Source organism: Lathamus discolor, chromosome 5 (assembly GCF_037157495.1).
Source record: "Lathamus discolor isolate bLatDis1 chromosome 5, bLatDis1.hap1, whole genome shotgun sequence".
Taxonomy (NCBI): Eukaryota; Metazoa; Chordata; class Aves; order Psittaciformes; family Psittacidae; genus Lathamus; species Lathamus discolor.
The window spans coordinates 14588288-14732466 of NC_088888.1; the positions used below are offsets into that span (position 1 = coordinate 14588288).

General features: G+C 41.6%; 2 protein-coding genes and 1 long non-coding RNA gene across 3 annotated transcripts; 1 reads left to right on the top strand and 2 right to left on the bottom strand.

Moving 5' to 3' along the window:
- Positions 1-19172: 19172 nt before the first annotated feature.
- Positions 19173-84237, bottom strand: TGFB2 (transforming growth factor beta 2). The gene is made up of 7 exons (XM_065679861.1): positions 83315-84237; positions 43318-43481; positions 27971-28103; positions 27749-27859; positions 25276-25450; positions 24560-24713; positions 19173-22728 (listed from the first exon to the last, which is right to left on the bottom strand). The coding sequence occupies exons 1-7, from the start codon at positions 83655-83657 to the stop codon at positions 22570-22572; spliced, it is 1239 nt and encodes a 412-aa protein (XP_065535933.1). The 5' UTR covers positions 83658-84237; the 3' UTR covers positions 19173-22569.
- Positions 53837-57239, top strand: LOC136014818 (uncharacterized). Its single transcript, XR_010612877.1, has 3 exons — positions 53837-54065; positions 55604-55674; positions 56886-57239. It is a non-coding gene; the product is annotated as an uncharacterized LOC136014818 (long non-coding RNA).
- A 12037-nt stretch (positions 84238-96274) lies between the features above and the next one.
- Positions 96275-118108, bottom strand: RRP15 (ribosomal RNA processing 15 homolog). Its single transcript, XM_065679862.1, has 5 exons — positions 118000-118108; positions 115250-115524; positions 113249-113346; positions 112276-112468; positions 96275-97644 (listed from the first exon to the last, which is right to left on the bottom strand). The coding sequence occupies exons 1-5, from the start codon at positions 118061-118063 to the stop codon at positions 97495-97497; spliced, it is 780 nt and encodes a 259-aa protein (XP_065535934.1). The 5' UTR covers positions 118064-118108; the 3' UTR covers positions 96275-97494.
- Positions 118109-144179: the final 26071 nt, after the last annotated feature.

The following is a 144179-nucleotide window of genomic DNA, read 5'->3' on the forward strand; positions in this document are numbered from 1 at the left end:
AGAACAGCCCCAAATTTTACTGTTTTGGTAGCAACTTGAACTTTCTGATCCAGAAGTCACATCAAAAGCAGTGGCGTTCAAACCTATACATACATGAGTCATTCTCTCCACCTCTTTTATACCCCTATATATCTCTGCCATTACCATTTACAAAACTGCATGCTGTTTATGCCTCTTCCATGAAAAAAGACTGAGTATTTTGTAATTGAAAAAATCTATTGAAAACAATAATTGCTATTCAAGTTAATATTACAGACTGAAGCTTGCTGACTTGAAGCCCAGGCTGAATTAAATGACTCGCATGCATTTCAACGGTGTAGAGATGAGCTTTTCAAATCCAGTTAAAAGCATAAACCGAGGAAAGTATTTCATGATGAGACTCAATTCTGAGCATGTAATGGGAAGTTGATTAGAGTGCTTGCATGCTTAACTACAGGCTTTAGTACCTTGCTTGGTCGTGCCATAGATGAGTATAGCTTAGATACGTAAATAGTTTAGAAAACACTGTGTGCTTAAAATAACATTTTACCCTTTAAAAGTTCTTGTCCTTTTCAGATTTTCCATCTCTTAAGCGGTATTGCCATTGAAGGACAGAGAGCTGAGCACGTTCAGTCCCTGGGACTTCCCAGCTGGGTCACTTCAGCTCCTGCAGGAGCTCACCTCAAGATAGCCAATGTGCCCCTGGGCTTGCTCTGAATGAGTGAGATTCTCCTACTGCTAAATTCCCACTCAGCTCTGCTCTGGGAGATTTAAGGCAGCGGTTTAAGGAAGGACCTCTGCAAAAGATGAATTTCACCAAGCGCTCCTTCCTTACCACTGCTGTTGCAAAGGCCACCTTGCCACTGCAAGTGACAGGAAAGGGAGCGCCACACCTGAACACAGTAGCAAAAGCAGAAGGTGCCCCAGTCTTAAGTCTAATCACTCACAGTCATTTATTCAAACCATGAATACACTTCTGGATACCCTCATAAGACCTTGCAAGTCTCACGTGCTGATGAAAACTGAAAAGAAATCACCCTTTCTCTGCGCTGTGCTAGTTTTTCCAACACTGACAGTATCCTGTTTTCCAGGATAGGTGTTCTCCAGATGAACAGCTCCCCAGTAATGCTACAAAAGCAGTTGCAAAGAGAAAAAGCTGTAGCATGACTCTGCTGTTCTATCACATTAGGATGCTGATATATTTAGAGAAGTATAGTGTTAAACTTAGACACAAGCCCAATGTGCTTGTGTCATGCAATCAGGCTGAATTGAACTATATGTGGAAAACCAGGAGCCAGCAACTGCCTTCCATGGTGTGGTTTCAGCAGAAACCTTCTCCTTAGCACATGGGAGCTGTCTGTGTCTAGAGCGGGGAACCAGGGCTTAGGTGGTCCAGGATCACTTCATCCTCTGCCTCTCCCGCCCTTTGCATCCTGATGAGCTCTGTGCACAGATGTGGTGATGGGGAAAATCCGTCTATGTCATTGGTAAAGATATTAAATTGTCCTGGTACCAGTACAGACCCCTGAGGGATGCCACTTGTCACTGGCGTCCATCCAGACATTGAGCCACTGACTCAACTGACATTGACATTGACTCATTGACATTGAGCACTGAAAAATGTTTTCATCATTTTCTGGAAAGTTCCCTTAAAAGCTCCAGCCGCAGAAGTCATTTGCTAATTTTTGCAGCCAGAGCAGGGCTAGAGTTTGCAGAGCAGGTTTTAGGTACCCAGCTCCTACCGTCTTCTAGGGACACTTGAGGAAGCCAAACTCCTTGAGGTGTTTCTCCTCTAAGACATGACAGGGCAATTCAGCAGTGTTTATATACTGAGTAGGAGTGGAACAAACTCTAACACCTCTGCTCCCTGTTGCAATAGTCCCTTTCTGTGTGCCCTTGAGTACTCTGACATCTAGAGAACTAGACAGCTATTAGTGCCATCATCAGGAAGATGTCTTTCCTAACAACTCTTTCTGAAGTTCGTTTCATGCTGGGAGCGTGAAACAGGGCCTCATCTGTACTAGAAGTAATTTGCAGGTATACAAGGTGTTGTCTATGCTTGTTAAAAATATAGGCTGTTTCTGCCCAAAAGTGATTACAGTCTGAGTGAGAGATGCTTTGCAAAACCTTTTTGTACTAAGTAGCTTTCATGTTTGTGTGGAGAAATAATTCTCCAGGAAGTTGTGTTGAGGTTTGACTGCAATGATAATTTAAATTTAATATAAATAACATTTGCAGATGAGAAAACATGAAAGTATGCAAAGGAGTACCAACAGCCTGCTCCAGAGAGTTCTCAGAGCAGTGATCCAAAACTATTATGGTTTGCTGGTAATGCCATGCATGCTTTGGTGTTGCAATTCTAAATCTGATATTGGTGGGCATTATTCACCTGCCACAGCTTGTCACCACCACAATATATTACACAAATCAAATTCTGCCGTAACACCCCAAATTCTCATTGTTTCTTATAAATACCAACTACATCTCAGCTACATAAAATGCTTAAAACCTCAAGGAGCAGAGCCAGGAGTGGAGGAACAGCTGTGCTCATCTTAAAATTCCAAATTCAGGTTTTGGGGCTTGTTTGAAGGAATGACAGTAAGCAATCAAATAAAAAGGAGCATAATTCTATAGCTGATTGTACTGGAATTTCTTGGAAAAAGAAACTTATGGAATCACTGAAATGTCATTTTAGTGCCAGTGTGAAAATTACATCCAGATTACTTCTCTTGAACATTAATGACACTGGAGAGACAGGCAGCATTAATTGCAGATTGTGCTGCAACCTAAGAAATCAGTGAATGCACTTGCCTTGCATAGATGGCAGTGCTCTGCCTGCTATGAAATCACCTCTAAAACAAACATAGGCAACACTTCCCTATGCTGCTTGTATGTCAGAGAGTTCTGCTCTACATGGCACAGGGAACTGTGGGGAGCGCCACTGCGTTTGAGCTTTATGGTGGATGGCAGACAATCTAATGGGTAATTAAGCAAAGGGCTGTTCGGCTACTCAGCTTTAACGAGGACTGTATTCCAAGGGTTGAAAGTATGGAAAAACATTCAGATATGATTTGCTGAGAGAGTTACAAGGAATCTCAGTGCACACATAAGGACGATGCTGAAATGGAAGAATAGTTGACCATTTTGTCTGAGTAAACTATTACATAACAGCTAAGCTATAATAAAACCCCAATTCCAAATCAAATAAGTCTCCCAGACTGCTTAAAATGAGTCACCAACAGCTTTATAAACATACAAAATACTTGACAAGGAAGTCTCTGATAATTTTTTAGTAATTATGTCTGTGAATTGTTCTCTGCTGACATCACTATTAGGAATGGTTTCCCATAAGTTTGCACTGCCTGTTAACATCTGCTCATTAATCACTGGGGCTTTGAATATTTCTTTCATTACAAGTTTATTAGAGAGTTTACACTGTTTGTTGAGGGAGTTGTTTAATTAGCACAGAAGCAATAGCTGAAGACAATACAGTTTTGGTTTGTATGGTGTTTTTTATGGCTTCAAAAGCCTCTTGACAAGATGTGATTTCACAAGACAGGCACAGATGATGAAATATGTGTGCATCTTAGAAATTTATAAGGAACAGAAAACCATTCTTCACGGGCTTCAAGGATACTTTCAAGCCATGTCTGTCGACTGAACAAAACAATAAGGCTTGAAGTATGATTTGGAAGCAAATGCAGAGCTAAAGCTAAGAGGTCAAGCAATGTTTTCCTAAGACAGTCCTACAGGGTTGATACAATGAACAGATAAAATTGGCCTAAAAATGAACATGAAAAAGGAAGGACATAATCAGGGCCCAAGGAAAGCAGATCATCCCCAGGAATATGACTTTTTGAAGACAGAGGAAAGTCTAACATTTACAGCACAGCCTTTTGGAGGCAGGAAAGTCCTAAGTTCAATAGTAGCTAAAGTATCACCACAGGCAGTTCACTTGACCTCTGCAGTACCTCTGTCAGCTAAGCTGTAAGACTGACTTCCATGGAAATCCAGATGTTGCCTTTGAATTAAACTGTCCTGAGTAAATAAGTTACCAGAAGAACTGCATATCTGAAAAATGCCTTAGCCAGAGGTTACTAAAGGATATTACTAATGACAGACAAATGAGGAACATCAAAGACTGCCATACTTGTAGATACTTCAGCCAGGGATGATACTTTATGTAATTCTTGGAGGAAAATGAATAACGAGTTTCATTATCTTTTCAGGAAGAAATAAGAAAGCCACAGTACAAATGCTACTGTTAAATAAAAGCTAAAATGCTTTCAGAAACAGCCAACCTATAGTAGTAAGTCAGCCATTTTAATAGGCTATAAAAGTGCAAATGAAATCCCACACAGTCTGTCTTGCAAGACACAACACTAGGACCACTCATGGGCAATGATTATGGGCAGAAAATATTTCAGATGCTCTGGAAACTCTTGTTCTGCATTACCTATGAACATACAAGCCTGCTTTCCTTGAGAAAATGAATTGGAGGAAAGAGCCCATGAGAAGCCAGACAGGAAACTATGGTGATTGTCCCAAGGCCTGATCCCAGCCCAGCCTTGTGCTGAGAAGGTGTATGTGAAGCCTCCTAACAGAAAGGACAGGTCCCATGCACATAACCCCAATTTGTACACAGCAGTTTTGCATTTCCACCTAGCATTTCAGACTAGAAATTACAGGATGACAGCAGCTATCTTTTGTCTAGTCCTGCAGGAAAACACAAAGAAGCTTTCAAGCAAGTGTGAAGTTGGAGCTCTTTTCCCCTTCATTACCTGTAATCTGATGAGTGGAACCAAACCCACATTATGCCACAGTAGCTGTGCTGCTCTCCTTATCAGCACATTTAAATACTCAGCTAAAATAGATTTCTAAGTAAATAAAAGAAACAGAAGCTACAGGACAGCAACCAAACCAGGGTTATGTTTCTAGTGGCGAGTTTTTTGTCCTGATGTGGATGCACTGCCTTGTGGCCCTAGTAAGGGGGTGGGGAGTGGGGCTGCCAGCTGTTTGCTTCCTCTGAAGAACACTTTTGGAGTGAAAGAATGGCAGTAGAGGGTGACAGATGACAACAGCTGGATGCAAGAGGCAGGCTTTAATAAGTTATCTTTGTCTTCATCAGGACCCAACTCCTTAGCACAGTACTTTGCAAGATTAACTCCTGTGACTGTCATATTTATGCACTCTCCACAGCTGAGGACTATATGTAATATCATAGCATGACCATACATAAGACCTTCAACATGGACTAAATCACAGAAGGAAGAAACACAGCTGATGGTGATTATAAGCCGAATGATAATGGGCAGATCTCTGGATCTTGTGATGATGTTTTTCAAGTTCCTCATGCTTGCTTAATATTTACTCTATGTTTTGTTTCCTGTATATCCTTCCTTCAACAAGCAGAGTAGCGAGAGCTCCACCTAGGATGAGTTGTTATACTGGAGTGGGATGGACTTTGATGTTTACACCTTTTCTTTGACACAAGCAGCTTTGGTTTGAAAACAGTGGCTAGAAATGAACAGGGATTTTGCCACCTTTTTTTATTACGTGCAAAATGCTAGGAATGTTTAAAAGTAACAGTAACCAAAGTAACAGTGAATAGGAAATAGGAGTGACATTTATCCCCTTAGAAGCAGCTTTATTCCCCTTGCATTTCTACAGGAGGATAGATGTTTTCTGTCTGCTTTGGCACCAAAAGCAACTTTTTCAAACATCAGGAATTTTTCTGCCTTTTACAAGGGCTGCATATATTGAATGTGAGAGCAAGAAAATGGACCTCAGTTTTAAAGAACTTTATCACTGCTACCAGCAGGACAGTGCAACAAATACAACATTCTCTTGAATGAGGCAGGCTGCTGAAGAAATATGTAATTTCACAACACTCCAAAGTCTTTGTCAGATCCTCTCATCTGAAGACATCAAAGCAACTGAAAAATGTGGACGAGGCTAAGATGAATGTATGTGTCACTCTGACTCCCCTGGTTGGGAGGTAAGTACAGTTCAGCCTTAGAAAACAGGTATTTTTATTGCAACAGTGGTCCAGAAAATCAGTCACAATGGAACTGATCCAAAATCCATTAACATCCACACAAAATGGAAAGTTTTTTTCACTGATTTAATAAGCTTTTAATCAAATCTACTGCCTCTTCTACAATATCCATCTACTCTGATCTTTCAAAGAGAAGATTAATACAAAGGAAAGAAAAGATGTACACATTGTGATGAAGGTCATATTCACCGATCAGCTATAGCATACGCCACAGACAAAATGTTGTGTACCTCAAGTTGACATCAGGAGCAATTCAGAGTTTGAGGAGAGTATTGAATAGCAGCCTTTTAAGTACAGTAATTATAAAGTCTTTGAAACAAATACTAGCGTTGTGATTTGGGAAGCCTGAGGAATTTAATTACCTGTTCCTGATCTAATTGCTAGTGTGACTTTCACTCTATCAGATGTGAGCTGTAATTGATCTGGAAAAGTTTTGTGTGTGATAGGCTTCTGGGTTCTCCTAACTTAGTGCTTTATTTGTTTTATCAGACAACTTTCTAAGCGCAGCAGGTAACCTGGTTCAAAATGCACCTTTTTTCCTAGGACATAGGTGCTGATAAGCCCAGAAGAATGAGTCTGGAAAGGGCGGGGTTTTAATAGTTACAAAGGGCCATAAATCACTTTCTATTGCTATCTAGTATTTTAATTTTAATGGAAAGAAAAATGATTCTTTGTCTGAAATCCCAAAGACAATTTCAGGAAAACGAAGGAAATACCTCTTCAAAGAGTGGAATTCATTGCTGCAGGAAACACTGGAGTTAAATACTGTGTCTGTATTTCTACAGAACTGCAGTGGCACCACGAATAGCAACTGTAATTTCAGTGTATGGGTTCTATCCTGCATGAGTAGAGTCCTTGCAGGGTCTGGGCTTAGATCTGCAGGTTCACTGGGGCAGGAACCTGTGTTCAGAATTATCTGGACATACAATGGAAAGGGATAAAGAACACAAGTGTTGTGGGAGGCTCCAGCAAAAGTTAATGCCTCCTATCAAAATACCAAAGGGTTTTGCTACTTGGCTTAGGTAAAAACTCTCATTCTTCAGGTGCAGAAATTGCAAACATAGTTGTGATTCAGGGGTAATGCATCCCATGGTCTTCTCTCTTTTAAATTCAGCATGGCACAGAGCATGCAAAGAGCAGCAAGCTGGTCCCATTATTGGTGTCTGATTATGCGGCTGTCCCTCTTCCTATACAGCAGAAAATGGGCAAGTGCTTTCTGTCAATGGAGGAGTGCAAAGCAGGGAACGTAAGGAGGCTGTAATGTGATGCAACACAATCTGGGCCTGATCCAGAGCTCAGTGAAACCGATGGAAAGACTCATAATGAGCCTTGGTTTCTGCTCTGGAGGGAGTGTAGCTGTGCTTCATGGGGAGTCCAGGACTCACCTTCCCCAGCTTCACAGCGTGCCCTTGTCTTCACACCAGGCAGAGCCAAACCATCACGGGTTGTTTGTTATTGTTATTGTTATTTGTATTGTTATTGTGGCTATTGAAAGAAGTATTTTCACAGCAGTGAAGGTCAGATACGAATGATGACTCACTTGCACCGCAGATCTACACAAATAGCATGTGCTAAGATTACCATCTGGTATAACAATCTACATCACAAGACACCACATTTCCTGTTACCCAGGGTAAGTAAATTTCAAGCATGAGGGAAAATTTTAGCAAGTTTCCCCAAGTACCTTTGCAGAAAGAATAATGTGGCTTACACAGAGAGGGGAAGAGAAAGGGAAATTATGAGGTAAACGTTATTCCCCTCCCTCCTGCCCCCTCATCTCCCAAGAAGAAAAACATATTAAGTTTGCAGCTCTCATTTCTATCGTATTTAAAAAGTCAAATCTATGTAATGAATACCTGCCTGGAGGGAGGCCAGCAGGATGCTGAAAGCCAGTCTTTCTGGACACTGTGTGAAATGGAGGGTGTACGTTTCACTCCCTTTCTGTCTCTTTTTCTTTCATTATTTATTTAATGTCAGGACAGCAGTGTGCATGGCAAGGGCATTGGATCTAGGTGGTGCTGACAGTGCTCTCCTTTTGTACAGGGGAGCACAGCGGGGCTCATGATGAGCCCTCAAATGGGAGAAAGAGACCACTTCTGCCCTGCCACAGCCTGGCTGCAAAGGATGCATAAAAACCTGATCTCACTGGGGACACTGCTGGGGCAGCTTCCTAACCAAGGCAGAGGCAAAAGCACAGAGATGGAGAAAACTGGCATATTTCCATGGATGCCAGTGGTTGTGGCAGGACCTGACAGTCTTGTCCCAGCCAGAATGGCACTCACTAGTGTTACATCCACACAAGTGAGCAAGGGGAAAAGAGGCTTTCTGTGGCAGTGTTTCACTAACACATGTGAGGTGCTGGGGGTCATATTTACTGCCTGGTCATGTTTTCCAGTGCCACTGAATATCAGTTTTCCCTCTCCCTCCATCCTATCTGCCCTTCTGATCATGTCCACTTGAGAGGAGGCCTCATCCCAGCTGGAAGCCCAGCCCAGGGCTGAAGCTACATCTCAGGGTGAAGCTTCCACCCCATATCCTTTGTGGGCTGCCAAACAACACAGCTCCAACCTGCTATCTCACCCTCCAGCCATGGCACTGCATCCCTCTCCTCATAGGTCCAGTCACTTCCCATGAGCTGGGATGCGAGCTGGCTCCTCCTCCAAAAAGACTCCCAAAACACGTGGCTTTGGGATTTGGCAGGAGCTGAAAGAAAAGACCTGAGCTGCAGGAGGAGATAGATAAGTCTTTTCCAGACAAAACAGAGGTGAATAAAGCAAATAAATAAATAAATCTGGGCAAGCCACTGGATGCCAGAGGCGCTGTGCATGAGTGAGGTGGCTGGGAATCCCCTTTGGGATGCTGGCAAGGGTTTCTTTGGCCTGGAGGATTTAATGATGTCTTTCACTATGACTCAATGCTGTTCAGCATCAGCTGCAGAGAGACAGGCCTCTGCAAGGATGAGAGAGATTTCATCTCTTGCTCACATTTCAGCCAAAATCTAGCACTTGGGAGAAGGCTTCTTTCTTTCTACTCATTTCTTTGCATGTTAAAGGGCTGCAGCCTGCATTGTGCTGGAAATACCAGGAGACAGGGAGACGGCAGGGCAAGAAACACAGAGATAAAATGCAGAACCCTAAGTACTTTTCTTCCCCAGCCATGGGCACTCTTCCTGCCTGTCCTGCCCTGCCCTGCCCTACCCTACCCTGCCCTAGCCCAGCACATCCCTTCCAAACTTCCCATCCCAAATTCTCTGTGACTCACACATGTTTTAAGCCATCTCAGGGTCAGTGCTGATGCCTAGCCATGAGCAGACCTTCAGCCAGGATAAACTGGTGTATCTCCGTCAGAGAAGCCTGAGATTAATGTCATCTGGAGACAAAACCCTTTTAAGTGAGAAACTGTCTTGGTTTTCTCCACAGCTTTAGCTATCTACCTAGTGCAAAGGCAAAGATCATGTCTTCCTCTACACTCCGTGTATGTCAAGGGCTACTGGCAATGCCTGCAAAATAACTGCTACATTCTAAATTAGAAAAGCAGTAAGTAATGCAAAGATCACGAGTTGAAAATCCGCACAGCCTGCTTGCTTGCTATTTTAATCTATGGCATCAACATAACAAAATTAGGACCTATAGATGATGTAAGCTGGCAAACCTTTATATATCAGCTTCTGAACCTCCATGAAAACCACTGCCCAGTGATGCTGAAAGGAGAAATCTCTCATTCCACACTGGCTATTCAGTTCAAACAGCCTACAAATGCAGTGACTGCACCTCAAACTAAGTAAGAAATTGGCCTTCACACTAGAGAAAAGACTCAGTTGTTATACACCGGATGAAGAAGGCCTTCTTTTAGCACCATGTTATTCAAAGAACCTCTAGAGAGACTTCAGAGAGTGAGACACTCTCAAGAGCTACTAATAGACTCCAAGCATAGTAGTGTTCCCTGTGAAATGCAGCGCCCATTGAATATATGATGAAATAGTCTCGTGCCCCAAAGCTAGTACTACCCGAAGTTTTGCCAACAACACTTTTGTTTCTCATTCTGGTTTATCAAGGCTTGGCTCATACTTGCACTGACATAAACCAAACCTTCCTTGAAACCACTGGACTGAACTAATGCAGCAAATGAAGACTCATCATGAAGGCTCAGGATACATCAGGACAGTTTGAGCTGTGATACAGTTATGCATTACTTCACCTCTTAGTGAACTGAAGCAAAAGCTCCCAAACCCACAATCAGTTTTACATCATTTCTTTAAAGGATGATGCACAGGACACAACAAATTCGAAAAGTTTTGAAGCAGGTCACCTGCAGGGGTATTATACTTTCCTTGAGGATGAAAACTGAGGGTGAGGACAGCATTTTTATAGGTATGTTTTTAGCTTGTAAAAACATTGCCTAAAACCATCTCTGAAACCTCAGTACCAAAGTACAGATTTCATTAGCAACCCTGCAAGAATAAAACTGTGACTTCAGCACTTCTGAGTTATTCTTAACATATGAGCCATCTTCTGGAGAATCCAAACCTTTGATCAACTCTATGTGAAATACTTGTGACAGAAAGAAAAGGTTTAATGAGCCAGAGATGTCAACTATAAGCATTCAAGCCATTTTATACCCTATATAATGCACATAAACTGATACAGTTTATCAGGTATTTTATCGTTCTATAAATGTCCTAAGTTATCCTTTTTAATAGTTCAACTTTTTTTCATTTGCTTCAAAGCGTGAAAGAGAAACTCCTCTTCACATGTTCATGGTCTTTCATAGCATAATCAAAACCAATTGGGAGCAAAGCAACAGGACTGCATAGAGGCTGTACGTGTCAAATAAATGAATTTGTAAATACTTCTGTATTTTTTAGTCAAAATTTGTTGAGGTGGATTTGAGTTGGGTTTGTGCTTTTCATGATTTACTGCTTCTTTTATATTCTCCTGTCTTGACCATTGTGCTTCAGGACCTGACCCCTCATCATCAATATTAAGGAGAAACTTACCACTGACTTTGGAGAAAACCTGTTCATTGGTCAACACCTTTGGAAAATTATTTCAGACATCTTGATTGCCGATTTCTATTTTTAGGTGTCTTACAGTACCTTGGTGTTTAGAAATGCTGAGTTCCAGTTGTGAACCGCACAGCCATTATGCGACTGGAAGTAGACTTCCCACATTATCTGTTTGCATTGGTAAATCTTGATCTTTAGTCCTGGAGCTTTGCAAAGCTGTCTATCAGCAGGCTAAGAAACTCCAACCATTGGTACAATAAAGAGTGATAAAATGATTCTACTTCAGTCATTCAAAGCTCATGTAGACCAAATTCTACTTTTTGCTATTATCAGGACACTTTGATTGAGAAATAACAGGATGTTTCCCTTCTGCAATTAGATAAATGTCCTGGACCAAAAAGATGTTAAAACTTCTGAATTAACTTAGGTACTCAACCAGCAGACAGGCTGAATCCAGCTGCTTTAAATGTGCTTTCATTCCTTCACAGTCTCTGGGCCTATCTGTAATATCTTATGCTTCCATTTTGTGAGGTTTCTTGCAAAACATATTAGCCTCAGTAAGAAAACTTCAATTCCCACAGAGAATTACATTTCAAAATGATGCTCCGTGCTAGTAAGTAATATTTTTCCTGGGCTTCCACATATGGCAATATTTATCTTCAAAGTTTTCCTCTTTGGCTTGTAGGCTGGTTTGCAAACCAGATGGTCTTGTGTGGCCTAATTGTAAGATGATTTGTTGTGTGATTCAGTAGCATTGTTTATTTGTACAGTGGTTTGATGGAATTTGTAAACTGCATAATATTGTTTTACTGTGTTTTCTTTTATGAAAGAGCCACATCTTGCTCTGGCATTTGTGGCAGCGATTATAATTAAACGTGGTTCTCAAGATACTTTGATCTCTGTTTGCTTGCTGCTTTAAACTGGGAACATAAAAACACAGTATTTCTCATTTAAGTAGGGAACCAGTGCTAGATTTGAAGACTGAGTGAATACACAAAATTTTCTCTTGAAAAAAACCCAAAAACAACCAGAAATACAATTATCAAACAAATTGAACAAAAAGGATGCCAATTGAACAGTGGAAATTAGATGGCTTTTCAGCACTGTCAACTTTATGGTTTACTTGGGGCTAATGTTTTTGTCCCACTCCTAGTAAGCCTCTTTCGTACAGTTTCTGATGAGATGTCTTTGTTTTTTTGAAACAAGAGTAGTTTTGCCCTACTTCATCAATGCATATGGTTACTTGTATGGATATGAGGATTCCTTAGCTGTGAATACATTTAGGCTGCCAGCTCTATAAACAGATCTAAATTCTTTCTGGCCTTCCCACTCTGTTTCCATTGTGAAAGGTGCCTCCAGTGGTCTGTGTTACCTCTTGTGGAGGGGTAACTGTGAAAGTGACCGCAGGAAAAACTTTGGAGAATATGGCTCCAAGTTTAGGAGATTGGGAGTCTTCTGTCAGTCTGAGGAACCCAGTTTCAAACCAACCCACTTCACTCAAAGTCACATGCATGTCTCCTTGCTATTAATGGTCAATACAGCAAACTGATGGACAGAGTTCAATGCTGTACTCTTTCAAGAGATACCTACATCAGGTATAAGAAAATCAGCACCATTCACTCATGGCATTGATACAGCCATACCTCAGAAGACAAGCTGCAGAAGAAAGAGATACAAGAAAATGTTTTGTCCTTATTTAGCCCCTGGAAGTAGTTCCCTTAAAACAAATGAAAAAATTTTGGTATGGATTAGGAATTATTTTAGTACAAAGATGCTGAGTATACAACTTCTGTTAAGTGATTTACAACAACTTGGGAATAAAACAGAAGAATCAGAGTCTTCTAAACAAATTCTGTAATTATCCCAGCAGGAAATGTGCAATGATGAATTATACAGGAAGAGTCTGATCGACCTTTATTATTTCACTTTGACATTGGCTACTTTTCTTCCCGTTATACAATCACATTCTGTGACAGATTACTCTTGAAAAGATTTCAAAGAAATAGATCAAGATTCAGAGATAGACGCATACCACTGAGTAACCCAAGATCATGATGAAGCTGAAATTAGACTGATGAAGCTGTTCTCACACAGAGCATGGCCAGCCTAGGGATGCATCTTTGAGGGTTTTGTGCCTTGACAGAGATAGTCACTTCTAATGCATTTTCCTAGGCAGATCTTTGTTTGGTATAAAACCATCTCATTGTATGTTTCTGGGGATGCGGCTTATAGTTCTTGTTCTTTGTGGTCACTTTTTTTTTTTGCTAAATGAGGTTCCTTCACGCTTAGATTTTCTCTTAGGTGAGGCAGTGGCTGAACATCAAGACATGTCTGAACTCGGCTTGTCTTCAGCAGAGATCTTAAAGGGCCAACATGGCTTTATTCTCTTGTCAGATTGTCACTACTTAACAGTGAATAAAAGCCTAAATGGAACTGAGAAGTGCAGCTAAACACTCCTCTGCCTTTCCTTCCAGTTAGCTGGTGGAGAGTATTTGCACTGTGTTTTGCCCACTTATCACAGACAGAAGGGGACTGGGTTGTTTCTGGACAGGCTTGCCATTAGGACACTTCCACAGTTCATGTTACAGTTCATGCTCAGCTCATGCTACAAATATATTTATTGATTAAAAAAAAAAAAAAATCCTGGAGAGAACACTGTTAAAGCTGAAAATGGTTCAGATGTTTAGGCATTTCTTTTTCCTCAGATTCTTTTTTCTTCTCAACAAGAACCTGTAAACCTGACATTTTCATTCTTGTTTCTTAAGCATCAAAGAAACAAGAACATGACTGTTTCACTTGGGAGGCTTTTCTACTGTATATCAGAGGCCTGGGGAGAGGCCATTCTTCTGAAAAGAGCATGTTCTCCACCAAAAATGTGCAAAGAGCACAACTTCACTCTGCTTCATGCTCTGTTTCAGTTATTCTGCAGACTCAAGTAGATGTCACCACGTTAATTCAATACAGCTCATGGTCTCAAGCATTTCTTTCCAGTCAGGAACACAGGAAACTTGCTTTCATGTTTGAAATGAAAGCTGATATAATAATCTGACTGTATGACCCTGACAACCTAGAGTGCCAATGACCGAATTCTGCTCTCAAGCTGAGCTATGAGTGCGCAGCATTTCTGATTGGAGAGGATAAGGCAAATATACTTACCTGTTCTCTCAGAAGTCAAAGATACCTCAACAAAGTCTGATAAAACCTGCTGATAAATTTCTCTCTGGGCTGAATTCCAGCATCAAACATTCAGCCTGAAAACTATTTGCAAAAGCTATAAGCAACTGAAAAGGGTAGTTTCCCCTAGTTCTAGGTATATAACATACCCATGTAATAAACAGCACAAGAATTGAATCCAGCATTAAAGAATGCTATTTTCAATACTGTTGGATGAGATAAAAATGACAGCAACGCCTTGTGAAATACACCACTTTAAGTGATAAGACCAATTTCCTTCTCCAGAAAATCATCATATTCTTCATTTTTCTAGATTTCAAATATAAACTCACATGTGTGTTACAGATGCTTTCATGTAGGCTACTGCGGCAATCAACTTTGAAACACTTTACAAACACACGGGCTTTGTGTGGAGCCACCAGTAAAATGGCATGCTGAGCCTGGCTGTTCTTAGCAAAATGACTTTAAAGGCTGGTTTATGTCCCCTGTTGAAGTAGTCGTACTGGAGTAAAGCAAGGCAGCTGGGAATATGACCACTCAGTTCAACTCAGTTGCCTCCAAAAGCAATTTCCTGCATCCAGTAACACAAGTTGCAAAACCAACCTGCTATGGCTGGAGTAACTCAGAAGTGGAAGTCTCTGAAATTTCCTTTTTCCCTCCTGCAAGCCATACAGTAAGACTGCTAAGAATATAACTACTGAAGCTGTCCAGAAAGTGCAAAGATACTTAGCAAAAAGAGAGAGAGGTTTACAAATACAGAAAAAAAAAACCAGCCCACCTTGTTTTTTTAGACTGCAGTCCAATGCAAATTTTAAAGAGGTCTTTAAATTTATATGCACCTCTTAACTCTTTGCATCCACAGAAATGGACCAAGCATGAATCAATTCTTTCCTTTCTTGCTATGTGCATTCTTGCTTGCAGGTGTGTAAATGGGGTTTCCATATATGCAACCTGTGACACATATTTTTGCATATACATATCTGCTGGCTTCTGAGGACAGATGTTCCCCAGCATGGGAGAGAATCGCTGACTCATCCTACGCTGCTTATAAGGGGGAAGAAGGTCTCATCAGTAAGGTATTGTTTGAATAAGTCCATGAGGGTCTCGTGGAGACCAAGACACAATACTTTTGCATTATTTACACAATAGCCAACTGTTGAGAGTGTGTTTGAGGTTCTGCTTTGTGCCCAGCATGAAGAGCACCTGGGATATTACAGCACTGCTTTAAGGGATGTGGCACTAGCGGAACCTGGGGGTTTAATGCTTGAGATCTCCTCCTCAGTCCTTGAGATACTCGCTGAGATTTCAGCTACTTGATAGACACCATCTGTTACCACAAAGCAGTGGAGCAACTTTTAATGCTAAAGCATGAAATAGAGGCCAGAAGAGCAGTTAGAGGTGTTTTGCTACAGGAAATGTTAATTAAGGTCGTGTTAACTGCTATCTTGACTGATACTGATCTCAAAAAGTATCAGCAACTTTCAGCTATTCCTGCGTAAATTCCTCCCTCCCTAAAGAAGCTCCTATTCCAAGACAAAGGATGAGGAATGGAGACAGCCCCATGGAAGAATAGCCAAGCCCAAAGCAAAAAGTACAACAAAACCCAGTCCAGTTTTCCTGTGGTTTTATGTAGGGCCTATACTTACACTGACATAAACCTTCTGTTGTGTTCATCTCTCCTGCTTCACTTTCTGTGACCCAACTTTGTATACATCAATTGGCTATCTTTGAGACACAGGATCTGCAGTTATTCACCTCCTGTGTTATCCATCATAGCTGGATATCAATGGGAAAAAAAAAAATTCAGCTCATATTCTTATGTACAGTCTTTTGGCTTTTTTTTGTAATGGAGTGTTTCATAGAAGAAGAAGAAGAAACAACATATTTCAGAGTTTCTCCAAATCCAGCTTTTCCTCCCAAATGTTCACAAATTGATCCAGACCACCTCCTTGAGAACAGGTTACACACTGCAGAGGAATGCATAACTTGCTATGAACTGCTGAATATTTTGTCCTGTGTATTTACATTTTTCCAAAGGGGAAAAAAAGCAGTTTTTTCCGGATAAAGATATTTTCTGCTTTTGATGGATGAAATTAGTCTGCATATCTTTGAGACTGCCAACAATTTTACACTAGCAACTGGAATGAAGCCACCAATTCGTTAAATGGGTTCCATCAGATGGCAAAAACCCCATCACATAGTCCCATAATGCTATTCTTTTAATCACTGAAGAAGGTGACCTAAGGAGTGGTGACCATTACTGGTTCTCTGGGAATAAATGTGACTGTAGGGACACTTTGACTGTCTCTGACTGCCATTATTATGAATGCCAATTATATTTATACAACTTTGTGCTTTGGAAAAAAAGAAATACAAGACTATTCTGTGAGACTTGCATGTAGCATGCTCAAAGCTATTCAAGTGCAAGAACTTCTGGCATGTTAAGCTCAGAGCCTTACACACCCCAGCAGTGAATCTGAAGATTAAAGTTTGGTTACGAACCAGTGGCAGGGATTGGACCCAACTGAATTGTATAGAAGTGTTTCAGGTTTGAACACTACATCAGAGCCCCAGACACTGGATTTTCAACTTGGTAAAACATATACTCACACGCTGACATTTTGGTTTGATCCCTCGCTAGTTAGCTGGACCAAATAGTTTGTAAGAACTCCTTTCAGTCATGGTGTACTTCACTGAACAAAAAGTGAAGTACATGTACTTCATGTACACTTTGCATGTACTATAATCAGGTCCCATTTGCCATTTGTCTCTTCCTTTTTCCCTTTCTTGTGGCAAATGTTTTTGCTGTGAGTTGCATGGATCTTTTAATTGGGACCTGCCTACAATACCTGCAAACAGTGCCAAGACCCAGAGATCAGTGATCACTGACCCTTCCTCCATTCCTGCCATCATCCTGGTTTGGAACTACTACACCACATTCAAAGGAAATATTTGTTTCTTGGACCACCATATGTTTTAAGAAAGGTTTATACCCCAGGGATTCTGTATTAGATTCCAGCAGGTTACTTCATTAAATGAGCATATCAAATTTGATTGGGATTTCTCATCAGCTTTCTGTTCCATTTAATTTTATTTTTATACAGATGAAGAAATTACTGTTACACCCATACTCACTGACAAGCCAACTACATTACTTCACATCTACTTTATAACCACATATAATTACATAACCTCTTGGTTTATTTTCTTCCAGAACTCATGGCTCCTCATAGAATCTCTTCCGTCTGATCTAAGAGGCAGAATTTGGCCTAAAAAAAGGTTTTCAAGACATTTACATGGTTTGGGCTTTTTCCTATATATTCCACATTTATTAACCACAATTTGATTCAAACAGAGCAGCAAGGGCTTCACTGATACAAGTCTGGAGAGGCTGTGTTAGCAAAACAAAAGGGCGAGCCCAGCATCAAAATATTCTGCATAAATCTCACTATTGTGGGAGAGCTTCCATCTTTTCAGCCCCACGCTGTAAAACCTCTCTTAGCACACTGTGTTCCCTCCACTTTTTTCCTCTTTAGTTACAAGGCACCACAACCACTTTCCCATATAGAATTTCCAATCAACATTCATCCTCAAACCCTCCTGGTCTTCAGGAAATTGCAGAAATTAAGCAGAAATTAAGCAGAAATTAGTACTGCAAAGTATTCTGACTTCACTGCATAAGGGCTACCTGGGATAAGAATGGGGCTGGCATATTATACCTATGCCAAAGCACATGTCTGGGTATACAAAATACATAGGATGAAAACTGGTATCTGTCCATTTTTATAGGACCATAGTTTTGTGCTAGTACAACCCCACTGAAATCAATTAAGGCAGGTTACTGCAAGGCTGGAGTGTATCTATCTTATCTGTATTCATCACAGATAAGATTGTTTTTAATGCTTAACACAAGTTGCATCCTTAAAACATATTCACAGGCCACGCAGTCCATTTGTTATAATTTATCACAATAACATGAAACAATCTGGCATAAACATATTCTTTCATTTATGCCAAGAAATGGTATGCACCCCTTAGAATCCAGAGAAGGCACCAGAAAGTGCAGATGTTCACCCCTTTTCATCATCAGTCCCTGGTCTGGAAGCATTTTTATGTATAATGTTATTAACTTTTAAAGTAATGATTCAATCCTGCAGACCTTCCCCCATCAGTTTTGTTTGTTTAAGTGACCTGAGATGCAGAAAGTCTGATAAAGAAAAGCTGCAATACCAGGTTGCTCCAAGCCCTGTCTAGCCTGGCCTCGAACACTGCCGAGGATGGGGCAGCCACAGCTTCTCTGAGCAACCTATGCCAGTGTTTCACCACCCTCATAGCGAAGAATTTCTTCCTTATGCCTAATCTGAATCTACCCAGTCAGGTTAAAACCATTTCCCCTTGTCCTGTCACTACATGCCCTTGTACAAAGTCCCTCTCCAGATTTCTTGTAGGCTCCCTTTAGGTATTGGATGGCTGCTATAAGGTCATGAAACATATGACCTTCTCACTTCCCAGAGCACTACAAACATAAGGAAGATCCTCTGCCAGAGAGGAAAGACCCACATACTGGTGCCTATAGCAATAGGGGAATGCCAGCATGGTTCTGGTGAGAGATCAGGCACAGCAGGGCAGTGGGGTAGCATCACTCCTGCCCAGGGCAATAACCAGTCCTGCACACACATGGGACAGCGGAGGCTGCTCAGATCAGTCAAGCAGAAGCCACTTCTTGTCTATAGACCAACACATATACTGCAGTGGCTGAGGGGGAAGCAATCCTCAAGAGCAGATGTGATTCACGCTCACCCTGGATGACTGTTCTTCATCTCAGCCTGTGCTGGACCACGCCAAGGTCGCACACACTAAAATCACACACTTAATCAGGCTTTGCAGGGATTAAGCTGGGCCAGAGCTGCAGAATCGCCTATGCCAGAACACTACCATATGAAAGCAACACCAGCGTGTAATTGAAATAATTTATTTACCACTAGAGCACCACAAAAACAGACATACAATGTGTTAAAATACAGAGTAATCGATCACCAAAGTACAACACAGCTGTCCTTTAAGTTCCTTGGGTTTTTTCTCCTTTAGACCATGCCAACCATACAATGGTATTCATGCTAAACACATAAAAAAGGCTGTCCTACCCCACCCAGCTAAGTGCTAAGATTCCCTCTCAGCTCTAGTCAACCCCTTGGATCCCATCTTTCCAGGTACTCAACATTGCCCACCAGTTCTCAGGGACTTTGCTTAGACAGTGGCAGTTCTTCATGGTAAAGCCCCTACCACAAAGCCCTGTTGCAGATCCATCTCAATATCATCCAAGGGGAGTAACATCAAACCTGAGTGGTGCTTAGGACTCACATTAACCAACTCTGTAGAGGGGAGTTTCACCCATGAGTTCTGCACATTGTAGGATCAGGCCTAGCATCCTTGGTAATTAAAGGGAAATACATGCCTAATGAACAAAAAAATCAAACAAAAAGTAGGAGCTTTATAATAGAGTATTTCAAATACCATCAGTGCATTTTGAGGAAAAAAAAAAAAGTAGTAAAAAGTATTTGCTCTTGGGGCAATGACTTGGAGAAATAAAAGTTTTATACTTAAATTTAGAGCAAAACTCTAAGCCCAAACCGAAATTTTCAGCTGCGTCCAGCGCATAGTGAGTATAGTTGGACAACTACGCTATCTCCTATTCCACTTTTTCAGGCTTCAAAACTTGTTTCGAGCTGCATTCCCATCACAGGGAATTGCAAAAACATCTTTATGTTCTGTAAAACGCGTTCATCCTTGTCTCCTTTCCTGTCCAACAAAAATACAGTTCTTGTACTGAACCTGATAAAACTAATTTTGCTGCCGTATCCAGCAAAATCCAGAGTATTTCCTACCCTGAGGAGTTTCACTGAGTTCAGTGCATCTTCTCACTGGAGTAAGTTTGGCTCAAGCAAGTGTTAGCAGGACAGATTTTTTCACTTGTTCATCTCAACTCACTAAATAAATCAGAAGTCTAACATACCTCCTCCTCTGCGCTGAGTCAACGGGTGGGATTAGATCATCTGTGGGGCTATGTTTCCATCTAAGCCATAAGCACAGGCTCTCCTGAAGTCCCAAGGAGCCGCGTGTATGCAAGCTACTGCGGTCCTTCAGCTTTGCATCAGTGTTCTGCTGAAGCCAAATAACATTGCACTTCTCAAAACTGGAGCTGACAACATCAAGCTCAGGAACGTCCTCCTGACACCGCTCGGGTCAATGACAGAAAAAGTCCTCATCCAAGTAGTATGTTTCTAACATGGTTTTCCAGCTCTGCTGTGCAAAAACCGTTTGTCATGTGAAATGAACTGGATGTGCCTTTTTCAAGATGTTTTGTGCTAATTTAGGTTGGAGCTTTTTTTAAACGAACTTTACACATGTAACTTTTTATTTCTTTTTTGTTTTTTTACTCCTTCTATATTATTTAAACCTGTGTAACAACCAAATCCTGGGAACCCCAAGTTCCTTTTTTATTATTTTTTAAAAGAAGCTTTAATGTGAACTCAATTGAAAAACAAAAATTGGCAAACTTGCAAAAATCACGGGTCTGATCCTGCAAATCCTCACACACACACACACACCAATAGCCTATAGAGGCCTGCCGTGCCAAGTTAAAGGCAAATCTCTGTTCCCTGCAGCAGGAGCAGGATCAGTCCCACAGACTAACTGCAGGGACAAGTCCCTGCTGTGTGCAAGGCCAAGGACACAGCCTCTGACCACAAGCTGATAGCAGCATAGCTGCACCAAGACGCTTCCTACCAGCCTTCTGCACAGTGGTGAATGTCATTCCCTGCAAGGTTTCATCTCGCTTCAGCCAGACTGGGACATCTCTTCTTGCAACATCTTGCTCCCTGCCCATCTGTTTGAATGTCTATAGCCGAAATGAAATAAGAAGATCAAGGAATACGAACCGCATTGTGATTCTAAGTGTTATAAATGGGAACAACTGAGGAAGGAGGGGAAGGGGGGAGAGGGGAGAGATTGCTTTAATCCATCCTTTTTATAAAACAGAAAAACAAATGGAGTCAGGTAGCTTATGTCATAATGATGAACAATATACAAAGCACATGGATAGCAATTACTATAAAACATGTATTTGTAGTGCAAGTCAAAATATAGGGACTCTACTTATACTGGCCAGCTAGAGGGAAACACATGATTCTGAGTGATCAGAAAGAGCCCCAAATTCAAATTCAAACTCATGAGAGCTGACAGTATTACAGAGTACAAAAATACGGTGAAAATTTACACATTACACATAAAGTACTTGTTTTTTTAATAGTTTACAAATAGAGATCTACAGATATGTTTCCAATTAAGCTGGCTTTTACTACCCACCTATTGTAATACTCTAGGTATGGTTACATATACCAAAAGAACAAAAAAAATCCCATAGCATAGCTATACAGCAACATATTAAGGTCTGAAGATTAGACCAGTACATGTTAAATATTTCACTGGTTTACTAAACTGACATTTTAAATCATTTACAGTAAAAAAAAATCTTATAGACTTGTTTTTGAGACTGAAACAGAGTGTCCTTTATTAGTAAATTATTCAGTATTTAAAACAAGGGTTTGAGACCTTACAAGAAGCCTCTCTAGGCAGCTGGCATGGAAAATAAGGTATTTTAAAGGCAGAGTTTCTCAATAATGTAATAACTGATTTCTATTTTAATGGAACTAAACTAACCATTACTTTTCTGATTTGTTTGAGCTCGTGTTCCTTTAGGCTTTAGCACGCATTTCTGGCAGTTTATTTGGTCTCCACTTTGTCCTCATTGGCTGGTTTTCTTTTTTTCCAATGGTGATACTGAAATGTTCGATAGTTTTTACACACAAATAAATAATGCACTGTTAACTCTACAACTAAGAGGAATGGGTAGGATGCCTATTGCGTAACAATACAGAGAGATCAAGTAAGGCACGGGACAGATACAGCAACTCCACTTCATGGGATTTTCCTGTTTTTTTTCCTTTCACATAGTAACACTAACAAATTTCTTCCAGTGTTTATTTTTTGAAGGTTTCTTTTTTTTTCTTTAACTTTGCTTCTTGTCTATCTCACACTATGTGTAGGTGAAATGTAGGATAAAGGCCTTCAACGTTTTGCTTCGGATGCCAGTTTAAAAACAAAAACAAAACAAACTTTCAAACAGTTCAGTCTAGTACCACTTTTTTTCTTCTTTTTTTTTTTTGTTTTTTTGTTTTTTTTCTTTTGAACACTGATGAACCTGGGTTTTCATTTGTCTTTCTTTCCTTCTCGTTCCCTCTTTCTTTTTTTCCTTGGTTATAATACACACGTCACACTGTTTCAGGGGTATTCTTTAGCTGCACTTGCAAGACTTTACGATCATGTTGGACAGCTGTTCGATTTTGGGTGTTTTGCCAATGTAGTAGAGGATGGTGAGGGGTTCCAAATCCTGGGACACACAGCACGGAGAGGCAGAAGCTTCTGGATTTATGGTGTTATACAAGCTGAGTACCTAGGAGAAAGGAAAACAGAGAGATTTAAGACAGCTACCTCATGCGTTCCCACCACTGAGGAGCAAATTCCTTTCTGCAGTGCTTCCTCCCACAGCGCCTGAGAGAAATCCCAGTGGAAGCAGCATGAAGATTCCTGGATTTTAAAATATTTTATGATTCTTCTGTTCAATCTGATGTCACGACCTGCCTGAGTTTCCTCAGGTTTTATCCATAGTCTTAAACCTCATGTCTGGAGCCTGCCTTGAAAGCATAGCCCTTTGAATAAACACGCACACTGTATCAATAATGGAAAGAAGAAATGGAATGGTTTTTATCTGTGTCTTCAGACTGCCATTTGCTATTACTGGATTTCGGCTTTTTAAGTGCAGCAAAGGAAGAAGAGAGCCCATCAGAGCAGAAGCTCTGCTCCTCCTTTCTGACTTCATTTAACACCACCCTGCAAGCACCAGGACTCAAGCTGCAGTTACTCCTGTTGAGATCCAGCTGTGGTGAAGTTAGCAGCGCTGGTGCTTTATGTCATGTTGGATTCATATACATGGTTCTCTGCAAGCGAAGTATGCAGGGCTACTCGCTGATGATGCATAGGTATTTCTGAGGATGCCATTAATGTGTTTGCCAAATACCAAGTGACCTTTTCCTAGAACTTCAACACAACATTTGCAGCTTAGAGAGACAGAAGATCTGTTCAGGACAGCAACACTAACTACTTTATTAAGCAACTTCTGACTCCTTGGGCAACTATCCAAACCACATATTTGTGACCATGACAGTTATTCTTCCTCTTTCCTTTAAAAACAAGCGCTGCTCCAAAATGTGTACACTACTACTCCACACCAGCACAGAAACATACTTACTTAATTTATACCTCTGCCTGCCAACATTGCTAATAGTACAATGCCACAGCCAGTGACAGCTACAAAGGACATCTATACCTGAGTCTGTAAGTTCAGGATGAACATGCTACCATGGCTTTATAGCACAAAGGGAAAACAAACTGCCCCTTGGACATGAAGAGTTCTCCCTGCTGGCTGACTTTGATCTGGTATTTTAAGGGAGGTTTGAAAAAGGAAGACATCATTCTTAATGTGGACCTGAGGGTGAAATTCTTGCTCTATGACAACTGTGATGCATATGTCTGCCTCTTGCATTTACTGTCTAGGCATCCTTATCGACAGTTGAAAGAAAAAAGCACTTCTCAGCAGAGTATTACTCATCCTAAGGTAGTTGGCTAAAATACCACATCTAATCCCTAAAATAAGAAGTCCCATCTCAGATGACTATGACAGCATCCCACATACAAGGTTCCTCATTTGCATATAGGTTTTCTAAGTACAAAAATGAATACGTATTTTGGAGTAAAAGAAGTACATCTATAGGTACATTTTTATGAACTTCAACGAAAGGTCATTGTAGGTGGTAACCAGGTAGTGTGACTCAGCCCTTTTGTTACTTTAATAATGCTTCCCTCAGTGCCTTTGCTGACCAAACTTACTGTGCCATCTTCCACTCATTCTCCATCATGAAAGGGCCCTTCTCAGGCAGCCTCCTAAAGCTACGGCAACGTCATGCTCCCCAGAAGCATCCAATCCATCTACATGTTGTATCAATGAATGCATTAAGAACATAAAAACTTGAGGCCAATACATTCTTACTGCTTCAACGCTAGCTCGAGATCATCTGAAGTCACTCTAAAAGGCCACATTTCATCATCCTTAGTTGCTGATGCAATAAATACAAGATTTGGGCACTGGTGTTGATGTCAGTCCTAGAAACATAGCTCACCCTGCAGTTATAAAATAGAAGCTAAAACAGAGAAAAAATATTACTTACTCTGCTATGCTGAGTATCTGAACTCCATAAATATGGGCAGGCTCCTGCACAGAAATTAGCATGATATCCTTTAGGTTCATGAATCCATTTCCAGCCAAGATCCCTCTTGAAGTCAATATAAAGTGGACGCAGACAGCAATTATCCTGCACGTTCCTGGGAAATAAACACAGACAAACACATCAGTCATAACAAAGACAACACAGGGAATAAAGACAATCCACTTGCTTGCTCCCTGAATGATGCTTTGCAGGCAGGCAGGTATGAGTCCCAGGAACTCGCAAACAAATCACAAAAACAGTAGCTTATACTGTAACTGAAATCAAATGCTTAGACATGGCAGGACTTGTTTATACAGACATAGCTAATGGTTTCCCTGGAGGACCAGTGTTTTTCTCCAGGTCATACTGAGTGGCCTCTTTAAGTAGGTGAGCAGAACAGAGGCGATAATTTGGCTGTCATTATGGGGCTGATGAGTCTGGGAATCATCCCAGATAGAACTCAGCTTCTGCTTTCTAAGGCCACAATCTTCCCCATCTGCCACTGTCTCTGTGAGACTGCTGGGCAGATACCTGCTGCACATAGACCCCGTGGGTCCACAAATTAGGATGCAAGCTCTGTATACATGCCAACTGTAAAGAAACATTATAAGCAACAGCATTACACCTCACAGACTGGTACTACTGAGTAAGTATATGGAATATAGTTGCATAGTTACCTAAAACAATAGGCAGCATCTAGAGCACGCTTCTTCCGCCGACTGGGCTGTTGCGACTCAAGTCTGTAGGAGGGTAATAACATTAGCAGAAGATGTGGGGTCTTCCCACTGTATTTTTTCCTATTGGACTTTAAAGCTTTCACATCACCACTGGAATATGTGTAGTCATCAATACCTTCAAAAAATACATTTTGGTGATAAACATTGTGTTGCGTTTTCTTCACAAATTAAATAAACCATCTCTTAAAAAAAAAAGGCTCTCAGAAATGCTGGCATCAGCATGTTCACTGGGCAAGTGGGGGTGAAATTAAACCCAAGATCCCTAAGATATTCACAGTTCTCATCTTATCTATTGTTCAGCCCTCCCACATTTGGTTAGCCATTTAATGGCCTTTCAGCACGTTTACCAGAACTGTTGAAATGAGTAAGAGAAGATTATCTCAATCACTGCATCTGCATTGCTTAGTTTGAAATGGCCCAAAGCAATGATGCTTTTGCAACTTCACTTAGGGCAGTATTCCCATCTTTTAACAGCTATGTACCCTTGAAAACCTTGTAACACCATTAAAGCTGCTCTGGATACTTCACCTGCATTTCCCATTGCTCAATTCCATCCCATCAGTTTTCTCAGTCTCACTTATCTTGTAAATTCTTTGTCTCCCATTTCCAGTTTATAGAAATGTGCTAATTTTCCTCAGAAAGTTATTCTAGAACCTTTGTTTGTATGGGTACAGCAAGAACATTGATCAAAATATTTCTTCTTAAAGTATCAGTACATGACCTCACATTTTGTATTTTCTCTTGAAACACTAACTGCCTTACTAGCTTCTTGAACATGGCAATGGCACAAGCAAAAGCTCATAGCTCACATTATGCCTGTTGTTAAGACCTTTTTGAAAATTAATCTCCTGAACCAGATGTTATTTAAAAAGATACACTTTTGGTTTTGTAACTTTTGCAATTACAGCAACTAAATATAATACTAAATACTTTTTAAATACACATGATGGCTTTAATCATACATACATTTATTTACTTAAGAGAAAAATTCCAATACAGTGAAACAATGGTTAGAAAAGCTTAATACTTGACGAACAATATAGCCAAATCATTAGAAAACAAATGAACCAAATCATGATATACTTAATGAGAACTGCATAAACAGAGTTTGGGTTCTAATATTGCCATAGTTTTATATGCACTGGTGGATGGTTAACTACAGCATGGTCAATTAAGTAACACTTCCCTTTTGAAACTGAAACTTTAATGGCTTAAAAACACAAGGGAACTTATGTGAACTCGATACATTTACTCAATATCACCTTGTCTGCTGTCCATAAGAAGCACTTATAACCATAACCCTAACTACACACCATTTACTTTTTAATGCCCACTCAATCCAATTCTTTTTCCAAGCTGTCAGCATAAAAAAAATACTATGTATAACTAATATATCAATATCTTGCAATAAATTCTACACACCAATATAGATATATATAGATAATCAGTATTAACTAACGTAGTTCTGTTGACTTCACATGAAAATCAGACTTCCACTGCTGGAAGTAGGAGCACACAGACAGGCATACCATTGCTGTTTCTTCAACCCCACAATGCACTGGCAGTAGAACACTGTAGGACATTTATACACGTCTAGAACCTACTGTTCAGCTCTTCCTAAAGTGACTGATGCCATTGCTTAGAGTAATTTAAAATATTACTGCTATGATCAGAGAAAAGCCCAAACCTACAAACCCAAGAGCAGCTGGAGAAAGTGGGAGAGCTGCAAGTACATATGCAGGTACTCACAAAGACTGTGACCCTCTATACTCAGTGAGGACAAAGGAAGGTGCTCTGTAAGCAAAGCAGACAGCTGCTGCCTTACCTGTACTTTGGAAACTTGCCACACAATGAGTACTATTTAACACTCAAATTCACTTAATTGTGTTTAACACTCAAATTAACACTTAAACTCTCACACAGCTATCTACTGCAAGCAGTTACATGAGTGCTAAACACCATCCTAACTCTACTTTCCAGCAACAGCCTTCTGTCCTAAGCTTGAACCACTACAGTGCTAAGATGGACAGCAGTCAAAGGGTTTATCTTGAAAACATTCAGCAAGTTTTCTCATGACTAGCCAACAGTGGATGGTCTACTGTGTAACAGCCTTCCCTACACCCCACAGTGTATCTGGTGTGCATGCTGCAAACTGTTAACACAGACACTTAAGGACACAGAAGCTGCATTCATGGAAGGCAATGGCTTATTCATGCCACCTGGTTTTAGAACAGTTCAGCTGATAGTTTTACCCTTGTGCCTTCAATACCATTTCCTACCAGCTGAGAATTCAAATTCTCAAATGAACAAGTTTTCAATCAGCTGAATGCCATATGGAAAGGCAGTAATGGCTGTTTCCCTCCTCATTAGTAAGTACCACAACATTTTAAAAAAGCTTTTTTTCTTTCATTACCTGCAAATCTTGCTTCAAGCTCCTCACTTTTATTTGGGATGATATAATTATTGGAAGGCACGAAGGTGCAGCATGGGCAATGTAAGCTAATCTTAAATCCAAGGTTCCTGTCTGCAAAACATAAAAGTAAGTTGCTTTTTTAGACATGGAATGACCCTGAAATATCGCTGAGTTAATGGAGGAGCAGTCAGGGCAGGAGTGAAGGCAAAGAGCACTTGTCACCTCTGTGATGGAGCCATTCATGTACAGCCTCAGTGACATCAAAAGACAACCATTCTCCTTCAGCTCTTGTTTTAACTACTTTGCTGTCGATGTAGCGCTGTCCTGGTGATGATAATTCTTTAGATTTTAGAACCTGCAAGAAACAACAAATATGATGGCCTATGGGTTAACATTTACCTGATTTTTATTAAAATGGACTACCCACATTATAAAATAGCAGAAGAAACTATTACAGCTCAAACCTCTATGGAACAGATGTACATTTGGGCACATTTTCAGAAAGAATTTTCTTAGGGTGCATGGGGAAATATAAGTGATATAAAAACACCCTAATGAAATCAGCTTATGCTCCCAAGCAAACATTCCACCACATTCCTTTCTTAGAGAAACCACATAGAAAAGACTGCCATGAAAACTTGCCCTGCAACACCAGTGGTCAAGAGATCATAGTAAGTGGAACATCAGAAGAGTCTATTTTACCTTCTTCAGTAATACACTGATTAGAACGTAGTATCACATACTAAAGTAAAGCCCGTACAAAGTATCTGTACACTGAAGATATTGATCACCCGTAGCTAATCTGTATGGCATTGCCTTACTCATGCTCCCAGCCATCATTCTGATTCAGGTACTAGTCATACACTAGACAGAAGAAAGCTTATTGTCCATCCAGGCAATCTGGGGCCATGCAGAGACAGCCTGGCGTGAACTGTGGCCACACATGGGTTTGTACAACAAGGTGATGCTGCTTTCGTCCAAACACTGATGCCAGATGTATTTGTGTCAAGTTTCAGCCAAGCTTCCTACTGAGCATACAATGAAATAAATATCTGTGCAAAAAGAACCCAAGACACAGCACTGTGAGCCTAGAATTTCATATGCCCACAGTCCTCCCCTATCTGACCAACACACCGAGTGCCTTCGCACATACAGGCATTGCCTGCTACTATTTACCCTAAATCTAGGACAAAACCAACCAGGCTGTAGGCTGCTAACAGGTTTCTGTTTTTCTGGTTATCACTATGTTGACAGTTTTGTGATGCAGGAGGCTGGAATGCCATGCAACATTAAGTCACCTCCAATCAAAATGCCATATGATAACACCACTTTGTTAACTTCTGGCATGCCAGATGTTCAACTTCATATATTGTTTTGGGTTCTTCCTCTCTTCAACCATCCAAATCCATCTCTAAATGAGTAACTGACAATGTCTCATTGTTTCCTTCTATTTTCTCAGCCCAGACCAATCTCACATCTAGAAAATGCTGGTGGAATAAAACAATGGTGAAACTGTGTAATACATGTAAAGAAAAATATTTCAAAAGAGGTGTGAAATTATGTCATCATGATAAAACTAGGCTTTTCATAATTAAGCAGAAAAGCAGACTTGAAAATGCCAGATTTTGTCCAACATGTAAAGGCTCCCTGTTTCTTTCAATGGCGTGCTAGACCTCCCAAAGGCCAACAGTGCAGCTCCCACAATATTTATCATATGAGAACAACAGCACAAGGCAAGCTCTCTGACTTCTTTCTGATCAACATACGTAGCAAAAAGAGATGAGAAGATGTTGGTCCAAATCCAAAAAAGTACTAAGTGCCCCTAGTAGGCAATGCTGAGTTCTCCAGTAGAAACTGAGGGCATGCAAACACTGAACACTGGGACTCCTTTTTATGAGGCAACCTTCAAACAAAGTGTTTGAACAACTGTTTACAGAGCGTCTGGCAGCAGCGAGGGGACTACCATTGCTCAGAAGTGCCAGAGGGATGAGAGAATCAGTAATCAATGCTGGGAAAGTCCCACTGAAGTACAAATATAACTCTGTCTTCCCTTTGGTCTTTATCAGGTCAACTTGAGTGTTTCTGAGGACGTAATGCAGCTGTCATTATGCAAAGATGTGTTGGGGCGTGGAGGGGTGTGAGGCAAATGGGACACAAGAACTTGGCTTATTTCTCTTCCTTTCTGCACAGTCATATCTTTCCAAAGACTCCAGAAACTACATACCTCAGTTTTGGCAGTGATCTAAGGATCTAAAAGCAAATAACGTGACAAAAGCAATCTCCTGATGTTAACTATAAGTGGTCTAAGATATGTTCTGAAGACTCAGCTGTGCCTTGGTATCCACAACAAAATGTCTTTATCCCAATCCCATAGACACCAAAAGACAAAGTTGAGGGCTGGCAGTGTGTACCTTGCATGAAAGGCATTTGTAAAAGTACAAGAAATCATCACTGCACATATCCAGTGTTACAAAGAACATTCATCCTCACTGAAGAACCGAATGACAAGTATTTGCAGTTTCCTCAACTGTAGGATGCTGTGGGACTTGATGGACACTGTGGATTGAAAGAGCTTGGTATTATCCATTCTGTGGTATCTATGATATCTGAAAGTAAGGCTTCTCTTCATGTTGTTATGCTGCATGTTCAGGAACAAAATTATGAGGAATGAGCTAAAAAGTCAGAAACTAAGTATGGCAGAATTTCCACAACTGACATCATGGGTTAAAGAGGCACTAGCATTGCTTAAACAAAAGGCTGTTAAGTGTGATGAATGCCATACATAATGAAATTAGCGCCTCTGCTTCAATCGCCTTCTCCTGGGCTAAGTATCTTTACGGTGTTAGGGCAATGTACTATCTTAACAACCTGATTGCATGTAAGCAAGAATGATGTAGTCATCATTTCTAACTTCTTTTTCTGTTACGTTGCTTCACGTGTAGAAAGCTAATAGATGACAAAATCCTATGCTGGATCCTCACAAATTACTGTTTCCCACAAAATAACCTGATGAAGGACTGTTCACTTTTTTTCCTACAGTGAATTATGTGTTTCCATCCACACTGAAACAACTGCACTCTACACTGTGCTAAACAAAGCATCCTCTTTGTAGGAACCCATCATAAATTTTTACAGCTACAATAGTTCTTCAAGTGAGTCTTCCAGAAACTTTTACATGAGATAAGCCTTTCTGGGTTGTTCTGCCATTTCCCCCTGTTGGTTTGCATCTTTGCCCTTTGCACTACATTTCTGGTGTTACCTTCCCCATCAGCAACATACCCTTTTCTTTGAATACACCCTCAAGCGTATATTCCCACTGAAAAAAACTTCTCTTTCAGTATTTCCAATACTTTCTTTCTAGTAGATCAAATAGTTGCAAGAAAAAAAAAAAAAAACAACAAAAAAACAAGAAAACAAACCAAAGAAGAAAAGCCTTTTCTGTGCCTTGCAGCTTTAGTGCTTGAAAGCTTGTCTACTTCTTCCAACTTCACTAATTGGTCTTAGAAGAGATATTACCTTTATCTATAAACATTGCTTTGACTTCCTATAAACACTGCCTTACCTTTATGCTTAGCCCATTGTAACCACATCAAACACTGTTATCAGAAATGTTGATGAACAACTTGTACCTCCAGGAGCGAAATGAAGCTTAAAAGGTCTTTGTGCAAGAGAGTTTTCAGCACACTAAAAATGTTAACTGAAGATAAGGTGGGGGGGGGGGAACCCAAAACCACAGGGGAGAAGGAAGACGGAGCTAAACTTTCCCTTTAATCATCTCTCATTTCCTTCTGGCACCTCATCCATACACTCCCCCTTAAAAAGGCAGAAAATGTTTGGTGTATATATGGCTCACGATGTGGATGGCTAGGGCTTTTGGGGTGGGCAGAGTACCAACACCATCTGCATGTAGATATGACAGCTTCAATCACTTGTGCGAGGAGAAGATAAGACTTTCCACACACACAGCCTCATCTCACTTCTGAGTGACACATTTAAATACCTGCATGTAAAAGTAGCTGATGATGCACAAATGCATGTGTGAGTGAAAGCTTAAGATCAACAAACTCAGAATTGAGGTTGTGCAAACATCTATCTGAACATGGGGATGATCTTCAAGGTATATCCGTCTATTTGGTCTCACTTTCAACATAGTGATAATTCAACACTGCCTTTTCTAATAAAGGATTACACAGGGAACATATGCATATGATCACATGTGGGAATGAGCTGAATAAATGTACAAGTGTTACCAAAAGGTTACCCAGCAGACTTCTAGCCCAGTAAGCAGAGTGATTTTCATTCAGTAGAAATGATTTATATTGTAAGAACAATTTGGTTTTGTTTATCCTCTTTTTGTACAGGATTCCTCCCTTTCACAGGAAATCAAATAGTTAGCTAAAATGCCTGTTAATCGCTTCTTGACAAAGTACCTTATACAGTTAAGACCTGCCTTCTAGATATCTTCTTCTATGGCTACTACTAACCTTCCCCTCATCAATTAATCTTCTACCTTCTAAGCAACCCTTGGGGAAAAAACTATCTCACAAATACCCATTAAGATCCTCTAGGTATCACATACATGCAGCTATTGTCAACATATAGCATCAAGGAAAACGAAGCACGAGAACAGCCAAATAACACAGTTAATTGCAGAACAGGGCTCACAAAGCAGCCAGATGCAAACAAAGCACTGCTCTTACTTGTACAGCTACACATGTTGAGGAAGCCCAGTCAGGGATCTCTGTGATGACAGCGCTCACATGCCACCGTCATGAGGCCTGCCAAATTTCTGGTATTGTATAAATCCTGCAGAAATCTGCTCTTCACTGGTTCTGCAAAGGCGTTCTCTTCCCTCTGCAGAGGGACACCCTCTGCTCTGCCAGCAGGGATCTGTCTCTGCTCCTGCTTGCCCATTAGAGGAGGCCAGACCAAGACACTATCTTGGGAGCATATCCCAAATCACCACGGCCAGGGCATTCAGCAGTGAGAAGCTTTGGTTTTGTCACAAACTGGTTTCAGGAGAATGACAAGTTGAGTCTCCAGAAAATACTGATCTTTAAATTACTTCTGCCACCTGCTATGCTTATTTTTCAGATCAACTGGAGAGCATTAACTCATATTTAAGTATCAAGTAGCTGAATCTTCATTAAAATACCAGAGGATTAAATTGTTTATCCATATGTACACATTTACATTCTCAAGTAACACAGTTCTCTATATAAAATAAAGCACAAGAATTGTCCTCATTTGTATTTTATAAACTGTAAAGTACCCAGAGAACACTATATAATTCATGATAACAAACAAGGCAGAACATTTGCAAAAGTAGCAGAAACATGACTCCTTTAAAAAATAGGCTGTATCAGAGGTTGATATAAGCAGAGCAGCTGCATTCAGTGTCACTGCAATTATACTGGTTCACAAACAAACCAAAAAACCTCCAAAACCCAAGACTCTCTTAATAGAAACATAATTATTTTGCTCAAATTTTCCCTTGCCTACACCCCTTCTCAAATATATACAGGCAGCTAAAGCAGAGGGTAACTGAATGAACACATCAGTGTATGTATTCTAGATAATAACCACAGAGAGCAGACACTGGAACAGGCTGTCTTCATGACTCATTACACACCTAAAAGGAAAAAAAACTGAAAGACACACTGGTTCTTTCAAATAACTAGAGCTCCAGAACAGCAACTTGCTCAGTTTATTTCAGATTCGATAGTCTGGTCAATAAATACTTCTGGTCTTCTATAGTTACCACAATCAGATAAAGAAGAATAGGGAAATTACAATTAAGTATAATTTACAGTGGAATAGCTTTGGCTAATAAATTCATCAGCTCCCCAGCAAGCAAGCAAGCAAACAAAAAAACAGCTGAGTGTGGTTCAGCAGTGATGGTACACAGGCTGATGCATCAATGACATAGATCAGCTGCAGCCAAGAACACCCTAGGGCAAATCAAAGGCCAAGCTTTAGCAACAACAAGGGCATTTTATAGCTGGGTTTGAGAATTACAGTTGCCAGCTGTTAGGAAATAGTTTGGGTGACTTAGAGTTTTTTAAAACAAGTTGATGAACTTTCAAAATATAGTAAGATCCTATGGACATTTAAAAGAACCTGTCCTGTCTGCTGCATTGCCTTGGAACTTGGGATGGTCACTGCTGTCAGTCAGTGTGGGTTCTGCAACCACTGAATAGCAGTAAATATGACATTATCTTGTAAAAACCTGCTATTAATCTGTTTTTCCTTTCCACGCATTCTGATCTCCTGCCTCCAGACGCTGCTGGCTCCCTGGTAACTTCCTTCCTTCCCTTCTCTTCCCTGACATTTCAGACTCCTGTGATGTTCTTGAGTATTACAGCATCTTGGCAGGTTCACCAATCTTTCTCCTACTTATCAGTCATTATTCACAGTTTCCACTGGAATTTCAAGCACCTTTTAAACTAATGGAAATAACCTGACATGTAAGCTCAAAGTAAGTGCAAACAATGAAATGCAGTGGTATATGATGTGCTAATGCTGGTTAACATCAGAGTAGAGGTAAGTACAGCTATTAAGGCTGAAAACTGCTGTTGAGGGGAACCTGAACTAGAAGAAACCTGCAGGGATCTCCAGCCTAACCATCTGCAGTGGAATAACCACAAGCAGCCAGTTGAGGTTTCCAAATTCTTACGTACTATTCACCCTGCTGAAAGGTTCACTCACTGCCTGGTTCTAGATTACAAGTGTCTCCTCAGACAGCTCACAGGGACTTCATAGAATCATAGAATAGTTAGGGTTGAAAAGGACCTCAAGATCATCTAGTTCCAACCCCCCTGCCATAGGCAGGGACACCTCACACTAAACCATCCCACCCAAGGCTTCATCCAACCTGGCCTTGAACACCGCCAGGGATGGAGCACTCACAACCTCCTTGGGCAACCCATTCCAGTGCCTCACCACCCTAACAGGAAAGAATTTCCTCCTTATATCCAATCTAAACTTCCCCTGTTTAAGTTTTAACCCGTTACCCCTTGTCCTGTCACTACAGTCCCTGACAAAGAGTCCCTCCCCAGCATCCCTATAGCCCCCTTCAGGTACTGGAAGGCTGCTATTAGGTCCCCACGCAGCCTTCTCTTCCCCAGGCTGAACAGCTCCAACTTCCTCAACCTATCTTCATCCAGCCCTTTCTGAAGCTCCAGGTTAAAAAAGACCATGCTAATTCCCAATCCTTTCTCACTCCCTGGCTGAGCTTGATGTCTTCGATCCTGTCATGGACACAAGAATAAGTAAACCCTTAGTTCTGTTGTAAATCTCTCCAGTTTCTTACTCATTATATGTGGAAATATACATTATAAATCGCAAAGGCTCTATATTATACCTTTTGCCAGGTAACTAGGAATCTACTGGCTATCAAAATCTTAACTGCTTCTTATCACCACTAATACAAGAGACTGAGTGCAAAAATCTCGGTGCAAATTTCTAAGCTCTTCTTGTAACCACTTCTGCAAAAGAGTAATTCAGATTCTGCCTTCAGTGCTATGGAGTTAAAAGGGCTTTACAGCTCCCCCGCTTATCAATGGCAGTCTTTCCGTTACTTGCAAAGGTCTCCGAATAAGGCTCAAACTGAGGGCAGAATCTTTAGAGACTAGTATATGAGATGCAGAGCTCCTGCCAAAATACAAAGGTATGGAGTACTTGCCAAAGCTTTAAAAAAACCCCATAGCTCTCTGATCCATCTGCTCAGAACTTGCCAGACACGTTCTTCATGCAAACTTGCAAATAAAAAGAACATATTGCACACATAACCCAACCCGTTTTATATCTGGATGGGCTACAGCTGCGGTAGGATTCTCTTACAATGTTGGCCGCTACTTGCTTAAAGGTAAAAGAAGGTGAAGTGCAATGGGGGATAAAGAGATGAGCAGCTAAAGCAGGTCAGAAAGGGAGGGGAAGTCAAGGATATCTTGGAATTGCTGTGACTGACTCATTGCATTGCCCTGTGGTAAGGGGATGAGCTCTGGGGAGAGAATGGATCCTAAGAAGGGATTTCCCCTCCATTTGTTCCCTCAGCAGGGCCTTCCTTCTGCCACTGAAGATACATGTGCAGTGTAAGTTGGGGATACAGCCCTGAGGCCGTTCAGCCTGATTTATACTTAAGCAAGCAGGAAGACTCTGCACTGTATAAGCAGTAAAGAAGAACGGAGAGTCCGGGGTCCTTCTCCTGGAAGATTCAGAAATATTGAGCGCAATTTCCTGCTGTTTAGGAGATTTTAAGATAGCTCCAAAGAAAGATTTTATATAAAATGAAGCAAAACAAAACAAAAAATCCTGTAAACTTATCTAGCATTTAGCTTTAACTTGCCAGAGGCACATTGTGTTTTATTAAAATATCAACAAAGAGGAGCCAAAGTCAACAAAAACAGAGTGGGTTCTCCTGTCTTCCAGCCAAATCCCCCAGATCCTGGAGGATACTCCTGTGTTCATCTTCCCTCCTCTTCCTCAGTTCTGTCCCCGACAGCCATATCTCATACTCACATGCATTTACTTCAACACTCTGGCATGAAATTTTCTCTGTTACCTGAATATTTGGACTTTTTTTCTTACATGCTGTCTTCTTCCCCAAGTGACCCCTCTGTATTCCCTTCCTCTTGCCTGCATTGTTCTCCATAAGTCATGATTCAACTTGTGGCTTTTTTCCCCACCAGTCTGACTTTCAGCACATGGGGAATGCCTGCTCCTGTGCCTTGAAAATTTCATTCTTGAAGAGTGTTCAGCCTTCCTGGACCCCTCTGTCCATCAGTACTGTTTCCCAAGGGACTCTCAACCAGCACCTTAAACAGGCCAAAGCCATCCCTCCAGAAGGGCAAGGTAGCAGTTTTGCTGAGCTTCTTCCTGACCTCACCAGGGATAGAAAATTCAATCATTTCCCGATCGCTTTGCCCAAGACAGCCTCCAACCATCACATCACCGACCTGTCCTTCTCTGTTTGCGAACACCAAATCCAGCCCTGCATCTCCCCCAGTTGGCTCCCTCACCAGCTGGGTTAGGGAGTTATCTTCCACACCCTCCAAGAACCTCCTGGACTGCTTCCTCCCTGCGGTGTTGTACTTCCAGCAGACATCTGGTAGGTTGAAGCCCCCCATGAGAACAAGGGCAAGCGATTGGGAAACTTCTCCCAGTTGTTTGGAGAACACTTCATCTGCAGCTTCATCCTGGTTGGGTGGTCTGTAACAGACTCCTACCAGGATATCTGCTTGGTTGGCCTTTCCCCTGATCTTCATCCACAGACATTCAACCTTCTCACAACATGAAATTCCAGTCAGTTGATGCAACCCCACCAGCTCTTTTTCCTTGCCTATCCCTTCTGAAGAGCCTGTAAGCCATCCATTGCAGCACTCCAATCATGCGAATCATCCCACAACATTTCTGTGATGATGATCATGTCATGATTTCCCTGCTGCACAATGGCTTCCAGCTCCTCCTGTTTGTTGCCCATGCTGCGGGCATTGGTATAATAGACACATTTAAGTTGCCCTGTGGATCTGGCCTCAAACAGTGACATGCCATCTCCTGGCTCATTTTCCCAATGTATAATGTATACACACTGCAAATAGCAATAAATCTATCCGCTCAGTGCCCCAGATTTCTATGCACAGCAGCACTGAGTTGGGAGTATGCACTGGCTCATGTATAGTTCTTGAAGTCATCTTCAATAACTGCTATGTTCCTGGCAAGTGGTAGTTGCATCCGAGATAAGCTCTCAAATCGCAGTGAATCTGACACAGCGATAAATACTTCCCCTTGTGCACGCTCACAGATTATTTGCCAAAGTACTGCACACATGGTTTCCAGCATACTGACTTTTTTTGGTAGGGAATACCGTATTTCAACCCACCAAAAAAGGGTTCTAGAACAAGGAGAAAGCAGCAATTTGATTAAATACATTACAAATCAACTTCCTGTGGTCCTGATCTGCTGCTGAGGAGGCCAGGGAAGGAGAAGGAAGTTGGTAGAATAGAAAGTTATCAGGCCCAAACTTTATACTGAGTTTGGCACTTCAAAGAGCACCGCACCGTACATCTGCCATTTAACATAACCTTGTAACCTTTCAGGTCACAAGAGTCTGGCTTCAGGACAGCAATACATGAATTGTGAGATCCAAATATACTCCTTTAGATGTGGGTCACAGTGATGGCAGTCGATTAAAATCAAATGCCCCAGGTGATATCTGTAATACAGACTTCCTGCGCCAGCTTGCAGCCACAAATCCTGCTTCCTGGTATTTTTTTCCGTGGCATTAGAGACAGCACTTTTTTGGCAAGGAAAGAGAGCAAGGCCCCTCTGTTCCGGATTATACGGAGATCAGTCTGGAGTAGCTCTGCTGCAGTCAGTGTAAATTGCCTCAGATTTGCACCGTGGAGATTTGGCCCACATCTATAGTAGCTCGCTTAAAACGTATTCCCTAACTGAAAAACAAGACAAAACACTGTCTGAATTGAAAGTATTTGAACAACCGACTGTGGTTTAAATTTAAATCTGACTCATAATGGGGTAATATGTTCCACAGCATCTTCCTGCTCATACCTCCAAGTAGTGAGAGAGGCCCTTAAAGAAACGGGGGTTACCACTGTCTGGAAAGCAGACGGTTCTTCCTAGACCCTGAGCATGCTCCATAGGAGCCCACAGCATGGATCAGGCCCCTTCTCAACATAGAAAGACCAAAGGTCTGCTCCTGCTTCCTCCAAATTCTTCACTGCAATCCAGTGTGTCCCCAGGCTTCGACCTGGCACCAACTGCTTGCTCCAAAACTGCACTCTGTTACGTTCCGTGACACATGCCCCTGACCCACAGCCTCTCAGGTACTCACACCCACAGCAGCCTCTGACAACGACAACAATCAAAACCAGTGCTTCGGTTGCATGATGCTTTATGAGGTGTTAACAAAACATGGCACTGCTTCCGTAAGCAGTAATTATTACTTGTTATTGCTTGACCGTCTGTACATAGCAAAACTACCTTAAAAAAGACACCACAATGCTCTCTGAAGGATGGCTTTTTGCCCTGTGAGGGTTTCCACTCATCCAGCTTTGTGGTGGCGCCTATTTATTTTTTTGAATGTTTATTCATGAAAGACAAGCTTTTATTTTTTTAAGGGTGCAGGGACTTTATTCATAAATACAGAAGCACCTTAATAAAAGAAACATGTGACGAAGGCTTCAAAGCAGGCAAGAAAACTGATGAACAAAGACATTCCCATAACAACTGAGCTTTACCTGATCAAATTCCAATAAAGCCTGCATTTGGCATAAATCTTTAAAAACATAGCAAAGGCCACCAGAGGATGCTAAAACTTGTTTATTTAATATTATTCCTCTTCCCTTCCCCAAAAATAGTTTATCCTCTTAATATTTTCTGAAGTCCTGGTGCACCGAGTGAACCTGGCGCAGTAGAAGGATGGGAGGAGAAATGTGGGAGAGCGCTCTCAGCATTGCTTCCTTCCTTCCTTCCCTTCGGCTTCCCACTCTCCAATGTGCTGATGATCAGCAGCACCACCAGCAGATAACCCTCACTTTCAGGCAGAAGAAACAACAGGAAAGATAGTGCCTTTAGAGGATTTAATTCTTCGTGGCTTCACTTATCCACAGCCAAGAAGAGACAGAGGTTTTTATATGAGCCTTATAGAAAAAACTTAATTCCTACTTCTATGAGATTTATTATTTTCCGTCCTAAGACTACTTAATATGTGCACTGCGCTTCCCATCTGTGCAGGAACACACAGGATTGCTTAAATACCAAGAGAAGTATTCTGGATGAAAGCAGACATTAAAGCAACTATTTCTGCTCTCAGATATTACCACTTGCCCACTGGTGACAGACTCATCCAGGGCATCTCCACGAGAATTAATCTCCAGGACCCACTGTCTGGAGAAACCTGGGTGGCAGGAAGACCTGGCAAACAGATCCAACAGGCACTCATTCCCAGCATGAAAATGATGGGGTGCTCCCTGCTCCAATCCTGCCTCTGATGTAGGAATAGGGTCCTGCTGCTGCTGCACTGGCGGACGGGTGTGAGGGGCCATGGCCCTGGCTTGCCATGCCAAGCAGCCCCAGACTGCTTTCCCGGAGTCAGTGCAAACAAGGGCTGCAGGAAAACACAAAGTCGTTTTCTGATGTGGTTTGGAAAAGGGAGCCAAGTATAGCCTGAGGAAAGCTTAGCTGAAAAGGTGCAGTCTTGTAGTTCTTTTTTTACTTTAAGGGGTAGATCCATAAGGTCAGAGGACCACACAAAGAAAGAATCAAGAGGAGAAACAAAATATTTATGTTCTGCTTGCTTATTTTTTCCATTTACCCTGCACATCTGTCTCTGGCTGTTCCTAAAATAGCTCTTCAGAATAATACCATCCCTTCTGCACCAACGGTACGCATACCACTATTAAACTGCCACAGGACTAAATCTGAGAGCTCTTTGGGAGCAATTAGGAGACTTGCATGTGTTCAGGGATGGTCACTTTTCTACAAACCACAAAAAATGGCTTCTGCCCCTCTCTTCCTGCTTGACTAAGAAAGATGAGGGGACATGGGAACAACCATTCCCTGATACTGCAGGTATGAGAGGAATTTCCAAAACCCTCATCAAGAAGATCTCCTCAACAAAGCAAAACACCAGGCAACCTGAAACTTGAAAAACACACTAATAATTAAGCATTGCTTATGCAAGACAAAACCCCACACTGTTCCTTCTGGGCACAACAGCCCTGGCAAACCCTCATGTATCTCACAAGACAGGATGTAGTGCTTACGCACGGAGGAGTGGTTGTTGCACATGCCAACTCCACTAGTAAACTCTTCTGCAAGACATTCGCCATGCATGGCTTTTCAGGCTGGAAGCAAAGATATCTGAGTGAGTCTTCAACCCTTACAGAGTGTATTTGCCACTCCCACTTCCACTGAAATGAGCATCTTCCTCATTCTCCCCTTTTACCACCACCATTTGTATCTTCTTCCACTGCTAGACACCCCTAACTGACACATCATTACACAGCCTTGAAGCTTGTCTAGCATCACCGTGACACTAATGCCTCCTACCCATCTTTCCTTACCTTCAGCTCCTTAGATTTTCTTCTTTTGAACCTCTAAAATTCATTACTAAGTGCTTTCTATAGCACTGTCCTACAATCCATCATAAAATATCTCAAGTTAGAAGGGAATCATAAGGACTATGGGTCCTTCCTCTTCAATTTCTCCCTGCTTTTGCTTTTCCTGTTAAACATTGCATGTGTTGTGATGGAGATTAGCTGCAGCAGTATTTAGGAACTCAGTATTTAGAGATGAGATGCTCCAGCAGTAGAGCTGGCGGCAATAAACCCATGTTCTTCAGACTGGCCATCACAGAGCTATTCTGCCTCTGTACAAGGTTTTGGGGAAAGCTGCATACAAGATTGCAAGAAATAAGTATTCCTAAAAGCAGGGAGGAAAATACCACCAGAAGAAGGCTACAGGAGCTTGTAAGAAGTAAAGTAGAGAGAGGAATTAACAGGCAGCTTTTATCATTTTAATAAGTGCTCTGCAAGGGAAATGCTTCAGAGACAACTTGCCTCTCTACAGCAAAGTAACATGTCCAAAATATGCCTGGCACAAACACACACTGAGAGCTCGCTGCCTTTGGCTTGCCTGTTGCTTGGCAGAGAAAAGAGCTAATCCTACAAAAACCTGCACTCATTACTCACCTCACACTTCACTCAGCATACCCCACCCAGCCTAAAAAAGAAACTGCCTTACTCAGAGCTATATATTTATCCAAAGGACCTGAGTACCTGCCCTGGATGCAGGTGTCAGTCACTTCCATGGGCACAGGCTTGCTGGAGTCAGGCTCTCCCAAATAAACTCCAGCTGTTTCCCATCACAATGTGAAATCCCAGCCAAGCAAAGTCCCTTTCTCCTCCACCTCCACTGAACCCTTTGTGTCCCATGTTCCTCAAACACGGAATGGCGATGAACTGACCTCAGGCAATCACAGCTGTACTCCTGGCTAACAGGTCTCAAAAGCAGAACAACAGAAAGCCCGGAGATGCCATCAGTTCCTTTTAGGATGTCTGAACAATAAGATCAAGCCAGAACATATAATCATTTCAGCAGGCTGGTGTGGCAGTGTCACAGGACTTTGTTATATATAGATGACACCAGTGACTCTCATTAAAGACTCTTAGCTTTCTCTTTTAACAAATGACATATTATTTATGCAAGTTTTCTACCAGCCTGGTCTTGGGCAGGAAGGCATCCAGGTTGCAGTCATGAAACCAAGCACCCAGTAACCACTCGTGGACCTGAACAACATTCAACTGGGAATCACACTTCCACATTTAAACAATGTCTAACCAGTCCTTTCCTGTTGTTATCCTCTAAGGCTGGCTTATACTGACACTTCAGCAAGCATATGAAACCAAATTCCCCCTCTCTGCACCAAGTCGGGCTTGTGCTTGACCAGACCAGGCAGGAAAAGGTGAACATTGAAAGTGAGGGAGAAGACTAACTCAAATTTGCACCCACCGGATCTGAACCTGACTCTAGTCAAAGCCAGGACAGTGCTCAGACACAGCTAATGAGGGCAGCAAGAAAAGAGCCATAGAGGGGTTCAGTACACTTTTACAAGGTGGTATTCTATCTGGCAGGGGTTTCTGGAACAGTCTGGGGTGTTAAACAAGTCCCGGGTTGCTGGAACAACTGTGAGTTTTACTCCATATAAAACTGCTGGGAGCTGAGCCCCTTTTGGTTGCTGTGTTTCTCAGCAAAGTGAACTATGCTTTAGATGAAATATGCTCTAGACAGTATCTGCACAAATGCACAAGCTTTCTGTAAGTGACTTTAATGGCCTTAAAGTCTTTAAATACTAAATGACATCAATCTTATCAACAGGACTGAGAAAGTCACGGGGTCATTTTCTTCCTCAAGCCTCAATCCTTGCATTGCCCACTCACTTTCCTCAACCCCTGGGTTATCATACAGAAGCCAGGTCTGAAACTCCTAAGCTTTGAAACTCAATTATTAACAGTGCCATTTATACAAGGAATGGTTAACAGGCTTCTCCTGAACATAGGCCAGAGAATGGAATTTGACTTCTATTTAAACTACAGTACGGGCCAGGTGTTGGGAGACAGAGATCCTGGGAATCATTTACTTGATGCCTTGTTCTGTCCTTTATCATTACATAATGAAACTATGGAGTCCTAAGGCATAACTGCAAGAAGCTTGCACATTTCAGCTTCATATGATTTTGAATAAAGTCCTTTCTAGGAAAAGCAAGGGAAATTGAACCCGGCCTTCAAGTGTTCAAGGCCACATTGGCAGGGGCTTTGAGCAACTTGGTCTAGTGGAAGGCATTCCTGCCCATGGCAGGGGGTTGGAACTGCATGATCTTAAGGTCCTTTCCAACCCAAACCATTCTATGATTCTATGAAATAATAGGCTACTTTGGAAAGATGTGACTCAGCTGCTTCTCCCAATGGCTTGTTCCTCCGGCTAAATGGGTACAAGGTGGTTTTGCTACAGAAAGACAGGGAGCTGACTTGTGTGAGGTGCCAACCTACCTGGTACAGCTCTATCCGCTGCTCTGAGACCCGTGCCTTTGAGTTCTGCAGGCGGAAGACCCTGAACTCAGCCTTCACCAAGTTGGAGGCATTCTTCTCCATCGCCGAGACGTCAAATCTGACTATTCGGAAGTAAAGGCTGTAATAGCTCGGTGGGATGGCATCTGCAAGAAAGCAGCATGATTTTAGTTTTTTATTTTATGATAAAATACACTGTTCCTTCAAACTGAAATACAAGACAGCCTCAGTAAGGGAAATATTTGTAGCACAATTCAGTTTCCAATGCACAATTTAATATTATTAACAATTTAATATACAAAACCCAACCCCACATGTGTTTAATTACAGGAATACCATATTAAAAGAGATTAACAACTATTTCCAACTCTATATTCAGGTCATGTGTTTAAAACTCCTCTCTTTCAACATAGTGGTGGAAAATCCCAGATGCTTATGAATTGGGAAAAATCACAGGAGTTGGCATATGGCAAATGCCTTCAGACTTGCACAGACTTCACAAGGATTTGCAAAGACAACAACAGCAACTCATCTGATCTGTATGTTCTTTGAAAACCATTTCCCCCCAGAATATGGAGCATAAATTTGCCAGCTTCAGATTTTTTTCATATTTAGCTATTAAAGGATTTTACTGGAATAAAATATTCATTCTAATTAAGGTGACAAAGGCAGGAAAAGACAAAAGAAAGGGAGAGAAGAGGCAAGCAGACACTAGACATTATGGCTTTAAACTGAAAGAGGGTACATTTAGATTTGATATTAGGAAGAACTTCACTGTGAGGGTGGTGAGGCCCTGGCACAGGGTGCCCAGAGAAGCTGTGGCTGCCCCATCCCTGGCAGTGCTCAAGGCCAGGCTGGACAAGGCTTGAAGCAACCTGCTCTAGTGGAAAGTGTCCCTGCCAGTGGCAGGGGCTTGGGACTGTATGAGCTTTAAGCTCCTTTTCAACCCAAACCATTCTGTGATTCCATTATTATAAACTGGATTACATGGATTTTGACCACTTGGAAGCAGCAAAAGCCATAAACATAAAATCCCTCACCATTTATCAGGAAGAAAGCAGAAAGAAGCAGTTAGAAAAATGGACCGAAGTATTCCCTAACAGTGCTGAACATATCAGTTCAGGTTTCAAAACAGTCCTCCTCTCCAGCTTTACCCTGACTGAGGCTAACCAGCAAAGCCCTTCTGCACAACATGGGTTACCCTGAAGGGTTAAAGAATCACCTGAGGCTATTCCACCCCATCCTGGCCAGCAACACAAAAAGAAACCTCTTTTCTTACAGTGTGAAAACTGAAGTGGATAACAGAAAAGAGGAAAATTGTATCTGGGGACTGGGGAGGGGAATTTTCTCTGAGGAAGTGAAGCTCACAGGTCTCCCTGGGGCCACGCCAGCAGTAAGACTCCAGATCATAATTACAAAACATGAAGTTTTCCCACATTAAGGCAAGATTTGTCATGCAGCAGCAGGAGATGACAGCCTCATGTTAGGGAGGTGAGCAGTTCAGAGGCCATGAAAGTCCCACGTCTTGTCTGAAATCCCATCGAGTCACCTGCTCTGTTGCCTCCCTTGGCTACGCAGACCATTAATCCAGACATCTATCAATGGAATAAAATGCCTTCTTCTGGAAGATAACCTAATTCTCACTAGATATAATATACACCAGTTATCAATTCTATGTAAAGAAATGGGGGAAGCTGAGTCCAGTACATTTACCTTTATTTCCAAATAGGAACGATTAAAGGAATAAATCCTTAATAATATTTAACCATCTCAATAAGATATTAATAACTTAAAGACCTTCTTCCAAGTATTTTATGTTTCTAGACTGGCTGTTATCATCAGAACTTCTGAGCAACACAGGGATCCCAGCTATTCAAGGCTACACCAGTCACAGTTACACATTTAACAAAGGATTTGCTGGAGCTCTTTGAATAATTCTAAGTTTAACTACAGAATAAATACCAAGTACGAGGCAGTCACACAAGGAATAAAGCAAAGTTTCTGCCTTCACAAACTTCACAAACATGCTGCCTCTACATAATTTGAGCCAAACTCCCTCTCTTACATAATCAGAGGTAAAAACTCCTGAAAATAATAATAATAATGAGAAAATCTTTGACAATAAAGAAGTAATCTTGGCCTCGACTGAACATGTATTAGAAGTGACAGATTACAAGCTCTCAAAATACTTAAAGAAGTCCTCTGAAGAGTACTTCCAAAAGCAGACCCTCAGGATGGTCAAATGGGTAAGAGATACAAGTACGAACAGGAAGCACCTGGCTTCCTTATGATCCCATTTAATTAAAGAAGCACAAAAAGGTTCTCAAATTTTCACATCTGCAGTGCTTGAGAATAGACCCCAAAGCATCATGATCAGTATTCTCACCTACCAAGCTTATTGGCAGAAAACTGCTACAGTCTTACAATGAGAAGTAAAAGAAAAATGGATGCAAATTACCCCCACACCAAACTGTTCCTCTCTCCCATGAGCAACACATTAGTGCTGGTCTCTCTAAAAATACCAAATGAAGGTCTTCTGAGAAAAGCTTAACTTTACGCAAGGATGATCTTAATTTCACTTTGCTAATTCTTATAAAAGCTACTTGCATCTGAGATGATTTCTTCATTTAAGAGGAATAATCTCTTCAACTTATTTTTATGCCATAGGAAACTCCAAGACTACTACATGCTCTTCAGCCAAACCTAATTCTACTAGGAATACAATTTGGCATAATAACATGTATATATAGGATTGATGCTTCCAGGATGAGTTCTAGATTGTCCTTCCCTGTCATTTATTTGAGGCATCAACCTATCATTTCACTCCCTGTAGACAAGCCAAATTAGCAGCCAGCTGCTTGCCCTGGCTCACACAAACCCTGTCCATCTTGACTTTATTTCAGATTGAAAAGTCATGTCTAACTGTCAGTTTGATTTCTATTTAGCTTCTTACTTATTTCTAGAACTTTCTTGTGCTGTATTTGCAGTCTTTCTTTTCAGTTTCTATATTTTAGATGATATATATGTTACAAATCTGTGAATAGGTATCAAAACAGACTCTCCTGAACTGTTCTTTCATATATCAAGAATATAGACAGAGAAGGAATACTCTAGTAGTGTGCATGGTTTAGTTTCAATATGTGCATTTGTATATGCAGCGCTCAAGTATTTACCTTCCACTGGAAGGCAGGCATGTGATACCCACCATGAATGAATTCTTGTCTTACAGAAGCTTCATCTCTCTCTTTAAAATAACTTTGTACCTTGCAGAAACCCACAGAGAAATTTGGTTTATTTGATCATTCATGACAGTATCCATGAGGAGTCAATTCAGTAAAAAGCATTATTTATGGACAGCTTAAAAAACTAAGGGTTTTTTACAAATCAGAACCCTTCCTTTGAAAAAGAATGGCTGACTGAAGAATTGGGGGTTATGTGAAAATTAATCAACATTAAGACTGAGAATTGATACCTGCAACTCTCCTTAAGGGAATGGGAAGAACCTGGTGGAGTCTACAAGCGTTTAGATTAGCCTTTAAGTGATCTCAGATGCTGCCATTTATCTCTCTTTTGTGACTCCACCTTAACCTGACAGTTCGATCAATTCAGGCTCAGTTGGAGACCTCTGGACTTCCCTCTGTTTTTGAGCCAGTGACTACAGTGGATGCCAGGATGACTCTGACCAAGTCAGTCTGCAAACACAGTTACCCTGCTGCAGATTAGGCTCCTTAAGTATTCTTTGAACTATTATCATTAATGAGTGGAATTAAGTCAATATGTTCCCTGTAGCTAGAAAAACAGATTCATTTTGTTTTGGAGAGAGGGAATAGTAAATGCAATGAAAGACTCCACTTTTATCATCTTCATTAATTCAACCCTCAGAAAACTGAAGACTTCCAGCTGTAATAATCATAATCACAATCATCACAGTACAGTTGAGACAAGAGTCATAAAACACAGTTGGAGAGTGAAGGCATCATCTCTACTCCTCCCTTTAGCCTGCTGAATACCAAGCATCACAAGTTTGCGGTTTTATTCTTTTTGGTTTGGGGATTTCTTTGTTGTTGGAGTTTCTTTGGGTATTTTGGTGTTTTTTTGCATGGGTGGTGGTGTTGGGGTCTTTTTCCCTTGAATGACCTGAAACTTCATCAGCTGCTTCATACAAGGCAGTCCACGTTAACAGATGCCAGGTTAACACATATTCTGGCATACGAGCATTTAAGTGCATAAGGACACTGTGGTTTCTGTGTTTCCTACTTACTTTGTCCAGCACCTTCTAAGTTTCCATGCTAGCAACTAGGACAGAAAGCAGTCTTGCTCTGACAGACTGATGGGAGAGGTGCAGGAGACCTATCCCCAAATACTGAAAGGTCCGCAGTATTGCTCCAAGTTGGAGCATTGTCAGCAGGACAGACTGAACACATCCTCTAATCGACTGCCCAAAACAGCACATAGACCCCCAGGCATTGCGGCTGCGAGGAGAGCAAGACACAGTCAAGCTCCCTTAAACCAAAAGTGGGAATGGAAGGAGTTTGTTTCATGCTGGAGATATTCCCCAAATCAGGAATCTCCTGTGCAAAAGGAATGACTGCCTTCCACAGTTGTGTTTGCTGAACTAAGCCCTGCACCCTGCATTTCCACAGCTTCCCTCACAAGTACTGTGTGTACTGACATTTCAGGAGAAACAAAACACTCTGACACAGCTCTGCTGAGAGTTGGGCTTTCATTCTGGCAAGGAAAAGGACCTCAATTCAATTGTATCCAAAGGAGGCTTCCCACACACACACACACACCCCCCCCCCCCGCTTTTAAATTTTCATTTCTGCTATTGAAACAACCAAAAAAAATCAATTATATGCACAGCCCAAGTCAGGAAATGTAAACAACTTCTCTTTTCTTGTTGGAAGAGGCCAGACAGGCCGACTTCACACATACACCCACACAGGAAAGGCTGAGAGCTTCACTCTAATCCTTCCATCAAGGGCTTGTAATAAATGCTCCAAAGATTTATTTTTATTCTCTTTTTTGTTTATTAAACTTTGGAGGGTTTCTTTTCCTTTTTTCTTTTCTTCCTGGTGCTTTGCCCATTCTTTATTAGAGTAGCTACAAACATGGAGTGCCCTTTTCTTCTAGCCCTCTCTTTTTAACCCTCCTCATCTTTCTAACTGCAGTACATGAATGACCATGTAGTAGGCTTTGAAGCAGCACATGCAAATATTTACAAGAGTAACTTGATTGCTATTAAATGCAGTTGTTATGCTTTCCATGCTCTGGCAAGCTTCCCTAACCCTTCTAACTATTAGGACTATTTAGGCTGTTGAGATTTCAGCTAACTGATAGCAAATCCTACAATTCTTCTTGTAACAAGCAGTATAATGTGACAACGTTGCCCTCCCTGTGTGAATTTTACTCTCTGCTCAACAGAGAGCTGCCTTTAAGGACAAGGTAAGTGAAGCAGTATGAGCAAGACTGCTGGAAGGATGGACAGCTTGTCAGCTGTAACAGCACATCATTCCAGCAGGATTGCATCCTTCCTGTCAGACACACTCGGGTCACAAATTCTCCCCTCTTTTCCAGGGAAAGTCTCTCCAAGAAATTAGAAACTTGTTTAACGCATCTGGGCTCCCAAAGCCCACGGATAAGTACTTTGCTCACCCCTCCTGACCCTGACGTGGCTGCAGAATCCTGCTGCAAACTACCTCTCTGCAACGAAAGGGGATACGCAAATACAGTGGACCAAATTACGGAGGCCTACAGCTTGTATTTGTGAACTGGGATTTGCCCTCAGAGGTAAATCAGTTGTACATCAACTTTCCATTAGCTCTGAAACTCTATCCTGCTGTGGCATTATGAGCACATCTATTAAACACTTGTGCTGCTCTCCACTCAGAGATCACTTCCAGCCTCTCGCTGCAGGGCTTCAAAGTCAGGCAGTACAAAAGCAATGTAAGAGACTTGCTCCAAATATATTCCAGTTGTTACCTACAAAGCTGCCAATAAGCTATTACTTTCATTTGTCATCAACTATTTGCTATTAAGGAGGGACACTGCATTGAATGTCAGAAAGGCCCAGCGGCTCTGGAGCAGCTCTTCTTGCAGAACAAGGCACCTACAGCACAGTTTAAGACATGATACCTGTTATTACACATGGCTTTGGTGAAAAACCCATGCCAGAAACTGGCAGCTAGGAATCTTCCACTGAATAATCCCTGGATACATAATGCATCCATGCAAAAGATGTGTAGATGTTTCACAACTCCACATTCCCTGGTAACTTCAATATTGGTATTTACTGCACGTGGATGTGCTGACACTTAACAAGAGGAACAGGCATACATAACGGAAGACAGAGCTTTCTTAATCAGAAAAACAGACAGAAAGAGAACAGGTTGGGGACCCAGTTGCTGCAACGACCCTTTCGAGAATCAGAACAACTGAAGACTGAAATCACAAGCCACTTCCTTCTTTTACCATGGACACCGACCTCCAGACCTGTTAGCATGCAATCACTTCCCCTGCAGTCACATGAGGAAACCACAATACAACTTCACTAAGACAGTGGAATTTAGAGTCATGAGGTGATTTCCCTTGGAGATAACCCAAAGAAACAAAGCCTCACTATTACAGGGACTCCTACTGCAGCTCTTTAAGCATGACTATCTTTTACCAATTACACTAACAGTAGCCAATCCTGAAGATGTGTGTGTGGTGTCCCTGCCCCTGGCAGAGGGTTGGAACTAGATGATCTTAAGGTCCTTTCCAACCCCAACCATTCTATGGTTCTGTGATTCTATGATTTCAGTTAACATATTTACCACTGCTGAACCACTTGCTATTGCTCTTTTAAAACACACTAAACTCTATGACAACATATGAAAAGTAAACAAGCAGCCCAAGACGTTCTCCAGACTGAAGAGATAGATACAGTGAAGTAAAGATGGAATTTTCTGAAGATATTTTTATGAAATTATGTGTTTCTTACTTAAAATCTGACAAGGGCTTTCTGCTTCTGCTGCAACTCCCTCATTGCTTCTCAAAGCCTGAATCAAAAGATGACTAGCCAAAGCTATGACCTCAACAGCACAGTGATCTGGCAGTCTGGTTGCCAGTTATCCAAATAATTCTTTCAAGGTACTCCTGTTGCTCTGGAGTTTGATGGACTTCTTTGATGTTATTACACATTTTTTTTTTTGTAATCTTGGTTTCTGTAATGGTGGAAAACATTCTGCAGTTGTCTTTGCGTCAAAATGTGACTGGCACAATAAGGGACACCGAGACTGTGATTAGCCACTGGAGAATCACAGAGATAAACTGAAGTTTAGGTTAGGTTCTCATGAAGACAAGTAGTAAAATGAAACTCAAGTCACTGGTGCTGTCATAGGAAAAATGCTGCATAGGATTCTCTATACAAAAAAAATGGGTTGTCTTTGTAGGCTCAGTCTGAAATACACTGTTTAGCCAGAAAAAATCCCTGCTACCCACACCAGCTAGAAAGAAGGAAGACAATATATTTTGAATGATCACCTATGGCTTCTTCTCTCCTTCCTCTCCTATGGGTGCCATCTATGTTTGTTCACCTCCTACGAGGTGCAACATCAACAACCAAAAAGTCTATGGGAGCTATGACAGATTCCACAGAATGAACTCTTCCTGACAAAGGTTCGCCAACTATTCCAACACCCAAAATGCAAAGGCAAGTCAAATTTTAAACCAAAGAGAAAAACTGCAGGAACATCCTGTTTTATCCATGAAGATGACCCAGAGCCTCAGACGAAGTTCACAGGATCATTCTCCTGGGAATGACAGAAAGGCATCGCTGCCTCACACACTGCTGCTGCAAGGGGATGGAAAGGTAACATGGGTGCAGGCTTCCACAGAAAGACCCAGTTTCCCTTCCCAGACCATGCTATGAATGCTCATGTGCAGCAAGCAGAACGTGATTAACCTCTTTTGTGCTTTAAACCAGGCTTTAAAGACTAGACTGGATTCCAAGTGTTTAGCACCCAGTATTTTGAGGCATTTTTGTTGATGCCTTGTTTTTAGTTTTCCCAAATGTCCCAGAATGAAGTTTCCAATTGGATGCATCTGGACTGATTTTCAAAGGGCCTGGTTTTGTGATCTTTTGAAAATCAGTTCTGGGCTTTGGGACTGCAATGGAGCTGGATCTCTTTGCCAGCCTTGGCTGCTGACACTTAAGAGAAAGCCTTCACCTGAATCTTTCCTCTTCCTTAGCTTGCCTTGCCCAAAAACACAAAGCAAAATCTGTCAGTCTATGTGAGCTGAAGGGTAGCCACGTATGTCTACCACTCCTCTGGACAGCCTGTTCCAGTGTTTTACCACCTTCATCGTGAAGTTTTTCCTCACATCCAGCCTGAATATCCCTTCTTTTTAGTTTAAATCGATCACCCCTTGTCTTATCTCAACAGGCCCTGCTAAAAAGTCTTTCACCATCCTACAGGCCCCCTTTCAGCACTGGGAGATGCTCTAAAGATCTCCCTGGAGTCTTCCGTTCTCCAGGCTGAACAACCCCAACTCTCGGCTTCTTCAGCCTTCATCTAACTGATCCATACAGTTAGATGTATGGACTGGTCCCCTGGTCTGTGCTGGGTGCCAGTGGGATCAGCTCCTGGGTTTTCCTTGACTGGACCATGAAAAACAAATACCCCGCAAAAGCGATGTGCTGTGAGAGCAGAGGCAGCAAGAACAGATCAGCCTGTGATCAAAAACCAATGCTCATGGAATAACCCTCTTCAGGGGGAGGCTGTAAGCCCTGCAGTGCCATGCTAGTCTGACCTTCCCTCTACACCTCCCGCCCCTGTTCCTCACTACTGCTCATTTGCAAATAAGATACTTAAGAATTACTTCAGAAAAGTCCTTCCAAACAAGCTACACAATTTATTTTGGGGAAAATCAGTTGCCTATGCAGGCTGACCTGAACAAAAAAGAAACACTTGTGAAACATACAGAAAAACACCTGAAGGTACAGACTACAGACTGCATGTGTGAGTTTACATCCTCAAATGCAGGCTAAGATAACCCTGCACAGAGACTGCAAAAACCTGTGTTATTAGTATTTTACAGTCACAGCACAGTCCTGAGGCAATTACAAGCCACAAACCTGGTCTCTTACAAACTTCTCCTGTCTTGAGAGCACTTTCTGTTGAACAAGACCAAATTCTTCTAAGAAAGCACACTCTACTTCTGCACCAATAAAAGCAAGTATTGTCCAGAAGACTATTTCTGCTATAAAACTGAGTATTAACTTATAGAAGAGTCAGACTGAGTACTGAACCTACAATCAACTGGATGGATTCAAACCTCTGAAGCTGGAGCAGGATCAAAAGCCAGTTGAAATCACTGAAACCTCTGTCCTGTCCTTTTCAGGGAAACAAACCCCAAACTCCAACCCAGGCAGGCTTGGTATGACCACTGCCAAATACTCCCAGTTCTTAACAAGGAGAGTGGGGTCCCTCCCAGGGGATGGCCACTCTGGCAACAAAGCAGCACATGCAGCACAAGTCCCATGCCTGACCTTTCTGCCCCAGCAAGGAAGGCTATTTGCAAAAGCTGAAGTAGCTGGAAACTGGGATAAACTAGCACCTTACATAGCAAAACCTACAAGTCCCTCTCAGGCAGCGGATACTTTCTGACCCTGCCTTTAACATTGCTTTAATATGAATTTCCAGAAGAAGAATTCCTTTACATGAACTCACCAGGCCCTCCTCTCTGCTTGCCTTTAAAGCTTTCCAGGCCGTTGGCTTGTTTTCTCTCATCCATGCTGAAATGCAGAGGTTGGGTAACACGAACACCACTGAATGCATCACATGAGAGCTATTTTCAGGTCTAAGTTTTGAGCTATTGAGCAATGCTTAACTGGGGTAACCTAATTACTCGGGAGTATTCTGGAGAGCAACAAATGCTGAATTTTCCATTCTGGACCATCTTTAAGCACACACAAATCTTTTAGGATTTTAGAAAGTCTGAAAGACCTGGCCTCAACTCTCCTCTCCTCAAAGTCCTGTTTACACATCACCCATCATGCAAAGGAGCCAAAGGGGAATGTAAACACAACCCATACTGCTATCTTTGTTTCTCAACAAAGAAATGTTAATCTTGTGTGAGGCTTAAACATACAGGGTAAAGAAACAACAACAGCTTGCTCTCTCAAACATAATCTCCCTATAATCTCACTGCTGCTTATGCAACACTACAGCTTTAATAGTGAGAAAGAAAACACCTTCAATGAATCCCGTGCTCCTAGGTCGAATACCATTGTAGCAAGCTTATGTCTATGCGTTCCCAAGAGGAGCTGACAGATCCCCTTCTCCTCAGAAGATGCATGACAAGCTAACAGGAAAGCTGCTGCATCCATCAACAGGCATTAGAACAAGTTACAGAGTTACCAAAGCCTCTCTGAAACCCCAGTGAAGTCACTGACAAAACATTCCTGCTGCTTTCAAAAGGGCCAGGAATTTACCCCGACACTTGTAAGCACAGAAAGGATCTTCAGCACAAGAAAACTGTCTCCAGGCTCTCTGCCTCCTGTTCTCTTTGACATCAGTCTGCCAACAAAAGGTCCTTCAGCTTTCAGCAGTTATTCTGTGAACATTCAGGGAAGAACTCCTTTCAAATCCCCATCAGGATCCTCTGAATGAAATCCCAGGTTATCATGTATCACCGCTGAAATCAAATATGTAAATAGATGTGTGTTGTGTTTGGAAGCTTCTCAGGTATGTACTTTGCTATTCTGCTTAACACTGGAATGCAAGAAAAATACTCCTAGTGTCTTTCATCTCTCTCCATGAAGGGCTGCTCCTCTTTCAACTAGGAATCATAAGCAAGAATTACAAGTACAATTGCCTACCTTCTATTAAAAAGGGGGTGGGGGGGGTGGGGGGGGTGGTGTCATAAAGTTAAAAATGACCACAAACCTTTCTCAGTGGCAAAGACCTGACTTGCTGGCACTGTTCAGCTGAGTTTTTAAAGTGAACCGACTTAAACTCAGTGACTTAAAACAGATCAACCTTCCACCATTCACAAGTCTGACAGTTTTCCTTGTAACGAAGACCTTTTTCCTTTTTCACTGGAAGCGGTTGCTCCATCCCTGGCAGTGTTCAGCGTCAGGCTGGATGGGGCTTAGAGCACCCTGGCCTAGTGGGAGGTGTCCCTGCCCATGGCAGGGGGTTGGAACTGGATGAGCTTTAAGGTCCCTTCCAACTCAAACCAGTCTGGGATTCTATCTATGATTTCCCAACCTTCTTCTAGTTAAATGCTAGAGGTGGTATCTTCACAAGCGATCTGTTAACAGGAAGCCTCTCCACTGGTGGGCTGAGGAATCAGATGTGATCACAAGCCCAGCTGTACCACTTGTATATCGTGCTGCTTTACACAGAGACATAGAGTTGCTGACTGCAGTGCCTAAAAACCCCTAAGCAGCCATCATACCCCAAAACCCAAAGTAATCTAAAAATAGTTTTTATCTAAGAAAACATTCTACCTTTTCTTAACTATTCTACAATTTGTCTCAAAGCAGGTTAGGTGTAAGGTTAGGTGTACGTGCGTTCCTTTGGGGAAGTCTATGTATATTTATTTATTTATGTTTTAAAATCTTTCCTCTTCCTGGCTCCTTTCTCTTGAATTTCACTTGCACTGACAGCTTCTTTTAAGGTAAACTGCGGTTACCCATATGTCTATGTCTGTAAAATTAGGCCATTCACTAAACATCAGTACAGCATCCACTTCCACAGCAAACAGCTCATCACAGGCTCAGACCTGTGCCTTTAGTGCTGGATGACTTGAGCTGTGTTTTAAACCTGTGAATATGCATCTGCATTTTCATCTTCTGTGGGGAAGGGCTTCTAGTCACAAGTATTATAAAAGCCAATCGGATGGCTGGAAATCCCTTGTATATGTATGTCCTAAGGATTATATACCATCACTATGACATAACTCTATGCAAAAATCTACTTTACAAGCACTTTACAGAACAAAGCTGCACTGGAGAGAGAAACACACAACTGGAAAACATTTTGAATTATTTAAAGAACTAAGAAAACTTTCCCCAAATCCAATTTTCTCCAACAGTGTCACAACAACCACAAAGCCGTCATACATGACAAACTCAGTGGTGTTGAAATCAAGGAAATGGCAGGGAAAGGACATTCCCAGGCTATTTCACAACTCAGTTTAAGCTGTTCATTCTGCTGTGTTTATGTGTGTCTCTACCTTCACACAGAATAATCCAAGTCTCATTTCTCTTGTTCTCAAGTCAGATGTTTCGTTTCCCCCTCTTATTCACCTGCAGGGTGGTTTAACCAACTGGAAGTACATATATGTGAGGTAAGTGGTAAAATAATTCTGAATATGTAACAGAATAACTAGGCAAGAAGCCTACCACTCTGCTTCAGAGAAAGAGCATAGGCATTGGCTTCGCTTTAAACACAGCCCTAACAAAGTCATCCTATTAGCTTTCCTGCACAGGCATGTGCTTAAACACCTTCCTGCCCAAAGTCCTGAGCAGGAAGAATGGGATGAATCCAGCTCTCATGAAGGTCTTCAGCCTGAGAAGAGCTCACAGAACCAAATCCTTCATGTACCTCACATCTGCACAGAGATTAAATTCCAGTCTAGACAGAGCCATCCAGTATTCTCCCAAAATTTGCTTTGTAAAACCAGGAATACAGTTTTAACTGGTAGAAGTTGGCTAACATAGATCAGATTAGGACACAGGAATCAAATTAAGCAGTGCGTCCCACAAAACCCAGTAGGACAGCTGTTTATGCCCCATCATGGATGACTATATTATAAACCATGTCCTAAGTTGCTTTTCCTGTTAACACAGACCTAGAAGGGGTAGCGTCCTACTGCCATAGGTCTGGAACACAAAATGCTGCCTTGTTACCTATGGCTGCAGACTATGACACATATGGTGATGAACCTTTGAACTGCTGTCTCCTAACAAACAGTAAACTATGCTTCTCCTCCCTCCATCTGCATACTTAGACAGCCCCATGACCACAGCTTTTAAGCACACATCTATTATTCATCACAGTTGGTGGTAGCTCTTTTACTTTTGCTGCCTCACCTCACTTGGAGCTCTCCCACCATTTCATTCCTTTAAACCACTCGGCCATTTCCCCTCTTCAATTAGTCCCTTAAAACTTTCCTTCCTCTTTAAGCTTATTATTATCTTTCATTAGAGCATTTTGTGGTGCCCTCTAAAGGAGAAGAAAATGAAATACCCCCCCAATTACACTGTCATGGGTACAGTGGAGTAATATACAACTTGTAAGAAACCAAGCCAACGCACAGATTCATAATGAACACCATCAAGTTTCACTCTCTTCTGGAAGAGAGTAAAACTGAATATACAGTCACAAAAAATACAAAATACACAAAATAGGCCTCTGCAAATGAAAGGCCTCTGCCTGTGAAAACAGTTTCCAGGTCTATGGTTTTAATTATTACATAAATGAATGGAAAACAGGATTAAAGAATTTGCACAATTGTTACACATCATATTTGGAATTGCAGCTTTTTTTTTTTTTCAGCTATAAAGGAATAATCCAATAAAGTCCAACTGAACTGGATCCAGCTTCTCCCTGATATGTCAGTTTGGTAGACAAGAATCTGAAATCATTCTCCAGCAGCACTCACATGGGACTGAAACATGAAATATTGGGATGGTTTTGCAAAGCTTCCTCGTTTCTTCTCAGGCATTGGATTTTATGATTTGCACAGATTAAAAATGTTTAGGAGTTCCAGGCATTCCAATTTGCTCATTTACCAGCTCTGTTTGTAAACAAGATTTCAAGCACTGGTGGAACCACGGACCACAATCTCTAAATGAGAAGTCCTCTGGGTACAAAAGACATCTGGGTACAAAAGCAAAGTGTGCACAGAAATAAAACTGTTAAAACTGCTCTTGTGCCCTTGTAAGAATTCATTCGTGTTCACAGAGGTTTTTCATCCATGGCTAGAGTAGACCTTTCTATTTTTCCCTCCTGTTTTTCCTTTACTGCCATGCACATTGATTTTAGCCTGAATAAACTGGCCATGAGTGATTGCTCTTTACATGTCTACATGTGTCAGTTATCCGGGGAAAATTTAGCATGCTCTACCAGCTCATTCAAGCTTTATTTCCTCCAGCTTAAAATCTCTCCAACTCTCCTCTCCTTCACAGGCCTGCTCTTCATCTCCAGCTGGACTGAAATGCGGTAAATATTACACTTACAAGGTAACAGGTCTGGAATGTGAAGCATCTAGAGCCCAGCAGAGTCTCTTCTTGGCATCTCAACATACGCACTTTGTTGCTTAGTGCCAAGCAGTATTCAACTGGCTTTATTCAGTTCAAATGAAGATATTAAATCCCAGGACTGTATAAACATCATTTACCAAACAAACCATAGTTAAAAGAAATGCTTTCCTAAGGGAAGAGACAAGAGCTACTTGCCTTTTTAGAGCCCCCAGTGTCTTGAATAAGTATTTTTTTATCATCCTTCATAAACGAAAGAGAAGAGAAAGATGATAAAGGCTGGTTTGTCATGTTTTGTCCTCCTGTAGGAACTTCCCTATGACATAACCATCTGCACAACAGCAAGGACCAATGCATGCAAAGCCCTGACATTTCATAACAAGGTTTACAGAACAGCACTGAGAGCCAGCTGAAGGCCTTTCCTAGATGGAGGGTCCGGCACACATTTGACCACTGCCCTGCTTATACATAAGTAGTCCAACAACTGAATGAACGAGGGAAGCCATCTTCTGTATGCAGGCGTCTACTCAGAGCTATCATCCACAGCTACGAGGCAGAAGAGGGTGCATTTCCCTCACCTTTTCCTTGCATACTGCTGATATTGAAGAATAAGAAGAGAGTCATAAAGAAACAATTAAGTTCAAATTCCCTTTATAATAAAGCATTATTGTATGGCACCACGCAGCATAGCCTGGGAAGGGAAACTCCAAGCATTTCTCACCTGCTAACCTAAGGCTCTGCCCATACAGGCTCAGTCTTGAGAACTGCCAACTTCCACGTGCTCTGTTCAGAACTGCTACAGCCCCTAAGGCTGGAAGAGCTCATCTGAATTTAATGTTTACTCCTGCTAATTTAACTGCATGGATTAGATGCTTCATGTCAAGCACAGGAAGTTAGGAAGAGACAGGATTTTCAGCTTTAAAACTTCTCTTCCATGTGAACACAATGGCTGGCCATGCCTATGGAACAACACGTTTTTAGTTATGAATGATAGAGCTGACTACATTGCAAAGACTTCTGAAGAGAGATGCAGTGACTTGTTCAAGAAGCATTTAAATACCAGTATGGGGAAAAATGATAATACACTGTGTAGGATTCAAATGCAGGCTAGAAATAAACCCATCTTTCTCCTTCCAGAGCAGTCAGTGGTCTCAGAACTTTCTGTGGCACTGCAAGTATACAAAAATGGATTTTCCTCTTATTGCAAGTTACAGAACTGCCCACCAAAACGGTCTGAATCCATAACACTGTTGAATTAGTAGTGTCTGTAAAAGAGGCAAAGACCCAACTATGACACCTACACAGTACATGGAGAATAGAGGTGTCCAATTTTTTCTGAGAGAGGAGGTGTTAATAACAAAAGTAATCTCGTTCTACAATAGAAACTTTAAAGCAAATACAAATTTACTAATTACATATAGGATATATGGTGCTCACATACCTTGAGGCACAAATTTGTGCCTTCCTAACCCAATCCTCAGAAGCATGAAAGCCCACTCTCCTCCTTATACTGGCAAATAAAGAGAGATTGCCATGTGTGCAGAGAACAATATCTTGCCATGGTCTGCCACTGGCAAACAAGTGCAAAAAGATTCCCACCTTCTGTTGTGAAGGAAAGATGGCCAAGGAAACAGATAGATGACACCTCAACATCAGATGTGAGAACATTGTTAACAGAATATTGTTAACTAATTGTCAAACCTCAGCCTCTCTGTGACATCAGAACTGGAACTGTGCTGCCCTGGACCAAAATGCAGGTTTTACCTCCCAAAATACAAAGTAGAAACAAGCAAAATCCCTTTGAATCTGAAAAGGGACCAATACTCAGCACTGACCCAGACTAGCGTCTAGCCCCAGACAATGGGAAGACCACTGATTCCCAGACACTGTTGTTCCAATTGAACTTTTCTTTTTTAACCCAATAGAAATATTCTAGATACTGACGACTAAAAGTGACTTACTCCAACAGCCAAACCCACTCTTTTCCACTCTAATTTAAACTGTGACCTCCAAACTTTACTGGTCCAAGCACATTAAGAGTGAGTAAATAATGCTGTTGCGAGCAAGAAAGCGCCTCCCCAGCTTGCCCCAGAACAGTGATAAGATTTTAAATAAATCAGTAGGTTTTTTAAAATGTATTGCCAAAAAAACCCATAGTGAAGAGTTTGAGTTTTTTGGGTTCTAATATATTACTGCTATTACAAAACTTTGCTATTTCTGATATTCTTAAAAAATAACAGTAAGAAGGAAAAAAAGAAAAAAATGGTTTTTCTGAAACATTTTAGGCTAAATAGTAAGATGTCCTAGACAGCTTTCTGAGTCTTAAAACCATCCAATTTCAAATACTGGTTAATGTAAATCTGGAAAGTTGCCTTGTCTGGAGTAAAATTATATACAGATTGAAAAAGGATTAAGTTTTTTGTTTCAATATATGCACTTTTTATATGTTAACCTTCCAGTGCCTGCAGTGGGAGAGGTGAGGAATAAGGAGAACAGAGAATGGTACAGTTCACTACTGTTGCTGCAGGTACGTGCCTCTTTTCACAATACACAAGGCAATACAGGGCATTCCAGACACTCGACTGTTCATAGTGAGACTTCTCCTTGTGACACGTTAACACATGAGGAAATGGCACAAGTTCATACCATAGTGGGCACTCAGTTCTTGTCTGTGCTATTCATAGCCAAGCATTCAGGTTTACAAGGCTAGAATAGTTCTTCTGTGTCCAAATAAAATAGCCAGATGGATCCAGTTGGATTTTCCAAAGCTCAAGATAAACGTCTTTCCTTGAGACACTATGAACATCCATCACTCCAAGTATGGCCACTTGCTTCAGATTCACCTGCAGAGGACTGGCTTCTAGACACACATCACCAAGACTGAATTTTGGATCCCATTTTATTAGTGAGTCATCACACACTAATGGGACATAACAGAACCGTGGCACAGGACAGCTCTGCACCCCTGAGTGACAGGGTTCAGACCCACACCTTGAGTAGGCTCACAGTACTGCGAAGACAATGGAACTACACCTGAGCTTAACAACAGATGACTTTTTGCCTGCTATTTCTACTGGCAATTTTTGGTCAATCAATTTAAATGCTTCACCTCTACCTGAAGTTTCACCTCTTTTGTTTTACAATTTTCGCAATAATTGCAGAAAAATTGGCTTCATATTTGTAAGCAACTTACTTTGTGCTTTTTCAGTCAGGCATCAATGTTTAAGACAAAATTCACTAGAGAAAGAGGCATGCATACACACATGCATATGCACACAAAGAAACCAAAAATATAGAAGAATATGTATTTCAGACTAACAAGATGATATCCAACTAAATATTAGAAAAAGATGTTCTGACTATTTCTGATTCAGAAGGATCCAAAAATAACACAGACTCAAGACAGAGATCATATTCAGTGAAAGAGCTCCACAAATTGCATCATACAACACCATGACTGTGATAATGAATATGGATAGCAATTACAGAGTCAATGTCTGCATTTCTTAAAGATCAAAACAGACTAGGAATGCATCAATGACTGCTTGGAATAACCTAAAGAATGATTTGAAAGCGTATTAGTTCAAAGGAGCATGAAAACTATGGTGGCTCTTCACAGCAATTTTAAACTATTCTTCTCTAAATGCATTATTAGTCATACTTCCTACTGGTAGGGCTTTGTAGGTATTAAGCTGACCTGTGCCTACAGAAGTAGGGCTCCAGAAATAGTCTTTACTGCTTCAGTCAAACGATATTGGCACAAATTACACAGGTTGTTCAAGCTTCTTAAGAACCATATTCAGAAGGAACATCACACTGGAAAATAGGCTGTGAAACTGGGAACTGCCCAGAGAATTTGTTGTTGAGGTGGGTATTTTGTCTGAAGTACTCGTTGCACACCGTGGTGTCAAGGTCCTTCTAAAAGCTGATAGAGAAGAACACCTGGCAGTGAAATATTGTACATACCTACACAAAACACTGCATGCTTCAGGACTGTTCTAGATCTACCCAGTCCCAGCCTGACCTACTATCAAAAGGAAAAGCTCCGTATCTCAGAGGTGAAACTTCAGAATTCACAATGGAGGTGTCTTCAAAATACAGGTGTGAATTACATCTATAACAATGTTTTTTTCCTGGCTTTGTGCATTTGACACACAGATACTGTAATACAGGATCACAGATTCAAATGACAAGTATGGGACACCAGCTAACCTTACAGTCATGCCAAATAACAAAGAAAAATTATTTGCCACTTTCAAATTTACACAACAGTAGGTTATTTTACATACACAAAAGCATTATGGAACGTAGAAAGCATAAAAACATATAATGAAGTAATTGCAAATATTAATATGACTGAGAGCCAAAAAATGGTTTAACTGCAAGGCTCCAGAGTCTGATGCAGGAGAACAAAGACTGAATAGCTGTATGAATGTAACAGGTCAAAATGGAATGGGGCAAAAACTGACCAGTAATTTTTAAGGCAGTAACATCATTACATTGTAGTCCACCTTGCTCACTAAGAGAAGTTACAGAACTGCTGTGTTACTTTTTTAGGCACTCCTGGACTCAGGGTGATCAAAATTCAAAACACAATTGAGCGCACCAGAAAGACTAACATGAAATACTGAAAAAAAACCACGCACCCCCAAATTAATTAGCATATTTTTTAGACTGTGATAGTCCGTGTAGTTTCTCTTTGTTTTGATGTGGTTCCATAGTTCATCTAACTGTAGCTGGCAGTTAAGTGTCTATTTTAAACCAATAACCCACATGGCCTCTAAAATAGTGCAACTTCCAAAAACTTGTACACTTGACCTTTAAAAGTAGACTAAAGGAAAATGACACACCAGCAGTGGTGGGAGAACAGACCACATGCCAAGCAGATCCTTTGTAACCTCACCCTCTACCGCACCAGGTATAAAGCTAAGCTCTTAATCATACTGTCTAGAAAGAAGGACTACTCAGTGACTTCTCACACAGAAACACCAGCATGTTTTGGGGAGATTAAATATGCCATTAAATATGGTCTCTACCCTATTCAGGTTTGCCACTTAGAAAATTAAAACATAGCAGTTGACTTCAAAAAGGAATTAAAAGAAATACAGTGAAAGCAGATCAGAAGCAGGTTATGCCCTCAGCTCAAGGGGAATTAATCAGGGCAGGTGTTCCTTCAGTGGACACAACAACTTCAAGTTTTGGTAGCTAAGAATCCAGTTCACGTGCACACAGTTCATTCTGAAAGTAAGTTACCATAGTGCTGATCTAATGATTAGGTGAACAGCACCTACTTATGATAAACTACGCCTGTGGTTAAACTGGCAATGCTTGCCTAAAGCAAACACGTAATGCCCCCTTCTCCCTTGCCATCTATCCCAAAGGTGGAGGGAAGGACATGTGGATACAGCAAGGGAGCCACTTAGACTTGAAGCAAAAGGAAAGGAAAGGTAAAAAAGATGAGCTCATGTGCAAAGTAACATAATCCATGGGACCAAATATAGGCCACCAGAAAACATGATGCTTGGAAATCACTAACAATCAGAGGAGATGAAGCACCACTGTCCTGTTTTATGCTGGCATAAAACTCAAGTAGTCCCTGTCCAAAGAAATAAAGCCTAAAAACCCCAGAATATTATGTTTCTCATAAATATCAATTGTATGCTCTGGAACAGCAACCCTAGCCAATGATGCAGCTTTGTTTTGATTTCTTGAAAAGAGTATGAAAAAGTTACTTCTGAATTCATTTGGTTATTTCAAAACAGAGGCCTGAGAGAAAATGCTTAGAAGTCATTTCTCCATTCCTTTCATACCATCCAGTTTTTGAAATTCCATCAGAAAAAAGGGAGTAACAATAATGCAAAATGGGGAGGGTCAGAGCTGAGTCTTCTCATTTGATTGCCTCCTGTAGGCATCTGTGGAGACTCCTGAGTAAAAGATAATAGAGAATGCTACTCATGATCCCTCGGATTGTTTTTTAAAACAAAAATTAAGGTATGATCATGAAGCTGTTGAAATTTGTCAGGTGACTTTCACACACAGTTGGCAACTCAGTGTGCTGTTTGCAATGTATTTCCAAAGAAGAGATTCCCAAGGTGTGTCCCACTTCTGCCAAGTACATCGCAAGGTACAAACAAATTTGTTGACCATGTGGTAAACAACAGCCATAGCACAATGTAAAAAACCCCCAAACATAAGCCATGGTTAGAGGCACAGAAGCATTCAGTCCTTCCCTCCATTCTTTTACAAGCAAAGTGTGTCTAATACACAGCCTAGCATGCAGAGAACTGTGGACATCTGCACAGTTTTTTACACTTACCTAACTTCTGAAAAGAGCTGCCACATTATTTCTTACCTATTTTACTGTTCCTTATTGCTTCTAGTAGCAGTAACACTTGTATATGAGAAAGAATAGTTTAAAATATAGTGTCAAGTACATAGTAGCAGAAGATTGGAATACGTTCTAACCTATACTACCTATTAAAAAAAAGAGGGGAGTGTATGAGGAGAATAAGTAGTAGTGAGGAATTAAAGACAGAACAAGAGTGGAAAAATATTCAACCAAACTATTTGTTAGCACCTGGAAGAAAACAAGGAGTTGAGTAACAGGTCACATGGACTTGTCAGAAGCAATTAGCATCCAAACAACCTGAAGTGCCTTCAGGACTGGATAACAAGCTTTGCAAATAGAGGAGAAACCACAGGTGACATTTATCTTGACTTCAGTGAGTTTGGACAGTGACATGCCCAGCAGCAAATGAAGGAGATGTGGTCTAGACAAAAAAACATGTAGTAGGTAGGCTACAAGACTAGAAAACTGCCCTGAGAAAGCAGTTACCAGAGGTTCCTAGTTAAAATACAAGCATCTACACAACTAGGTGCTGCAGAGGAATGAGATTACTACACAGCTATAAAACACAGGCTAATGAGTAAATTTGGTTTGCTCAGACAAAAATGACTACTAAGGTGTTACATAAAAACAGCCTTCAGGTATGTAAACAGCTGCCACAAAAAAAAAAAAAAAAAAAAAGCAGGGGAATGACCCATTTTCCATGTCTATGATGATTCTATGATGGATAAATCATGATTAATTCTGAACTGCAGCAATGAAAAGTTTGTGCTAGACACCATGAAAACCATCAAGGATAGCAATGATGCACTAGAATAGACTGCACAGGGAGGATGTGATGGTGACTGGAAGCCTTTAAGAAAAGGTTACACAAACACCTATCTGGAATATCACGGCTGCAGTCTGCACCCCCTTCTAACGCAGAACCAATAGAGCAGCCTCTTGGAAGTCCCTAAAGCTCCACGCTTCTTCTGTGGTAACTGGATGACTTGGAAGTCTGCTGCAACTAGCTAATAAACCATAACAGCTCCTTACATTAGAGAGATAAGCCCTGTATTAAAGGAATTTATACCTTGATATTTGAGATGTGTAATAATGCATGTATAATGAGTAAATTCTCTGTGGTATTAACATCAAGTCCATGCTTAAAACAACACAGTAGATAATTATAACTGATATTCCATTCCCTGGTATTAAATTCCCCAAACTAGGATGCTAGGTTGTACAGTGCTTTCCTCCACTGCATTATCTTGGGATTGCTTTGTAATATTGCTTGAAAAGTTATATCCAGTGTGAAGAGTGATTGCAAAGTTTTAGTAAAATTACTATGATATGCTTTTTTTTTTTTTTTTCCCTTAGTGTTTGGCATTATTTCATGCTAAACTTTGAACTTGCTGCTTTCACTGATGTGCATTTCAAGTTTAAAGCGAAACAGTCCAATAGCTGAAGCCAAAAGTTTGACCTCCATTATAACTGTTGTAATCTTCTGGGAAAATATCCTCTTGACTCTTAATTTCTCTTTTCAGACTCACCATGCTGCTCATGAGAAATTGTAGTTATCGGGGCTATAAGGCCAAGATTAATGTCTGGCCCTGACAACCAAAAAAACCCCACCAATAGGACTGAATGACACATGAAGTTCTCCAACTCTCATGTACAATCACTTCCTAGATAAGCATTCTAGACTAGCGCAGCAGCAAGATAATGAACACTGTCACATGAAGAAATATTTAAGATCACGTGAAGTCTCTGGTTTTGAGCACACATGCCTTTTGTAGCATAACCGATTACACCATGGAGCATCATTATCTGACTTGTCATCTTAGACATGAAGGTCTGTAGGGCTGGGAGAAGTACTGCAAGATCAACAGCGCCTCATGCAACAGGGTCTTGATCTCTCACTGGGGTTTGAGCAACTACTGTAATACAAGTATTACAGCATTCTTCACAATGTCTCAGTTGGATAGTGTTGTTAGATGGATGCAGCATGTTTCTATCAAGACATATTTGGCTGTACTTCTACTGGAGTGAAATGATCCCTGTAAATACATGGACAAATTGTGGTTGGCCCCTGGCTCCACACATCAGAAAACCTTTCTGTCAGCAGCTGCAATACCGGGTGAAAGCTGGCTGATGCACTAGCAGAACCAGAATGGGAGCAAAGAAAACGATCTCTGTTATGGGAGCTGTGGAGAGCCCTGACTCACTAAACACAGGCAGTTACAGCCTCCCCAACTGGGCTGTTCCTACCCATGGATGTTTTACTTAGCACCTCTCAATAAGATGAAAAGAGGTGGCAAGAAGGACTATCCAGAGTGAACTTCTTTTTTATTTTTTCCAGCATAGAACAAGACTGCTTTAACACAAGACTTTTTTTCTTTGGTGACACCAATATGTAGTTTGGAGTTCCCTGTCAAAAGTGATTAAAAAGTTGTAACAACATGGAATAGCTGCCAGTGCCCTTGAATTAGGAGTGCTCATGCGTACCTGTTTAGCTCCCAGTACCCAAAGTGCTTCATAATGCTAAAAGCGAGATGGGTATTTTAGTATTTACTTAAGGTTGACACAGCCTATCAGGCAAAAGGATCCCAGCTTCTCATGGGCTTTATAACTTCCAGTCAGAAACATGAATTCTTACCACTAAGACTCTGAAGGAGCAAATGCCATCTGCATAGCACATGGGATGTATTTGCTGTTGGTACTATCGGCTGCTTTTAGCCAAGTCAGCCACCAGCAAATTTTGTGTCCAACCTGAGGAGCATGAATTGCAACAGTCTAAACTAGAAGTTTGTAAAGCTCATCTCACTACAGCCAGGCTTTCACAAAAGCACATAAAACAAAGCCTCTTCCATTTATGAAATGAATTATTTCTTCCACTTTGGAAAACTGCATGGGAGGATGAGAAAAGATTCATCATGACACTAAGGCTTCATATTGCTTTGAGGTTTCCCATCACTTGTTGATGCATGTGCAGCAATCAGCTCCTCAGATGAGTTACCTTTTGTCACTGGTGATTCAGGCAGGTGTGTCTTTAGGCCAAGCCAGCGACCACTCATCATTTGCTAACTTCATTCAAGGTTCATAATAAAAGCTGAACCAGTCACACACAGTGAAATGTATCACTTCTGAAGGCAGCATGACAGATTCTGGCATGTCATTCTTGGGGGCAAATAACAGAAAGCCTTCTCCACAGCAGTAATTTTCACACTGGGACCTCTTCCGAAACATGTCTCTGATGAAACCACGAACGAGGACAGATGCTCCCAAACTACATCTTCAGGGCTTAGAAGTCAAGTCTTCTCACTCATGAATTTCTGGTAACAGTCCGAACAATGGAGACCAAGGAATTACATTTTGTTAGACGTTACCAAGAAACCTGCAAAATTTCATTTCAAAGAATACTGCACAAACAAGTTCCTGACAGCAACTTGTCTGCAGGTCCCCAGAGCCAGAATGCAATACTTAAACACTCCTCCTGCCCAAAACTTCATCTCAGCAATAGGGCTTAATACTTTGCAATGCTCAGTGCTCCAAAACCAAATCCACAAATAGAAATGTACCAAGAACAATGAAAAAAGAGGAAAAAAATTATAAAAATAATAATAAAAAAAAAATCAACATTAGGAATCAACATTACACTGTGCATCCAATGCTAAATCATAGAATCGCAGAATGGTCTGGGTTGGAAGGGACCTTAAACATTCAGTTCCAACCCCCTGCCATGGGCAGGGACGCCTCACACTAGACTATGTCACCCAAGGCTCTGTTCAACCCGACCTTGAACACTGCCAGGGATGGAGCATTTGCCACTTCTCTGGGCAACCTCTTCCAGTGCCTCACCACCCTCACAGTAAAGAACTTCTTCCTTATATATAACCTGAACTTCCACTGTTTAAGTTTAAACCCATCACCCCTTGTCCTATCACTACAGCCCCTAACTAAGAGTCATTCTCCAGCATCCTTGTAGGCCCCCTTCAGATACTGGAAGGCTTCTCTGAGGTTTCCATGCAGCTACTCTTCTCCAGGCTGAACAGATCCAACTTTCTCAGCCTGTCTTCATATGGGAGCTGCTCCAGCCTCTGATCATCCTAGCAACCCTCCTCTGGATATGCTAAATATAATGGAACAGAATAAACTATAGACCTAGATCTTATTCCTAACAGAAGAATCAGAACTGGACCATTACACAGAAAACAGGGATTCATACAAGGTAATAGCGATGTGGCCAGGCACACAGGAGCACCCATCTTCTCCTACTGGGTATTCAAAGCTGCAGACACAGAGATTTGCACTGGATTGCCCAGCACAAATTAGTATTTTTAATCTATCACTATTTTTAAAGGCAAGTTGCTCTTTTCCTGCTTTTTTTCTCTCCAGTGAGTGGCCTCACTGCTCAGCTATTCTGACTGGGAGATCTAAAAGCAGTCAGGAAATTTCAAGAGTGCCTTCCTGAGAGTGGAGGAGATGAAAGCCAGTCCCACAGCACCGGCTCTGCTCCTCTTGCCCCACCTCTGCCAGGAAGCACTCCTGTATCCCTGGCAAGCAGCACGGCTGGCTGCCTCCTCCTGCTCAGCCAAGGGTCTAGGGAACAGCCTTTCCAAACCATTCCCTGGCTGGAGGAGGAAATGAAAGCAAGGCATTTTCAAGAAAAGCAGATTGGATGGTCCAACCCTTCCACTCTGGGGAGGGAAAGAAAAAAATAAGGAATAAAAAGGAATTGTGCAAGAAGTAAAAATGCAACAGGAAAAAAGACAAAAGAAAACTGCAATTTTTTGTGCATTGCAGAGAAGTCAAGATTCACAGACTCAAAGCACAGGCAACACAGCTTTAAATGATTAAGATAAAGACCGTGGGTAATAGGTGAATGCTAGAGACAGAAGGAAGTGAAAGTTTTTAACCACATTAAAATCATGCAATCTCTCCTGCTTCGTAACAGGAATTACAGTTAAAAATATTTGCACCCTGGTCCAGTGTAACTCGGGAACATAAAAGTACAGAGATTGTAAACCTCTCTTTAGAGAAAACTCTTCAGCCAGTCGAAAACATCGCCAGTGCTGCCTGCATACAGTAAATGCACACATGGAGGTGCTCAGCTTTCAACTCCTTCCTCTACCTTTAACCCAAACTAGTCTAGGAAGCTCCTAAAACACTAGAGTAGTGAAGAACTTCATGCGCTTTAGCATGGGAAATATGGCTGCTTGGTGAGCCCAGAGACTACTACAGAGATAGACATGGAAGGATTAGGAGTTGCAGAACAAACAGTGCAGTACAACAAAGCTTGAAGGAGCTCATCTACAGAGCTTCTTGTACAACTAACCCCAAATCACGCTATAACATCATAGCTATCAGAAAGAATATTAATGTTGAATACCTGGTCATTCTCTCAAAGATATACCTGAAGACACTTGCTAGTTAGTTCCAATTTAGCATTAAGAGGATGTACTCAATGAGAGTATCAACTCTTATTATTTAAGTACAGATATTCCTAATTCCAAGGTCCTTTTACTAAATCCCAGCTACTAGGAAAAGTTATGATCCATCATGCCTTTTATGCTATTTTTAACATTAGTGAAATTTCTTTATAGGACGGCTCAGACCTCTGGGTGGGGTAAGAACACCTCTACTAACTACTTTGCAACATGGAGTCACCAACTGAGTCAGTAACTTGGAGGTCGCCCACGCCTTGTGCTACTGAATGTGGAAAAGAAACCCAACAACACTACTTTTCTTCCAAAATTATGGTTTCTGGCAACAGATCTAACCTCACAGCAGAGTGTCTGGCCCCTCACTTCTCTTAGGGATGAGTTGCCAGCCAACTGTATGAGCACTATATAACCCATCACCACGTACTTCCTGCTGTGTAGCAGGGAGCTGCGGGTGGCACCATTCCTGCCAGCACAAGGGCAACAGACTTTGTCAGGCAGGGTGCTCTCAATCCCTTCATTCCCCAGCCTGTATTAATACTGAGGGTATCAATATCACCCCAATCCAGGTGCAGGACCTTTCACTTAGCCTTGCTGAACCTCATAAGGTTCGCACAGGCCCACTTCTCCAGCTTGCCGAAGTTCCTCTGGATGGCACCCCTTCCCTCCAGCCTGTTAACTGCACCATTCAGCTTCATGTCATTGCTGAAGGTGCACTCAATCCCACTGTCTATGTCACTAATGAAGATATTAAACAGTACTGGTCCCAGTATGGACCTCTGAAGGATGCCACTTGTCACTGGTGTCCATCCAGACATTGAGCCATGGACCACTACCTTCTGGATGTGACCATCCAGCCAATTCCTCATCTACCGAACAGTCATCAAATCCATCTCTCTCCAATTTAGAGAGAAGGATGTGATCAACTGTGTCAACAGCTTTACAGAAATACAGACAGACAACATCCATAGCGCGTCCTTTGTCCACTGATGCAGTAACTTCATCATAGAAGGCCACAAGGTTGGTCAGGCAGGACTTGCCATTGGTGAAGATGTGCTGGCTGTCTCGAATCGCCTACCTGGAAAGGGTACCAGATGTATGCTACAAAGGACACAGTTCTACTATCAACAACCCTGCTCAGAAAACTGGCTGTGACAGAAACCAAATGACACCATAAGATAAAATTTAAAAATGCAACTATGTATTACAAATAAAAAAAATAGCTGCCAAGAACTACTACAGGAGAAAATAAGAACTGCAGGTAATAGGTCAGAAAAATCATAGGTGCATACCAGCTTCATGGCAAAGAAATGCAAAGATGAGATTTACTGAAGTACTAAGGAAGCTTGCTAGTGATATTCATCTATTACAAGATAAAAACAGTTGAAATAATGAGAGAAATATGAAAGACACTTCTGTATCCAAAATAGCCAGACAACCGCAAGATGGAAAGACTTGGTTTTTCACTCCAGCAGCAACTCAGGTAGTCTTGAAACAATAGGTAATACCATCACTGTAAAAAAAGCAAGACCAGATAACCTGCATCAAGACTTTTTAAAGAGCTGTCCAAGGAACTACCTGAATCACTAAAACTGTCTTTCAATAAATCCCAAACACTGTTAAATCCTTAAGGATTTCAGGCAGAACATACTTGCTAATATACAATCCCAAACAGGGCAACTCATGCTACCTCACATATACAGTCAGCCTTACACTGATCCCAGAAAAAATTACGGAAAGCACAAGAATAGGAATCAGCTCTGAGGAGCTAAGGAATTATAACCAACATCAGCTCAAGAAAAACATATCCTACTGGTCCAGTATCTTACTCAGTGACACCGGTAATCCTGCTGGTAAGACAATTGTTTTAGTATCATCTGCCTGGGTAGCTGCAAGACATTTAAGCTGGTGCTACATAATGATTTCGTAAAGAAACACAAATAACAGGACACTAACATATCCAGGCAGTAAATGAATCAAAGCCTTGCATTTTAATGAGACTCGAAGTACAATGGCAGACAGCAAACTGTTACTGAGAGACAAGCTTCTAACTAGGTCCCATAAGACTCATTTTACTGTACTGTTCTATTAAATACTTTTTACCCGTCACCTGGAAGGGAACTAAACCATTAGTAACCAATTGCAGATAAAATAATGATACAGATGTGACAAAGAAGATGATTCATCCTGAATACAGTGACTTGAATCCTGAATTATCAAGACATAGATGTCAGTAGAACCCACATAAAAATACAGCTCTATAGGACAGAGAAACTAGACCATACTTACAGAGTAGGGGACTCCACCCCACCCTGAGAGTCAGGACATCTGAAAAGGACTTGGGTAGGAAGGGACCCTGATGGATAATTACCCAGGTATGAATTTACTTCTCCTTGTAGCACTCCTGGCAAAACTACAGCTGAAACTAGCTGCATGACCTGTGTTAATAATGAATTAGAGCAGAGTCTACAACATGCACGTAGTTGGTAACGCCACAGTCACTGCTGAAATGATGTGTCCAGTACTGCTGCCCACAATCTCAGCAGTATACGAATAAAGCAGAGTTTTAGAGACAAACCATGGGAATAACTGAAAAGGCCAGGAAGCACCTCACGGAGCACAACATATTAAGCTTAAAAGAGCTGTGGCTCAATCACAGTCTATGGACATACCCAAAGCTGGGTAAAACAGCCCACGCTGAGCTCCTGGCTGCCTCATTGCCTCATGAGTCTTCAAGCAACCACCCCAGCTTGCTCTCAGGAACATCAGTTCCCATCTGCAAAACTTCCTTCTCCTGTGGGTACCTACTCAATGTCCACAAATTTGGTAATGAGTGTTCAAAACAGCAAGTGAAGTTTTAAACCAGAGTTGAATGCTAGAACTTAGAGCTAAACAACTTAAAACACCAAGATGCTTGTTTCTAGTGAATGTAATCAATCACCAGAATAATCTACCAGGTATGGTGTGAACTCTCTTTCAGAAAGGAATTAGTTTGGCTGAAAAATGCAGGTGGGGAGAACAGCAGGCCGTCTTAATGGCTTCCAGCTTTTTATTTCCTAAATGTCCATTCTAACTTAAAGCCTCCTAGAGCAACAACAGTCTCACCCTTTCTAAAATACAGTATGATATCAACTAGCCATTAGCTATGAGTGTGAAGAGACCTGGAACATCTTCAGCTGAGAACAACATCTCAGCTGAAGGAGATACTAATTTCATTCCTGTTCTAACACACCATTCACCATTTCAGTTGTAAACCTTCTTGTAGGTCTGGCTGTGATTACATTAAGGCACTTTATGGCTCTGTAGTTTCCTTAGATTAAACACGAACCAAGCCTTTTGGTTTTATGTCCTACACCAAATGACTTAGGATCAAACCTCATCTCACCACGACATGGGAAGTACCACATAGCTAAAAGACAAACCAACGTTTTTCTTTTCTTTTAAAAACAAAAACCCAAGCAAACAAAAGCCCAACAACCTGTGGTGAATGTTGAGTCCTCGAAACAGCATCCAGGACCTTTCTAATCAAGAAAGCAGATTTACCTGAGTCAGCCTTCATCTGAACAAAAATCTGAGATTCTCAAAGGCTACAAAGGAACCACTTCTTGAGGTGCTGCTGAATTCCCCAGCCACAATGACTGTCCTGTTTGCCTAAACAATCACTGCACAGACTCTAATTTCAGGCCCAAAAGTTAAAAACCTGGAGTGGCTTTACTGACTCAAATTAAATTGCTCCAGCTTTCCATCAATGCAAGAAAGCACCTCAAAAGTTAACTGATAATTTAATGAGCCACTTTGAGACACAGCTAGTCAGAGAGGCTTTACATAAAGCCACTTGCACCTTCATGCTGCAAGCATAGGTCCTGTTCCTAAACTGCTTGGCTTTCCAGCTTGTAAACTCAGCATACATCATGCAGCAAAGTAACTTTCAGAAGTTGTTCTCCCAGCTCCACTTCTAGAACTGACTTTTTAAGACTTGATTGATAACACAAAACCACCCTGTTGGCTTAGCCCTGACCTTTCTTTACAGTCCAATGCACACAGATTTGCCACATTCTTGTTCACAGCCTCTAGATTTGTCCCTGCTCCAGGTACTGAGGTCTGATTTTACATGTGTTCATAAGAAGCCTCTGTGATTAGCTTCTAGATAAAAACTCGATGTAGGGAGGATGATAGAGATATATTATGGCATGTTTATTTGCCAAGACCTTTGCAGTCATATGGTCATTTATTTTAGACAGAGGGAGATGTGGAATACCTAAGAAGTACAGGACATGAACTCATGCCTCCTTTGCATTCTGGCATTCTTGCCATATTGCTGCCATATGCTGTTCCCAGATGACATCTGCCATCAAATGCTTCCATCAATAAGCTACTAAGGTGTTTATTTTAAAAAGTGAGGGTTTTTTTCCCTTCCAAAGCCTTATGCAGAAGATCTCCAGTGGCAATTCAATAAAAGGGAAAGCACCACATTACAGTAACACGTCCCTATATATCTTGAAGATGGGGCCGTTCCCTGAAACAAAGGAACAGCACTTAATACCTGATCCAAAGACTTTTGCATGCAGTCAATGGAAAGACTTCCAGTGTTTCAGCAGGCTTTGGACCAGGGCCCTTAATCTGGGGAACATACTCTCAAAAGGCAGAAGAATGGAAAGGTCTGGCTGTATCACATGTATGGCCTTGTGGCAAGTGTGCATTAGGTAGGTTCCTTTCCAGATTCTACCTCAACAAATACGCTTCCAGCCAGAGAAAATTAAGTCTCTCAATAAAGTGGGTAAATAATAGGACTCCAGCTTGGAAGGAGGTAAGTTCCTTCAGACATACGATATTGTTCTAACTCATTCTCTGGCCACCTTTATAAAGATCTCTTTTTCTAGATTCTTTTGGGGCTCTTTTCTTCCCTGATTAGCAAGGGGAATGTGAAATTTCCAAATACATGGCTTCTAGCATCTGGAAGAAATGTAAGCTGGGATGGGGGAGTCCAGATTCAAAGAGGGAGAGAAAGCTCAGACACCAAACAGTCTGTTCCGAGTCCATCCTAACTGGGACAAAGCTGCTCCCTTAGCTCCCTTCTTTCCAAGCTGTATATCCTGGCAGGGAGCCTTCTCAGTTCCTATCACACCACCAGATCAGAACAGCAGATTTCTTTTCAATAAAGCTGGAACTTGTTCCTCACTCACAAACCTACAGATGTATGTATGGCTGCTGCAATAGCCTGCCATTATACACTAGGTAAATGCACAGCAAGCACAAGTGAAAAGTACAGCCATCTTTCAGCATACCTCAATGTTGAAATGTGGCTACTTCACTTCCAAAGCGTGCATCAAGAAAAACTTGAGTACACGGCAGTGATTGGCACAAGACATATACAGCCCCTGCACTGCCAGGAAGGCCCAGAGCCAACTACAAGAGCCAAGAAAACTGAGCTGGATCTCTCAGAGATTGGGTGAGAATGAGAACACCAAGGATCTGCATGGATCCAACACACCTCCAAGCAGTTTAAAACATCACATCATGTTGGAGAACACAATATATCACTTATCCTTCCCTGAGGGCAAACATCCCCTGTACCCCCTACAGGCATTTGGATGAAGAAATTAGCTGCCAGTGCTGCATGTGTCAGTGGATCTGACCCCTGGTATCCATAAATTTTGCTTACTAGGTATTCATTAAGTGCTGTTTTAGTATTATCCAGCCAACTGGATTGATTCCTGAATCAAACCCTCAAAGCACGAAGGCCAGGAACTGCAATACAGAGGACAGAAGTGCTCCTCCATCACCACATTCTTGGGGTACCAGAGACATCTCTCAGCTTTGCTAACCCAGGCCACCCCTGGGACCAAGCAGACGTGGGACAAGGAGCAAAAGCCTGCCACAAGCCATGGTGAATGCCAGACCCCAATGTTGCTGTCCCTGTTAGCATCAAAGAGGGTACATTTGCTGCATCATTTTTACACATCACTTGTAAGATGGAAAGTTCTGCAGATGTTCTTTCTCATAGCAGACATCTGGGCAATCCTGGAGTCTTTAAGACTATTTGCCCAAAGCCCCCCAAAAGTCATTTTATACCTATTGTGCAATGCCTACTCAAATAAGCAAGGAATCTCTTTTCAATTTGAGATACTGGAGATCACCTGTGGGCTCAGGATTAGTATTACTGAGCAAAGCCTTCATCAAGTATGGGATTGCTAGGTACTCTCCCATCAGTTCAAGAGAGTCAGTGCTGCCAAGGTCTATTAGCTTTTCAGCCTCCTGAGTACAAAGTCCACCCACAAGGTTGGGGGGTTTTGTGGGTAGTGGTTTTGTTTCTTGCTTCTTTTTCCCCACCCCAAGGAATGAAAACCCACACGTTGTGATTCCCATCCTTCACTCATTGCTATGGTAAATACAAGTTACCATCGCTATTTCAGCTGAGCTAGCTGCTGGATTGCAAATGCTATACATAAACAAAAACAAGTAAGAGAAGGAACTTCAACAGGCTTAGCTCGTCTTTTAAAATTCAAGGCAAGGGTCTAAAAAGAGATGAAAACGCTGAATACTAACACCAGCCAAACAGGGAAAAATAAAGTTGTAAGCCTGAAAAACTGAAACGGAAAGAATGACATTTACTGCTGCATTTGATGCGCATAACCACTGATAGACTCTCCCCAGGAAGTGTTGAAATTGCCATCACTGAAATGAATCCAGAAGCTAAAAATTAAATTATCTTTCCCAGAACATTCCAATTTGGGCTTTGGCAACAACAGATGGTTTAATGCTCTTAAATATATGCACGCGTGTGTGTGCACGCATGCACACACGCACACATATACTTTAGTACAGTATCCTCTTTCAAGCAAGACCTCCCTCTTAGTTTTCACAAAGTCAGACTGAACTCATGGTCCTTCTGCAGTCTTTTCTTCAAAGTCTCTGCTCAAATGCACAACTGTCAGATTAAGCAACCCATAAGGAGTCTTACAGCAGCTCCAAGTTATGAATGAATGGTTATTTGTGGACTTGCCTGTCAAGACAGATGAAGCATTTGTCAGTGCAGTGTGGGTTAGATATGGTGGGAAGGAGCCAAACAAGCAAAGTGAAAGGTCAGTATCACAACATTTCCCTTTCCCCTGCCTCAGTTCGCCTAAAAGGATGCCACAGCTTTTGCTGAAGTGTAATACAGAAGTCTATATTCATGCAACGCATCATGCTTACTTGAAAAGCAATATTCTAATGCAATAGATTAGTACACATAAGTAGAAGAAAAATGGGTGCAGAGAGAAAGAAGAACAGGAGCATTCTTATGCAAGAAAGCAAGGGACAAATCCGAAACTGAAAGAAAACAACACATATTTAGTAACTTGTTGATACTTGAATCAAGACCACCCTGTGGAAGTTGAAACACAAGCATTGTTTTTCTTGTATTAAAATGCAGTATTACAAGGCTAATTCATGCTGGAAGGGACATCCAGTCCAACCTCCAGCTCAAAGCAGGGTCAGCTATGAGGTTGCTTTATCTTTCACAAAGTTATTTATAACAACTTGAAGTCACCATCACACTGTGCGAGGTCTTGTATAGCAACAAAAAAAAGAGGCTCCTTCCCTAAGGGGGTCCCAGTAGGGAAAGGCTCAGCTCTACAATAAGGATCCTGAATATGTCAATGAGCATCACACATAAAATTAAAAGGAACCCCCATTGTACAAATTAAAACCTGAACGAGGGAGAGATGTTCTCCCAACACTCTCAGCCATTAATGTGCTGCAGGCATGCTTGTGAGGTCTATCATCTCCTGGAAACCAAACGTGGATGCCAGCGAACTGAAATGGCAACACAAGATGTACTTCATTGGAGCCAGGAGCTTTCCAAGCAGCATGCATGAACTGCCGTGCGGTTGGATCCCTTTGGAAAACCTGGCTGATTTAGACAACACTATGCTACCCACAGAGGCAACTTTTCTACTCTGGACTAACTTGCAGCACATCAAAAACATATAAAAACCTGCTCATGAGAGAGGTCTAGTGAAGCCAGGTCTAGCAGTTCATTTCTCCAGGGCCAATCCTGTGCCATTCAAGCTAGGAGAATCACAGTACTAAACAGGCTCATGAGTCATTCATACATTCAAAAACAACTGTTCACACTGACAGGAGGTAAAACAACCCTCCACACTAAGGGGTTTTTAACTCCTCATCCTCTTGCCCTGGACAAATCTGTAAGTTTCTCCTCTACACCTTGCAGCTCTATGTCCTGTGCGGTTGGGTGTCCAGCTACAATCACTTCACAGCAGGAAGGACAGCAAGGACAAGCACTGGGGAGATTTTTTAAGAAGAAACACAGTTGCTTTGGATAAGACTACTACAGGAAGCCAACTGACAGCGATGTTGGAGCTAGGAACCTACTAGTCAACACCGCAGATTGAACGGGAAACAAGCAACGGCCTGTGGTTGAAAGCAGGATGCAAACTTTCCCTAAACAGTAACCAAAACAAACTGTTTAGCTGTAACAAGTCAGCAGAAACACTGGTAACACAGTATTACAGCAAATAATACCTGGGGAGTGTATCATCCTCAAGCTAAAAACTGCCTGCTTGAAAACAGGCACCATGTGGTTTCACAACAGGAGCGGAAACATTTGTGTGCCTTCACTCATGACTTGTTTTGTCACTGTACCCTGGGGTTCCTCTCTTTATCTGTAATACAGAAGCAGTCTAGCATAGACACTGCAAAGGCAAAGAAGGCAGCTGCCCAACAGGGTCAGTGTTCTTTGGCATCACGGGAGTACTGAAGAGCTGCATCCTTCCTCTCTAAAAACCCCTGTAAAGCATTTACTTCCCACTGGCCTCTGATGCCTGAATGACAGGTTTCAATGCAGAGAAAGGGATTTGAACTGTATGGCTTTGCTCATCCCTGCAAATGCACCACAAACTGGGCCCTGAGTTGGGAAGCTAATTAGGCAGACACAGCCTTAATGAGTCCATTCATGTGTGGGAAGCTCCGCACAAGTTTCAGAACCATGCTGAAGGAGCTCACCACGGACGACGGCCACAAGTTCTCATTCATCTTTGGTGCAGACAGGAATCTCAAACTGACAGCGAAATGTTGGAAGTGGTAATTCCAAAGTAGCACAGCCATCCTGATGGCCACTACTGTTCTCACGCCGTGCACCAAGGATGAGCAAGGCTAAAACCAGCGGCTAACAAAGATGATGCTCTGCTTTCTCACACCATCACCTACTCACATTCAACCCTGCAGTTAAGAGGAACCAGCAAGAACAGCATGAGCTCTTGGCACTCCTGCTTGTGGCTAGAGATGTACAGGAAGACAAGGGCACATTGCCAGATAGGTCTCTGGGACTATACAACACTCATAGTGCCAGCAGGCTGGGGCTGTGGAGCAGCAGGGGCAGTGATGCACGTCTAACCTTCTCACTCACCAAATTAAGAGTTTAAAGTGCCTCTTTAAAACAGACACCAGAGATAAGCTTAAGGAGGGTTATGGAAAGGACTCAGGAATATAGCCCTACATTTGTCTTGTAGGTCTGCTGACCTTGCAACATTAAAGAAGTGTGTTGTGTGTTTTGCTTTTCTGTAGGCTCCAGCGATCGTATACCATGCCAGACCAGCTTGTGGTCCTCCCCAGCTCCCAGCGTGGTGCCCTGCTGATGATTCAGGAGGCAAGCAGATCACACAAGTGGTACCCCCCCCCCCCCACCTGCCCTATATGGGTGGAAGAGAGCTCTCTTAGATTTCAGCTACCCTTCGTTAGCGCACCAGAGCATGTTATTTGATTATCCCTCTTAGAATATAGGGGGCTACTGTCCAGAAAATGACCCTGCCCCTTTTTAAAGCTATTTACAATTTCCTGGGTTTTTCACATCACCACCCAGGAGGGCCGCAGTAAGTGTTATTCATGGGCAAGGAACTATTCCTCCCGCTTCTTTCCTCAGGGAAGCCTTTGCATTGCTTCAGGTCCCCTTGCAAACCAGACAGTAAACCTGGCAAGCACCTCCCTACAACAGGTGCTCCAGAGCATAACCATAGGGCCAGCATAGCTAGGAGGCTTTTATGTCAGGTACTCCTTCAAAGACCATTTCCTTATAATCAATAACAGGAAATCCTGAAAGATTAAGGTCTGTGTTCTGCTAAATGCAAATGCACACGAGCCATGCCGGTGTTAACATCACGGTAATGACGCAGTCAGTGCCAGCAGACATGAGCATGGCGATTCTGCATGAGCAATTTTGGTACCCTGAAGAAAAGGAGCCCACATACATATAATTGCTGCTAAATCGAGTCCTTGTTAATAAAGTAGAAGCATGTCATTGTGTCCAGCCAGTTTATAATGTTGTCTTTCATGAGGCAAATACTCAGCAGAAAGACGGGTCTATGTAAAGCAATATTCATGGTACCAAGCACCTGAAAAGACTAATCCTACCACTTGGTGCAATCTGGAACCTATGGAAGCTCCTTCATACTTAAGTATTTTAAAGTCCATGCAAACCCCAGGCGCAAACCCAGAAGAACTGTGATTTCTTGGGCTACTAAGAGACCTATCTCCAACAATGCAGAAAAAATAACACTTTACCTGCATTAGCTGTAAGTCATCAGTACTGAGCAGCTCTTGATCGTGATAAAAACTGCCATGAATGAAGATGACAGAACTGGGCCCCAGCCCCACATACATGTGCTGCCTGTTCTTCTCAAGTATCCTGGTTATGCATCAGTATTTGCAACCCTTAACTGTATTTGCATTAGATTCCTGTTTATTATCAGTACAATGGTGATTATCACTCAGCCTCCAATAAATAACTAGCTTCGTTATCAGGCACTAGATAATCGAAGAAGAATTGATAAGTAACCAAGTTCTAAGGTGATCCACCTTTCACAGAAATCAGTATTAAGCATCTGCTCAGGTAACTTCACCTGGGCACAGAACTCACAAGATCTGTCTCTGATGTGCTCAGCTTCCATACCCCAGCCCCTTTTCAAACCACTCTATAACATAGCATAAATTCCAGCTGCCAGCTGGACTTAGGAGAGATTCAAACCTTCAGTACCTAACCCACACTGCTGCAAGCACAACACAGGCAGGCGTGCCTGACAGGCAGGAGCTTTTCGGTTTTTCCAAACCTCTTTGTAGTACTTTTTTCCACCGCTACTTTTCACATCTGGTGGTTTTGGGTCCGGCAGTGCCCGCCTCACTAAATTTCCATATATACTCTGACTCGATGTGTCCTTAACCTCAAGTGGACTGTCAAGCCAGATGCCCCCTTACTTCCTCAGTACAAACTATGGGTAAACCTTAGCATAACTTCACTTTGAGCCTTAAACTAACAGCATGTGAAAAGATTAATATGAATAAATTCAAAACTAATCAGATCCCTTCTTTAAATGTTGACACAGTATTATTTATATCCCATAAATACCTTCTTGACTAAAATTCATCCCAGGAGATTGGCATCTTGCCAGTTCTATTCATATTTACTGTATTTATACAGTACAGTTGGCCAAGGATAATATTTAAGACAAAATATGCCTTAGGGTATATACAATATCTCTTATAGTTTTCCTTTTAAATCTCCTCATTGCTAAAAATATTTAGCCTGAACTTTACAGAATGCCCCACAAAGACCTATCAGCGATCCGTAGTGATATATTGCTGACTATGAGTATAATTAGAGCATATTTGTAATACTTGGGTTGTAGTCAGTTACTGAATGCTAACAACTTGTGGTAAAAACTGAACCGCTGCTCTTTCCCATGCCTGCCTTCCAGCAGCTTTTGACCTCCAGTGCGTTCACACCGATCCCCTTCTCCCCTTGGATGCAGCAGAATCCATAGAGTTAAAAATACTCGCTCCAAGACGTCTCAGAGAAAGCGCCCGCGGCAGCCAGAGCTGCGCTTTCCATTTCTTCCTTTAGAATGTGGTGGAGCGATTCCTCTCCTTCTGTCTTTTTTGGAAAGGTTCGCTCCATCCAGCATAACTAGAGAGCAGTGGAAAAACAGTTAACCTACTTACTGTGATGTTAGCGACAGCCCTTGCACAGTAGTACTGGATCGGCAGCTTAACCGCCCCTTCGATCCCAAACGTCTGATGCACTCTGTTGGTAGATACCTGCAATCTCCTTTGCTCTTCCAAACCCTTCCTACTGATACTTCAGCACGAATCTGGCCTCTCTGACAGCATTTTAAAAATAGATCCTCTTTTTGTCAGCACCATCCAAGTCACACACCACAGATATTTTAATTTTCTGGAAAGTATGCAGCTGCATTCTGGACTATTGGTTCTTTGTAGTTTGCTCATGTGAGGAAACAGGACAGACATACTCAGGGTGGGTGCATTTTACAACTCTCTGCTCTGGGGTCAACTCCAGAAGCCCAAGGCACTGCTATCACTGCCCCTAACCTCTGCCCATAGGGGCTCATCCCTCTGCTTAGGGCACAGCCTGGTATGTCTCAGAGTGCTGACTTCCACCAAAACCACCAGCAAAATACTACAGTATTCCGACGTGGAAAACAGGCACGATGTCTGTGTTCTCACTATGAATTACACTGAACCTCTCTGCTCATACCCACTTGGCTCCCTTTTTTTTTAACCTTTTTTAAAGTATTTCTTCCCCGAGGGTAACAAGGGTGGAGTGTATTTATCATGGCTATTAAGGACGGTGCCATAATTACAATAATAAAACGGCTCTGACTGCCAGGATGTCCTGTACCTGATGCTGTCATTTAAGAATAAAGGAAGAAAGGGGAGGCAGCTGCACTGAGCACGGGCTTTGGATACCTTGGCTGGCATCCTAGGACTATCACATGCAAGATGGAGCAAGCCCCAGAGCTACAACTTACTAAACTAAAAATAAATAAGGAGAAAATGCAATTAGAAACTCTAGGATAAAGTTACCAAGATGGCTGCATTATCTATTTAAGCAAAGAGGTATGTGCTTTTCAGAAACAGACAGCAAAGTATATAGGGCATCAAGTGGTGGGGGAGGGAAGAGAGGGAAAAGGGAGCTAAATGAAAGGAATAGGAACTGGGCTTTGGATATGTGAACAGTGAAGTTATTTTCTGCTTCTGGTATTTCACTTTCCTCAGTGTGGTGATGAGCTAGATTCTTTTAAGGGGGTGCAGTGCTTTTTCTGTTTTCCTCTTCTATACACTTAACCTTCACTACCAAAACAAAAAGGCACATCATTGTGATTATCAATCATTCTAAGTAGATTTGGTCAGCACATTTACACTTTTTTCCCCTCTTTTTTCCATTTTCTCCCCTTTTTTTAGCACAAAACGTGGCATGGATCAACCAGAAGGTCGTTAAAAACAGCAAAAGGCAGACGGGCTGAGACAGGTTCCAACAACCGAGGCTACCCAGAAGGGAAAACTTTGGCTGTACCTGAAGTGAAAGCGCCCATGAACTGAAAGGGGAGGCTGGCTAAAGTGGGAAGAGGGGGGAGGACCTATATGTCCCTGTACTCTCCAAGCACCAACCCGAACAGCAACCAGTCTGTGGGACAACAGAAGAGGCACAGGCAGAAGAAAAGCCCGTGACTTCTTTTTTAAAGACCTCCTTTTCTTCTCAGTTATGGAGAGATGGAAACCTGCCCGATCCAGACACTCCAAAGGAAACAACAGCAGTGGAAAGATATTGGCTCTTTCTGGAGGCTGCACAGGGGGCTGTGGGGGAGCTAAACCCAGTGCTAGGGAGGGCTCGGGACCCTGCCCAGGTACATAGTGATGGAAAGCAGAAGCACTTTTGGGGTGATTTCAAAGTGGACTGGGGAGCCAGCTGGCCCCCAGAGCCACCCAGGCATAGGCATACCCATCACCTAACACAAAGTCACCACCTATACGATGCTAAGGACAAGAGCAACCCAAGCAAAGGTGGCACAACGCAATGCACAGAGCTGGTGTTTGAAGGCGCTGGGCACTGCCAAGCCTCGGGGGCTAAGTTAACATACACATGCACAAACACAGAGGACTTACTTTCAGGGTAAAAAGGCTGCATGTCTATTTTGTAAACTTCTTTGGCATAATACTCCTCTTCGCTCCTCTCCCTCTCGCAAGTGGCAGCTCTGTGGTTGGCTTTCTCTTGCAGCAGGTCCCTGGTGCTGTTGTAGATGGAGATGACCTCCGGGGGCACCTCCTCGGGCTCGGGGTACTCGTCCGGGGGGCTGGTGAGCTTCAGCTTGCTCAAAATCTGCCCTCGGATCGCCTCGATCCTCTTGCGCATAAACTGATCCATGTCGAGGGTGCTGCAAGTAGACAGGCTGAAAGCCACGGTGGCCAGATCCACGGTGAGAAGCACGCTCAGGAGATAGCAGTGCATTTTAAGTGTTTAAATACAGCGCCCCCCCGGAAAAAAAAAAAAAAAAAAAAAAAAAGTTACTTTAACAACAACAACTACGGAAAAAAATATTTTAAAAAAAGGAAGAATGGAAAAATAAAACGGGGGATGTGTGCAAACAAAGGGAAGATCTGCAGACAGAGTTCTGCAGTTCAGAACCGGACTGCAAGGGCGAGTTGCAATCGAAACGCGTCAGTGAAAAAAATAGTAATAATAATTAAAATAATGAAAAAAGGGGAGGGGGGGGAGCAAGTTGTTACAACTCGATAGGATTCGGCGGGTTGAGTGAGCCGGGCAGCGGAAGAAAAACGGGAGGAAAAAGCCCCCCAAGGGATAAAACAAACCTGCGAATCAAGTAAATGGAAAAGAGCCCGTTCCCGGCGCGCTGGCGGGACGGCTGGAGCGAAAAACTGGAGGAAAAAGGGAAAAAAAGGAGAAGAAAAAAAAAAAAGGGGGGGGGGAAGAAAAATGGGGGGGGTGGGGGGCAAGCGGCGGCGCTGGGCACTCCGGGCGCTGCCGCAGCCGGCGGGTCAGGGCGTGCGGGCGCAGCGCTGAGCCCCGCCGAGCGCCCGCGGCTCCCGGCGGCGGCGGCAGCGGCACCGCCCCGCGCCCGGCGGCGCTCGGCGCTCAGCGCCCGCGGTGGCGGCAGAGCAGCGCACGTGTGCGCCCGAGCGCCGGCCCCCGCGGCCGGGACGAACTGCGGCGCCTGTGCCCGGCGGCGGCGGCAGCAGCAGCACGGAGCAGCGGCGGCGGCGGCGGCGATCCCGGGTCCGGCCGCGTCCCGCAGGCTGCTGCGTGCGCCCCGCGCCGCATGCACCGACCCACCCCCGCGCCGCCGAGCTCCTTTTTCCAGCTCCCTCCTCTTCCTCCTCCTTTTCCCAAACGCCAACCCCAACGCCGCAGTCAGCGAGGAGGCAGCGCCGCCGCCCCGACAGCCTCCACCGCGGATCCGCGGCCGCAGCGCCGCTCTCCTCCTCCTCCTCCCCTTCTCCGCGGCTCGGCTGCGGCACACGGCGCGGCTCGGCACGGCTCCCGGCGGATCTTAGCCGTGCTCCGCTCGGCACCCCCCGCCCGCCGGCCCCTCGGCGCGCCCTGCGAGCAGCGAACGGGTGCCAGCAGATAACATCACGGCCGCGCAGGGACTGGGAGATTTATAAGGTCTCTCCCCGCCCCACGTGCTCGCCTCGCCGCGGAGTGACGGGGAGGGGCTGCGGGGAAACGGAGGGCTCCGACGGACACCGCCCGGTTATTTATTGCCCTCCGAGAGCCGCGGAGAGGGGATGCGGTGCAGTGCAGCCGAGGTGCCTGAGCCCAAGGTGGGGAAGGAGGAGAGAGGGGAGAAACGAAAGCGGCTCAGACAGGCTGTTTTCCTTATTATTTGAGGGTTTAATCTTTCTTGCACCTATTATTAATTAGGCCAAACACCACCTTTGCCTTAAAGGAAGAATTACTCGCTTCTTGGGAATGACTGAATCATTGAATATTTTGGGTTGGAAAGGACCTTAAGATCATCCAGTTCCAACCCCCTGCAATGGGCAGGGACACCTCACACTAGACCGGGTTGCTCCAAGCCCCGTTGAGCCTAGCCCTGGACACTGCTAGGGATGGGGCAGCCACAGCTTCTCTGGGTAACCTGTGACAGTACCTTACCCCCCTCACAGGGAAGAACTTATTTAACCTGAAATTCCCATGTTTCAGTTTGAACCCATCACCCCTTGTCCTGTCGCTACAGTCCTTGATGTAGAGTCCCTCTCCAGCATCCAGGGAAGCACTTGGATGTGTTTATGCAGAAGATCGCGGGGTGGAGGGTGAGGATGGGCACACTGCTCCATCAGCAGGATGTGGTCAGTCCCTGTGCTGCCCCCTGCCTCACTTCTGGGCTTCGCTTCCAACCCTGCTGTAGTCAATTCTCATTGCTCTCCACTGATGGACATCCCCCCACTTGGTCATTAGTGCTACCCACCAAGCAGAGACAAGGGGGAGATGAGGAAGTTTTGCTCCTTCTCAGAGGTCTCCTCTTCTGGCAGAAGTGTGCAAATACATCCTCATTGCACTGGACAGAAATTCTCAAGCCCCAAATGCTTAGGCTGTGGCGCCTGTAATTCAATTTTCCACTGCCTCTTTCAGCCACAGCAAACATCACAGGCTCCATCCATGCCTGCTCCAGTGCGTGTGTGCAAAGCTCAGGCTCTGACCTCAGGAGGACAGCTGCCCCTCTGTCCTGGAGACATCACCATCTACTGGGCATCCCTCAACCTTACGCCACACAGCTTTTCTCTCTCAGTCCATTTATCACCCCTCTACATCAACATTAGAAGGCGAGCAAGTAGCCTTTCTCTTTATTCCCATCCATTTAGCCCTATATTCCCTTCTAATTAAGTCATATCAAGAGTTTCCAATCCCACCCTCTTAGGTGGGACAAGGTTGTTTCTTGCCAGAGGAGGAACCTCTTGTCTCCAGAGATGGAGAAACACACAGAAGCAGTACTCAAAGTGCTACAGGCATTTAGAAGGACAGCTGGGGCACTGCACAACCAGGTAGACACACACAGGTGAAGTGGGAGAGGATGACTGGGATCTGAGAGCACAATGCGCATCACATAAGGTATAAACCAGCCAAACACCACCAAAGACTTCCTCTGGCTGACCACATCTTGGGAACTGTCTTCATTCTGCAAAATGCTTGAGCATTTATAGGTATGGGTAGACACACAGACTCTGGAAGTAAACTTACTTTGTTGTTTGGAAGTGTGTGGGGATGTACAGACACAGAGACTGCATCCTGATGCAAGAGTTAATGGTGCTTTCCATTTCAGTGTGTGAATTCCTGCAAGGCCAGATTAAACATCTCTGCCACAATATTACGCTTTTACTGCTGTACATGTCAATGTCCTGCTCCCACTGACCTCAAAAACACAGCTGCAGTGTCAGGAATGGCAATGCTTCCAAGATCATTCAAATAAACAAGCAAGCTCAGTGTGTAGCCTCAGCTGGTTTTACTTCTGCAACACACCTGTACAAAACCAAGGGGACAGTTCCTCGAGCTGTTACATCTCACAGCTCCATGGCTGCTCCAACCAGCTGAGGAACCGGCTCTGTTACACGCGGCACCTCAACCACAAATACTTCTGAAGAGAACAGTTATTAAATGATTTCCTCCAAAAGCTACAGCTGAAACCATGAAGAAATTCCTGACGCAGCACCTATGGCCCTGCAACACTTGGCTGCTGTAAGTGCACTGCCCAATGCCTGCCTTGGGGGCTTTGGAGCAACCATGGGGACAGAGCTTAACACCCTCCTTCTGTTGGAAATTTCCCACCTCCTATTAGGAGACCTCTGCAGGTACAGCCCTGACAGATCCCAAAGTCTGCTTCTTTTGCAGGTGTATTTGTATTGTATTCCAACTTGGAGGAAAAAAAAAAAAACAACCAAGGACAAAACCAACAAACTTTGCAGTGTCCTTCACAAATACTGGAGCACTAGAGATGTCCACAGAGGCTATCAACCTCCTGTGTACTCAGGGCCTGGCCACCCACACTGGCCATACAGCCAGAGGTGCTGGAGGTCCAAGCTCCAGAGGAGCCTTCCACTAAGCCAGGCTGACAGCAAACCAGTCTGACTAGATTTTGGAAGTTGCTGAGATTCCTTTTGATTTGGAAACATTTCCTCAGACTCTTTTAGGCCAGCTAGGGAAAGAAAAAGGAATTAAAATAAATCTTGGTTTTGTTCTCAGTCAAGACAACCCATTTGCTTCCCTTCTCACCCTTTCAGCATGACACTGTATTGGGCTTACGCGAGAGCAGGTCTCCATTCTGACTCCCTACTGCAACACAGCTCAATTCCCTAAAGCTTTCTGGTCTTGCCACATGGATGCTTTTGCCAGGCAGAACTCCCCGGTGCAGGAGCACAGATGGACTACTTGTCCTTTCCAAAAGGCCCAGCCACTTGAGCTAAATACCCACCAGGCACAGAAGACCCACCACACATGCCTGAGCTGCTTCAGTTCACCCCAGGAAGGGCTACCTACCTGCCAACCAAATCATGCCAATACACATCCACATTCATAAGCACCAAATGGAAAATATCTGGAACACAGACATGATTATAGACATCAGGAGATACCTGATCTTACTTCTAAAAGTCAATCCCCTGTACATACAAGTTTGGGGGCTTTTTTCCATAGAATTCCTGCAAGCTAGACTTGAAAAGCTGATGTTCCTACCTTGTAATGCACAAGAAAGACAACCAAAAATTGTCAGGAATGACAATGCCCAAGCGTGTGCACTCTGCAAAGCTGGATAAAGAGTAACATCATCAAAATTCAGTTATCACATGCCCTTCTGCACAGGTAATCCAGCTCCCCTATTCTACCTTTAATTTCCAGGAGTGATGTATCTGTTAAACTCATCCTCATTATGGCTTTGTGTTTTAGCCTAAAAAGCTTTTTGGTTTTTTTTATTCATTCCAAAATGGTTTTAATTAACAATTACCTGTTAGTTTCAAAAGCTGCTGGGATTACCAAACAATGAAGTTTAACTCAACCACATTTATCCGTTCCCTGTGCCTTTATGAAATGGGTTTATCCTGTAGGGCTGCTGTCAGTGGAAGCTTTGTAAGTCAAAAAGCAGGAACGGGCCCTTAGCATGCATACAGGGAAAGAACAGAACTTAATCTGTTTTGGAGCTTTTAATTCAATGCAATACTGTCTTTTTATATATATATATATTTTAATAAACAGTAAGTGTTTATTAGAAAAACAGGGACACCTGGAAAGTTACTTCACTGAACGCAAAGGTTTCATGTTTCCTATTAACTTAAGAATTACACGGTCAGGATTTTACAATTTGTGGTTTCTTTTGAGATTGTTTTGGTTATAGGCAAATGTGCTCTGTGAAATACAAAGGCAATAATCTCTCTGAAACTGCTGACGACCAGGTCATTAAGTAAGGTGGCTGGCTCCATTTCATGAACTAAAGAACACTGTTGGAAGACGGAATAACGTTTAAAAGTTAAGAGGTGACTTTTGTAAGCGCTCACACTGATGAGGAGCACAGGATGATTGCACAATTAATTCTTTGTGGCACACAGAGAAATCTGCAGCCCTAACAGTGGTCGTGCAGAATCTCAGTCATTCTGGTGCAGGGCGCTAGGCAAAAACACGTTTGAATTCTCCTTTTTATATAACTAGGTGTACTGAGGTTCAACTCCTAGAGCCAAAGTGACACCTAATAAAGGTGAGGCAAAGAGGAGATGACAAATAATGGAAAGTTGTAATATATACCATAATAAAACCTTAGATTTTACTGTTTATTATCCTTAGTGAAGCAGAAGTCCATAGTCCTGCACTGCACATTTCATTAGCGTGCGCAGTAATGCCTGGATGAATTTGAGAGCAAACCCTGCTGACCTTACTAATACAAGCAGCCCCACTGCTTCTCAGATTGTGTTTCACACAACCACAGCCCACTCCTGCAACACTCATGTTCCAGAAGATAAAGGTTACTTTATAGAACATGCTGTTTGACACGCGACACTGCCTTCCATGTTTATATATGCATATGTAACTACTTGTCAACTTGCAAATCAAAGGTATGCTTCTGATTATATAGAGAGAACCTCTCTGTAGGAATGAGAAATTTAATATATTTTATATATAGGAATAAATGAGAACTTATTTTTATATATATTTGTAGATGTACACATATTTTTACGTATTTTATGTATATTTTATATGCACAGACATACATAAGTATAAAGAAAAGTTCTACAAATAAATCCAACAACTTCAGTGGAAACGATCACAGGAAGTGGTGAGAGATTATAGTTGTCCCCCCCAAAAATCTTATAGATAACAGGAAAAAGAGGACATAAAGAAACGTGACTATTACTTTGTATTTCAGTGCTCGGGTTATTATCTACATCTTACAAGGCTTGGATTTGACAACCCAGATAATAGCTTTCCTGTAGTAAAATTGCTGTCCCTCTCTGAAGAGCACAGCTGGACATCAGGGGGTTTAGGGAAGCAATATAACAATCACTGGGCTAGAACCATCTATCCTGAAGATATACATGTTTCCTATAAAGGCTGCACACATCAGTGCATCCAAAGAGGTTTCTGCTTCCAACAGCCAATTCCCATCTTTAAATCAGTTAAAACTGAAGCCTTGGTAAAAATTCTGTGAATGCCAGAGAAGTTCCCCCATGGTTACAACTCCCAGAGCCTGATCCATTCATGTGCTCTTTCAAATCTGCTTGTCAGCCCCAAGGATGCCACACTAATCTTCACTGCATCATTCCAGTTTTAGTCTATATACCACTAAAAAAACTCCAGCCTTCTTTAATCCTAGCACCTGTGGTTTTAATCACCACAGGAAATCCTGTTTCCACTAAAGTCAGTAAGACTTAAAATATCAGCAGAGGAAAATGATCAGATTCACTAACTAAAAATAAAAGTAATTTTAAAAAGGGGGAGAAATATAAGCCCAGTGGTTTATATACTAGTGTGTCTTGACATCTACTTATAGCAAGCATGACAAAGTAAAGACAGCAGAATAAAAGTAACCCCTTTAATCTCAATGTTTGAACTCCTGACCTGCATCTCTTCCTCAGTGTTACAGCTGTTCCCTTCTATTTCTGAACTGCTCAGCAATGATTTGAGTTACACCTCCTTAAGTAACACGTAAATAATAGCTATAAACACTGTACTGGTCTATAGCAGTTTATTCAACAACTTAAAAGAACAAACAGAAAAACTCAAACACAAAACTCACAATACAAAGCTTTTGTGCTGTACTCACCAAACTAGCTCCAGAGAAGGTCTTTGTGGCACCTCTCAGCCTTACACATTTTTAAACTCATGCTTTATGCCTGGCTACCAAAATCAATGAAACCAATGTTCTCAAATAGCTCATCAAACCATACCTTTTCAGTTGGATGGTTTAAGCTTGATGACTCAATCTACAGGCAGAACAGAAAGATCCATTTCTGTGACAGTGACAATTCTGAGACAGATTTAGGTTACTTTAGAGCTAGATCTAAAACAGGCCACCCATATGGAGTGGTAAAAGTGTCAGTACCTATGCCTCCTAAATCAATGTTCTGTCTGGCTGTAGGCCATATGAAGAACTTAAGTAACACCCCTGTTTTTAAGCTCGAAGAGCATATACAATTCTCTCCTATCTGGATGGTTTGTATTGGGAGCATGCTTAGTAAAGTGCTCTCCAGAAGGAGGACCAACTGAGAGCACCTTCCCTACCATCCAAGGCTGGCTCTGGCGTAAGGACAAAGATCTTTAAAAGGAAAAATCGAAAGAACTGTGGTGTTTTTCCACACCTATATTTCTATATTTTCTAGAAAAATGAGAGAAAGTTTTTATGCAAATAAGATTTAAGAACAACAGATACCAAGAATGGGACAGCTGTATTGAACATATCAAAGCCCAATTTGTTCTTTGGATATTAACTACTCCATCACGGATGTAGACTGACAGCTGAAATGCCTACGCTCACAAATAAAAGCATCATTTGAACATCAACCTCATTAACAGCTAAGTCAAAGCTTAGAAAAGCCTACATACTGGCTGGGAAATGCAGACCATATTGATGTAATAAAAAGACACAAATGTATTTCCCTTCTTATCTGAACTATCTTCCTTACAAAAAACTTATTTCACTCCTGCTTTAATTCTAAGCAATGATGCCAAAACTTAAAATAATCCTTCAGCAACTAAAAAACAGGGCACACACAGCAGATGGAGAGGACAGCAGTGGCACCAGCAGTCCTGATCTGACCTGCTGACTGCACTGGTACCTCAGAAAGGTGTTCAGCACCCTTCAAGGCCTGACTGGTCCCTTTGTTAACACAATTCACAAGAATGAATGGCAATTTATCATCCCATCAAGCTGGATTTGTTTGACCAGTTTTCTTACTGGAAGTGTATTTATACATAGGTCTAATACATTGTTTTGGCATAGTAACAAGCTCTTAAAGAAGCCCTTAAAGCTGATCAGGTGTCTGGAGCATCTCTCTTATGCTGATTGCGGGAGCTGGGCTTGTTTAGTCTACAGAAGTCTGAGAGGGGATCTCATCAATGCAGATCATTATCTCAAAGGCAGGTGCCAGGAGGATGGTGCCAGACTCCTTTCAGTGGTGCCCAGCGACAGGACAAGGAGCAATGGCCATAAACTAAAACACAAGAAGTTGAACCTCAACAGGAGGAAGAACTTCTTTACATTGAGGGTGGCAGAGCACTGGAACAGGCTGCCCAGGGGGGTTGTGGAGTTCCAAATCCACCATGGACGTGTTCCTGTGTAACCTGCTCTGGGTGGCCCTGCCTTGGCAGGCGGTTGGACTGGATGATCTACAGAGGTCCCTTCCAACTCTAATGATACTGTGATTCTGTGAAACTGAGGATCTTGCCTGAAGGTTCTGAAACTCGTAGTCTTTTTCTGTTATTATGAAGTGACACCAAGCAGAAAATTTTGTGAAGCCATATTAAAAAAAATAATTTCTTAAGGACATAGATACTGTCAAGTATTCCAGTCACCTAAAACCCAACTGTAAGCAAAACTACACTACTGTTACCAACATGTACCTGGCAGCATCCTTTACTTATGAACCATAAGCTCTTTGGAACTCATTGGGATTGCAACCGAGGTAGCAGACCTACACAATGATGGATAAGCTATCAATGTGGGTTTGGTCACCTTTCATGTCTAACGAGCATTGTGAGAGGATGAATGGATGGATGCCCAGGCAGGTATGTGAAGTCTCAAATAAGTAAGCTCACGTATTGAGCCCTGTAGTAACAGTTTTCATTCAGCTGCCAGACCTCAGACACCCTTCTGAAATGGAAGCAGAGAAGTATTTGTCCCTGGAAAGCAAAAGGCTGCTTCAAAAGTACAGTTCTAAAAATCTCTGCCCCTGACAGAGCTGGCAATGAAGCCTAGGACTGTTGATACTTGTATTTCTACCTGCAACTACCTACCCTTGTAATACATAATTTGCCTACATACATTGTGATTTATGGATCACTTGAGAAACAAAGAAAATCCTCTTTAGATAAAATATACACAACCCAAAAGTTAATGCAAACATCCACATAATCAAGAAGGCTTTCCATTACCATTTTGCTTGGATCAAGCAACACTTGTAAGTATTCCTGTTTGGAACAAGAATAGGAAAGTCCTCCTTTTCTGGGAAAGAAAAACAAAGTGATTGAATAGCCACAGGCTCTCAGCCACAACCTCCAAGATTACATTCATAATGCAGTTTATAATGGGTTCATAAATGGCTAGTGGAATCTTTAAGTACCTCAATATTCAAACAAGTTTTAAAACTATCACAAACAACCCTGTTATGTTCTATTTGTGATCAAACATGCCTATAATAGACATGAAGACCTGACTAGTACATAAAATCAGCAGGCTATATACTTAACCACTTCTAAATTACACATTAAGTCTCTGATAAGAAGTGTAACCAGCATATCTTTTAAGTGACCTATTTCTATTAATTATTTAGCTACTTCTGAAAACACTTCTGTCTGTAAGAAATCCTAGTGCTATCAAACCCCAGTGCAGGTCTGATCCTGGTTAGCAGTTCACAATTAACACCACATATACTGAAAACAGAATTAAGAAACACTGGGAAAATGTTGCAAAATACTGCTCTAAAAGTTCACTCACTGGCAAGAGAGAATGGGCTATTAAAATCACTGAGGCACTGTGAAGAAATAATGGGTTTTGTAAGTATTCCTAAAATCACCTTCCAAAGTGCCTCTTGGAAACCATTTGTGCTCATGAGGTCACATGTGAAGACCTGACGAAAGTGTCCTAATTCATTGTACAATTTGTTATCCAGCAGATAAAACACATGGATTTAAACAAAAAGAAATCATTCCAAAGGATGAAGCATTACACAAGCACAAGAATCTTTTTTGCTGAAGCCATTCAGTTTGACTGGAGTTTTATTACAACATATCCCATAAGACAGAACAGCAATTAAACAGATGCATTTGAAAACAGAATGGTTTGTCTAAGAAATATCAGCCATCCTTATCAGTCTGAAAAAGAATGATTAAGGAAAAGCCCTTATCTGCCAGATCATCTGCAGAGGCGAAACCTTTGACGCTTACATACTGACAAGAGGTTAAAAGCTGCTGCTTTAGAACAGGAGTAAATCAACAGCATTCCATAGTTTGGTAACCAAGAACTCCCCAGTGTCTAACACTGAGGTCCTAAAGTCCAAATTTAACACCTTATTTAGCAGGAGGATACTATCTATTTATTAAGATCCTAAGAGTCTTCCCTTCCTCAACCCTTCTCCTGGCCTTCTTACTGCTTACCTCAGCAAGTCTTGAAGAAATCATTGAGCAATTTGCAGGGGCTGGAAGTGAACAGCATTGATGACTGCTCTGTGTGGATATTAACTATGCCAGGACTCATTTCATAAGAATGAGTAGTTTGTCATTTTAAGTTGCGCAGACTGTTATGTGCCAGATGACTTCTGCCTTCCTCCCTGGAGACAGCTACTGAGCCAGCTCTGAACAGATGCAGCTTTACAGACCACCTTCTTCTGGAAGCATCAGATAGTCAGAACACTTTCATGGCCTCCAACCATTTCTCTCTCTAAAACAAAACACACACACACAAAGCCGTATCTCCATTAGAAAACGGTTTCTAGCTCTTTCATTCTGAGAACCCGCCTCACAGCTGCCGAAGTGGGAGCTCTTCCCTCCACGTTTTAGCAGGGAAGGTGATATGATGCAGTACCATTAGGCATGACAAGGATACTCCACCATCACTCATCAAGTGTTTAAGGAAACAGCAGACTGCAGAAAAGCAGACAGAAGATGGTAAGATGGTTTTTTTTCTATTTTCTCCATAGGCCAACTCATGCTTTCCTTGCTGAAAAAATACTTAGCACAATTAACATAAAGAGAAATTAGATGAGAGGATAAGAAACATGGGGGAGAGCTCACCCTGTGCCGCCTCTTATGAAAATCCACTTTGTTGCTTTGCATGCAATCCATACAATATTAAACTCTGCATGTTCTAGAGTTGGCTTGAAGCCTAACAAAACTGGAACCACCCCATCCTTATTGGCTTTATATAGATAGGTACAGAAATACACAAAGTTGAGATGATTCATGCTCTCTGGAATGAAGGGCAGCAGCACAGCTTTGCTTAAGCAGAGATATTCATGGGAGCAGGCAAAACAGACCGAGCACTCTGCTGGCTGGGAAAAGCTGCTGAAGGTTGTTCTTGGTAGCTATGGAAAAGGAAGAACATTACTGGAAAAGCGGGTGGGGAGGCGGGTAGAGCCTGATCCCACAGCTGAGAAAGAAGACTGGAAGGGGTATGGGCCAAACAGGGCTTAGCTCTTCTCTTGAACTGCTAGTCCATTACAATAAAGCTTGTGAAGTAAGTCATCCACCAAATGCCTAAATTTAAAATACACACTTCCATCTGCCACAAAGAGCCTGGAGCTTATTTCACTTTAGGAGGTAGTTACCAATCTAAGTTACTCTAGGAGTTTTTCTGAATACAGCACAACCAAAGGACATGGCAAAGGCAAGGTACCAAAATCTAAAAAGTATTCGATATACATAGAGTATGATGCTTCTGAAAAGGTAAGAAATGCTCTCCACTTACAGGCAAAAGGTATTGGTATGAAATGGAAGCTCAAAGTATTTTTAGCAGTATCAATATACTCCATGTTTTTCTTAAATACACAAGTGATACTCCATTCCCTTAATCAAAACATCACTTCAAAAATGCACAAGTAAACTTCAAACACCCAAGTATTCTAGAAGTAGTCTGAGAGTATTTTTAATGTCATAATGTCACTGTTCCTAAGAAACACCAGATTACTTTCCAAAAGTTTTACCTCAGGCAGATACTGGCGATATCAAATAAAAGAGCAACTGTAGATTTAAAGATGCTGATGTAATTTTTCCACACAAACTAACTGAGCTCTGTAGAAAGCAAGCAATGTCAGATTAGGCTATTATGCTGTTATTCTGCTTAAATAGCTACTTGAAATATTGTAGTCTTTGTTTTGCACTAATGAGATGCCAACTCTCACTGAAAGATACCTGGCCTTCAGAAGCCAGGATAACCATATGTCAAACTTCTGTGGTTTTGCCACTTGGTATTTTGGGAGTATGCCTTAGTTTGTGATAATAAATATCATGCCACAAACTAATGTCTCCTCAGATATCTAATATGTCTAACACTCAAAGCAGCTTGAAAATCTAAACATTTCTGCTGCTAGCTTTGAGCTGTCCTCAAAGAATTATGCTACAATATCCACATCAGATGAATAGGCTAGGGATAACACAAGCATCGCCAGTTGTTAGGATGGGTTTCTCTGCCATTTTGTATGTATATTTTTTTTCTCCTGCAGTATATACAAAGTACAAACCCTCTCTCCTCCTCAGTGCCTTTACTGGGAAAACCTAAATCCACTGTCCTACACAGATTTCAGTGCTATCTTGCATATATGCAGGTACAAAGAAAGGTTTGTATGCCAGACATCTATGGAAACAGACAGAATAGTACTGTGCTTTTAAAGTATCAATTAATAGTCCCCAAGGCATTTTCTTCACATAGGAAATGGGGAAATGTAATAGAAAAGTTAAACAACTGACACAGCATCAGACAGCCAGTCTGGAACAGTGAAGGCAGCAGAATTCAACCTCAGCCTCTCACTTAGAACACCTTAATCACAATGCACTTTCTTCTGTATGCATATGCATATAAAGAATATATTCTTATTATGTATGTTAATAATAACATATTCACAACTAAACAACTGATTAGGAAAAATTGCTGTGGTTTGGACAAAGACAAATAGTGTTACCCTGACAGATGTCTTCCAAAATCTGCTACTGTTACAGTATGCACCTAAGAGGAAGGGCTTTTGTTTGACCCTTTACAGACCTCAGGAATTAGCATTACAGCTGCCTAAACCCACAGGATGTATCCTGGAGGTCCAGCTCCGTGCTGAAAAAGGCCAGAACACCAGAACTGCAAATGAGGAAACACTGAACACAATTTTATGCAGTATTGCTAGAAAAGCCCCCTCTCCTCCAACAAAAATAATAGCAATGATTGTCTTTTCGTCTCTTATCAGTCTCTTAGCTTATACAACTTCAGACTTGCAATGGAAAAACTCATACTTCCATATATATAACAAAATATAAAAGCCAATCAGTAGGGTCAAGTCTCTCCTTTTACAGTTATGTTTCCAGAATTGTCTCCAATCAAACTAATGCTCCAAGACCAGAACTATCACATTAATGGTTACTTTTCTTTATTATCTACAAAACCTTTTCTGGACCAAGTAGTAAAGACTCTATAGGAGTCTGATAACTTTACAAGGTGACGGCATTTCTGTTTATTGTAAGCCATTTCTATTGCGAATTGCTAACAACTTTCAAAGTGCAATGCTGATTTGGAAATGCAGGCACACTAATACAACACTTGCCATGACTAATGTATAAACTTTTAATGACCTTGGCAAAAATCAGTCTTTCATTGGGCAGGTGCCACTATTTTGACTGTACAAAATGTTTTGGAAATACATTGAAAATTATACATGTTTTGGAAAATATTTCAGGATTTCAGTATAGCAAATGAAGCTGTATTAAATAAAAGTTTGACATGAAGGAGAAAACACTCCAAAGTTGTGCAAGTCTTTTCCTTTTTTTCTTTAAAAAGATATTCTCCAGGTGTTGTACATTCACAGAATGCTGACTTTTTATCCAAAGAAAATAAAGATGATAAAACATTATCTTGAATGGTTTTTAGTTTCATTCAGTCACTGTCATCTTGTTTCAGACCACCTCCTTCTTCAATACTGCCCTCTCCATCGCTTTCCTTGTCCCAGTCTTTCATAGATGCTCCCATCATGAAGTCATCACGCAGTATGTTCCATTCTGGCCCCTCTTCAGACTTCACTTCACCCTGAATGTTTGAGGGAAGAAGAACAGAGGAAGATGAGATTAATGTGAAAGGCAGTAAAAGATGGAAGCTCTTCATGCAATCAGAGTAACGCCTCTCACGCAGTTTCAATCAGTTAGCTCTTTACGCAAATGGTACACAGAAATATGCAGGTCAATCATAAATGACTTGATGCTAAAAAGCAAACTTGCTTTAACCAACCAATAAAAGAAATATGGGAACAAAACAATTATTCCTCGTGGATGAAACGGTCAACCCTGGGCATGGCTTCCTTTATTAAAATCTTTCTTGGCAATCAGAATGGATCCATGATATCATTTATTAACCCCCAGGTGCTACTTCATTAGAACACTTCTTGGCACATTTTTAAAACACAAATATGGATTTAATAAAGGGCTAGCCCCCTCCCTCCCCCAAATTTAATATTTAACATATTCTGCGATACATGGACCAAATCCCCTTTATGTGGACTATTACCTCATTACCTGGGCTTGTCATATGGTACAAAGCTGCCGCTAAAAGAAGCAAACTTGGTCTACACTTAGCAAGCCAACAACACCTTACTCTAAATTTCCTACCTCCTGAAAGTGGATAAACTGAAGCCACACTACATGGACTGGTGAATAATAAATAAAAGCAACAGGAGTGTAGTTTTAGGTTAGCACTGAAGACAGTGCTTGGTTGCAGTTCTTCGAAGTGACAGATCATATTTGGGCAGTGCAACAGCCCCATCCTGTGGCAACAGTTTTAAAGAACAGCTTGAAGCTATTCCTGCATTCTTACTGAAAGGAAACATTAAGACCTGTTCAATGAGCTGAATGATTTCAGCGGTTTAAGACTTGGTAGCAAAATTCTTCTGAGGAACAACATGGCTCAGTGTCCAGCAGGTAAGCAAAGAATTGTCCTACTAAAGTGGAATCAGGGGCACAGAACACAACAACTTATTTTTGCAGGCTCTTTAAAAGAAAGTTAATACACGTATCTCAGGTGTGCTTTTCCCACTCGCCTGCTCAACAGGACAGACCTCAACTGACTTATTTAAGTACCATCTCCTGATACTGTAACAAAGTTCTCTCTTGCAGCATCCTCTGCAGACACAGATTTGATGACTAGATGCAAAACCCATAGTGAATGTGGTTGCTGTAGACATTTGTTCATGCCTCCTCTCTGCCATGCATCTAGGAATACCTGATATACAGAACCATAACATATATAAGGCAGATGTCATGCAAGCTCTAGTAGACAGAAGCATCCAGAATTTAACAGAAGGAGAAATGAAGAATAGAGAATGCAGGTCCATTACTGTAAATCTAACACATCATATCACACCGACAGAAACTGAGTACAGAAAGTCTGCTAAACGAGGTATTTTTAATAGATAATCAAAGCAGAAATGCTAAATGTGACTTCAGCAGCTCTTCTGAAAGAGTACTGTCACAAAAATGGGGTAACAAGCCTTAACACTTCCCTTCCCAAACGGAATCTCTCAGGACCCAGTCCCAAAATGGATTTTTTTTGGCTTCACAGCTGTTCTCAGTAATGCCTACTCCTAAGAGTAACTCACCCACAGCAACAACCCCCCTTTTCCTCAGGCAGGGCCTTCTAATCACCTTCTATTCTTGCAATAATTCACTTCAAATACCCAGTAAATCCTGAAAACATCACAGACAGGGTAATCAATTGCCTGGAGTTAAAGAGTTACAGATAAGGTAGGTCCCTTACACAGACCTGAAGGTGTTAACATGAGAATAATTTGTATTAGGGTAACACAAGTACTCTGCTGTGGGATGCAATCAGGCAGTAGCTTCCCCTGACACCTTAACTGTCTTTCAGTTGGTTTCTGTTTACTCCTGAAGAGTAGGGAAAGGGTGAAAGCTTTACAAAAGTCACCAAGCAGAGAGCTTCATTTATCCCAGACCTTTTTTAAATCACTGTTCAAAGATACCACAGAGTTAAATTTGAAATACCTGAATGGAAAAAAAAAAAAAACAAAACCCCACCTCCCTTACAAAAAAAAATGCATTTTTCCTATTTCTTTTCAACAATAAAACCAACAGAAAATCCTTTTTTTCCCCCAGATGTGCAGAACAGGGGCTGGGGTTTTGTTTTTTGTTTCTAAATAGCACAAACCAATACATTATTGTCAGCAACGACAGTGAAAGGCTGAGGGCTTGAATAGCCCAATGCTCAAATTCATCACAAGCTACTATTCAGCCTTCTTTCTGGCTATGTCAAGTGAACAACGGGACAAAAGAGGGATGCTGATCCTTCATTGCATTACCCACTATATAAGCGACTACAAAGGTTTGAATAGAGTTTTACAAGCCCCAAGGAGAGGCAGCATGTCCATGCCTCAAAGATGAGGATTAAATGCTTGAAGCAAATATTTAATCTATTTCAAGCAAGCCCTCCAAGTGAAGAAAACCCCATGTTTAATATCTTCATTCCTAACTCATTTACTGCTCTATTTTCCCCTCAGAATAATAATAATGATTAAAAAACAAAACGAAGAAAAAGAAACCCAAACGAAAACAAATCTATTGTAGCACAAAACATTCCTGGAGTCATAAGAAAATCCACAGCAAGACTATTCGGATAACCAACAATTAGCTCAACTGCCACATCACTTCCCAACTTGCTCTGTGTAAGAATGTTGATATACTTGGGTTTTCAGTGCCATAACATGGTTTCATCTAAATAAAACAAAACTGATTCTTGGCACCTGGAAAATAAACCAGCTTTCATTCTACAACTTTTCAACCACTTTTGAACTTCCAGTCAGCTGCTTGTCCACATCTCCCACATTTCACTACAGCACTGAAGTCCCCTTTGAATATCCCCAAATGAAGACAAAGCAGGCTATATAAACATTAGCATGCAATGCTACATAAAGTGGGTTCTTCAGTAGGGCAAAGAGTGAAAAATTCTGGTGTTGCTGCCCCCTCCCCCCCCCTTTTATTATACATATATACATACATTTGAATGTATTTTTCTTTGCCTGAAGATGTGGCAAGCTATTTCAAAAGGTCTTAGGGACAGCAGGTTAGTAAAGTATCTCAGGAGTTACTGGCACATGACAACGCACTTGTTATCATGAACTAAGATACAACAAAACGCACAGTGTGGTTACTCTAGCACAGATACTGGGAAAGACCAATAGTCCAGTTGAAAAGAGATTACCCAAATAAAACAAACACCATCTCACCTCCTTGGTATGCCACCTAACCTATCACAGCATTAGCTCAAGTCTGACACAAGTAGCAGGGACATACTTCCCAAACTAATTATTTTTGAAGACATACCCTTTAAAATCTGCACCAGGAGAAGATGAACAGAAATTCGTAGCCAAGTCCTAATAAAATCACCCACCCACCAAAAACCAAAGCTTAGGTCTGTCACCTAGAACAAACAGCCATCCCTTGCAGGATCTGTGACAGAACTGCCACCTGGATGATTTTGGAGGAACTGGTCTATGAAAACCTCATGGCATCATCAGCAGCTACATGATCAAGATCATGTTAGAAATCTCGCTGTTTCAGTTTATTTCTCTGCGGAGCTACATAACCCACTCTTGGTAAATGACATTACAGTAAGTATCTTCAACTGAGACCTGCCAAACTCAACACCAGTTGTGGCAGACTGCACTGCCACTCAGGTGGGACACAGATCCTCTTTATCCCTTCTGAAGTCGTCAGAAGCAGGAGTGGGATACTTGCAACTGCACGTAGCTGCTTCAGTCTGCAACAAGTGCCTTAGCTCAAAGCCTGCTTCCTTTGAAACCTTAAGGGAATTAAGTTCAGTCTAAGTCACATTGTCATTTTCATCTGTTGCTTTACTGGCACAGCAACATCCTAAAAGCCAGAGCTTTTCAGAACCCTACACACAAGCAAACTGAAGTCCCATAATGCTTCTTGGTAAGTAATGGCATGAAAAGCTGGATCTTGAAATCAGACTGCACAGAATAAAGACAGCATTTCACTCTGGTTCCCACCAGTTCATCTCACTTGAGCATACCAGTTTCTGCAAATGCAAAGCAGCACATATACACATCACTGCAGAGATTTCACTACAGCCTGTGTTCAGATGACAGTAACTGCAGGGTATTAACAAATGGACACCTTTCAGACCTAGGAACTACAATCGACACACTGGACTCTCCATGACTTTGCTCCAAGTACAAGATTAAATGCCAGAGCTGGCAGGGCCATCTCTCTTTACATCTCTCATGTCCCTGAGGTTGCAAGGGCATCCCTCATACAATAAACGTTTATTTGTACCTGTCAGGGAAGGAATTTCTAACATAAATATCTCTCAAGCAACAACTTTAAGCCCTGAAAAAACAATTCTAACATGTCTAATTAATTTGAACTGCTTCCCCAAGTTCCTCTGGTCTGCTCAATACAAAAACATCTGAGACCTTGAAATACAGGGAGGCTTTTGTCATGACACAGTTAAAAAGCGTAACTGTCAAAACGCAGTCTCACATACAGCTGACAATTACCTTCCCAGCCAGCCTGCATCTTGGTCCCAATGTCTGCTGCTATTCTGTTTCTCATCCCCACACAAGTTCTTTTATACCTAGCTCAAAAGTCCTTAGCACAGACATACACTGAGGTGTGTTAAATCTCAATTTAATAAAATAGAAAATTAAAACAGACTTGGTAGAAGAGAAAGGAAATTGAAAGCAAAGAACATCAGCACAATCATTTCCCCTAAATTTGTTTGCAGAGATATCCAAGCTCACAGCCTAAGAAAGTAAGATTCCCCTAGGCCGGGAAGAAATAAAGAAAACTGCAGCTGAAACAACTAAAGCAGCAATATAAGCAGAACACAAATGATTTTTAACAGAAAAACACTCAGATTTAATCATCAGTGCTGTTTACAAGTTTATCTAATTTGAATTATGGTGAGATCTTAACTATAAGAAAAGTTCCTAAGTATACCCAATCCCGCAGAACTGGAAAACAAGAATATATCCTGTACTGCTACTATTTTGAACTTCTGAGCTGAAGTCTCACAGCAACCCACTTTGGGAAGCATTTTTGAGCTTGCAGAACATTCAAACTAGACAACAACAACCTATTCTGCTGCAGCATCATTCCACACAATCATTTATTCCTTAGGGTGAGAGTTACTCAATACCCATTTGCATCCTCTCTCTAAATGAGAAATCAGAGTGACTGAACTAAATTGCCTTGGCATATCTGCATTGACTCTACAATGTGGATGTCAGCAGTGACACAGATTTACTTACACATGTCACACAGATTCTAGTGTGCACAAGAGGGAGTGTGAGTAAATCTCACAGTGTGAGATTTACACTCACTCTTGTGCCCACCAGAATCTGCACTGGCATTTCTAGTAAATAAGAATGAAATGTTTTTACAGTGTGTTTTGAAACCTGTTGTTCCTGTTCAAAGTTCTCTGCAAATAACACACTGGAATTATTCCTACAAGCACAACAAATACTGATTTTCCTTTTGAGCACAGCCAGAAGACCACCCAGAGCTTAATGACCTGCATGAGGAATCTCCCCATTCTCACATCATCCTCTAGGATTTACTACAACTGAGGATGTGTGAATGGGAAGGAATGCTTTGGGTTGGCATGCAGATGCTTAAACATGCCCCAACCTTAGAGGGGTCAGAACTGAGTTACAGAATTTCTAAAAACAAACATTCAACTGGACTTAAGAAAATTCATTAGCACTGTTATTAAATGCTCAGTTGCAAAGACGAATCACAGAAAGCGCTTATGCGAGAACACATTTCTTCAGCCTTAGCTCATCAGAAACCTCAAAGATCAGTATTTCTGTCAGAAAAAGCAAAAATATCTTAAGAATCCAAGCATAACACAGGACCCTCCTACACACAGGGCACTCCAGAACTCCTCAGCCTGTGCTGTGTTCCAGCTCTGACAGCAGCCACCTCGGAAAACCTTTGGCTGCACAAGCAATTCTACCATCCTGCAGTAACAAAGACATAATGGAATTTAAAGATCATCTTAAATATTACGCAGATCCACAAAATCTTTCTTGCAAGTTGCACAGTTCCCAAACCATCAAGTTGAACCTGGAAAATACACAGATACAGCAAGACCTAGTAAAAAAGCATCTGGTCAAGACCATCAATGTGCCATACTTCAGAAGTATTAATGTCTTTCAACAGTCTACTTTAGACAAACATTTCCGAGTCACAACAGATCTTTCTTAGATGTCACCCATTTACGCAAAGCACTTATGCGCTATCTCAGCTGGGTACCTAAAGCCTTCTGCAGGATTCCGTAACAGCCTGCCTGCTAACACAGTAAGGAAACATGCACAGTAAAGAAACATGCACAGTAAAGAAACATGCACAGTAAAGAAACATGCAGGCTCACAGCTGTTAGGAGTATATTTTGATCCTTTTTTAGAATAAATTAGCATCTTGCAGATTTTAGAATAATCTGAATGTGACTCAAGATTATTCCATACAAACGATGCTGAAATACCCGCTGGTTTTCATTATGATTCAACAAGAGGCATAACAGAATGAGTCCCAGAAGGTTGTCTCTAACAACGAAGGCTACAGAAACGACCAAGTCCTTCACTTCCAGCACTTAAGAAATCATCTCACAGAGTGGCTGATGAGGAAGAAGCAGGGCTAATAAAAAACCTCCTCTTCCTGACTCAGGATTTCCATTTATATTCGAGTCCCAAAACAAATATAGGGATCAAAAAAACTATGAGGCAGGAGGGGGAGAAAATGGGGGAAAAATACACAAAAGAACTAGTTTTTCTGTAGTTTTATTACTAAATATGAAATACTGAAGTTTTTATGACTACTAAGCAGCTTGTCTGGCTAAACCTCCCTACACTCATTGCTCCTACTTTTACTTAAGTGACTTTTGCAACATACCCTAAATGTTTCCAAATCCAAGGCTGTTTAATTTTATATTCCTGTAATTTCCCTCACACTGCTGTGGGTGAGTGGCAAACTCATTATGCAACAGACCATACCCCTCAGCATTCCCAGTCCGCTTTCAAAAAGCAGTTTAAACCTGAAGAGCAAATATGTCATCTGCTCATGATCCCACTCCCTTATCTTTAACTGGCCACCCTTTCTCTTCGTTTCCAACCCTTCCATTTACTTCTGCATTTCTGTATGGGTTTTACCAATGCCTGCAGATGGAGAAGAAATGGCACAGACCTCATGCAGAACACCGTCCAGGGTTCAGTAACAAACCCAAAAGAGATCAGATCTTTCCAAGAAGACAGCTTTAGTATCATTTGTAATAACAAGTAGGATTAAAAGGAAAAAAAAGAAGTGTATTTTCTAACGCTTTCAGTAAATTTCTGAAACATTCATTAAAAACTGGTCAGATTTTCCCACAGGAAAGAAAAAAACCCACAAACCAAACCTAAATTTAACAACCTTCTACCCACTGGAAGCTGGAAGCAGTCTGACCCACCACTCCTAAGTCTACCAAGATACCAAGCTGCATACAGAGAGGTGACCTCAGGTCGTCACCTCACGAAATACAATAGGTATTTATTATCAAATTTCTCTTGAGGTATCTGTCCTCACTGATCACGTACTATCTGCACCTTAGAAGACAGCATTAAACTGGACCATGTGTGACTCATGATGACAAATGGGGACCTGGTGTTTCTGCATGAGCAGTTGTCAGGGTTGCTCTTACTTTAGGCACCAGGACATGGGGCCACATGCTTGCCCCTCAGGTGCAAGGGAAGAGAACCCAGCAGGAACATAAAACACAAAGAGGATAAAAAATGAGGTTGATGGGAACAGAGTGCAAAATCACAGTCTTTTTCCCTTTCTGACTTCTGATCATGTATCTGAAAAAGACAGCAGAAAGAGAAACCTGAAGCTAAAATCACAGGGAAAAGGGTGAACCTAGTGAAATACAGCTGTCACACAGCCCTTAATCCTCTTATCTGGAGCTGAACTCACAGTGTCGAACAGTTCACATCTGTAAAGCAAATACATATTTAAATATTGACAAAGATCTACATTCCTATGTTAACACAGATGTGTGTTACCAGCTACAGCAAAAGATAGGGAACTGAGCTTGTATATCCTAGAAACCTAACCCTGCTGATGACGTATACTAGGTAAATTAATACATCTTCCTGTACAAAGATTTAAAACAAAAATGTCACCATCAAACAACTTCTAATACTGCACAATAACCCTTTACCTTAACGAACATACGGAATTTAAGATATAGCAAACTCATGTCAGGTGGCACTGCATTTATCCCTAAGGACAAATGATAAAAATCTGAATACAGCATACAATCGGGTAGTCAGCAACCTGCTGGTACAAAACCAAAAAACAACATTAAAATGCAGCAGCTCCAAACATATAGCAGGTGACCTTTGAGAGACTGTACACACGTTTGAGAAAAACAGATACAAATGCACTATATATAAAGGAATCCAGATTCACAGAACCATAAAATCATTTGAGTTGGAAAGGACCTTAAAGCTCATTCAGTTCCAACCCCCTACCATGGGCAGGGACACCTTTCACTAGAGCAGATTGCTCCAAGCCGCATCCAACCTGGCCTTGAACACTGCCAGGTATGGGGCAGCCACAGCTTCTCCGGCCAACTGGTGCCTCAAGCCCTCATAGAGAAGAATTTCTCCCCAATGTCTAGCCTAAATCTACCCTCAGTCAATTTAAAGCCATTCTCCCTTGTCCTGTTACTACAAGCCCTTGTAAAAAGTCCCTCTCCAGCTTTCTTTTAGGCCCCCTTCCGGTACTGGAAGACTGTTATAAGGTCCAGGCTGAACAAGCCCAACTCCAAAGCAGAGGTGCGCCAGCCCTTGGAGCATCTTCATGGCCTCCTGTGGACTCACTCACTTCATGTCCCTCTTCTGTTGGGGGCCCCAGAACTGAATCCAGGTGGGGTCTCATGAGAGTAGAGTAGATGCTCCTGTGCATGTGATGGGAAGACATTTATTAGAATTGAGAGAACACATCTACTCTGGCTGCAGCTGAACTAAATTAACACTTGGCTGCACCCTCAAATCTGTTGGAACACATGCATGCCTGGTTACTCCTTCAATTAGCTGTGTAAAGCCAGCACACAACAGCTGTAGTAATAAACTTGTTACTCTGCAATGTCATTATCACCTAAGAAAAAAGGTTTCCTTACTACTGCCCCTTCAAACAGGTATATGGATGAAAACAAGAATTCCCCCTCCCCATTTCTACACTGTGTAAAAAAGCAGAGCAACAGAAAACTGGCCAGTACTTATAGAGTTGCAAGAAGGAGGCTGTCACTCTCACAGGTTTTAAACATGTCTAATTTTAAGCTGGAAAGCACATTCATATCCCCATCTAAAATGCAAAATTAAAGTCCTTGTGCCAATTCTTGTGTCCCAGCAAGAACAACAAGTACTACAACAGAAGTGTAGTACTCCTTCTGCCTTGAATAATCTTCAAACTACTGTTTAAAATACTTATGAATATTAAGTCTTCTGAAGAAAAACCTATAGCAAACCTGACTCTAATCACTGTTTTTACAGTGATTAGAGTCACTAAGTCGCTAATAAGAATCATTAATTTACTGAACTAATTACAGATTACTTCAAAAACACCAACAGCATTTGTAAAATACACTTCAGGCAGAAGGAACATACCTGGAAAAGCATTTTATTTCAAGTCCCATATAAGCAATAGCTGATACGAAATCCCACTTGTACTTGTTGACACTCATCTTCCTTCCCATGAGTAAATTATTCTAGAATAGGTACTATTTTGAGACTAATGCCCCCATTTTTTCCAGATGTCAACACAACACAGGAAGCAAATTGTACCTTCAAGTCATACAGTCAGCACAGTTTACCTTGATGATTACAATTACCTTGCACAATTTGAATCATGGTCACTGAAGCAGACCAGGAAATCCTGCACTGAAATGCTCTGCCACAGATCTGCTGTAAGGAAACTTACAGGTTGAAGCAAATACAGGTGATTCAGAAAACCATGCTACAAAGGTCTAATTCAAAGGTTGATGAGCGCAGGTTACGCTTGTCACAAAATATATTTCATGCTAGCTATTTTCAATGGAAAAAGTTTTACTGCCCAGTAATGCTTTACACAGAATATCACTAATGAAAAGAAATAAATCAAGATGAGAGCTTCTGGTACTTGAATGACCCTGTTGTAACTGACATGAAGCAAATGAGAAGAGCTGATGCTACTCTGGGAATATTAACTCTGAATTTCTTTGTTTCCTTACAATGATGATTTCAAAACCTCATGTAATTCACTGTATCAGTCAACATGTCTGTGCAGCTCTAAGAGATCAGAAAATAGTTCCCTAAACCACAATCCTAAAAACACCCAGGAAATACTTAAGCACCTAAAGAAACCAAAGGATTCCTATAAGGAATCCTTTACTGACACTACCTACTTTTGTGTTTCTTCTACAGACATAAAGATGGGCTCTAGGGATAGAAAGACAGCATCTCCAACATGTACCTTTCTTAAACCTGTAGTTTAGTAATGCTTCCTATAGTATCTTAGAGGTGGAAGCTGCAAGATACAACCAACACACAGTGAAATGAAAATCTGGTCTGTAATGATTGTGTAGAACAAGACAGAAAGCTCTCTTATCTCCCAGTAAATGCTTCCCCAAAAAAAAGCAGTGAAAAATATTAAATAAGTCAGCTGGCTCAGCAAGGATTAAGAAATACCTAATGATATCAAAGGCAAAGCTTTTGGCTCCAGCTCACAAAAGTAATTACTCCCATCTGGGCACACAAAACCCCAAGAAGGGCTACAAGTTTCACATGGCACAGGGAAACGTTCACAGCCTTACAGTCTTTCTTTCATAGCTACACTGGCTGGGTGTACACCAAGTAATACTTAGGCCAATGGCTAAAAGTATACAAGGCTATAAACATTCTCACAGGGCATAGAGGTTGCCTGTCCTCCTCCCCATCAGTGCGTGAAGATGATGGAAATGGAAAACAAACTTTAAGTGGCTGTGCTGCTGTGAAATCCCACTGCTACATGTGGGCCTTTGCAGAGCATTTGATTTCTTTTTCTCTAAATTGGAGAAACATCAATTTGATAGGTGGACCACTCGGTGGATAAAGAACTGGCTCAATGGCCGCACGCAAAGAGTTGTAATCAGTGGCTCAATGTCCAGCTGGAGACCACTAACAAGTGGTGTCCCTCAGGGATCAGTGTTGGACCGGTCTTGCTCAACATCCTCGTCAGTGACACGGACAGTGGGACTGAGTGCGCCCTCAGCAAGTTTGTTGATGACACCAAGCTGTGTGCTTGTTGATACGCGCTGGAGGGAAGGGATGCCATCCAGAGGGACCTTGACAAGCTTGTGAGGTGGGCTGCTGCCAGCCTTATGAAGTTTAACCATGACAAGTGCAAGGTCCTACACCTGGGTCAGAACAATCAAAGGCATAGCTACAGGCTGGGCAGAGGAGAAATTCAGAGCAACCCTGCAGAGAAGGACTTGGGGTGTTGGTTGGTGAGAAAATGAACATGAGCCGGCTTCAGTGTGCGCTCACAGCCCAGAAAGCCAACCGTATCCTGGGCTGCATCAAAAGGATCATGACCAGCAGGTCGAAGGAGGTGATCCTGCCCCTCTATTCTGCTCTTGTGAGACCTCACCTGGAGTACTGTGCACAGTTCTGGTGTCCTCAACATAAAAAGGACATGGAACTGTTGGAACAAGTCCAGAGGAGGGCCACGAGGATGATCACAGGACTGGAGCACCTCCCGTATGAAGACAGGCTGAGAAAGTTGGGGCTGTTCAGCCTGGAGAAGAGAAGGCTGCGTGGAGACCTCATAGCAGCCTTCCAGGATCTGAAGGGGGCCTATAAGGAGGATGGGGAGGGACTCTTCATTAGGGACTGTAGTGATAGGACAAGGGGTAACAGGTTCAAACTGGAACAGGGGAAGTTTAGATTGGATATAAGGAGGAAGTTCTTTACTGTGAGGGTGGTGAAGCACTGGAATGGGTTGCCCAAGGAAGTTGTGAATGCTCCATCCCTAGCAGTGCTCAAGGCCAGGTTGGACAGAGCCTTGGTTGGCACGGTTTAGTGTTAAGTGTCCCTGTCCATGACAATGGAGTTGGAACTAAATGATCTTAAGGTCCTTTCTATACCCTAACTATTCTAGAATACCCTAACTATTCTATGATTCTGTGATTCTCACATATACCTGACTAAGCAGTCAACCACAACAGAGCTTTATATGGGGTTTCTTCAACAACCCCTAACATTTGGAAGAAGCCACCACACTTTGAAAAATACAGCAGTGAATTGTAGAGTAAGAAAAAGCATTTGCCCATTCTCACAAATATAGTCAGGTCTCCTTTCATAATCTCAGAAGGCTGGAGTTGAGAAAGGTTTGCTTTCATTGGTAAAACTTTATTCTACTATTTTTCCTGCTGACTGCTTGTTTTATGTGGGTGGGGTAGTGTTTTTATTGTTCTGGACTGCATTTTAATTGATGGCAGAGTGCCTGGAGTTTGGGATTGGCATCTCTTCCATTTTTTTTGTTGAGATAAATAAATGTATTTCCCCCTCTCTCTCTCTCATTTTTTTTTTTACAAACAAGTAAGTATATGCCATACTCTCAACTGCTAAAAACAAAGCAGGCTGCTAAAAAAAAAAAAAAAACCCAAACAAACCAAACAAAAGCTTTCAGATGGCACAAACAATCTACCAAACTCCTGCTGCAAGGAATTCACCACCCAAAGGCCTCATCGCTGCTTACCACCCTCTGAAAACCCACAAAGGCCAAGCAGCAGAGATATGACAGTGGAGACCAGCAGTACTGTTCAGCGTAATTCTGAGGAGGAGACTGAGGATCAGATTTTGGCCTCAATCTCAAGTATCAACAACTACAGGGATGGGAGCCTGCTAAGTGTTTAAGATATGTTGTCAAAAGGAAGTAAGGCAGATCAAGAACAGCTTGAAAAGGAGTTATTAAAGAGTTTGGTTCAGTACCCAGTAGAGTTACTGAAGTGAATGCAACAAGGGAGAGAGGAAGTGAGGTGGTCTATAAAACCAGACAAGGCTATTAAAAAAAAAATATCTGAACCAAAATCCCCAGCCCCCTCTCCAAACCTGCAAGAATAGCCTGACATTCATGAAAAACTCCAAAATCTGAAGTTTTTGTAGCAGCACCTGTATCAATACTCAAAACCAACAGTAACTAGCCAGCATTTAAAGCAGCTCCAGAGCACTTTAATGGAAAAATGCTATTAATGATGCTGCCAAAATAAGCTGCTTTTAAATGTACAGAAACATTTGCTATCTATGTTTTCTGACCCAGTAATTAGAAAGTTGCCCTGCTACAATCTGAGACAGAGGAAAAAAAACATCCTAATTTTTACTCAGCTATTGATTCAATGCTTACTACAATAGTACTTGGCACTGCTATCACTACAATGTTGCTCTGCTATTCCAGGGGAGGAAAATCCCCAACCAAACCCCAACCCCAAACCACACACACGCATGCTCCCCACCCCAAACAAGCAAGCTGGAATTATTTAGAAAGAAATAAAGTGTCAGCACCAAGCTAAATTGTTCTCATTATCTGAAGAATTTTTAAAAAATACTTTAATATTACACTTGCATGAAAATTGTATGAGCTCTTCATGCCAGGCAGTGTTTCAGCATGCTCCCCAAGTGCACACAAACAAAAAACATATGACAAACTGTTGTCTCCCAACTGATTAAAGTATTTCTTCCTGGCACAGAAAAGCACTTAGTTAGCTGCTGTGAATCTGGGCCAAGAGAAGTATTCCACCCACTACCGAGCACAAAGTTCAAACCTGAACACAAATATGCTTCAAAACCATGCAGCTTCTGAAATACAAGAAAGAGTATATCAGAGCAACTTGTTTTCAACCCTAAAGCTACTTGGTGAGTTGAAAGAACGGATAAAGACTTGGGTAAGTCCAACTATACTGTGTCTCTCCTGAACATGTTTGGAAAAAGTGAAATGTGTTAAAATACTTCTTTCCAAAACACTGTAACAGCAATAAAGGCACATCAGCTTAAGACACACATGGAATTAGGGAAATAAAAGCCTACATATAATGCTTAATACACCTCAGTTTCTATTTTGTATTCACTTGCATGGCAAAGCCCTTCAGTTCCAGATACCATAATCATTCAGAAAAGTGAGCCTGAAATGCCCCAAATCATGAGTACATGCAAGTAGTACAGACTAACACACCATGTAAGATGAAAAGTCCCTGTGCCTGTAACAGTTTAAAAGAGCTGATAACTATCACTGGCCAAATTCCAAATGTCACAATACACTAAAATCTAGCAGTTTGGTCTATGGTTGGTGCAAAATCCATGATAAAACCCAATTTTTCACATTTTTTTTTAAGCACAGCTAAACCAAGTTATTTGTACACAAGACTTGAAGTCTTATCAGAAGAACTTCCCATGTTTTGTGCCTTGATACTCAAAAGACAGGGAAAACACACTAAGAGCTACTTGCTCCCTTCCTAGTTAAGTGTCAATAAAACCCAGGCACTTGGAACACAGCTGCTCTGAAGAGCAGGTACATTAATGGACAGTAGTTTAGCTGAGAAGGGATTTTGTGTGCATTTTTTCTTCCAGACAAAGCCTACCTGTTTACTTTTTGCAGCAGGATTCTTGCTTCCTTTAGCACCCTCTGCATTTCTTAAGACATCAATGAAATCTTTCTTTGAAACAGATGACAGCAGTTTAGCACGCTGCCTCTCAGATCTCCCAGCTTTCTTCATCTTCTCATCAACGTTCTTTTGGTGAGTCCTGACAGCATTAAATAACTGTACAACTCCTCTGGGATGGGAAAAACAAAACAAAACAGTTTTTAACTCAAGTTCCCTTTATGGCTTCTATCTCCCCAAAATGGCTACTCAGAACTTCAATTAAGAAGTAACATTTACTACAGCATAAAAGACTTTCAATTTTCATTTATCAGTTATTGCTAGGAATCAGTAACGAACAAATCCACAACTATTCAGACCCTGAAGTAAGCACAGTAACACAGCACCGAGATAATTTCAAGAGCATTTTCATCCCCAGACACGTTACTTGTCCTAATTCAGCTACTGAATTCTTCAGGCAAGATCATAAGAGCAGCTGCAGTAAAGGGACAAGGTGGTTAAATGAGTAAGGAGACAGATACAGACAGCACATCAAGGTACTCAACTAGCTTTGTGACACCAAACTACCACAATGTAGAATAAGCAACTGAACTTGAGACATGGATCTGGTGAATCCTCTGTGGAGAAGGAAAAAACAGTAGTAGAAGCAACTGTTCTGCATTTTGAAAGCATTAAATTAACAAAATGAGGGGATTCAGCAAAGCACTTCTGTTAAGCAAACATTACATTCCCATCTAAATTTTTACTCTTTCATAAAGCTTCTGAAATCTTTTGCTGAACTTGATATTGTACAATGCAGACCTGTATATAAATCACTTGGCTCTTAGTAGGCACTTCTTAAGAGTTCAATCTGATTGGAAACAGATTACCTGCACAGGCCTTTTCTTCCCCTTTTCCTCCTCTTTTTGTTATACATACATATACAAGGAAAGCACTCAAAAAAACCTCTTACCTTGTGGCAATTCTCTGAAGATTTCTTTCTCTGTCTCGGTCTTTGACAACATCTGGCTTCACTCGGCACATCATTTCCCACTCCCGCTTTTTATCGAGCTGTGTTATAAATATTGTGACATACAACATGGACATTTGAGAATGTAGCGTATTTTGATAGAGTACGTAGCAGGAGGAAAAGAAAAGATAAATCAACAAAGCTCAGCTGGGTTTGAGAGGAAGGGGAACTCCAATATGGGGCTGGACAACAGGTCTCAGGCAAATCTCTTGTATTGACACACCAGGGGCCACAGTCAAATCTCACAGTCATTTGCTTTTTGTGACAAAAACTAGGGAAGACTCACACCAGAGTGATGCCTCTGGCTCAAGACAAGCAAAAAGAGTGCTTTCACACTGACTGCTACAGACAAGGAAATTATTCAGAGGTAACTTTCAACTACAAAACTTCACAAGCTGATCACAGAGACAACTACACATAATAAAATCGTGGGTCTATCAAGACAGGCGTGTTGCATTTTGAACCTTGGGAATTCGACTTTTCCTGCTGAATTAATCATAGTACAGCTTTGTGACCAACAGTGACACATGGCAAAGACTACAATAAGCAGAACACAAGGAAGAGCACCAACTGCCCATTACAGCAACTGTGTACAACACTGATGTTTGCTGTGCATTTTGTTTGGGGTTTTGGGGGAGGTTTTTTTTTTTGAGTTTCTGTTTCAAAACCAAACTGATCCGCTTTCCCATTTCCAGAAGCCACAATACCACCAGCTTTACTTTTGCTACAATAGGAGCACATTGTATTTCCCTAGAACGTGCTTCAGGAGGAAGGCAGTGAATTTTGTTTTTCCCCTCTTTTAACAGTTTAACACTATTCTAGGCCTGGTGATGTTGCGCTAAGTCTGTTTTACGCAAGAAGTCTTTCACGCAGTTTCAGAGCCCCTGTCTTTATAATTCCAGGCAAACTAATAGAATTTGTGAGTTTATGACCATGTTTTGGCCTCTGATAAAAAGAACTGCCCTATTCTAGCTTCCATCAGCAAGAAATTAATGGAAGGCAGACTATTCTCAAGTTTTTCTAAGGATAAACAAGTCAATTTGGGGACCTGCAACCCACCTCTGCTTTGCAGTTCTCACATACTCAGTGGGTGAGAACAGGTATTTAGGACAACTAACTGAGCAGATGCTGAACTGAAACTCCCTGTATTTAAAAGGCAAGCTGTGGCATAGCCACAGCATGTCCTAAACCGTCAGATGGATAACCTGGTTATCCCATTGAAACACAACTGGTAAGATGACACATCAGAACTATTAATGTATTTTTAGCCTGAAGGTAAATCAATCACAGCCTTGAAATTAAAAGTTCCACTAAAGATACACAAACAAAATACTTAATTGCCAACACAGTTTTGTTTTCATCATAGGAGTTGAACCAGAAGCAATTTAGCGCACAGACACTATAACAAAAAACTCTAGCAGGGAAATCATTGAGGGGAGCAAACAAGGATTCATAACCACATCAGTAATTAATGCAATCTCAACCTAGAGTTGTTTGATTTTGGAAACAACAGTAGACTTTAAATGAAAGCAGCTTGCTTCTCTTTCTCCCTCTCATTTTCAGTAAGAGAGAACTATTTCAACTTCTAATGCCAACAAAATGAATTATAGCCCAAATGAACAACAGCAATTAGAAACCTAAGCTTAAAGCAGCTGGTTTCATCCTCTCAACAAGAAACACACCTGAAGTTGACAGCCTGGAACAGTCCTGCTGCCAAAGATCATCCTGCCTGATGGCCCAGAAAAAGCAGTAAGGGAAAAAGCCCTACAGCATGACTGTCTGGAAAGCAAAAAAACAATCTGAAGCTACTTGAAATCACTGTGGAGGAGAGATTCCAAAACTGAGACAGTCTCAGATCATTCTCCCAGATCCCCACTGAAGGGATCTTGCATGTATCTCCATCCGACTGTGATTGCACAATGAAATACTGCCTCTTTTCCTCACCTTCATCCTCTTCTCCAGCCTTTCTTGTTTTTCCTTTGCTTTTGCTTTCTCCAGATTTTTATTCTTGGCCAAGATGATGGACTTATTTTGTGGAATCTTTTTGTTGAGCACTTTTGCCATGGCATCTGCCCAGCCTGCACTTGGGCCAGCTTTGGAGCTTGCTGCCTCTTCAACCTCATTGCCAAGGGCTGCTGTTTCATCTTCATCATCACCATCCAGGGCTTCACCTCCTGATGAGTAGCTGTCCTCTGGAAGCCCTGAGCTTAACTCAGAATCTAGGGGTAAAAAAGGGAACAGAAAAAATGTATGAGGAGTTCTGTTTCTAGTAAGGATGCATGACTAGAATAATTTGTTCCATATGTAAATGTTATTCAAGTTCAGGGCTATGTACTGCTTGCTGTCATTGAATTAACTGAATTCCTCAAGCAGGCATACACCACCATAATGAATTTATTAGAAAGCATCCAGTACAAGTGCTTGCTCATCTCACTGATGATTTGAAGTGATTTAAGAGGTTGGGTAAAACGGAAATGGCAGCTTTAGATATTTATTAATGAATAATTTGATGTTTGAGTGGTAATTTCAGGGAAAAATGTATTTTCTGCTTCAACAATTGTAATGTATAAATGCATACACACACACATATGCACATGTACACACAAACTGCAACAGTGACATCTAGTGCTTAAATGCAAACAGCCACATGGATGAACATGGGTGGGGGGGGTCATTTCTTGCATGAAAGCAAAATCAGCTCACAGAAAATAATGCCAGCAAAATCCCCCTTATTACCTAAGACTAATGAACACAGAGGGGAGACTGTTTTGTGAAATACAGAATCAAGACAGTTATCAGGTAGTTCAAAAAAACCCAGAGGCACTGAGTTTTTCTGGTCTAAGTAACTGCTCAGGTTCTCAACATACAAATAAAACACCCCCAAATTTAAGTTTCTTTACCCTATTCCCCCCTCAAAACAAAACGAGAAGGTAAAATACTGAAATTTGGAATCAAACAACAGCAAGACAGGAGAGAGAGAGATAGCTATTAATGATATTCCCTATTAAACAACTGCCTACTTAATTACTTAACAAACATACATTCTGTTGCCAGACTAATTAATTATTCTGCTTTCTCCATGTGCCTTTTCAAAACAGCAAAATACTAGAAAGTAGCATCAAAACAGTGGCATAAACCAATTTAAACCAAAGCCTTTCATGACCAGGCACATTTAGAGCTTCGGAAAGCACTTGGTTATCAAAAATGGAAATAAACAAGATTATACGTTTACCGAACCACTGCACATAAAGTAGGTGCATCACCACGTTCCATTTTCTACATGTGAACTAATTTAGCTGGTTTCCAGCCCTAGACCTTGTCCATGCTAGAATATTGCTATCTCGATTTTTAACAAGGAATTAACCCCTACTTATGATTTTTCATACATACAGTAGCTAACAGCTACCAAAAGCTTAAACCAGAATTCCACACACTGTTTAGGATCAACTTCTGCAGTCAGCCATAAAGATCCATCAGGCTTATAAAAACGAAAATTGCAAAAGCATGTGTAGTCTCCTTTACCTAACACTTTCTGTTAATAACAGGATAATACCAACATTTTGTTTTCAAAACTATTACAGAAAGATGAACAAGGCTTCAACAACCTGCCACAACTTCCTCTTTAATACGACACCATGAGATAAAGCAGACGTATTTCAAAGTAACTTAATACTGAATTACATCTATCAGAAAGAAGACCTGGCACTCTTTCAGTTGCAAAGATTGAAGCCCAGCATAGATTTACTACAGTAAATCCTAACTGGGAGGGGGGGAAACATACATACATCCCCATACTGTATTCTTCCAACCTTGCACAATGACTTCGGTGTAGACACACGCAGTTAAAAACAACACTAATTCAGAAATGAGTCATGAAAGCAGCTCCCGTGCAAAGTTTCCTCTCGGGTTCAGTTTTGACCCTCAAACCAAACAGAACCACTGCATTGGCTTGGTTCCTCCAAGAATAAAGGAAGGAAAAAAACTACAATTACATTATATAATTAAGAAGCAATCACAACTAGCTAGGTATATCCCCACAACACACGGAAAGGCAAGAATGAGTGAACCATGTGACACAAGGTAAGAGCATGAAAGTTGTTTGTGCTCTCCCGGCGGATTACTGTAGTAGGTGTATCCCAAAGCTTTCCCCTGGAGCAGAGAGCAGATCCCCGCCTCATAAAGACGGAGTCAGGCATACACACAGCGCTCCTCGCACCAAGGAGCTCGCCCAGCTCTACCCAACCGTGTCATGCTTCCTCCCCTTCAAAGAAAAGGGGTGCTACCCAAGACAAAACACGGCAGCGAAAGCTATTTTGGTGGGCCCAGAGAACGAATGAGTAGCTGTTGGTAATCCCAAGGCTACAGCAACGGGAAGCTCCGAAACACCCAGCGCAGGGCAAGGCTAGAGCCGCATACCACTCCACCAGCACGGCGGAGCCCAGCCTGCAGAGCCTCAGGGCACCCCGTTGCCTTCACCGCACCGCGAAGGGACTTCGGCAGGCTGCTAGGAAGAGGCCTTCGCTCCCGCTTCCTGAACCAGCACTATGACAAGGCTCCGGAGGGGCCCTGGCCCACCAGCGGGCTCGGAAGGGACAGAGAGGAGTGGCAGCCGGGCCGAACCCACAAGAGGGACCGGGAGACCTCAGAAGCCCGTCCGAGCAGAGAGGGACCCAACCGCCCTCCCGCTGGGTTACCGCTGTCCGCCTGCTCGCCCTCAGCCGCCTCATCTCCACGTGGGGCCGCTACAGCAGCCGCCATCTTCACTATGGTCCGCCCACTATCACGTTCCAACCCCGCCCGCCGCGACTCTGCGTTCCGGCTTCAAAGGTTCCGGGAGGCAGGCAGCAGCGATGGATTCCGGTGGAAGGAGGCTCAGCGGGTGGGAAGGGTGCGGTGTCGGTTGTTGTTGAGCAGGGAGCAGAAATCAATGCCTGCCGAAGCAGCGCAGTCTGCCTGGGCTTCTCTCGCCGCCAGGTGCGGGTAGGCGCCGGGCTGCTGCTCGTTCCAGACCCTGCGAGCCTCCTCCTCTCTTGGAGGCTGTTCGGTCTCTAGCACGTTTTGGGGTCCCCTAACCAGGCATGGAGACGTGGCCTCGGGTGTCCATGTCATAGAATCGACTAGCTGGGAAAAGACCTTTAAGATCATCAAATGCAGCCGCTCCCCAGCACTACCAAGGCCACCCTAACCCATGTCACTGAGGGCCTCATCTACAGAGTGTGTGAGCCCTTCCAGGGACGGTGACTCCAGCACTGCCATGGGCAGCCCCTTCAGTGCCTGAGCACCCTTCGGGGAAGAAATTGTTCCTCATCTCCATCTACACCTCTCTGTGCAGATCCTGGGGTCATTACCTCTTGTTCCATTGCTTGTTACTTGGGGAAGATTGACCCCCACCTCACTATAACCTGCTTTTAGGTAATTGTAGAGAGCAATACAGTCACCCTTGTTTATTCTGTGGGATTTAGTCTGGAGAAGAGACTAAACTACCACAGCTCCTCCTCATTGTGCTCCAGAGGCTTGTGACTGTATCAGCTAAAATGTGGAGGGTACTCCAGTGAAAGCTGGAACTCGGCCAAGCTCAGGCTGGTTATTCTGTTCTACTTTGAGGAGCGACTGTGAACATGCAGTGATAAAAACATGTTGGTGTTGTATTTGCTGCAGTTTGAGTGGTGGGAATAAGAATTTGAAGTCTCACATTCATAGTGGTGATGTCCCCAAGAATACTTGGACAAGCTTTCAAACATAACTTCAAGGTCCAAAAGGGGGGAGGTTTTCAACATGGGGAGGAATGAAAAAGTGAAATTATCTTTTGTTGGCTTTTCACTCAGCCAGATAATTAAAAAATAAGTGAACAGAACATTTACTACATCCTTATAAAGATTTACCACTGATATTGCATACTGCTTCGAATACGTATTTTCCCTGCACTAGAGACATTCTCCGAGGTTACTCTCAATCTTTAAGGTTAGGCTGGAAAGTTAATATCTGCGGAACGGATGAGCTCAGGCCTCCTTGAACACTAAAAGGCACATGGGCTCCAGATAGGTGGGTAGGTCATGGACCTGCTGTAAACAATTCTGCTTTGCTTCTGTGTGTCCAAGAGGACATGTTCCACCCCAGGATGGGCTGGGATGTTAACTTCAACATGACAATTACTGTGTCCACCTAAATTACACTGATGTAGTCCTTAGCATGAGTAAAGTCCCAGAACAATGACTATGCTTTACCTTCTTTTAGAGATTTTTGATATTAAGAGTTTAGGTTGCTAGGAATTTCTGCAAAGTCCTGTTCAATTGATGAACTGAAATCCCTTTCTGTTAATGGTAGTTGGTTTTATCACTGGCTGGTCAGAAGGGACAACTATCCTCCATGTATAGGGAAAAAAAAACCAATAAAAACCCCAAAACATAGAATAGTTAGGGTTGGAAAGGACCTTATGGTCAAAAAAAAAAAAGGGGGGGGTGGGGGGAGAAAATAAATCCTAGGTTAGGGAATTTCTTATCTGTGTAACACATTTCTGACACTTCACAGCTATTAAATGGGCACACAGATTTTAAGGCCAGACTCTTACCAGTCATCTAGTTACTCACTTTGATGCATCTACAAGAACATCTTGAAAAAAGCACCACCTAGAACACCAAAATTGTAAAAGAAGCAAATTGTCTTACACAACTTCTTACCTAAAAGCACTCAAATAAAACCTTAGTTATCAAGAACTTATGTTACTATAGCAATTAAATGTGCTGTAGACAGAAGCTCCAGGATTCCTTGGAGCTCCAAAGGTGCAGTACAAATAACCTTGGAAATTGAAAAGCATGTCTATGGATATGAGTATTGCTAGTAATGTATCTGAGAAGATTTGCCCAAAATACTTCCTGGCTTAGGTCATAATCATTAAGCATGATCATATGGATGAAACGTCTGACCCCTCTGTACCTTTTTTAACACCTTAGAGAGCCTGTATGCATAAACATTTATTAAAAGAAGGAATGGTGGCTTATGTAAATGACGCGCAAGGCAATGCTGTACATAGATATTAATGATCTCAGATCGTGTTTTTTTTAGTTTAAGTGACTTTGTTGGTTTTTAATTCTCAATTATCATATGGTGGTGCATCAGGGAAAAAAAAAAATCCCCCCCCCAAAAGAAAATAATAAAAAACAACAAATAAAAGAAAAACTAAAAAAGAAAACGTAAAAAAACACACACAAAAAAAACAAACAAACAAAAAACCTACAGGAGAAAAATGTTCCATGTGGAGTATTCGTCACTATTTTGCAGGTTTTAAAATCATTAAAATGCTACTTTTTAAACCTGTATTTTTGTAACTAAATACTTAATTTGTTGTTGCTACCCTGCAGTCAGTGACCCGTTTCTTTATAGTTCTGACACTCCTTTTTTTTTTGCGATCCTAAGGATAGCAAATTCCTTTTGCTACCTCAGTATCAGGTGTAAAAATTAGAGGTTGCAGAAATGTCAGAAAAGAGCCACAGATACTATTACATAGCTAGTTTCCTGGTTTCACAAGGAAAGCAGCTATTAGCAAAGACTTTCAGTCTAATTCATTGTCACAAGCAAAGAGAAAAATGTGGGCCTCTGCTATGATCTGCAGAGTAAGAAGGAAACCATAAACATCCCCATGATGCTTGATGGAGAAGCCTAAGCTTTACAGGAGACATAATTCCTAGTGTTTTACACTGTAAGGCTCAGCTCCTAGAGTGTCTACCAATAATAAGCATTAACCATTTGGTCAAGTCTGCTGTGTGATGATACCGTGATAAACCACCATTTGCTTGGCATGAGTCATCTCTGAATCACATTGCATTGAAAGAGATGTTGCTAGAAAGACTGCATAGAAAAAAAATTCCTCCAGGGTAGCAGTTACAGTCCTTGTTACCTAGTACACACACATTATTGAACGTGTCTTACTCTTGGTAGCATATTTGTCTCAGAAGTATGTCAGAATCTTTTAAGTCCTGTAATGGGTTCCAATAAATGACAGTTCTGAACTTTCTTCCCTCAGACTGAATTAACAGGTTACATCTCTGATAACATACTTCTCCCCACAAGCATTATCCCAAAGCATTTGTCAGCAATTTTTTTTTTAATATTTTTTTTTTTTTTTGCCAAACCTCATTTCAAATGACTGTCATTGTCTCTCATCACTCTGGTCTGAATGTTTTTCTGTACTGAAATTGTCTGAGGAGCACTGGAGATAGAGCCACCCCGCAAAATCTTTCCAGTGCAGGCAAAGCAGCAGTTACCTCTCACTTTATCATTGTCGGCAGTGTCTGCAGAGCAGCAGAGGCACAAGCTGGCTTTCTGCCTGTACAGGTCTGTAGTAAAACCATGGCTAATGACACAGTGCATGAAACTTTGATCTGTGGATACAGCAGAGCCAACATCTGAAAACCAAGCTGTGAAAAGGGTAGCACAGGAATTTGCAATCCTAACTTTTATCTTGTTAAGTTTTCAAATGTGTTAATTTTTTTTTTTTTTCTTTTTGCTTAAAATTTAAACATCTACAGTAGTGGAACACAGCTCAGTTGAAGTGGTTACTGTATATTCCTCATTACAAAAATAGGAGCAGCAAAATGAAGACAAAACTTTCCTTTGGTTTCTCCTTGGAGTGGTACAGCTCCTCTGTCCTGGTCTGTTCTAGAGTTACAATTCTAATGAAGGCTGAATACCAAGCCAGTATATAAAGTTCAAAATCTTTGCTACTTTTGTAAATCATGTTCACAGCCTGATACCTGCACTAAGAAAGATCAGTAACATGACACAGAAGAGTGTAATAAAGCTTTCCAGTGCCCCAAGATTTAAACATGTTTATTCTCGTTCCCATTTCTTTGGTTTAGCTGAATCAATGTTTCCCCCCTAACTTTTCAGGGTATTTGCAGATGAATGAAGTAAATCACAGAACAGTGTACTGTCATATAATAACTACTGCTCTAATCTCATATTCAATAAAACTCATATAAACTGACTTTCAGTAAATCGTAATAAAATACTACCTGGTCCTCTGTAAATACTTTGTCTCATGAAAGTTCTGATCCAGCTCCCAGCAAGGTCAGGTGGAAACTTCCTTTATCTTTACATGGGGAATTAATTTGGCCTCTGAGCCTAACAACCAGTGAAGTAAATCTTCATCTTCTTAGGAGACAGACAGAGGGGCAAATACAACATTTTCAAACCTTTATGCCTGTATTTGTGAACATAAATACGTGGTTTTAGACTGAATACTTGTACAGTTGTTAGCTGCCCAATCAATGAAACCCATAGAAAAGCCAGGAGGAACCAGTTCCATACCCCTTAACAAAAAAAAAAAAAAAAAAAAGGGGGTTTTGTTCTGGGGCTGTCATGGACTGAAAAATGATGCTAAAAGGAAACTGAAAGCTTGCCCACTGAATGCAGCAGGTTATCACACTGTGTTTGTGATTTGCTGTTTTCTTAACTTCGAGTTTGCAACTACCTTTATTATTTGACACAATTTATTTTGTATGTAGTTATTGATTCTTATATATTATCTTTCAACCAGTACCACGGTGCCATTTGAAATACAGGTTTCTGATTTAAGAGATATGTCATGTTGAGCAGTAATTATTATTTTCTCCCACATCATGAGAGACAAAAGGGCTTAATGTACCCGGTAGCCAAATCTTAAATTCCTCTGTTTCTTCTTCACTAATTCCATTCATTCATTTGGGCTCAATAACCATTCTTAGTACTACGTTTCATAGGGGTGAATTATGGTAGTGATTACTTTACATAATAGCATTCAAAACATGAATTAGTAACTGGAATTTTAGGAATTCATGGCAGATTTTCTCCATTTTATCAATATCTGAATTGCCATAGCTGCACTGCAATCGCTGCATTGCAATAGCTGAATTTATCTGAGTCTTTTTTCCTCTTTTGCTCAGTATTAATGAGCAAATGAGAAGAGCCTGAGCCCAAATACGTGGTTTCATGTCCTGAGTAGATTTTAAATGTGTAAGGACTTGTGAAGGAGAGCACATGGGAGAATAAAACAGTCAGTGAGTATTTTATCCAAATCTTTCAGGCTTTCAAGGTTTCTTTTTTTTTTTTTTTTTTTCCATTTACATTATTGTCATATTGTATCTGATAATTTTATGGAATTCTCAATATTGTCATATTGTATCTGATAATTTTACGGAATTCTCAAAAGTGGTTAGAAAAGAGAAGAAAAAAACTTGCAAATATGAAAAAGCAGAAAAGCTTAGCCTCCTGCTAAGAGTTGCCTCCTGCTCTCTGAAAAGTACAGAAGAGACTTGTGGCTTGAGCTGGCCTGAAACAGAAAATAATCCAAATCTGTAATACCCATATCTTAATAAAAGTTTCAAATTGTGACAAAAGTACCAGAATAATGGCTAATAGTCAGGGGCAGTTCCTGTAAATTCTGACAATGCAAATTTCTCACAAGTTACAAAGCAACAAACTGCGGAGAAAGATAATTCTTTAAGATAATTAATTAGAAGATGGGTCCTTTACTACTTTAAAAATAACCTCAGGAAGTTTATATATGCATTTGTTTAAAAGGTTTATCTGTTACCCACATCTTTTAGAATTACGTCAAATTATTACATCAAATTGTAAAATCTTTCTGAATCTTCTTATTTTTAACAGTCTTCACAAAATCAAGTGAAACCTCACTGCAGTGATTTCACATCAGCCATAAAAGTAATTATAAAATAGAGATCCAGAAGCACTAGCTAAAAACAGTATTGTAGCTACAAAGCAAAAACTTCATTGGGATAATTGATGAGGATATGATAATACTCCTGCACAATGGTGTAAGAGCTAAACAAAGATTTCACTCTAATCTAGCTTAAAACTTTCATGGTGGATTTTATTTCACTGCAAAGCAGGGAAATTCTGGGGTTAGCTAGAGTTGACCTTTGCTTTCAAACTTGTTCACACAAGAACAGCAATTGCATCTATTTTTACCCTTCATTTAATGCCAGATTTTGATACACCTACCTCTAATAGCACCTGGTTGCATAAATTAGCTTGTACCACTCAGGAGAAAAAAACAACCAACCACCAAATCTAAGTTCAAAAAGCTTCTAAATGGGCTATTCAGCAAGTCTTGCTCATACCTGTGAACTCTCAGCACCTGAACTCTCTCCATTAGTACTCATGATCTTGAACCATGTGCTCCCAAATCATGTGTGTAATTACCTTAATGAAGCCTGAATACAAAAGGTTTTATGCACCTGAGCTGTAACTGGGATGTGCTACTTGCACCTGAGTGCTGATGAAAAGCCATGATTCTCATATCAGCAAATCTGCTGTAAAATTATTAAGTTTTTTTTTTTTTTCTCCTGACAGCTGAAGAGCAATGGGAATTGGCTTACAACTGATCTATCATACTCTCAGATTTTCAAGTAATGCTATGTTTTTGAGAATGTGAACATTGCTAGTGGTAAAGCTCACTTTACTACTAGCAATGTGTTTAAAGAACACTGTTGTGGTTTAAGCCCCTTGTCACTAGGGTTGGTGTAGCTGCTGTATTTGGAGTTGGTGTAGCTGCTGTGTTTGGAGTTGGAGTAGCTGCCATTGTCTGTTACTTTGCCATCAGATCCAGAGACATCTTTTTCCCTCTGAAGGTGCTGGATAGTGTTGATTAGGGCTCTGTAAGCATAGGCTAAGCCCCAGCACATTGCCGTAATTTGTCCCTCTCTGGTATGACCAGGATGACAACACACCTCATTTAAGTGTTTTACTTATTTTTCTGGATTTTGCACTTGTTCAGTGGTGAAGTTCCAAAGCACTGGAGGGACTTCCGGTACACTTGGAACCGTCTGTCCCAGGGGTGGAAGCACAGCCCTACCATCTGCCATGGTAGGGCTGCCATGTTACAGACTGCACTGGAACAGGGGCAAGCTCTGGAACACCTGCAATACATTGATGACATTATTGTGTGGGGTGGTAAAGCAGGGGAAGTTTTTGAGAAAGGGAGGAAAATAATCCAAATCCTGCTGAAAGCTGGTTTTGCCATAAAACAGAGTAAGGTCAAGGGACCTGCACAGGAGATTCAATTTTGGGGAATAAAATGGCAAGATGAACGTCACCAGATCCCCACAGATGTGATCAACAAGATAACAGCAATGTCTCCACCAACTAGTAAGAAAGAAACACAAGCTTTCTTGGGTGCTGTGGGGTTCTGGAGAATGCACATCCCAAATTACAGTTTGATTGTAAGCCCTCTCTATCATGTGACCCGGAAGAAGAATGATTTCAAATGGGGCCCTGAGCAACAACAAGCCTTTGAGCAAATTAAACGAGAAATAGTTCATGCAGTAGCCCTTGGACCAGTCCAGACTGGACCAGATGTAAGAAATGCACTCTACACCACAGCTGGAGAGAATGGTCCTACCTGGAGCCTCTGGCAGAAAGCTCCAGGGGAGACTCGAGGTTGACCCCTCGGCTTTTGGAGTTGGGGGTACAAAGGATCTGAGGGCAGCTATACTCCAACTGAGAAAGAGATACTGGCAGCCTATGAAGGAATTGAGCTGCTTCAGAAGTGATTGGCGCTGAAGCACAGCTCCTCCTGGCACCCCGTTTGCCTGTTCTGGGTTGGATGTTCAAAGGCAGGGTCTCCTCTACACATCATGCAACTGATGCTATATGGAGTAAGTGGGCTGCACTAATTACACAAGAGCTTGAATAGGAAATCCCAGTCATCCAGGAATGCTAGAAGTCATGATGGACTGGCCAGAGGGCAAAGATTTCGGAATGTCACCAGAGGAGGAGGTGATGCGTGCTGAAGAGGCCCCACCATATAACGAACTGTCAGGAAGTGTAAAGCAGTATGCCTTGTTTACTGATGGGTCCTGCTCTATTGTGGGAAAGCATCAGAGATGGAAGGCAGCTGTATGGAGTCCCTGACAACAAGCTGCAGAAACTGCTGAAGGAGTGGGCGAATCGAGTCAGTTTGCTGAGGTGAAAGCCATCCAGCTGGCCCTGGACATAGCTGAACAAGAAAAGTGGCCAATACTTTACATCTACACTGACTCATGGATGGTGGCAAATGCCTTGTGGGGGTGGTTGTAGCAATGGAAGCAGAGCAATTGGCAACGCAGAGGGAAACCCATTTGGGCTGCTGCACTGTGGCAAGATATCGCTGCCCGGGTGCAGAACCTGGTGGTGAAAGTATGCCATGTAGATGCACATGTACCCAAGAGTTGGGCCTCTGAGGAACACCAGAACAACCAACAAGTGGATAAAGCTGCTAAGATTGAAGTGGCTCAGATGGACTTAGATTGGCAACATAGGGGTGAATTATTTTTGGCCCGGTGGGCCCATGACACTTCAGGCCATCAGGGCAGAGATGCAACATATAGATGGGCCCGTGACCGAGGGGTGGACTTAACAATGGACACTATTGCCCGGGTTATTAATGAGTGTCAAACATGTGCTGCAATTAAACAAGCTAAATGGTTAAAGCCTCTTTGGTATGGAGGACGATGGCTGAAGTTTAAATATGGGGAGGCCTGGCAGATTGACTATATCATACTCCCACCATCCCACCAAGGCAAGCGCCATGTGCTTACTATGGTGGAAGCAACCACCGGATGGCTGGAAACATACGCTGTGCCCCACACCACTGGCCAGAACACTGTCCTGGGCCTTGAGGAACAAATCTTGTGGCGACACGGCCCCCCAGAGAGAATTGAGTCAGACAATGGGACTCATTTCCGGAATAACCTTATAGACACTTGGGCCAAAGAGCATGGCATTGAGGGGGGATATCACATCCCCTACCATGCACCAGCCTCTGGGAAAATCGAATGGTACAATGGGATGTTAAAAACTACACTGAGAGCAATGGGTGGGGGAACTTCCAAACATTGGGATACACACTCACCAAAAGCCACCTGGTTGGTCAACACCAGAGGATCTGCCAACAGGGCTGGCCCAGCCCAGTCAGAACTTTTACATATTGTAGAGGGGGACAAAGTTCCTGTGGTGCACATGAAGAATGTGCTGGGGAAGACAGTCTGGGTTATTCCTGCTTTAGGTAAAGGCAAACCCACTCGTGGGATTGCTTTTGCCCAGGGACCTGGATATACTTGGTGGGTAATGTGGGAAGATGGGGAAGTCCAATGTATACCTCAAGGGGATTTGGTTTTAGGGGAAGACAGCCAATTAACTCAATTGGATGCTGTTGCCTGCTATGTGGCACTTTTATAGCCCACCAGCTAGATGTCTTCAGGTCACCAGAGGCTGGCACTGACTTCCCTCTGATCATCATCCCAACAAAGAATGAACTTTGATGAAACCAGATGAGCTCAGCAGTGACCAGACGAGTTCCACGGTGTCATCAGCAGACAGCAATCCGACACTGCACACCATCTCTCCTGCTCTGAAAGACTGTTACAAGAGTTGGAGCTCAACATCATGGACCGGATGAACTCAGCAGCTGGGGGCAGTAACCTGGAAGGGGTAGATCGCTGCTCGGATCAGACTGGGTATTGATTGGCGGGTGGGGAGCAGTTGTATTCTCTTCCCTTGTTATTTCCCTTATCATTATTATTACTGGTGATAGCGGTAGGGGTTTTGTGTTATACCTTAGTTACTGGGCTGTTCTTATCTCAACCCATGGGAGTTGCATTCTTTCGATTCTCTTTCCTGTCCCTTCGGGAGCAGGGGTGGAAGGAGGTGGGGGCGGGGGTGGGGGGAATGGCTGTGTGGCTCTGAGTTACCAGCTGCGCTTAAACCACAAAAGTTATTTGTGGCACCCAGTGTGGGGCACAAAGGGTTGAGATAAGAACACTTTCAACATAGGAAACTAAATTTTGCATTTAGATGTATTGCTGCAAAGTAATTTGTTTCTAAATATCAATTCCTCTTCCTCCACCCCCTCCTTTTCACAGTGGAGATCATCTACAAATCTGGATCTAGCTAATACTCCTCCAGCTGAATGAGAACGTGGCTTACAACTGTAGTTAAGACTCAAACAAGCTGAGATCGATCAAGTCTTACCATGCCTGGAATGTATTTAGGGGCACTTAAACTCTCTAGTGAGAAGTGTGTTATGTAAATTTAGAGATGGGGAAGTAAAGAGAAAGGAAAAGGTGGCTCTGTCAAGCAAGAAGCTCATAAGCAAGAAGCTCATACTGTTGAGAGACTCACCATCCAGCTCATTTTCATAAAGTTTCCTTTTCTCTGTGTTCCTGCAACAGGCACCCTCCTAGGTGGATCTCAGAATCTTTTAGAAGGCCTTCATTTTTAATAGAAGTGGATAAATTCCTGATTCCCTTGAACCAGAGGCAGATCTCCCACTATGTTCAGGGGAAATAAAATTTCATAGCATATTTTTATATGTATGGTAGCAAAACCATAGCTACTAATGATTAAGTGTATTTTCTTGCCTGTAAACCTCCAGTGATTTACCTTGATGATGGTATTACTAATAGATAAACCTGTTACAGTAAAATGACTCTTTCAACTTCTATCTGAATACTGGCATTAACTAAACTTGCATCACTTGTTTATTGTTTTCCTCCAGCCACAACAGAAGTTATTATTGCAAAGGAACTCCCTGAATTATTGAGCAATTATCCTGTAAATGAAGTTACTGACTGGAACAAGGGGCTTGGATGAACCTGTTTGTCATCTTTCAGAGCAAACAGTGCTTATGTCTACTTTGCTTTTCTGAGGTGCATCTTTTATAGGGTAGGCTTTGCTGCCTTTACCCTCTTTGCGAGCAGCCACAAAGCTCAGCAGTGCATTGTGCACAGCAAGGACACTTGACTTCTGTAAAACTTTTAGTGTCAGGGTTGTATGGTCTTTTGGTCCATTTGCCTAAGGTTTCATTTAAGCTTCATCACTGCATTGTTTATGAAGGTCTATAGTGTTATTCTTTTCTCAAATACTTCATGTGACTCTTTAGAGAAGCTGAATTGCTTGATTTAATGTTGTTCTGGTTTGTTGCAATGAGTGTGGATGTTTGAAATGAACCTAAGGAGATCATTGAAAGAATGGCTTTCCTTTTAATTTCCACAGCAGTTAGTCCTGTAATTGTCCTTGTTTTTGCTTTGCGAGTGAGCTATTGAGTAAATCAGGCTTATGGGGCTGCTCAGCCTCCTGCCGAAGTGAACCTCCCCATCTCATACGCTCTTCGGGAATGCATCTGCTGGGAGGTACGATGGTGGCAGCAGGAAAAGCAACTTGGCTTTCAGTAGCAGGACAAAAACATCTAGCTAGCCTAAGATTTGTAGTCTCTACTCTGAGATTAGTCATCAGAGTAGAGCGTTGGTGGTGATCTTGACCAATAAAGAGAAGGACTGATGCCTTTCATGTAAGAATAATTTTTCAGGTTGCTTGCCTTCATTTCTGGTTTTAAATGTCTCATTGCTGTCCCTTAAGAAGAAAAAGGTTGGAGGGGAAATGGGAGCAAGAGGGATATACATTCCTTTTTGGGGGGAGGAGGGAAGAAGGGAGAGGGAGGGAAGGAAGGGTGTTGAAGTTGTTTGGGTTTGAGGAAGCGGGAGTTCATTGTTTGGAGATAATCTTGACTCTCTCAAACTGATTTTTGAGGCATGAAGATTCACAATTCTAGGAAGAGTGAAGGTAGGATCTGTGTGTATGCATTATTACTTAAAAACAGACCCAAGCATTTTACTGCTGCTGATAGCAATAAAAAAGCACACCCACGTCTGTCTGAGAAGACTAATGTGGATCCCACATACATGTGCAAGTTTCTAATGAAGCTCTTTCTGCCTATAGGAGAAAATGTTTCTGTTTATCTTTAATAGAAATCCATTGCATGTAGCTGTGTAATGGAATCTCTCATTTTTTACTTGCATCTATTAGCTTTTTATTGCAAATAGGGCTCTAAATCTTACTTTAGAAATTAGTATTGCACTATATATCAGGGCATGTGCAAAGGAAGCCATTAATAATGTTCGTTATGAAAACCTGATCATAAGTGTTTTTAGTCCATTAGCCATTCAGCTTTATTTATGTCCTCTTTCAGGAAAAATTTGAAGCCAGAATTCAAAAGATGAAGTTTGGAAAAAGAGCCACACATGAGGTCATAAAATGCTGGCATATTCAGGATGCTAGAAAATTCTGTTCTTTCTTCAAGGTTTTTGATAACCTTTAGAAAGAGGAATAAGTATTCATCATCTACTGCTTTGCATCATTAAATTACAGTGCTTTTAGGAGATAAAATTCTAGTGACCAAACCATTAGTAGTCTGCTAATTACATGAAATTAGAATGTATCATACTTCCCCAGGCTGTTTAAATGGACTATAGGTAGCAGCTCATACAGAGTCTTAGTCCTTTCCCCTCAAGGCTTGCATAACTTTATTCTTGAGTATTTGTCCTGACTGCCAGTATGTGCAGTGCTCTGATCACTTTTAGGATAGAAAACTTGTAAAATAAAATACTGAAAAATGTGCAGTCAACTTCCTATCTTCATGGACTTAACTGTATTCATTTGTTCCAGGTATTGCTGAGAAAAATTGGGCCCTAGCTCCAAAGTGTCTTTTGGTCCTATTTTGCAAAAGACACTCTCAGGAGTAAAATTTTGCATTAAAAAAAGAAAAAAGTCCTCATATTATGAGCTGGGTGAAAGCACAATCCTATTCAAAAAGAGTTCTTTCTGAAATAACAACTTGATTTCGCTCCTTTTTCTTTCCTTTCTAATTTACTGTGGGGTATGCATTATTTACAAATAGAAAACTGCTTGTAGTTGCTATTTTATCTGCAAATAAAATCACCTCACACAAAAGAATGTTTCTTACAGCTTGCTTGGAATATAGTTACTCAGTCAGCCTCTGAGATTTCTTGTGTATGTTTACTGTTTTAATGTATCCCTGAAGCTACAGTTTGATCCTGTTGCATTTAGAAGTTGTGAGGTTGGGATTTGAAATGTCAGCAGAGGGGCTGCTTTCAATGCATCACCGCTGCCATAGGTAGCAATGGCTGTGGCAGCCACTTTCAGGAGCTGCTGCTGGTCATATTTCACAAAAGCCTCAGGAAAAGAGGCTGTGTGAGAAATAGGGCAGTGGAAGAAAGAAATGGTCTTGGCTAATCTGTCTTCACCTTTGGTTAACATAGAGGCAAGTGGATTGTGTATAATACAAATTATGTCATGATGTATAGGGAGATTTCCCCCCCGTGATTTACATAAAAATGCAATGGTTAGTCTGATGTAATAATTTGGCATTCAGTGGTTTTTGATTGTGTAATGCTGAAAGGCTGAAGTGTTTTCTTGCATGAAGAATAGGTTGCTAACTTCTGAATTAATTTCTGTAGGAGACAATATGGGTGCAATGGTTTAAAGCTTAATTTAGTTTCAAATTAACATGAAGACAAGCTCCTTGAGTCACCTAGTCTTTCTCTGTGGAATCATTTCTAATTGAATGTTAAGATCAAAGTTTAAGTTTATAAGAAAGAAAAACAAGTGCAGATAAATAGTTATTATCTGACATCCTTATGAAAATTCATGACCTGCCGCTTTATCAGAGACCTTTTAAGAATTCTAATTGTGAAGTATGCATAACTATTAAATGGCTCGAGTGCTTCAGTCTCTTGATAAGAAGCGAGTTAAATAATTGTCCTGTTTAACTTGTGCTTGTTAACCTTTAAGGTCAACTAGTTTGAACATACGTTTAATGAAATCCTGGAGCCAGAATTTATGATACTGCTGCTGAATGTTAAATTGGACAATTTACATAAGCAGGACATTAACCTTCTGAGCACTAAATAGCATTTTAGCACTTAGCCGCTGGGGACAATAAGGGACATGTTCTATATATTTGTGATTAGCTTGCCTGGAAACTCTCATGATGACCAATTGGCCTACCAAGTTTAGCAGCATAATTAAATGAATGGACTCAGCCTAAGTAAATTATCAGTGCTGTGTATAGTATATCATTATAGTCCTAAGGAAAAAAAAAAGAAAGATATGAATAATTTAATGTTACATTACTAATTTATCAATGCCAAGAGACTGTGAGGAGGCTCTTTGTAATTCGTTGTTTTAAATTTGATATTTGATTTACTGCCAGTGTGATTAAACTTGAACCCACTTCATTTCTTTATCAGAAATTTATGGTAACAGTAGATATTTCTTTTCTTTCTCAGGGTAATGAATGTTTTTTTCATTTTCTTCTACTTTGATGATAATAGCAAATACAAAGTATTACATATTGCCAAACTTGTAATTAAACAATTTGTCATAACAAGGCATGTGTGCCATCTTTTGACTGGCAGATCTTGTTTCAGATAAGGTCAGCAGACCTGGAATTGTCACTGGTCTGAGCTGGAAGAGCGGAGCAATAGCAGCTTAGGGTATGCTTTTCTTCCTGAGCTGAAAGACTCTGGCAAGTCAAGGCCACATATTGCAAGCAATGTGGATTTTTGGGTGGTTGGTTCTGTACTTATTAGGACTATTGCAGTGTATTCCGGGATGGTGTCTCTTTGTCTTGTGTTAGGTGCTGCACATGTGAATAAGGACTGTTTTGAAGGACCAGTTAGGACCTGAGTCACTTCCTAAGGAAGCACCTGGTTGCTCTCATTCAGATGCTTGCATTAGCTGTGAGATGCCTTCGCATGGTTGTTACCTGTGGTCATGGCTCCTCAGGGGATCACACCTTATACGAGCCGCAGTGTCACACAGCTGCCTTGTGTGTGAGTGCTGCACCTCCAGCTCAGCTCAGCATCTCTACCTGAGAGGTTAACCTCCATCAACAGAGGTAGGAATGGGACTTGTGTTCAGGGAACTGGAGCCAAACAGGAGAGGATGGAGCTGACTGACACTTGACAGTTGCGTGTACTGCCCATGGACTGGGAAAGCATAATTTTCGTATGTATTGCCACTGTTAAAATACTTGCATTACAGCCTTATAAAAAAGGACAGTGACTTAGAGGACTCTTCACTGATCAAAAAAAATCAGGACAGTAATAGACATATAATAAATAACTTGTGAATGTTTCAAAACAGAGAAAAAATAGCCCCAAGATCCAGCTTTAGAATTGCCACAATAAGGTTGTTGGGAAGATGTGACAGCATTGCTGTCCTTCTCTTACGAGGCGTGAGGGAGGCTGCTGAGCTCCACTCTTTATGCCCCGTGGACTTTGCTGAGGGTGCTGTAGAGGCTGAGCATTGCCAACAAGCCCAGGCTGTGTATGTGTGTCGGTGATGTTGGGAAGAAGCACTCAATCTGTGATTTTTCTGGCATTTCTATGTCCTATTTCAAGTTGTGTACTGACCAGTTTTATTCACCTGTAGAGAAAGAATAAGAGTTCAGAGTATGAGTTTAGTCATCTCGTTGATGTGCCAGAGAAGTATAAATTTAACCCAATGGTGAATTTACTGCTGGATAGCAAATCTATGAACCCTGATCTTTGAAATAATACCTGTCCTTAAAAATGCAGTTCTGGTTTCTTCATGGGCAGGAATTATTCCTAAGGATATAATCCTACCCTTGATATTTTTCTTGAATTTGCAAATACTTCTTGATTTGAAATAGAAGAGATCAGACATACTGGGAAGCTTGTGGCTGGTTAGGAAATTTTAGTGCTTTATAAAAGCTTAACAAACCCCTGTGTTTTCAACAGGCTAGACAAATATATTGGTATTTTGGATGCCAGGCCTCTTAGCCCTTTCCTGCCTAGCTGGTGCCTGCCAGTCTTTTCAGTCTCACTTACTGATTATGCCATAATTAGAAACAATAGTAAAACAGCTGAACAGGAAAAAAGACTTGCAGCCATCAACAAATTTATTAATGTGTTTGAGCATATAATCCTGAGGATTATTCAAGGTGTGGTCTGGCAACTGTAGATACTTAAGGGTATTGTGTGTGTTTTGAGAAGGTGGTTTATCTGAAAAGAAAGCTCTCTCAATTGCTGATTTTCTCTATAGAAAAACTTGGATGACCCAAGTTCAGGGCCTGTTGTGGCAGAGAAGTTCGTGTAGAGTTGGGCAAGTTGCTGAGTTTGAGTGCATCGGCTTCTGCACCCAAGTCCTGCCATATACAAAATGTAGGTAATTCAAATAATTCTGTGAGGATGAATGCACCAGGCCTGTGAGCTACTCTAGTGCTGCAGTAATGAAAGTTTTATAAGCAATTTCCCTTTTTAGTAAGTAGTAAAACTCAGTGGAAGAAATTTAACTTTGGTGACAGAGGTTTCTGCCTGCTGTGTAATAAATACACTTGCATCTGAGTTGAGGGGAAAAAGGAAGAGAAACAAAGTCACGCACCAGCCGTTTTTAGCCGCAGAGACTCAAGCTGTTAAAATATGCATTATTGGCACAGCATGCAGCTATTTTTCTACTCCATTTTTATGGCATCAGTGCTTTCAACTGACCGTCACTGGGATTACAAGGTGCATGGTCTTCAGAAACCATTTGATATGAGCTCCTGTATACATGACAATCATCTTTCACCTCTCCTGATCCTCCTCCTGGATATTTGTCATTTGGGACATTTCTCTATACATTCTCAGAACAGTTCTGTTAATTCCCAAGTGTTTTTTCCCAAGCTTTTCTCTTGGTCATATTTACTGGCCTGAAATACCACTGGTATTAAAACTGGTATTAAAACTAGGATTTTTAATGTTGTGATCACAGACAATTGGATTACACTGGTGAGATTAAGTCTTGTTTGAATCAGAAACAGATGAAAGAAGTGGTGAGTTCAGGTAATACGGCTTGTACAGATGGAAAAAATTAAGGTGATGGTAACCCACAGGTAGCAGCAGACTAGCACAAATCCAAATGGGAAAAGATGGATCTTTAAAAAGAGTCAGTGGTTATCTATTACTTAACCTCATCATCTTTATTCATGGCAAGATTAATTTATACCTCTTGTGTTTCTTTTCACATCGTTCAAATTCAATGTAATCAGACAGCTATGTGGGTTTGGGGTCTGATTTCCATCCAAATGAATTTAGCCTTTCAATTCTTCTCTTTCAGTAAGCCAATGAAATCTCCTGCTTCCCCTCAGTCGTTAAATACAGTCTAATTTTAGGATGCTTTATCTTTCTTCCACTACCCTGGAAAACTTGTGTTCTGGTTCAGCTGTCTTTTTACTCCCCTCTCTCAGGGAATGTTTTAATTCTTTCCAAGCAGACAGTCCCTCTTAGGGAAGTAAACTGACACAGAACTGTGAATGTTGCAGTGGGTGATACTGAGGATGAAACAGAATAAGTACACTACTTTCCTCAACCCTTTTAATATGTGACCTGGTTAAACAGACTTTTCCATCATTAGACCACTTCCCATAAGTCATGGTGCAAACTTTTGCTTAAGTCTTAAGCTATTTGCAAGTATTTAACTTTTATAATTTTAAAAATGAAGCAGATACATCAGTTGAGTGCATCAGGGGAGAGACTTTTCGTCACACCTTTAAAATTGCCTGCACTAATTTACACCTGCAGGAAGCTACACATTTAATGTTACTGGCATTACTTTGTCTTCTCTTTCATATGCATTTTAGTTTCCCTGTTTAATGATACAATCAGTTCTCTAAATATCCTTCAGCTTCTATTTAAGCATGCTAATGGCAGTATATATGCGGAAACTGATGTACATGTAGAGTTGTTTTGTGTTACTGGAAGCCATAGAGTCTGTCTCTGCATTCTTCTATCTTCCTCTTCTTTTCTGCTTAATAAAAGGTTTTATATATTATTGTAGTCAACAGCAGTATGGAATTAGATGGTTTAAACTTAAAAAAATCTAGTCTTCTGAACTGAACTAATTGATGTAGCACTCTAGCAGGCTGTTTGAAGAGATGTAAAAATGGTTTCAGCTTAGCTGTGAGACATCTTCCCACAAAACAGCTGTTATCTTTTGAGGAAAAAAGACAGACATTTCTCTGGCATGTTTTCCATGCAGACATTTGTAAATATAATCCCTTCTGTTACTTTGGTAAGTCAATCACACTAACAAGTACTAGTTATTCAGTGGCTGCCTTGGGCTAAATAGAGCAAGTGACAAAAACACTTTTACGTTGTCATGTGTTAATGTAAAATGCCCCCAGACCCCAATGCTTATTGATCTTCATCTAGTTGACTAATGCTTTTCCCATGCTGTTACATATTGGTAAATTAAAGAAGCCTTCCAGACAGTTCTGTCAACAGTTTACTGCAATGCACCACATTAATGAGGTTGAGCTGTCACATGTGTGTAATTTAATCCTATTGAATTATCACTCAAAAATTCTCGAATACGAGCCTTTATAAAGTAAGAAATAAGGTTTTCTAGGAATGCTGTCTCATTATAAATTGATAAGATGTGAAGCATGCAAAGGGAAAACCTCAAGAGTTGTTCTTTATGCTTGTAGTAAGACTTGTGACAGCTCTTTCACTGCATCTTGTATTTTAGGGAACTGCATAGAGCATTTATTTCGAGCATTTATTTTTCATATCCATAACAGAGCCAGAAGGCTGAGTGCTGTGCTTAAGATGGAATATTGTTTCTTGCCCTTAAACAGAAAGAGAGGGGAGAAGAAAATAATAGGGAACTAAAAGCACAAGGATGGACTTCAGTTGGTACCATAGAAAATCATAGGCATATAGTGCTCCTTTTAGAGAACACAGAGCATTTTGAAATCTTTGGAATCAGTTCTGTGTTGTTTGACCAATGCACATATGATTTAAACCATGAAGTACATGTCTGTGGGTGCCTGGGGTCTTTAAGCACACTCTGTTCCTACTAACATCACAGAAATGGGCCCTGTCTGCAGACCGAATGTGGTATGCTTGGGAAAGCTCAAAACTAGAATTTCTCTAAAAATGTTATTTAAATAGATCACCTCTTTGACTTACCACTTTAGTAATGCTTTTGTTAGAAATGGGTTGGGAGGACATGGGAAAGAATTTCCAACAAGAATGAGACACCAGGGTAAGATCTGCCACATGATGGGCTTTCCTGGGCTGTGGTGGAAGTTCAGAGGCTAGCTACACTTCCTACACCCTATCAATGTGGTCAAAACACTAGATAATCAGATTCAGAGCAGAAACTGAAAAGAATCATGGACACTTCACAGGAATGGTCTTTAGACCGTATGCAACAGGGTAATGGTTTCTCATTCACCGCAGCAATCACTCCCAAGCAAAGGAGGGGTGTGATGAAGTGTGGGCTCTGCATGTGTATATGCCAGCTGTTGATGAAGAGGGAGGGGAAATGGAGTAGTGCCTCAGCACCTCACCTTTCTGGAGAACATCCCAAAAGACTTTTGCCATGGTGGGGGAAAGCTCATCTATGCACAGTCATCTCCCGACTGAAGGTCACCTGGGAGTCTCTGTGGACCATGTCCTCTGTGCCTGGGGCCAGCCCTACCTAGTTTCCTCTCCTGGTAGCCGTGCTGGCTTTACATATTTAATGAGATTTTATGGGTTTAGGCATTGTAAATTATATTCACTTTCTCAGACCTCTAAGACCTTCCTCCACCTACCCTCCCTTACCTGTCAAGTTTCACTGGGTATGCTTTAAATTCTGGAGAGGAGAATACTGACTTTGCATAACATAAATGAAAGAGTTAGAAAGCATTACATTTTCATACAACTTACATGGAAAACCCCAAGATTCTGTCCTTGAGGGGAGACAGCAAAGCAGCAAGTGTGCAGAGAAACAACAGCTTTGGGTTTTTATAGGCAGGGAGTAGCGTTTCATGTGCTTATCAGGAAAGGAAAGCTCTTGTGCTTTGCAGGTAGCAGTTAGGCAAGGCTAGATTTTGTGAAACTAAGAATCCTTGCCCTAATCCTACACAGGAAAGGTTGTACATGTTTGTGGGAATTTTGTATTAAAAGTAAAATAAATGCAGTTATTTCTCCTTCGGACTTTTATACCTATAATTCATTCCTCAGTGAAGCAAGCACTTTCTTTCACTGGGAGTGTCAAACGTTTCTTCTGCAACAGGGGCTGCTACAGAAAAAGTATTTTCAATAATGAAAATGCAGCGTTGCTTCTTGTGTATGTAGCTGAACACAGCAGCTGAGCAAAATAGACTACTACTGAGAATGTGTAAACTATATGGAAAAGTTTCTTTGTCAGTTACTGTACTGGGGGTAAAGAAAGATTGAGACTGGTCAGTGAGGTTATCAGCAGAAAACTAATCAGTTCCTTGCCGCTCATAAGACATTGTCACAAAGGCAGTCAACTTTGGTCTTTCATTGCCCTGTATGAGACAATCATCTGGTCAAAGTATGCCTAATGATTTGAAACACTTCCTTGCAAGTGAATATGGCTTTACTTTTCTGAGTGATAAAACAGGAATAAAACAAAAGGGTTATGTGGTTTCTGGCAGAGGCCAAGGCATATGCTGAAAAAGAGTGTCTCTGTTGTCTCAGATCATGCTTACTACTTTGGGTTCATGAAGAAATTGTACATGTAATTCTGAATTCATACAGAGAATGGCAGGAAAAATAGCTTGAAGTTAAATATGGATCCATAGGGACCATGGGCAGGAAGTATGCAACTGCTTTTCAGTAGGAACTCTCCACCTGACATAAAAAGTAATTCTAGGGTTAAACGGAGTTCTTCCAAGGTACCGGACCCTGATTCCTTCTCCCGTGATAATCCTTTATCCTATGGCCACCAGGGCATGAAGTTCATCTTCACATAAGAGATGTTCTTTTCAGGTGGCTGAAAGTTTGGGGTTGTTGATTGGTTGCTTTTTGGTGGTTTTTAGTTTTCATTCTATGTTTGCAGGGGAAAAACCGAAAAGGTTTAATACTAATACTACTATACCTTCTTAGTTTGGTTTTAATTCTGCCAAGAATTAAATTAACATGCTTTCTAGCTCTGGCCATAAAACCATTCTTTAAAAGAAAAGCAAAACTCATTGCATAACAGCTTGCCAAAATGTACCTAGGAAAGCCCAGAAACTGAAAGCCACTGAACCTCATTTTTAGTGTCAGAGCTAAAGAATACTGAAATGTAAAAATGTGCACCTGTTTCTGTATTGTCTTTCTTGACTTCTCTTCAGACATTTCAAATCTCGAACTAATAGTGTGAATTTAAATTCTTTTAAAAAGCAAATACTTTTAAAAATCTCTGACATTTATTAGTCAAACCATGTGTATCTTTTTGATACAAGACTCTTCTTCATTGTCTGTTTTCTTTATAGTTCTGTCCTATCTATGTTTTGTTATGATCTAAAGGAAGAATAAAACTATATGCGTAGCTTTACTGGGCTTTGGTTTTATAGGTAGGTGTATCAAGTTGGTAGTGGCTTTCATGACCTTAGGAACTTTCTACTTGCTAAAGGAAAAGCACAAACCGATGTTAAGCGTTGTAAGAATGGGAAGGAGACCTTACTATCCATTGCAAATGAGATGGAAACCAGATACTCTTCTGAAATAAGATGAGATATTGATCTCTGGGTTTAAAATATTTTATTCTTAATTCATATGTTTTCTGGATGTAAATTTGGAATCCTTCTCAGTGATTGGATGTACAGTAGGTTCGCAGGTAATTTACCAGCCAATGCACAAGCTAAATTATTGAACTGCTTAGATTTTGTACAGACTAAGAAAAAAATAGCATATATAAAATTCTGGTTGAAAGTTTGAAGCTCAGTGCCTACAGCTCTAGTCTAATCACTAAGTTCTCTTTCCAGTTATACTGGCAAAAAACTACCTGTTAAATTCAGTCAGTTCCTCACAGAAAGTCCATTGAAGTCAAAGGAAAGATTCCATTTACCTCAAGAAAATTTGCATTTGTCTTTTCTATGGGAGCCTCTCATCTTTCTTTTTTCCTTGTTTGTTTGGGTTTGTTTTTTTTTGTTTGTTTATTTCAGTGTTGTAGCTCATTGTTGCTAGCAGAGTGCTATTTGTGTCCTTTCTTTTACAAGCAGTTTGCCTGTTCTCAGTCATGGAATGGGTTTATAACACTACAGAGCCCTGTTTCTTGGTTTGGTGGTGTTTTTAAATGTTACTTAGAAATGTGGGTTTGAATATCTGAAATTCCTATGGCTCCTGAGTGCAGTGTGCTTTGTTTCCAGCTCCACTTTGTACTTGCTGCTACTTTGAAGGTAACTTAGAGCTAAAGTATAAGGTATAGGTCCAAATCGCATTGCATATGCTATCTGTTATGTTCTAAAGCATCTGATGATGCTGGAAAGCTAGAAGTCTTGTTATGCGATTACCCTCTAATTTGTACAAAGTTGCATTAGTACCCTTTCTCAGCAAATCAAAATCGGGCTTAGTCTTCATCCAACACCCCTCCAGCTTCAGCAACTGGAGGGGTGCTGGAAAGTTGCTGATTAGGTTTTTTATGTTTCAGTTGCTATTTAGGGCATAATTGGATGACATCAGAAGTCTTGCTGTTGAAAGGGATCAGCTCAGTTTACTGTGCAACCAGAAATCTTTTTCCTTGCCAAGTTAGTTGTTACTGGGCAGTGTAGGATCACATGAGAAGAAATAGCCTCAAGAACCTTCACTGCTGTGTACATAATTCTGGTTCCCTTAATAGCATTTTATTAAAATAGAGGCATACTGAAATGGTAACTCTCTAATGGTGTTCTCCATTGCCTTTGTAAGAACTCCACAAAGAACAGAGAACAGATAACAGATAATTGCCTTTTTCTCTTCATGTATCTACTACAGTTTCTTCTAGAAACATTTCTGTGGTGGTCCTCTCTGCCAAGGTTTTTGCCTAGGCTACAAAATGTAAACGAACGATATGGTACCATCTTTGGGCCATCAGGGAAGAACTTCAAAAGTCTTATCTTGTCTCATGGGTTAGCTGCTGGAAGCATCAAATGAGCTGCAGCACATCTTACCCCTTCCACCATATCATATAATAAGGCACAAAGAAGTTGTAATTAATTTAAATTAGGTGCGTCCTAAAAAATCTCAAGAAGAGCATGTTAGGAATGTCAATATACCAGCATAATACTGTAATAAGCCATCTACAGTAAGTCTCAACAGTTATAAGGAGCCAGACTGCCCAGGCTTCTCACAGGGATATATTAGACCCTGAAAAGTATCATTCTAATACAACTGTACTGGTTTCATTACCTAACTTGGTTTATTCCAGTCTAGCTTGGTTATTTCCACTTTTTATGTTGTACAGGTTGTCCTGGGTTCAGCAGTAGCAGTCATTTTTCTCCTTCTTAGTAACTGGTGCAGTGCTGTGTTTTTGGCTTTCAGCCTGGGAACATTGCTGATAACACTGATGTTTTTAGTTGCTGCTCAGTAATGTTTACTCTGACCAAAGACTTTGTGAGTCTCATGCTCTGCCAGGGAGGAAGGGAAGCCAGGAGGAAGCAGAGACAGGACACCTGACCCAAACTAGGCAGAAAGATATTCCATACAACAGCACATAATGCCCAGTATATAAACTGGGGGCAGTTACCTGGAAGCGAGAGATCACTGCTCGGGTTGGGCTGGGTATTGGTTGGTGGGTGGTGAGCGGTTGTATTCTCTTCCCTTGTTATTTCCCTTATCATTATTATTATTGGTGGTAGCAGCAGTGGTTTGTGTTATACCTTAGTTACTGGACTGTTCTTATCTCAATCCATGGGAGTTACATTCTTTCGATTCTCCTCCCCATCCATCGGGGAGTGGGGGGAGGAAGAAGGGGAGGGAGTGAGTGAGTGGCTGCGTGGTTCTGAATTAGTGGCTGGGCTTAAAACACGACACAGGGGTATCCAGTGGAAAAGAAACAACCAACTGAACAAAAATGCCCCAATGTTATGTGTTCCCTAGGAACCTGTCTGGGAGCAGCAGGAGCAGGCTGCTTCCCAAGGGCAGATGAGACAAGAGGCAAGGATAACAAGGTAAGCCCAGACAGGGATTTCTCAGCCCACCGTATCTGAACAAGAGGAGCAGACCAAGTCCAACAACAGCAACCAGGGTCAACCAGCAGTCCAAGACTGTGGCTCCAAAGTAAGTCCAAGGACAAGCCAGGGCAACATAAAAGCATAAGAGGCTGGTCAGGGCAATTAGAGCCTGTTGGCACACTTGTGGCCCTCACATGACCATCTGTCCTGACTGTTTAGATATGTGGTTTCTTACATCATGCACGAGATGTAAAATTTTGTGGATGTCAGTGATGAGGAGGACACCAGCGAATACCTTACCACATCATTGCCTGCCCTCACACAGGAGGCATGAGGAAAGCAGAGAGAAGTAGAGGTCTACTCCCTGTGGTGTGCTTAGCTGAGACTGTAAGCAGAGTAACTTCTAGATTGTCTAATTTATATCTGGACAGGGACTAAGGCAGTTTGAAAATTAAAAGGGCATAACCACAGTCCTGATGGCCTCACCGTTTTCCTTTATCAAATAGATCTTGGCAAAGGAAATAATCTTTCCTACCTTCCTGTAAAGGGCAGGTTTAAAAAGGCTCTGACTTTTACTTTCTCGTGACTGGATTGAGTAGACATTGAGGAAAGACTTTTATTTCTAGCATGGTCTAAGTCTATGAGGAACCCCAAATGCCTGGGACCAAAGCAGTACAGTTTATAAGATAATACTCCAGTTCTTCACTGGGTTTGCTCTTGTTTTTCTCCTTCATTTTTATGCTCATGAAAATTGCTAGGTTGACAGACTTGGAAATGAACTTCCCTCTTTATCCAGCTGTCCTGACAATGTACTACTTCCCTAAGGGACTGCTTTTAAGAGGACTGGATGGTAGGTTGACTCCCACATTATGCTTCTCTGCCAGTAACTAAGTGCCTGGGAGTAGGTGACCTAGTTCTGTCTGTGATGGTGATGGGATTTTGGTGGGCCAAACTCCTGGGTGCAAGAAGTTGAGCTTTTAGTAACTTCCTTAATCTGTAGATCATGTACTTATTTGGTGAAGTATAGAGAGAAATCTATGTACATACAGGCATAAAATATATATACTCTTAAATGCCATGTACTTGCTGTGCCTTATAGTGCTATTTGCTCTGTGGGCACAGCCCATGGAATTATTATCTTTACAGGTATTTTGCAGTCATGGCATTGTTATTACCATGCAGGAATGGGAAAAATATTATCTTTTTTTTGTGTCAGTTTTCATTAAATTGCCAACATTTTTATACCAAAGCAAAGATTGGAGACTGTCAAGCACTTCACGCATTTCTGTCAATGCTGGGTGAATATGAGGGGTTTTGTCTGGGTTTTTTATAGATACAGAACTGTGGAAAATGATTCTTTTTAAGCTATAAACAATTTCTGTATAAAATACAGTACATTAATCCTCCCGCAGCTTAATGTAACTATACCTGAATTTGATAATTTCTTTAAATCCTGAAATCGGTTGGTTCTGGGTTACTTTTCAATGACATTTAACAGTTACACTTAAAAATACAGAAGAATGCATTATAAGTTTTACCCAAAATGATTATGGCAGTCATTTGAATAAAATACAGATTTTGCAAGCTGTAAAGCATATCATTATACTATATACTGGTCTAACTAAGGTTTGGTTCACAAACTACAGTGCTCTAACCAAGTCATTAAATCTATCTAAAAAGGCCTCATTTGAGAAGCAATAAAATTTTTAATCATTTTATTATTAAAAGAGTGTTTAATATGTAGCTAATTAAATGCCAAAGGCAGGTTATCTGAGTTTAACCTTCAAAAAGAAAATGATGTATCAAAGTCTGCCTCTGGCATCATGGGATAGAAATGTCATCCTCATAATCATTGCGTGACAACTAGCTGGTGGCCTTTTCTAGAGCTATAGTTAAATTACCTGATTAAATTAATAGCCATTTAGATGTTTTAGGAACTGCACAGACCTATACTAAATGAAAATTAGGTCCATTACATTTTCTGAGTGGGCTAGATAGACCCTAAAATAAAACACGTATGCCATTGTCCACATTACCTAGATTAAGCAATTAAAAGCCCTTTCTTAAAAGCTACTAATTTTCCATAACGTGCCAAGAACTAGGTTT

What these genes read in the sequence shown, in the direction of transcription:
- TGFB2 (XM_065679861.1), bottom strand. Translation starts at nt 83,657, where the DNA reads ATGCACTGCTATCTCCTGAGCGTGCTTCTCACCGTGGATCTGGCCACC. An exon ending in GCTTGAAGCAAGATTTGCAG is followed by an intron (nt 25,451 to 27,748) that starts GTAATGAAAGAA and finishes TATTTTTTGAAG; the next exon opens with GTATTGATGACTACACATAT. An exon ending in GATGCTGCCTATTGTTTTAG is followed by an intron (nt 24,714 to 25,275) that starts GTAACTATGCAA and finishes TTTATTTCCCAG; the next exon opens with GAACGTGCAGGATAATTGCT.
- RRP15 (XM_065679862.1), bottom strand. Translation starts at nt 118,063, where the DNA reads ATGGCGGCTGCTGTAGCGGCCCCACGTGGAGATGAGGCGGCTGAGGGC. An exon ending in GGGCGAGCAGGCGGACAGCG is followed by an intron (nt 115,525 to 117,999) that starts GTAACCCAGCGG and finishes TTTTACCCCTAG; the next exon opens with ATTCTGAGTTAAGCTCAGGG. An exon ending in GGCTGGAGAAGAGGATGAAG is followed by an intron (nt 113,347 to 115,249) that starts GTGAGGAAAAGA and finishes TTTATAACACAG; the next exon opens with CTCGATAAAAAGCGGGAGTG.